At 30.8% G+C, this 144179-nt stretch overlaps 1 protein-coding gene across 2 annotated transcripts; it reads right to left on the bottom strand.

Annotated features, from left to right (window-relative positions):
• Positions 1 to 530: 530 nt before the first annotated feature.
• Positions 531 to 114620, bottom strand: LOC118185279 (protein O-mannosyl-transferase Tmtc3-like). Of its 2 annotated transcripts, none has more exons than XM_035355124.2 (21): positions 114483 to 114620; positions 83012 to 83215; positions 71607 to 71743; positions 68217 to 68298; positions 64903 to 65002; positions 60376 to 60491; positions 59691 to 59863; positions 56371 to 56623; positions 52653 to 52801; positions 49001 to 49084; positions 47352 to 47489; positions 44158 to 44251; positions 40220 to 40354; positions 35158 to 35240; positions 29429 to 29501; positions 26336 to 26422; positions 20469 to 20542; positions 18257 to 18377; positions 18052 to 18153; positions 12967 to 13050; positions 531 to 7054 (listed from the first exon to the last, which is right to left on the bottom strand). In XM_035355124.2, the coding sequence occupies exons 2-21, from the start codon at positions 83213 to 83215 to the stop codon at positions 7049 to 7051; spliced, it is 2295 nt and encodes a 764-aa protein (XP_035211015.1). In that variant the 5' UTR covers positions 114483 to 114620; the 3' UTR covers positions 531 to 7048. The 2 variants fall into 2 exon arrangements, with proteins under 2 accessions (XP_035211015.1, XP_035211013.1); XM_035355122.2 differs by having other exon boundaries at positions 531 to 10757.
• Positions 114621 to 144179: the final 29559 nt, after the last annotated feature.

A 144179-nucleotide genomic window follows, 5' to 3' on the forward strand; every position in this document is an offset into this window, starting at 1 on the left:
GCACAACTTACCATATCAAAGTAACTAATTTAATATTGCTATCAATCAGAACACTGGTTCTTTCAAATGTTACACGTTCTGCCAGTGAATAATACCTATAATATCAATGATATCGACATTCTAATTATTTGCATAACTTTTTAAACATGCTCAGTTTCATACCAATAGCTGAAATTTTTATAAGTGCATATATCTTGAGCAAAAGAATGTATTTTATTTTTTATTAAACTAAGCCATACACAAACTATGAAATTAATGCAACCACTTAATCAGAAGTGATTTTTATTTACAAAACTTTGTGTATAAGTAATATTTAAATGTTTCTAATAATCATTTACAAATTCAAATACAGAAAATTAGATATACAGAAATACACATTAAACCTTAATATACGGGAATTAGATAAAACATTCAAAAAAGAATCTTATAAATAAAAACAGTTTTATTTTGGTTGATATTTAAGCACTTTTAATATAGTCAAATATATCACATTTAAAGTTGTTTCAAGTAAATTAATTCAATAAAATACATACAGTTGGTACCATGTTTATTTATTTTAGCTGCATTTCATTAAAAAGTAACACATTTAATAAATAAATTTACACGCTAATAATAAAATTAATACCATGTGATAATACAGACTACAAGTAGCATAAATTCATAAAAATAGCACATTAATACACAGAATCACATTTATTCCATATCATGGTAAACAACCTAGTGCAAAGGTAATAAGTACCAACAGCAAAATGTAAGTACTCATAAACAAAATTTTTTTAATTTTGCAAATGTTAAAACATTAAAATATTTAAGTATCTGAAAACTGCATATATAGCTCTTTAAAAATTTGTGCATTTATCCTATTTTCAAATAAGTATGGTTTTCTTTTCAAAGTACTATGCATATCACATAATAAGAAATAAATAATATTGATATTAACAACCTATTGACTGTTCATTTACATAAATCTGCAAGATAACAGTTATGAAAGCAATAATAAAACTGAAGACATGCTGTAATACTCATTTAATACTTAACAAGCAAAGACAGCCCCTCCACTCAAAAGCATCAATTCTGACTACAGCTAATAGCATTTAAAACATATTTCGAAATAGAAAAAAGTGTATTATATTTTTGATTTTTAAATAATGGTTTAATAATTGTTAATATAGACAAATCTCACTATAAGAGCACCCTTAAGGATGGCAAAAATGAACTTATAAGTTAAATTAATCTTAATCTGGGAAAAATGATTTCGCACACTACCATGACAAAATTATGTTATAGTATGCAGAAAAGCAGATACTTTAAACTAAATATTGGCATTCAGTTTAGAATTTTAAACATTTAATGTTTAATTTAATACAGTTAGTATAATTAAATTTAAATAAATAATAGCATCCTGCTTAAAAATTACTTACTGATTTTTTATTTATGCAAAACACAGTGTAGAAACTTGAGCTAATTAAAACTAGCAGAAGACATTATTTAAAGTAAAAAGAAAAAAATTATAATTAAAAAATTTAACAGCTTTTCTTTAATTGTTAACAGTTTTGAAATGTTTTTCAGTAATAACAAATACTCTTAAATGTCTTTTCATAACTGTCTAAAAAATTTTATACTTTAGCTTTAGATACAGAGTCTTTTTATATTAACATCTTCAACATCAACTTGCATTGCTTAGAGATCTATTTCTAACCAGAAACTGAGACATCAGAATTACATGGTTGATAAATCAAAACACCATAGTAAAATCAAATAATAATACATTAATTGAATCAAGTGAGCTCACCAGCATCTATGTGATGCTCAATGGCTAACATCAAAAGACACTGAGATTATTTTGACAAAAATACAACATTTAATAAAAGTTAATACTACAACATTTCACTAGTGCATTGCATTCAGTTTAAAACCATTCATATTACACCAGACTTTTTATGTCATAGTTGACAATTCACTTTAGCTTGTTTTCTTAAAATGTTTAACCAGATTTCCTAACAATTTTTATTTACATCAGTTTCCAAAGATGTTAGTTATAAAGGAAGGAACATCACTGTCTTCTTGTTCTGCTGAGTCAATAAATGGAAAGTGGAGCTTCAGTCAGTATTTATTCAGCAGAAAATACATCATTTATCTTAACAAGTCTTCTTCAAAAAAACTAACCTTAGTTCTCTCTCACTTCCCTATTTTTAACATTCAAATACTGATAAATTATTAAATTTTACCAAAAGCATTATGCAAAATCAACAAGAATTACTATTCAGAACTTAAAATATTGTATATTTGAACTAAATTTTGCATGGAGTATAAGGCAGTGTAAATGCATTTCTTTTCTAATGATTCAAATAAACTTAGATGCTGAGCTTCATAATGGACATTTTAAATGCTCACCAGATCTGAGGTGTGACAGTTAACAATGTAACTAAAAAGATCTGAATATGAAAGATATGTCGTGGTTTTTAACATTTGTAAATTGGTACCTAAAGTATTAATTACACTAATGTGAAAAAATTTTAACTTTAAAAAGCCATTTTAAAAACAGAACCTAGAAAGGGAATGAAAATCAGAATATTAGCATCAAGTGAATAATCTTGTAATTTATAACATAAAATGCTGGGTACTTTCTAGCTATCTGCATTCCCCCCCCCCTAAAAGGAAAGTTGCCAACTCATTGATAACTAATTTTTCAACAAACTATATTATATGTAAGGCAAAGCCATTTTGAAAATGGTTGTGCACTAATAATTCCATAAAAGAGCAATGAATCAATAAAATTAAAATATTAGGAAACATCCATAATGAAAACACCATTTAGCCTTGCCCACAAGCCATTATTCCGATCACTCAAGAACAAATGATAAAAAATAACAGCACATAATAATGCAATTCTTTTTTTTTTTTTTTTTTTTTTTTTTTTTTAAATTTGTCAAACTCTACAATTCCATTGTACTTTGTTAGAAGGAAAAAAAAATTTGTCAATGCAAAAACAAGCACTAATCAGAAAAATAACTATCAAATTTGGAAGGTGAAAGTCCATGGGTACCACAACTTATGTCTGCTGTACATATACTATGCTTGCCACAGGAATATATTTTGGTGATGCCCTGGTTTGCTACAGAACAATTTTGCTAAAATAGTGCATTGACTCATAAATATTTTTCAGTGAATGCAAATGCTCAGAAAGAGCCAAATGTTGTTACAAAAATTTCAAAACAATTAAAAATTGGTAAATTGTATTAAATTTTAAAACAAAGATCATTCAAACAGCAACCATGTGGCATGCTGTAACTGCATATGAGTAAAATAAGGAAAAGTTATGAGACGAGAAACCTTTGTCAGCATAAAATATGATCTAACTATAAAGTAGATGCTAGGTAACCCATGCACTAGGTTAAAAGAAACGAAAATTTAAGAATTTCATTGATGAATTTTCATAAAATATTTGTACACAAATTACATCAGATTCAAAATTATGCTCCACCATTTCTAAATAAAAATAAAATATGAAATGCAAAAGGGATGGAATGTATGTCATTCATTATCGCATCCAAACACTACAAAATTTTATATTAGTAAAAAGTATATAGGATATGTAAAGGATTATAAATAAAATTTAACAATTTTCTTGTTTTTGCACACATGTAATATGCATAGCAAATCTTTTCCTTCTCATTACTTTCATTTTAAAACACATTTCATGCATTTATAACAATTTCAAAACACTGCAGATATTGAAAACATAATTCTGACATTAGCCAAACTAAAATTTTATTAATCATTTCTCAGCAAAACAAATTTCAGTAATCGACCGAAAAGTGTCTATTTTTTTAACAAAGTTTGAAAGAAAAGTTCATTTTTAGATGAATTATACATGAGAAATCATTTATTTTCAAAAATAAAATATATACAGAGACAGATAAAAATTACAATACCCTGTAATATTGACTTTTTAACACATACCAGCAACAATAAACATTTTCCATTTCGTATTTCTTACACATATAGAAATTTTAGTTATAACTTAATATTTCATCTCTCTACCATCTATTTTAAAACAAGAAATGGTACAGAAAAAATATTTTTTTGGTATATTTTAAAACAAGGAACAAACGAAAATTTGCAAATTACATCAAAAGCTATTTTGTATGCTTTCGTTAAGAAGATTATAAAATTTCATTAATTTGAAATACAATTTTTCTAAGTTAAATGTTTAGCAAATCCAACACAATGTATCTATACGAAAGCAGATGCAAAAAGTATTCATTCATCTAAATCATTCATTCTATCGTTAGAGAGTAGAAGAATGAAACAGATGAATGAATCTATAAGAAAGCAGAGAGTGTATCTGTAAGAAAGTACATTAAAGTACTTTATAAACTTGCTGTTACTATCAGCTAATGCCATCTAAAAACAGAAAAAGTAAACAAAAATAAATGACATGGTTACTGAAAACCTAAAACTTTGAAAATGAGATGTCCTGCGCAAAAAATAGGGTTGCTTGCATGATGTATCGGCAAAACTGTTAAGTGGTTACCCCTTTGGGAAATAAGCTCATGAATACGTATTTTATTTGAAAATTTGACAACTGCATATGTAATAATTTTGCTTCAATAATTATGTGCCTAAATATATGTGCTGAGAGATCTCCCTCACATAAAGTAAGAATTAACATCTTAAAAGAATTATTTATGAGGATAAGAATGGTTAAAATTCCTAAAATAACCAAAACTAAGAACATTACTTAAAAAATACTACAAAAGACAAAAAAGATAAGTTGCTACATTGAGTTACATAAGTTTCAAAACAAAATGAATTTCAAAAGGTTCAATGTGTTGACTACCAATACCAATTCAAGAGAACCAATACAGATTGTGATCTATATTTTCACAAACAAGGTAATTAACTTTAAAATGTAATTTTTTGAAAATTTAAAACAAAATTATGTACATATCTACAACAATGCTTATTAAAAATATGTACTTAAGTACTTTTAAAGTCATGTGTGATAGATTATATTATAAGAGATTTAATAATTTTCATGAGTTTGTTTGCTTGATGTTCAGATGAACTAATCACTAAATTACTAAATTTAGATTTGCATTTGCTACATTGCTATAACTTTTACATATCATAAAGGTTTCTATGAAAATAAACTGCAAGCAAATGAAAATTAACATAGATAAAATTTCCTAATTTAAAATATTAAGCAGGATACTTACTAATTACATAAACCAAAATAAAATGCATGAAATACTTATGTGAGACACTTACTCCAATGAAAAGACAAATACTTTCCTTTCAGTTATATATTTTTTAAAAGTTTTAAATCTACATATAAAATTATACAATTGACCACCAGTATCTTCATATACAAACTCTACAGCATTAGTAGCAGTATGAAGTTTTCTTCCAATCACTTCATATTACAAATAATGTTACTAAAATTTCTACATTGATTATAGGTGGAGCAATTAGTTAAAAATTAATAACTGTTCCAAGACATACTGTTATTATTATGATAGTATTGCTAAAAACAATCATACTAAAAAATTTATATTTTTTTTAAATAGATAAAAGCTACTTACATGAAGTATTCTAACTCGTGAAATAACAACATTTTTATGTATAAAATGTTCTACAAATTTTTAACGAAATGGAAAGTAGTAAAGTTTTACATTGAACAACGTTAACATTAAAATATTTTTCCCTTGCTTCTGGATATGAAATAACATAATTATTCACATAACAGAATCATGATACATATTTTTATCAGATACTTTTCTCATGGAATCTCTGCAAAAAATTCTGAAGTCACAGAAATATATTGAAAATTAAACTGTACATAGTGAAACCAAAAATAATAAATTATTTCCAGTGAAATATCAAAGATTTTGATATAGAGCATATGAAGATCTTGAGAAAATTCCATATATTTATATATATGATATGATATTTAGAACAAACACAAAACAGCACGTAGATTTACATAATAAAATACTTTGGTTCCATCACATTAACATTTTTGAGGCACACAGCAATTTTTAAAATTCAGTACATCACAAGTACAAAAATAGGTTTTATAAAGAATGTGCAAAACCTTCCAAGCACCAAACCTAAATTTCTCATTCACAAAAACAGCCTAAACTATATATATCAAATACGACACAGCATCATCACATTTAATTGTAAAATTGGAATGCTGCACTAATCCATATAACTGAGACTGACAAATCTTCCACACTTTAATTGTTACTTTTTTTTTTTTTTTTTTTTAATTACAAACTTTTCTTTTTCTGTATAATATTGTGAATAATTGAGAAGACTTGTTTAAAGTTTTTCTTATTCCATAGTGGTTGTAATTTCATTACTCAGACAGTAATGTAAAAGTGAAGATATGCTAGAGTGAAATTTAGGGAAAAAAATATGAATTTTTCACAAATTAACAAAAACTTTTAAGTCATGAAATAGTTAAAAATTTTTGAGTAAAAGAGCAATGGTGACATTTTCAGCAGCAGTTCTTCATAATTTCATAAAACTACTAAATGCAGCTTCAAACTGATTCAGTTTTATAAGTACTGGAAGCATGAAAGGAAAACATTCTGCTTGGAAATGTTAACATTAACTTCCATTAAAAAAAAAAAAAAAAAATAAGATCAAATGTTTGGCAGTGTTGCCAAAGATGAGTGCTATTTTTAAAAGCAAATACAAGAAAACTGTATGTCATTTCTGCTGGTTGTTACCACTGTGGTATATAATACATAATATCAGGGTGATGAGTGAAGACTTTGACAGCTATTAAAGGAATTAAATTTGTTTTCAATGTAATTACAATGACTGGTATAAACTGGTCATCTAATATAAGATATATAAACTCTCAGTAACTGAATAACAAGAAATATGCATTATATTTTCAAATGTGATTAAAAATATTTTTTATATTTTTAAGGATGGCAACAGTATTTCGACTCTTTGTTATAATCAGCACCAAAAGCCTACATTGAAACAAGAAAATACCAGTATACTTATCATTTCATTCCAGGATAGGCTACCCCTTGGTTTCGTCAAGGTGATGCATCAAGGGTTAAAAAAAAAAAAAAAAAAAAAAAAAAAATTTCAAATAGTGACTTATCAGTGTGAGTAGTCAATAGTGACTCACTAGTAGTTTTATAAAAGAGGAGTGCATTAATAAAATTTTAAATACAAAAATTAAGAACGAGAAAAATATAAATCAAACTTATGTTTAGTTTACTTCTTGATCTCCAGGTCATGGTTTCTAAAAATTTTAATACACTTTGAAAATGCACTATGAAGGCTCTGTATATAGTTCTATATTTCTTGCACTACATCAATTCAATGGAATTGGGAATCAAGCAAATTAAACTTGCAGATGATAGTGCACAAACACCCTGTCAATCTTCTTAATAAAGCACTTGAACTTTGAAGTAATTAGTTTTTCATCCCTGTACTATTTAAACATAGTTCTCACCTTTTAGTTTTCCAAATGTCTGAAACCTATCTCAAACTCAATTAACTAGCCAGTCATATTGAATTCCCAAATGCTTAGTGACATTAAATATTAGGGCAAGGAGATCTGTTCCCAATCATAAAAGACCTGTTTTGGTTAAGAAACAAAAGTCGCTTTCTTTCATAAGGGGACTTCGTACCCCAAAACTGATGAAATTACCGATTTTTAAATTTTTTGCTAAAAAAATACCTTAATACCCTTACTACAATGAAGAGAAATTTTTTAATGATCTCGTGACAATAAATGGCACAAAAGGCTTTTACAAATTTTGATAGTCCTTTAAATGCCACATCCCCTCAGTGTTTGTATATATTTATATGTATACATCTGCCACCATCAGCAAACTCTGTTTACATGTAAAAACTGATTTATTTAAACACAAAGTGAAGTTGGAAAAAAAATTGTTTTCATCTTTAAACTGACTAGTTTATATATATATATTCAGCTCAGTAAATATTTCTATGTGTATCATCAGTCAGCTTTGCTATGCTTCTTCAAAAATTGAAATTATTTGTGAAAAACATAAACAGAAAGAGATGGCAGAATGAAAGTGATCAAGTTCCTGACTGCAGCATTATTGAAATAGTCCTGGAAAAACATTAAACTTTTTAATTACTTAAAATACACCTAAATTGATTTAAACCACAGTTTACAAACAGCTAAAAGAGAAGAAATCACATATGCTGCTAAGTGGTTTTAAATAAAATGCTTTATGTCTGTTCACATTTCAAATTTCGCTCTTTGAAAAAATAAATTAAACAACAAATTAATACTACTAATATTGATTATAAGTATTTTATAGAAAATATATTACAAATAATTCGCGTATTAAAAACATTCAATAATTCATGTTTTAAAAAAACAAAAACAGGTAAAGAAAAGTTCTACTTGCATGTTATGATTTTTTTTTTCAATATTTCTGGTTTTAAGATAAGGTTTTAAACAAAAGCTTGTAATTCATGCTTATATTAACCAATTGAACAGTACTAGATTTTTATTTTGTATATATACGTATTGAAATTCAATAATACAATTTTTAAGAAATTTGAAATGATTTAATGGCCATTCAGATAGTTTACATACAGTAAACTGTGTTCTCTCAGTTTGCACTTTTTCAATAAATCTTTTTACTTAAAGTCCTAAAACTTATACAGATACGGACTCAATTATTTAATATTTTACTGCTTATTTAAAATAATATTATTAATAGAAACAAGGATAGGTTTTGCAAAATAGTGGAAAGAAAAATAATTGGAAGTGAAAATGCGATTGAGATCCTACTTTTTTTTCTCAAAAGTTTTTAATAATTTATATAAAAATGTGCTTTTTATTTATCCTCAGAAACTAATTTATGAATTGCAAAATCGATCCATAAAGTTATTTAGAACACTCTAATAAATACAATAAAAAATTTAGGACAAAACATCGAAAACTGTAGAAGTAAAACATTTTAATTGTTATATTATTCTCAAAAAAAATTTTTTTTTTTAATTACTCACAATTTTTTTTTCAGCTTAAAATCATTTTGTCTTACAAAACCACTTAATGATATTCATAAAAAGTAGATGATTATCTACTTTAAAAAAAGTTCTTAAAAAAAAAATCAAAAGGTTCCAACTCCCTATAATAGTAAAAAAGCATGCAAGGGTTATCTGCCTAAGGGGAGGGAAGTCTTCATGGAGGGCTTTCTAAAGGAAATTAGCTGATATCTATATTCCACATCCACAAAAATATCCATGCACACAGCCCATTCACCAAATCGAGATCTAACTGCCAGTGTTCAGTGACTTTATTGCTTAGCCACCAGTAGGCTAAAAAAATATATGTTGCAAAAGATTTTCACTTTTATGAGCAAAAGCAATTTAATTTTCCAAATGGCTATACAATCCAAAGAATTATTCAACACTCTTTCTGCATCCATTCATCCAGCGACAAAAGTAACAGATGATACTTAACTGAATATATGCATTTGCAAAGCATGTGAACAGAAGAAAATTCTCTAACTTCATGTACAAATTAACAATGAGAAAATATATTCAGGGAGCAAGAAAACATATATATATAATGAAAAAATATATTATATAATTTCGATCATGACATAATTTTAAATTCAACGATGAATGTCATGGTTGCCATAATAATGAAAAACTTATCATGAATAAAGAATTGCCATGCTTGACACTTTATTTTAAATTTGGTGGTTTTAAACTCAAGCGGTAGCTTGTTCTGGAATTATGCCCTTATCATATATTGTTGGGGTAATTGCAATCAAACAAAACACTTAAATAGGGCATTTCATGATTTGTATTTAGATGCTAGAGAAGAAACTATTACAGCATTGTTAATTGTTGTTAAATCCAAGATAATATGTAGCAGTATAGTTCAGGACAACATGAAATTGTAATATAATTTTTTAAAATATTATATGAAATAATAACAATTTTTCTCTCATTTAGATGAAATGTCACAAACAATCACAGATAGGACAATTAAAATTAATAAAGGCATTATTTCAAAAAACTATTATTACTTAAAAAATTTATTACACATTATATAACTTTTCTGAAAATATTGCTAGCACACACACACAGTAATGTTTGGTATTCATAAACACACTGATACATTTATAAAGATAATGATATACTTTATGAAAAATGAAAATCTCAGTTATATGGAAGATAGTGAAAGAGAAAATTGATGCTATGTAAAATACTGAACACATTACTAGTATTTATTTCTAAACTTAACCTGAATCATCTGACCTTTGAATGTCTTTTAGCACCATATCAATAATTACTAGCAGCATCTAGAAATATCACTGTTTAACAGTATGCTTAGTAATATTTTGCTCATCTTTTACTATTTGTGGCAGCTCACTACTTGACTGTAGAGTTGAAGTTTTAGTATAGACTAAGTTTTGTGGCAATTCAATAGAACTTGTAGGAATAGATCCACCTCTATCAAAAACAATATTTGAGGACGTTTGTGTAAAGTGCTTATCACTAGAGACATGTTTCATAAGTGTTTGTTCTTCAACTTTTTGCTTTTTTATACGTGCACGTACAATTGCCAAGTGACGAAGTAAGTACTCTTCTTTGGGTGCCAAAGAAACAGCTTTTAAAAGACAAGCTTCTGCATACTGCAAAAGACCACGCTCTACGTACACCACACACAAATTATGAAGAGCTTGAATGTTTGTTGGTTCGAAACCAAGAATTTTTTCATAACACTAAAGATAAAAGAAAAGCAAAAACATTTTTCTTACATTTCTCTGACATTAAAAACATATTAAAAATAACAATATATTAATTATTGGTTCTTGAAATATTTCATATTTCAAAAGTTATGATAATAAATGAAAACATAAAATGACATTAATAAGGATGAAATCTGTCAGAATTTCATCACACAGATGCTAAACAGTTTACCAGGCTGTCAAGGATAAGTTCCTATCCACGTTCTCAAATAATATGATATAGTTAGAGATACACATAACTGAATCTTCCTATTTCATTTGTTTTCTTATAAACAAAAACTAAAATTTTCTGTTTAATCTATTTCTGAATGAATCTAATGATTAGGGAATGAGTTATTACTAACTGCTTCCAAACATTAATAATGCAATAACAGGAAAAGAGTTTTTAAAATAAAAAAATGAATTATCATAAACTAGCAGTTTATTACATCAGTATTTGTGTTTCAAAAAATAATTTTTTTAATATTTAAAGATATTTCTTCATAGATATATATATATAATATCTAAACTAAAAATGTGCCACATCCTATATATAGATAACATTGCAATACCATATTTTAGTTGATAAATTAATCAGCTATAAAATTTCTGCTTACAGATATTACTGTACATAGGTAATGGATAATATATATGAATGGGCAATACTTACAAGATACAATATCTTCAAGAGGTGTAATTTACTTTTCATAACAAAAAGAGTAACCCTAGCTTTCAGATGTTCATAAAAAACATTGTAAAATGTAGATACACTACCCGACATTAAAAATGCAACACCAAGAAGGAGTGGCCTGAAAATTATGCAAATTTTAGGGCAGATGCATGTCACCAAGTTATGCGAATCGTGTGAAATGCACAGCTCTCCTGCACATGTTGAAGAAGATACAAGGGAAGGAACCTGCAGAATGTTCAATTTTCATGCCGTGATTTCTACAACGGAAATCATAGAAAATTTGTTCTTGTCTCACAGAACGCGTGTGATAGCAGAGAATGCCAGGTCATCATCAATGGAGGCAGTTTCAGCAGACAGATAATTTTTATGAGGGGAATGGTGATTGGACTAAGAAAGGCAGGTTGATCCATTTGGCAAATCTCAGCTGACACACGTGAACGCATCCACAGTGCACTGGCTGTGGTGGGGATGGTTGGAACAAGGTAATGTGGGAAGTTCAAGGAGTGCTGGTGCAGCCAGAAGGATGTCAGCACCCATGGATCGACATATCCACTGACAAGCAGTGGTGCACCCACAAGCCACATCTACCTCCATTCTGCAGCATGTTCAAGACATCCTGGATGTTCCCGTATTGACATGAACCATTTGCCGTCAATTGGTGGCTATAGACCTGCATTTGTGAGGCCCATTAAGAAGACTACCATTGACCCCACATCATAGATGCTAACGTCTGCCAGGCTCAAGCGATGTGGTTAAAGGAATGGCACAAGGTCATGTTCTCAGATAAGTCACACTTTTGTTTCTCCAGTGATAGTCGCCGCATGAGTGTGGCGTCGATGTGGAGACAGCTCCAATCCGGCTGCAATTGTGGAACGCCCCATCACGTGATGGCATCATGTTTTGGGGTCAATTGCATATGATTCCAGGTCACCTTTAGTTTGTATTCAGGGCAGGGCACTATGATGGCCCAATGATACATGGCTGATGTGTTGCAGCTGGTGACAATGCCCTTTATCAGCAGGATAAAACCCAACCATACACTCCTCACATCAGCCAACGTGCTCTGCAAGATGCTTCCTGGGCCCCAGTTCTCTCCTGATATCTCACCAGTCGAACACATTTTGGATGTGATTGGATGCCATTTGCAGACTCTGCAATTCCGCCATTCAGAAGACGAACTGGGCATGGAGAGCCATTCCTCATGCCATAGTCTCAATGACTCTGTACCTAGATGTGTTGCTTCGTGTACTGCCCTCCAAGGTGGTCCTACAAACTGAGCCAACAATATTCTCACTCTGTATCATGCATATCATTTCAAAATAAAGATCACTTATTGTTCAATGATGTCTCTTTTTCCCAAGTTTCATCACTTTCTGGCCACTCCTTCTTGGTGTTGCATTTTCAGAGTAAGGTAGAGTATAATGTACCTTTTCAAAAATTCAAATTTAAACATATTTCCTTCATTAATATAGTTACTTCAAAGAAATAAAATTTATCTCATAAAAATCTCACCTTCTGTGCAGCATCCAAATCTTTCAGTTGATTTATATAAATATCACCAAGGAGTATCAAACCTTTTATGTGATCATGATGGTACTGTAATTTTAAAAAAATAATAATAAAAACATTTACTAGATCACATCTAAAAGTTTATCACATCAGCATATTACTTTGGAGACAGTATTCAGAAACGAAAGACCACAAATAAGTATTGGAAGTTTAATACTTCTTTTTATTTCCTTCATTTTTCCATATTCCAATTATTTTATTCTAAAACAACAGTTTTAGAAGAAAAACTAAAAACAAGTAGACTACTTCATATATACTTATTTAGAGAGAATCATGTTTATCTGGCAACACTATTTTTTGCCACTTAGGTGTATATTAGGTTATAATTTAAAAATTTTGCTTTTAACTTTAATAAAATAAAAACACTTCTTCATGAACAGATTCAAAAAGCCATACCACTCAAAGGATAAAGTGTATGGTTCATAAATTCATGAACTTTTCAAGATCATTATGAAATTCTGAACTTTTTATGCATTCTCTTTAAATACCATACTATTAACTTCAAATTTGTTCAAATGTACATTTTAATAACATACTTGCATATTAAAATATAAAAACTTAGTTTTCATTATTTAAAATGAATTCATTCAACTATTTCATTTGGTAGTTAAGGATAAATACTTTATCTTACTGCTTAATCATCAGCTGACTTTAAGTCTTTTATTTATCATTGTTAAATTATCTTTAAATACTTTATCCTATTCAAGTACTATTTAAAAAATAATCTATTTACCAGCATGTCTCATTTATCAGCATATAACATATATTTGATATTTTAGTCAAGTTTTCAACAACCAAATGATTATTCTAAAATACACAATATACAGCACTAGAAAAAGTTTAAAAGTTTTATTAATTGTAACAATGACACAAATTTTCATCAAAACTGTTTGAAACATTTTAAATAATTAAACATACTATAAATTATATCAAGTAGATACATTCTTCTATGATGCACTGCTGCAAAGAACTTAACGACCAATTTATAAGATAATAGTTACTGAAAACCCTTGTGGCGACTCTAAGTGAACCTGTGCTTACTCGCTAACTGCATGCCCATATCTCTAAGTGGACAACACACACACATAAAAAAAAAAAAAAAAGAGGGAAAAAAAATCTGAAGGCTTTTAGATTTTTTTAACGTTTTGTGTGTTAACTTTATTTATTAAATATCACGCTCTTCACACTTAAACCACATAAAATTCAATTCAACAGCAATATCACAAATATTTAAAAACAGCAAAAGGCACATGTTTGGAATTTCCAATACACAGTCTCTCCCGCTGGAGATAATTTTCCTCCTCCCCATAATGTGCTGCCATTGCTCACTTTGAAATCCTTGAGTTTGTTAATCAAAAAGTTGTTAAAGTTTTACAAAATATGAAACAGATAATAAAACAAATTCGAAATTCAAAACTCAGGCTTCCAAGTGCTCTTGTTCATTGGAGGACTACATTATACTAAATTTGATGGCTCTAGGTACCATTGTTTTTTCACAATATGAAAAACATTCATGCAGGTTCTTCATTATTTAGTTTCTTTAAATATAATACATGGGGATATCATTTGGTGGCAACAGTTTGAAAAGTGAATCAATGCAGAAAGTGAAACAATTCAAAATGCCGTTTTGAGACTAATAGCTATTTGGGTTTAATGCCCCTTTGGGCTAAAAACTTTGTGTTTCTTTGCCGCCACATTTAGTCGGTTTTTCCCTCTGATGCAATTATCGTCTATATTAACTTAAAGTTAGTTATACTATAATATAAAGATTTTATTACTTAAAATTAATCTACTGCTTCATATGTCCAGTTTATCATGGAAAAATCTGGCAAAACCTCTACATATATTTATTGTTGAATTTAGTACAGTAATATGCAACAAATGGTGACCTGTACACATGCTTAATTAAAGTGAATCAAAGATATTTAGTGTAGGGAAGGATTTCTTCTATAACAGTGTTTTGTGAGAATATGTGAAATACATTTTTATTATTATTATTATTATTATTATGTGTATTACTTTACTTTAATGTATTCATTCGTGATCATGTCCCAGTAACATGGATTACTTAATGCATTCATCAGTGATCATGTTCCAGCATGTGAGAGGATAATTTTTGTGCATCAACGTGATTTGTGATATTTTGTACCTTTTTCTTCCACAACATGGATATTGTCTGTCTGCATTTCTCAACTAGATGAGCTCTTCTTATGTACAGGTTAAGCCATAAGTTTGTTGAAACTTTAAAAGTTCATAAACACGGAAGAAATTATGGTAAAGAAATGTGATTTGCAAGAAAGGGCACACAAAAAAGTGGGATTTTTTTTAGCAACTACTAACAAAATTTTAAGTTAAAAATGTCATCGGTAGAGGTCACTGACGACCGAAAACACATCGAACAGAATGACAGTATGCTCCATTCATTTATCCGTGCAATAATAATTATTCAGCATAACCTCCAGAACAGTACAACACAACTAACTACCTCCAGTACAACATAATAAAGTCAACTCACAACACCCGTTACAGCTGAATACAAAATTCAGAATTAATTGCAGAAACCTCACGACAAACAAAATCTTTGAGTTCGTTTAATGTTGATGAGAATTAATAGTACCCAAGTGATTTGAAATAGCCCCACAACCAGAAGTCGACCAGAGCGAGATTGGGTGATCATGGAGGCCATGATCACACAACCTCGGCAACTAGGATGGATCACTATGTCTTCACCAAAGGTACTCAACAGGAATTGCTTTACTGGACTGGAATAGTGCAGTGTGCCATTCTGCATAAAACTTATTATGGATAATACATTTCTTTGCTTTAATGCAGGCACAACTTTGTCATCCAAAGAGTGAGATAACGCTCAGCGATTACTGTGCATGTTTTCCAGCCAGATATGGGACACGGTTCTTCAAAGACGAATGACCTGACAATGAAAGATGAGGTGAAGCCACACCAGACCGTTAACTTGGCTGGGTGCAGTGACTTCATTATGTATTCACGAGGATTTGACGCTGCACTTATACAAGTGTTCTGGTTGTTAATATCCCTGTATAGTGTTAAGTATGGCTCATCCACCCAGAAAACATTGAACAACTGAGGGTCGCTTTTAATTCTTGCCATAGGCCACTCCACATAGATTCCTCATAGCTGTATCTGACAGTTATAACTCATGCAGTGATTGCAATTAGTGGGGATAGAGATGCAATATTCCATACAGGATACATTGAATCAGTCAGTGAGGCACATCCAATATAATTCTAGCTTTCCAAGCATTGCTACTCCATATGGACGATTCCAATGCTCTATCATTCATATTGGTTTCCACAGCAGAAATTTGGCCATTTGCCAATGAGGGTCTTCCATTTCATGGCCGATTTTTCAAAGAGACAGTTTCCTCCAACCATTTGACAAGCTTCAGTATTCCAGAACTTGATATGGGGCAATTTTTCATCTTCAGTCCTTTTGAAATTTTTACAATGCAATAGTTACTAACTCTCTGTTCAAACAGAACAACTTCACCAACAATGCTTGCTCAGGTAATGATACCATTCTGAAAGTGAATGAGAAATCCTCGTGTATCAGGGTCTTTTATTGCAAGATTAATTTGCATAAGTCTCTTGAACCTCTCGCATGTCAATGCACTCTGTCGGTGAAATTTTTAACTAAAAATTTTTTTGCTGCTAAAAAAATCCAACTTTCTTGTGAGCCCTTTCTTGAAAACTGCCCTTCTTTCATTCAACAACAATTTCTTCCATTTCAATGAATTTTTAAAGTTTTTAAAGAACTTTTGCTCACTTTGTATTCTTTTGCTGTAGATCCTTTGAACTCAGGTCCTAACATTAATTACTTAGTATTTCCTCACGTGCACTGCAATTGCATTCCTGCATTATATCATTTTATTGTTACCTGTATTTATATGTATTAGTGAAATGTCTACGAGCAATCCTCCAATTGCTGATGACAAGCAAATGGCTTGCATTGCTATGAAACCTACCCCAAAATTTTACACCATGAATTCTGCCTTCAACACTGAGGTTCTGCAGTCAGTAAGCAAGATAGTTTCGAAATCCTGCTCAGATAACAAATACGAGGAATTGAAAAATAAATTAGTTTCAGGATATGAGGAGCCTGAAAATACCAAACTAAACCAGCTGTTACAGGATTTGCAACTTGATGACATGCACCCATCCTAGTTATTATCAAAAATACAGGATCTTGCAAATGACAGTTTTAAATCCAATGTTTTGCATCATTTAAATCCAATGTCTGCAATATCCAGGCTATTCTTACCACTAGTAACAAGAAGCTACCCCAGGCGGCCTAAATGGCACACAAAACTCATGATGTTCCTCCAGCTACAAGCAATCAATCAAGTTCAGCATTCCAGTATTGATATTTCATTGCAATTGCAAATTGATCTACAGTAAGATCACCAACCTCAAGCACAGTATAAAATGCCTAGGAATGACCAATTATCCCATATTCTCCAGCAGTCAAGGACACTCTGGCCTTCTGTTGAAGTACTTTTCTTCCCAGATGTAAGGATGAGGTGCAGTGACTTAATTCCATGCACTTCTATGTTAACTACATTGTAATACATTGCAAACTAATTTGCTGAGACACTAATCTTTTACATTTTTGCTAAATTTAGATTACCTTGTACATTGTTTATATCTGAAAGTTGTTTTTCAATGAAACAGTGAATTTTTTGTTTTTTATTATCCTTAAAATATAATCACTTCCCATTATTAATTGACTTAAGTTTAAAATATTATCAAACTGTATATTATGACTTAATTATGTAATACTATGTAGGCATGTATTATAAAAAGGTATAACTCAGTAACTACCATATGAATAGAACGTCTAACTAAACTCTGAAAGCAGTTCCCAATATGCAAGTTCAATTAAGGTTTATATTCCATACATATTTTAGTATAATTATTTCAATAATTCTTCAATCTCAACTTGAAAATTGGACTTCTGTCAAAAAATCAGCATGTGTATAACATGACAACATACTTTTAATAGCTGTTTCAAGAATGGCACTGCTTCTAAAGGACGGTGATCATCAGAAAGCAACAATGCCAGGTTGAAAAGTGCACTTCGGAAATTTTCCTTGAGCTGTAAACAAATGTAGAATGTCAAATGAAATTCTGCCAAAACTAAAAAGAAGCATAAAAACACAGTTAAAAATATTTATTAATTATACATTACAAAAAACAACCTGAATTGCTTTCTTAAACCACTTTTCTGCTAGCAACACTTTCTTATCATCCATAGCTAGCATTCCAAGATTGAAATAAACTCGCTCATTGGCTTTGCCCTTCTGCAACAGCTTATTTAATCTAGAAAAATAATTGCATTCAGAAATGCATATATAAAAATAAAAATAATACTGCATTTTGTTTTAATAGTTCAGCCTCCTACTTAATAATTCTAATTTAAATTAAATTCTAATTTAAATTTATTTTAATTAGAATTTAATTTAAATTAGAATTATTAAATTTAATTAAATCTAATTTAAATAAGTCATGAAATTTTTATTATAATAAACAAATTTAGTATTTACTTCACAAAAGAAATTGATGTTTGAATAACACCTACGAGTTGTGATGATTTGGAAGTAAAGAACTTATCAAAAAGGAAAGCTGAAATGTATGTTAACTCTGACTTTTTATGCCAGAAATAGTAAAACAGATACCTCATCTACAGACCTCATAAATATTATCATTTCATACTGCAACAAATTTTCAGTTCACTACTAGAATTCACTAGTCATCAAATTTTAAACATAATTTTTCCATTCATAGATCATTTGATAACAGGAATCAAAGTCTGAAAACAACTACTTTTTATAAGTTACTAGTTGACTGGGTAATAATGCAGGATTAAGATACACTGTTTTAATTTTTTAATTTTTTTCTTTTAAGTACTTGTAAATAAATTTAGCAATTAGTTTAGTATTCATCTTTTTCTATGACTCTGTCCATCTTTCAAGCAATTTTCTTCAAGAATGTTTTTGGTTTTAATGTAAAATATTCATTTACTACATTTCAACCACTTGCTTGTCATGGAAATTTTTAACATCATGGAAACTAAGTAATTTAAGCAGATAATAATTTGGAGGAAGACAATATCTGGAATCTTAGATCATTAATAATTGTTCAAATTTTGAGGAATCATTTTTACACTATATCATTTAGGGTTATTCTATTGAATAACCATAACAAGATATCAATCAATGCAAGCTGCTTGACCGTTAAAACTGGCAGTTAATGTCAGTTTTAAATTACCTATAGTGACAACACATGTCTGCATTAATAGTTTTCTTACTTTGTAACAGTTCAAAATAAATTAAATCTTCTATTTCCTACTATATGCAGAGAAAACCCTCCACTGGATATAATTCTGGTTTTTCTGTGAGACTTGTAACCATGTCTTTTTCAAGTAGCATTAGTCCAAGGAATCTTTTTATCACTTCCAGTTACAATAGCAACTTATTCTTAAGAAAGCCAACACTCATTTCTCATGAACATTAGAAGTACAAACCAATACTTGTCGCTGATTCTTCTTCAGCAGTGAACTCACGCGGAACCAAACCACCAGCACAAGAAAACGTTTCAGGATACACACAAAATACCAATAAAAATAATTTATACAGTTTTTAACAACAGAAGGAAAAAAATACTCATACTGGCTCCATATTTTCCAGCCAAATATATTTTTCAGCAGGTTCGATACTGTTATTTTCTACTGATTTGCACTTGTATCTTAAAGAGAGCACATCCTGACACAATTTTTCACAATGTAGGCAATACATGAGAAAAATCCACTTCCATTTCAGTATCAGTAAAAAAATTAACTAAAGAGAAAAAATGTAAACTTTGTACATTTACTTTAAAGCTGATTTCAATACTGGAAATTATTAACAATTTATTTGCTTTACCTATATTAGCTATATAACCACAGAAGTAGACTTTAGAAAAAAGTCACAGTACCATTTAAGGTAGTTTATATACTGACTTGATTTTTAATATCTGAACTACAAAAAAAGTGTTGGTGAGAGCTCGAGTGTTTCTAATGCTTCAGAAACTTAGTGTGTATTCTGAATTTTCTCAATTTTATTAAGTGCAACTGCTTTGCAATTATAACTAAGTTTTCTTCACTGTCAACATCCTTCAAATCAAGCATAAACTGAAAGCATGAAACACTATTACTCTCTCTTACATGCATGTATGCAGTGTAACTTCCATAATATGAACACCCATGTCAAAGACAATAACCATGAAAGGTTTCACAGGATATATATAAGCATATACAATGCAATATCATATAGAAGCTATACTTTTATACTAATTAAAAAGCCAAGTGAGAAAATGAAAATAACAATGTATAAATTGCACTTTAAATTATTTTTAGTTTTTATTTCAATATACCTGTCATATGCTATTTTCCGTTTCTGCAGATTCCCACTTTCTTGTATTAATATTGCAGAATTCATTAAGGCTTGCTGTGAAAAAAAAATATCAATATAATAACTTACTTTTTTTGTGCACACAATAACTTACTTTTTATTTTTTTATTTTAAATAATTACAGTTTCTTCAAAATTCAAGCATTTAATATACAAATTAAATACAAATATAATAATACATATTTATATCATGCAACTTCCAGAATAATAAAAAACGTTTTTTAAATGCATGGTAACAAGAAATGAAATGATAAGCCTGATGATTATCTTATATGTGTGGGAATATGCTTCATTTTTATAAGTAATAATGGCAACATGCTCACCAGCAAGATCCTGTGACCATTTTCGGCAGATGAGATGTTAGACGGGAATGAAGATGAAGTTTGAAAAACCAAAAGAACTCTGAATTCTTTCTATGATGTGATTCCGTTTAATATGATGTTATTCTGTTTTTATGATGCAATGGACCAACTAAAAATGACTAAAATTGATGACTCCAAACGTCATGTTCCACTAAAAAGGACAATCAGAATCCTCACCTTAAGGTCACAGTCACTCATAGTGGACGAACTGTGAAACCTATTCATAGACTACAATTGTCACATGTGTGACAGCAGGTTGAGTTCCTCCAGAACTCAAAGTGGGAGAATGTTGCTGCTGAGCAACCTCATGAAGTGAGGACTAAAATAAAACCAGAGACACTTAGAGTCAGAAGAAGAGTGAAGGAGAAGCAGCCAAGATTGCTGCTTATGTGTTTGAAACAAAGAGAAGCAGTCATGACTGCTGCTCACATGTTTTCAATTAATATGTTTCTATCACTAAAGTTCTTTTGTAACTACTAATAAAGTATGTTGTGTTTTTAAATGAAGACTCCCATTTTTAAACTGGATTAGTTCCTATTTTTAGACTGGATTTTTGAGAGTTCTTCTGTCAAGCTGCCCACCATGAAAAAGACAAAAGGTAAGTTTACCTTTTGGCATATTTTATTGATCTTCTAAAAGTGGTATACTTTGTGGTAAACAAGGAGTTGAAATTAGAGTTAACAATAAATAAATAAATAACTATTCAATGTATTAGAAACACCCACTTTAATGATAATAACAATAGCAATAAAATTTTAAAAACCTGAAAGGTTTCAGATTTTATATTATGCCCAAAGGGCCATTTTTTTAATGTTTTGCATGTTAACTTTATTTATTAAACATAATGCTCTTCACACTTAAACCATAAAATTCAGTTCAACAGCAATATCATAAAATAATTATAAAATGAGCATATCTTTAGAATTTCCAATACACAGTCTAGCGCGCTAGAGATAAAAAAAAATTTTTTTTCCTGTACAGTGATGCCATTGCTCGCTATGAAATCGTTGAGTTTGTTAATAAAAAATTCATTAAAGTTTTACAAAATATGATATCAATAATAAAACAAAATCTAAATTTGGGCTTCCAGATGTCCATATTCGGGTGGAAATATATGTTGCTCAAAATTTGATGGCTCTAGGTACCGTTGTTTTATCACAATAGGAGAAACATACATACATTTATGCCAATTCTTCATTATTTAATTTTTTAAATATAATACAGGGCTGTACTAATTGGTGGCAACAGTTTGAAAAGTGAGCCGACATTTATCGTGAAACATCGCAAAATGCCAAAATAAAATTAATAGCCCTTCTGGGATAATGCCCTTTGGGCTAAAAAAAATTATGCCAAAAATATAGGTGTTGTTTTGCCATCAAGACAGTGAGAGAAGGCAAGTACCACAGCTGGTGCTATGCATCCCAATGCAATCTTCTGAGAGTCTTAAATTTTGCTGCCCCTTGCTGCCTAAATTCTAAAAATTTTGCCAACCTTTAAATTTTGTTGCTTCTCCAAATTCTAAAACGTTTTATGCTCATAAATTCTACTTCCTGGTGCTTCTGCAATAGTTGCATCAGTTCTGATGTCAGCCCTGGCAAGTACCAAAGATGCTTTTGGTTTTCAGATCCTCCTGCAGCTCCAGAATTAGAAACACTTTTCAACATAAACGAAAATTCAAACTTTAATTTTGATAAGATAGCTGTATTAACAATAGCCTGCAAAAATAATATGCTGGATCAAATTAGTAAGAGTGCAATTTGCAACATTAAATTAACTTAAAAGCCAGAAAGTATGGCCATAGTTACTTCAATCTATGTATTGCCACTGGCCAGTGTGTGAAAAGTAACATAAAGGAATCTCAGCAAGTCTGAAGAAAACTCGCATTTACAACACACTTTTTTTTTTTTTTTTTTTTTTTTTAGTAACACATTTTCATTCCTAGATATTGTTAAAAGAATTTTTTTCCCTTGTGCTCCAGATATTAGACATCCAGATTTTAGATTTTGTACTGTATTTGCAACTAAGTTCTAAAAACCATACTTTGAAAAAAATTGAAGAAACTTAAGTTATCTTTTGTCATCTCTAGTAACAGGAAAGTAATTCTAATGTATTTTCTTCTCAATGAAGAACCTACTTTATTAATGTAATCATATATTTATTATTCAAAATATCTGATGTACAAAAGAAGGCATAGCAAGAACATACCATTGATGAAATCATATAAAATTTTCCTAAATCCTGCTGTTAAGTTTAAAAAAAAATTATTTGTTTAACTCAGTTTTGAATGAATCAGCATAGCTTGATTATTTCCTGCCATCTGCTCCTTCTTTCATCCTCAGTAACACATGAGTATCTTTAGATCACCATAAAAGGTTTTGGTGTACATTACTAAAGTGTAAACTGAGTTTTTTCTACTTTGAGTGCAATATATTTTCAAAGCTTCAAGATTTATGCAACATTTTTATACTTATTTATTTTAGTATGGACATAGAACTGTAGGTCCTTGATTTCTAAAAAAAGATAGAGTCCTACAGGTCTAAGAAAGCACAAGAAGGAAAAACAAAAAACAGAATGCTTGTAATTCATTTTCTCTTCTTCACCAATTCTTCAGTGTGTCATATTTTCAGGTTTTTTTTTTCTTTTTGGCAACTCTTAACTGCACTTCAAACATTTATCACTAAATTTCTTTACATGCTTACCAATTTTACTAGTCCTCAAAATCAGAATATCTCAGGAATGGAATGAAGAGAAAATTTAACATAATTTAGTGCTATTTGCACATCTGCCAAATTCAGTGAGTGATTTTGTGCATGACATTTCCATTCATTTCCCTGATGTATTTCTGAATGCCAGTAAATTGAATAGATATCACAGCAGCATTATCAAGTGTTTATTTTCTATATATCTTAACATCAGCTACATTGTTTAACTAATTTCAGCAAAATTATAGCTGAAATATTCCCAGCCAATTTAGCTTCTGTTTCAATGAAACCAAAAAATGACTAAACAGGCTTCATACAATCACAATTAAATTTTGCTTGTTTAATTTTTATGAAAAATATTTGAAATGATATCAAATATCAGAGAAAAAAACTTTCGTTCATAGAAAAATACTTTTAGTTATTCAATAACTTATTTTCTTGCTTTTTCTCCTGAAATTTTAAAAATACTTTTGGAGCAGTACAAATAGAAAATGATCTAGAGAAAAAAGGAAATCAAAAGTCACAAATATCTGTAGCCATTTCAGCATCTAAAAAGGGCATACATTCAGAGATAAGAGGAATAATTTTCATATATTAAACTAATTAAGAATTTAATTTAAAATGCCTTCTGTTTAAATAACTACATTTCAAGTATTCATTGGCCATGTGTGGCTAGTGGCAACTTTATTGGGCAACATGGCTCTGAAATAAACATGCATAAACAACACAATAAATAATTAAAAAAGGTTTTGATTCAGATCCATTGAATATAAACACATAATGGATTTAAAAGCTAATAAGAAATTCAGCAATTTAGGGAAAGAGGGAAGCAATGATTTTTCACAATGCATACTGTAATACAATACAGTATAAGCAATCCAAGTAGCCACTTAGCTATGTATACTGTTGTTTAACTTTTAAGAATTTGAATTGCAATATGATAGAGAAGTAAAATAACTTTGTTGGATTCATATCTTAACTTCTTTTAGATAAAAATATAATAGTTTAGCATTAAAACAAAAATAAAAGGATCACCCAAGAAATTAAATTGTGCCCTAGGAAATGTTCAGACCTAATTGAATTACCCTTTTACAACAATGCATCAGATCACACTTTGTTAAGAAGTTAAAATTATTATGAAGGTATTATTATGAACAGAAAATCACAAAATATAAAATTAAATAAAAATTCAAACACTATATATAAACTTATTTAACTGTATTTAAACTTTAGTTTTAATATACATGGAAACGAGGCATCAGCATTTTGACAATTCAAACAACTTGAACATATCCATCATTCAACTACATTAAAACCATACACCATGCCCATAAAAGTTCTTACCCAGTTCTTACCAACGGTTTATTTTTGCAACCACTAGTCATAGACATATACTTCCAGTTACAAAATGTTTTAAATGACACATAGATTCATGTTTTGGCAAAATTAAAGAAATCAATTTTGTAAAATTGCAAAATCTAACTTTTTACATGTTTCTCTGGTCATTATACTTATAACTAGGAAAGCTGTTATAAAAAATAAAACACAAAAAGTTTGAATCTGTATAACAAAAAGTGACATATATTTAATTTTAAAATTATGATTTTTGAGATCATATTCAATTTGCATTGGTTAGTGAATTAGAATAAATCAAGGTTGATACCCCCCTCAATGCCATTTAATGATACTGTTTTGTAATTTACTATTGTCTTTAATTAATAATTTAATTACATCTGGTATGATGAAAAGAATTTTCACATAAATAATTTTTATAAGTTTTAAAAGTCCAAAATCGGGTTATTTATACTTGCATTAAATTTTATCACTTTAGCATCCTAATCTTGTAATCTTATAAAATATTCATCAAAGTATATTTTTCATTACTAATTAACACAAATAATATCGCTACTTTGGATGAAAAGTGGCACAATGAGAAAATTATTAGTTTACAGAAAAAATAAAAGAAGATTTAATCCAAGTTTAACTAAATATAAAGGGTTAACTAACAAACATTAGTGATATCCAGTCTATTAGTGAACCCCTTCCACATAAAAATATACCACATTTCCGTTTTGATTATGACATAAGCAAATAATTGCATTTGTTGAATTATGCCAGTTTTTTTCCAAAGATGAATTATTACAAGTTGGATAGATGAAAATACTGAAACGTGTCAGTTTTTCGTAGAGCACAAATTCTATGAAATTCCATAAATAAAATCTACATTAAAAAAAATATATATATTGATCAGTATTTTTCACAATAATCTGCACAGAAATATTCATCATGTAATCTCTTCACAATAGAAATTTTTTAAACAATATTTTAGTCTTAATTATGTACAAATGCAAATATTCATGCTTTAATTTGTGTTTAGGGCCTAAATATGATTCTCAATTTTAATATCAAGTATTGCAGTCAATTTTTGTCATAGAGTCACACTTTTTGTATTTTATTTTTTTTTAAATGTGTACAAAAGTTTCCTAAGTATAGACACTGGAGGAATATGTAAAAAATTTCGTATTTTATACAAAATCAGATTTTTTTTTTCCAAATTTAAAAATATGAAAACATGAACCTTTACATTATTTAAAATATTTTTGTAATTGGAAATATATATCTATGACTACAGTTGCAAAAATAAAGACCATGTTAAGACTTTTGTGGACATTGTGTATAAATGTTTTACTAAAAGTACAACAAATTATGTGTTAAGCAATAATTATTTCAAATAATTTCAAAAAGTGAAAAAGAAAAATTCATTACCTCATGTTCAGGATCAATATCTAAAGCTTTGTCAAAAAATGCTAAAGCATCAGGAAGTTTACCTTGTTCTAAATGTACAACACCTAACTTGGAAAAAAAATTTTAATTATTAACACAAACATGTATTAGTCTGAAAAATAAAGACACAAAACAAGTTTATTTAAGGATTGTATTTAAGGTTTATTTGTATTTAAAACAACAGATTTTGCAAGTTTAAAATTACATTTAACATAACCTTATTATTACACTTACCAAATGATAATATTAAATAATAGATACAATTTAATACAGTCAAAAGTCTTTAATCTGGATGTCCATAATCCGGAATGATCTATAATCCGGACCGCTAAGCTACAAAATTTCTGCGCATGCGTAAACGCAGTGCATGCACATATGCGTTTACGCATGTGCATCATACCTTTACGCATGCACATATGCATTTACGCACATGCATAATACGTTTATGCATGCGCATTTAATGTATAACGGATGGTATAAGCTAAGCTAAAATTATCTAATTATCTTATTTCAGTTAATGTTGCAGATTGCGTTGTTCCTTAATCTTCTAATTGGATCCGGCTTATTATTTTTCCCAGACGGTTAGAGCAATTTTATAAAAGTTAGCTTGAACTTTCGATTATGTTAATAAGAATTTCCGATTCTGGAGCTGCCAAAGGATCTACAAAGCGAAAGCATGTTTCGATGTCCATCAAACAAAAAGTGGAATTGCTGCAAAAAATGGATAAAGGAATATCCTTTGTTTCTCTAACCATTCTGAAATCTGTTTATCAATTTTACGCTGCTCTGCAGGGGGGACGTTGCGGCGCGCAATGAACTGGAAGTTGATCTGTCAGCACTATCCTTATATTCAGGGCAGATGTTTTTATTTTATTCGGCTTATAATTCCTTACTAAATGTAGTATTTCATCTCGATGTACTCCGTCTTTGATATGATTTAAATCAAAGTCCTTGTCATTATAAATATCACGAATACACATCAAATAGTTTTCTGGTTGCAATTTTCTAATTTCGACTATGCGTAATGTATGCTTTATGCATGCACGTGTTGAAAGAAATGTTTAATAAAGTAAACAAATAAATATTAAGCTTTTTTTTTGTAAATTTTGATACCCTTTAGATCATAATTGCTCTTTATTTAATAAATTACAGTTGAATATTTTTAATTTTATAATTTCTGCATGCCATCTTACCAGATTTAAACTGATGATCTGCTTCAGGAAACACATAAATATATATCTATTACATTAGATGATATCTAAAATTAACTTGATTAACCTAAGGAAAAAATTAAGAAAGGCTGATAACATCAGTTTGTAGATGCATTCTCTTGCGATTTTAATCTTTTCTTCACATATGCAGTTTAAGACTATTATATTTTAAAAGTGTATTTTGCAAGGTGAAAACATTTAATAATATATGTATATTTAAACAAAAATAAAAGTAACTAAAATGCAAAGATAAAAAAGTAAAGATGGATATATATATATATATATATATATAATCAAATTTAAACAGCAAAATCAGAAACAAATGATAAACTAAGCCTTCTGGTGCTAAGAAGAAGGCTGTACATTTAACACTTAATGAAATCAATGCAAAAAATTAAACAAAAATGAAAAACAAAAGAAGAGAAATCAAGTAATCAAATTTTATTGAAGTGTGTGAAGCAGGAACACTGAATGTTTTAGAAAATTTATATTTACATGTACAATTAATTTATTAACAAAATTTAATATTTTTAATATAAAATCTATTTTCAAAATTTTTAAATATATAGTAGTTATAAATTTCGTCTCATAAAATTACATAATAAAATTAAGAAATATTTTGTCTTGCTATATTATTCTAGTTACACTTGCTATATTATTTTTACTTCTGCTGTATTTGCCATATTATTAATTTTTGTTATATTTGCTATATTATTTTTTATTACTTTAGCATTAATTTACAATTTTTTAACATCAATAATAAATCAATATGTTGTAATATTTATCTTTAACACATTCTCCAGGTTTTGAATAGTATGAATTCATCCAGCAAAGTGATAACAGCCCTCACATGTAATCATCACTAGTGATATGATCACATTCATGATTAAACTTATCTAGAACCATGGGTGAACACTTTTTATATGATTTAACTGCAGAAAGGAAAATTGTAAAGGAAAAGCTATCTGCAATATGGAAATGAATGAATAAATTAATAAAATGATTTAACAAATTACTAAATCATTTTTTTCAGCAAGGACTATAAAATTTTATCTTTGTTGTAGAAAACCTCTTAACCATGAGTTTGAAACTATTTTCATAAAACTTACTACCTTATGTTTTAAAATTTTGCAAATTCAAGTACATGTCTAAGATCCATAATTTATGGAAATAAAGCCACATTTTATGAATTGTAATGAAAATATTTTTCATAACACTCCTTTCTAAAGCATTATAAACCTTTTGCTTTACAAAGGGCAGAAAGAAAAAGCAAACTGACTTACCATGTTAGTTACACGATCTTAACTATAAATCCCAAACACATAAAGCACAGGATTCAAAAGTACACAAAGCAGAATTCTGTGCCAAAAAATGCACAGACAGCTTTTCAAATTTAGAAAAATAATTTTTATTGTAGTCATTGTTATTTGAATACGGCAAAGCCACAAGGGTTATCTGCTTAAGAGAAGGGATGCCTTTGTGGAGGACTTTCTAAGTTGAATTGGCTCATATTTATGTTAAACAGGGAAGCATTAAACGAAAATCAACCATGCAGCCAACCTGTTCACCTGGCATCGAAATCTAAAGAAGGCCAACTATCAGGATTCAGCCATTCAACCAGTGGTGAAGTTAACAAAATTATCATTCTTGAATATGTCTTTTACTTCAGCTTCTTCAGCTTGGCATTGCCGCCTGAGCGGATAGTACACAACGGCATACAAGAGATATCACCGACTTATTGGAGTGGACCAAATAATTTTGCTTTGAGTTTGTAGTACATTGCCTTGGACTGAAGAAAAAAAAAAATTCCAGATACAAATAAAGCTATACTACTACTCAATATTTTCTCCACTTTTATACTTACATTGTAATAGATGTCTGGATTATTGGCATCAAGTTTCAGTGCTTTTTCGTAAACTTCTTGTGCCTCAGCAGTTCTGAAAAATCATAAAAATCAATGCAGTTTTAAACTTTTCATGCTATACCAATAGGTGTGTGTGTATATATATATATAATTTAATGGATTATTTGAAATTTATTAATTATGAATTTCAATTTTTGGTCTTTGTGAAAAATTAGTTCTAAATTTCTTACTTTACGTCTTTACTGATAATTTTTCAGCAGCTTAATTTGTGAAAATACTAGACATGTTTATATTTTGTTTTTTTAAAAAAATGTTTTGTAATTATACACACACACACACACACATATATATAGCACTGTTTTCAAAAACCATATTAACAAAAAGTGCATGAAAAATCAGGCACTTTTTTATGAACTCATGTTACTTAGTAAAAACAGTTAACATGTTTTATACAACAGTACATCAGAGAGGTCCTATGAATTGCCAAAGCACTTGCATGACATGATGATAAGTTTAAATAGTACTTAATGCATATTTCCCCTTGATTCTAAAAACTACAGTAAAAAGAAAAAAAAGGTAAATTTTTGTTACAGATACAAACTTATTTCTAACTTTTACTACGAGGGCAATCCCCAAAAAAAGGTCAAAAAGGTCTCCTATTTTTTGGAGATGTAGAGAAAGTTTTAATACGGTTGTTGGCAACACTGTTGTGAGTGGTGCTTTCTCCGCTACCACATAAGCACGCAGGCGCTTCGCTCGGATGCTCAGTCTTGGCTTGGCAGCCATTCGAAATGGAGCTCCCGATAAACATTACTGCCAAGTGCGAAGTGCACACAGTTATTCGATTTTTGAACACAAAAGGCGTTAAGCCGGTTGAAATTCACCGCCTATTGACGGAAGTGTGTGGACAGTTGTCATGGATGTCGAAAACATTCGCAAGTTGTGTATAGAGTTTACAGCCGGTCGTACTGAAATTCATGACGAAGAAAGGAGCGGGAGGCTGATAAGACAATCGCGAAAGTTGAGAAACTCATGCATAAAGGTCGGAGGATCACTCTGGATGCTCTCTGCATTTTGGTTCCTGAGGTTTCCAGAAGCACCATGCACAGGATTTTCACGGAAATGTTGCAATATCGGAAGGTGTGTGCAAGATGGGTGCTGCGTATGCTGACAGAAGACCACAAATGGCAACGGGTTGATTTTTCCTGCGAATTAATTTCTTAGCCGCTATGGTTCTGCTCCGATGATGAGGTGAAAGATGAGGTTCAACGCTACTTGAAGGGCTTGGTGGCAAGCTGGTATGACATGGGCATTGTAAAACTGCCAAAGCATCTACAAAAATGCATCGACCGAAATGGCGATTATGTTGAAAAATAAAGCATTCTTTAATCTTTAAAGTGATGTAGCAATTATAGAAAATAAACTGTTCTTTGTATATCTAAAAATATAGGAGACCTTTTTTTTGGGATTGCCCTCGTACTAAGATTATTTCATTTCATAAAATGATTTAATGTGCACAAAAGTTGTATGTATATATATATATATGGTTACCGGCAAAGTATGAAACGACGGCATTCTATAAAATGCCTACGCATTGTATATAATGCCAGATGTTTTTAGGCAAATTAGGAAATATGAGAATTATTAGATACTTTATCTAGGCATTCTACAGCTACTTAGGCAAAGTTTAAAAAAAAGCCCTGATACGGCTATTACGTATATAAAGTATGGGCATCCCTCAAAAATACAAAAGTTATTCTGAAAAAATAATAAGAGTGCCATTAAAAAAAAATCTATTCAAAATACGTAAAGAAAAATGAAAGTTTTACAAAACAAAATTTATGCCTTTCTTATTAAAGGAGACAAAATGTTCATACAAAAGAATAAGAAATTAAAATTATCCTACTTGCTGCAACATGGTAGGCTTGAATGACATTTTGAATTTTCATTTAAAGACATTTCATATTTTGGCACTTTGTTTTACACATACATTAGCTAAATCCTTGGCTGCTTCCACTGGACTGAGCAATTGCAACTGACCAGAGAGGAATTTCGTGGTCAGGAATATCTTCAATTCTAAGCAAGTTCTTTGGACATAAAGTGAATTGTAATCTCACATACACTTGTTTTAAAATTCCCTCAGAAGTTTTAAGTCGGTAGAAACCATCCTCTGTTACACTCATTACAACTGCCAATGTATTGCCCAAATCACCTCGCCCCTTTTCAATGTCGGGAATAGGAAGTCGCACAGTCGTTTCCAAAGCAGCAGAGGGATTTATTTTCTGAATTCATTTTCATTTTTTTGGCTTGTACTTCCAGATTGACTTTAGAATTTATTTTACCTTCAATAGCATTTTCAGTTTTGAAATAAAGGGTGCACAAAATATCCATTTCATCATCTTTACTAGTATAGCCACAGAAGGTACGAATATTTTAATGAAACTTCTTCCATTCAAGTACATCATTCGTTTCCTTTAAATACACACAACAGGTATCAGAAATGGAAATCTCTTTGGTAAGCATCTCTTCATCATGTTGGTTTAATCCACTGTCGACTATAATTTCATACTTCTTTTTTTTTTTCTTTCTTTTTTGCATAATCTGATTAAGTTTCATCATTTTCCATTGTTTGGATGCTTTCTATTACTTTTTCCAGATACTCATTTGCATTTATGTCTTTTATTAAAACATCTTTAGGTAAACAAAGATGCTGTAAGCCCTACTTTAGGTTTGCAGGAAAAAGAGCTTCATATGGTGTTATTTTGATCCCAGAATAAGCTCTATTTTTCATTAAAAAAAAAAAAAAAAAAAAGCGTGTCTTCACTCCAGCAATCATATTTTTTGCCCTGAATCCAAGTACAGAGCATTTGTTCAATATCTTGATTAGCTCTTTAGACACTACCCCTGGCTTTGTGAATGGCAAGGCTTCCCAATGCCAATCTTCAGTGCTGGCAAAACTCTTTCAAGCTGGTCACCACATTATTGGAAAATTCCCTACCATTGTCAGGCTGTAATATAGATGGTGTTCCAAGCAACGAGAATACATCCACTAGATTGTAGGCTATTTCAACTTTTTTTTTACGTTAGAGAATTGAGAATTACAAATTTTATGAGACGATCTTGGTACACCATAATAAATTTGCATTCTCTATCTGGCTGAAACTGAAAATCACTAAGGTCTACCTGAAAATGAGAATTAATGAGAATTAAATTCAGGAAAAATCACAGGTTTCACAACAATGCCCTTTTTATACCTTTCTGTTTTTTCTGGCAAGGTTCACAAAGGTGGATCTACAGTTCATTATCATGACATGTAAGGTTTTTATGAAAATGTGTGGTTGAAAGTGATATAATACCTTATAGTACTGATGCCTTCTTTAATAGGATAAATGAGATTAGATAAATGAGTTGATATTTAAGACTCTGGGCTCCTTCTTAGTAGTCATTTTGGCTTTTTGTACATCATTTATTAATTTCAGGTAAATAGTTCAGTTAAGAAAAACCTGTTTTTTGTGGCATTAACTTTAATTTGGGGCAGTTAATTGTTGATTCATTGTTTCATGTCTATAGACCATGACTCCTCCATTTTCATGCAGCACAGTAAAGGACTAATTTTTGTTGAACAAATTTAAGTAAAATTGTGTATTTTGACACTCTCAAACAAACTGCAAAGTGCAACTGACAAATTTTGTGTGCCTGAGGCATTCGTTAAAAGTCATGTGCCTTGCCATGTGATATTTGAAATGAATCGGAGATGTATACTTTTGCTGAATTGAAATGAACTGGAGATGTATATTCAGTGGTTTCTGATTTGGCATTCTATAAAATGCCTAGAAAATGTAAAAAATATGAATCGTCTCGTACACTGCCAGCTAGTTTTAGGCATTCTATAGAATGCCGGTTTTCAAACTTTGCCAGTAGCATATATACATTTTTCTGCTAGAGTATTTCAAAAAATCAAATCAAAGACAATTTTGAAATGTCTTAAAAAATTGTGATTGCTTTGAAACTTTCAGAAATTTCCAAACAAAACAAATTTAAACATTACCCCCCCCCCCGTTATAAATCCTAAACTCTTTAAATGGTTCCATATTTTACTGTGCAAGCTTTCAGTTATCAGACTTTTTAAACAATGTCAGAAGTTTCAATTGACACCAAGGCAGTAATTATCAGCCAGTACACATTTATGGCTGCCCACAACAACCACATTCTCATTATTTGACCTTTCCTGTTAACCTCAAGCTCAATCTTATCTTATGAACTTCAATGCATTCTAATTACTGATGGTTTCTGCTTTGCCACTTTTTAAAAAATCTCTACGATTTTCCAAATACTTAAATATATTTCAATTCCCATACAATGAAATCATTAAAATACATTATGGAAGTGCTCCAAACATAAATTGAAGCCAGATCACATTCACAATAGTCCTACGATTTATTTGCTATTAGCATAAGGAATTAATAGTAGTTAAATTTTGCCAAAATGAAAACATATGCATAGAAGCTATTTTACAGGCAATAAATAAGCAAAATAAAAACCAGATTACCATTAAAATTACATTGAAGTAAATGAAATCCCTGGTTCACTTCCAAAGCTATAGTCGGTGTATAATAAAGCTACTGGTGTAGCTTAACACTAACTATCACTTTTTCATATATTCTGGTTTCTCTCACATTACAAAATAAGTGAGAAATAAGAAAAACTGCAGTGAATTATCTTATTTAGACTGTTTAAATTTAAATCATTTTGCAGCAGACCACACAGAGCTAAGAAACCCATGTGTGCAGTCCCTCCAATTCACTCCTCTCACCGTTTACAATGTGTCACACAACATGTTTTTCACATCGTAGACATAACTTCATGCCTAGTGTCAGTAAATTTTAACGTTCTGCACCATGTCTGTAGTCATCCAATTTCAGGTCTCAATTTCAGGAAGGGCAATGAACCAATTGTCTGATTTTTTCTCTGATATCATTCGAGATATAACAAATCAGAGGATGTAAAATGCTACTGTGAAATTAAGGAGGCATGGCTAATTCAGTTTGAAGATTTTTCTCTACTGGAGTAACATCAACAGAACACTCCTGAACTCTCAACTAGAGAGACTTATGATGCTCTTGAGCTCTCAACTAAAGAGAACTTCGTTAGCAGACTCCTAACATTATGAGGACAATAATTCATTTTTAATAACTATCTATGCTATCTGTGAATTATATATATATGTGTGTGTGTAAATAATTCTAGTAATAATATATATGTTTGAGTTTAAAATGAAGTAGGAGTACGCAACTTGGCAAACTTACCCAATCAGTCAGATACGCTACCTGCAACCACTCAATATAGGGTAACCTGAGAGTCACTCCCATAGTAGTGACTAAAAAACCCCCCAATTTTATTTACACTTTTTCTTTCCTAAAGATGAAATAATTTACAGGAGTCACTTAACAATTAAGTATAAAAGATATTTCAAATTAAATAATGAAAGGGTGTTCAATGTATCTGTTACTATAATAGTGCAAATGCTTAATTAGGATTAATTTTAAATGTTACTTTTTTTTTTTTTTTTTTCAAATAGAAGAAAAATACACACTAATTTAAATACCGTATAGCTTTTACACTGGAAGTATTTAAAAGAGTGATTAAATAAAATATTTAATAAGGATTAATATAGCAAGCAATTGAAAATAAAATAAAGGAAAACTATTAATTAATTAAAGTTGGCATACTTGTTTAATTTTATAAGAATATCTCCTCTATTTATGTATGCTTGAATATAATCTGCACGCATCCCAATTGCTTGTCGATACAACTGAAAAATAAAGATTAAACAATTGCTATTTGGATATGACTTATACTAAAATATTAACAAGAAAATTTCTTTTCAAATGAAATAAATTCAAGCTTACAAAGAAACATTTTTATATTAACAGAAGTGAAAAATGAATGCATGTTTTAATGCATATATTACAATAGACACCATCAGTATCCATAAGAAGTGAAGGGTCTTTTGAGATTTTCTATGTTTGCACAATTTTTTACTTGTCATTATCAAAAGCTAGTATTATGCTGATGTCTTACAAACAACATTATCTCTACAAGCATTGAATTTTGTGAAAACTACGTAGAAGGTATAGCACACCACATTTGTTTTAAACATCTAGCTAAAATGGAGAAATATGATTTTAATTTTTGTTATAAATGGCCACACAACTCACAAGATTTGAAATCTTGTGATTTTTTATTATATGGTTATCTAAAAATGGAGGTATACAGGGATCATTCAACATCATTAGTAAAGATGCAGTGTTACTGTATGTACCTCTGATTCCTACAGATTCACTGTCTTTGCTATCAGTATGTCTTGGCCTGTTTTGAGGCAAAGCTCAATAATAATCAGAACTACCTTGAGTATTCATTGTAACATTTTGGCTTCTTTTACGATAAAGCACCATCTAATATATATCACTATAAATAATAAATCTATGTAATAAAATTCTTTATGCTACCCAGAAATTTTCAGTTTTTAAAATTAAGCAAAGCTACCCAGAAATACATTATAAACATATGTACCTTAGCTTGCTTCAGATCCCAATCTTGACAATACACAATCATTTTATGCAAAACATAACCAACATTACTTTTCTTTTTTTTTTTTTTTTGAAAAACTTTGTATACTTTTCTTATATTTACAATGAAAGAGTGCAACCTTAAAATAATCGTAGCTTCACCACTATAGTTGATTAACTTTCTGAAGACGATATCCATGCCCTCCCCATTTTAGAGAATCGCCTATCTGTAGACCTCTGGGTGGTCCATTGTCGCTGCTCAGAGTAGCCGCTGGCTATGCATTATTTCCCTCTTCTTATCAGTTTGGCTACATTTTGGCAAAAACCGCAGGTTTCTTCTCGCGCCAATATACTTGAAAATCAAATAGAGGCCATCTCTTTCTCAATCTGTCTCATAATTTTAATGCTAATTTTTTTAGTACTGACTTTTGCTATGATTAAAACGTCAGCGATTTTGCATGCTCTTTAAGCTTACCATATTTAATGTTTTTTAATCATAACAAATAAGAATAGATTAATATTTTAGATTTAAAGCCCTTCTAGAAAATAGGTAAAACCGCTTTTATCGTTTACTTCCTTTTTATACTTATGAATAATAAAATTTTATTTTGACATTTTTTTGTGGAGTGCATAAAACCTTTAAGAACTGTTAACTCTTTCAAAGTGCTTCTATTATGTAGGCAATTTTGTCTGATTTATCAGGAGATAAATAAGAGACAATTGTATGCATAATAGTTTTTGTGATTTTCATTCATTCACTGATTGCTTTCAATGATTTTCATTTATTGTAAATTAAATAAAATCAATTTATCTTTAGACCCTCTTTTAGGATGAGATCTGCCAAAAAGTATTTAAATATCAGTAAAGCTCACATTACTTCTAAATTCAATCAAAACATCAGTTACATTGTATAAAATTTTGGCCAGTTTTATTTGCTTATACTCCTCAAGAGATAAAGGGAATTCAGATAAGTTAATAAAAAAATATCTTTAAAAAAGCTTGTTATTTTGCCTGTAATAAGATGTATGTCAACTTGCTATTAAATGTATGAAAATTAGGATTGGCGAACGGAAAAGCACGCGAACACTATCTGCTTAAGGGGATGGATGCTTTCGTGTAAACCTTTTTAAGAGAAAATTGCTCGCATTTACGCTCCTGGTGGAAAACTCCACATGTAATGAACCCGTTCTTCGGGTTTGATTGGATTAATTTTGTTCGCTTACTGAATTACATCAAAGCACACAACAATTACCTGTATAGGAGGAGTCATGCCTTCGCGGAGGACTTTCTAAGAGAAGCTGGCTTGCATTTACGTTACACAAAACCCGTGAATCCAACTATTTATTCGGGATTCAAACCCAAGCGAGCTACAAGTGTTCAGCCACCTTTACCGCTCTACTGAAGAGCCCGTAAAAATATTGATAAAGGAAAAGTATTGAAATAACCGGTTTAATTTACTAACCTATATTTCTCAATCGACAGTACATAAATTACGCATATGAGGGGGATTATTTGTGAATAAATAAACTGTATTGCACTTTTCTGCACTATTTCATATTACGATGGAATTATTGCATTTCAAAGTTATTTCTCATGAATTAATTTTGCTCCGTTCATGATTTTTGATATTTTCAAAGAGAAAATTCCACACTTTAAATAAAAAAATACACAAGAAGATACTTTATGCAAAATTTGGCGTAAACGGTTTTCTTAATTTTGCTTTGAAAATATTCCAGGGTAATCATCTTCATTACTGGAAGAAATATGAAAAACAGATTTACTACATTGTGTCAACACTCAGTATGTCCTTATTCTTTTGAAAACGTGAAAGATTACTCTTTCTAAAATAAATTAGAAAATATATTATGTGCAAATAAAATATTCGTTGAAAATGAAATAGACTTCAACCTTTGGATATAACGACGGTTTTAGACGAAATTTCTACCTATGAGAAGAAATTGATGTATAATTAATTCTTCATGAACATTTAAAACTGTTGATGATTGCATGTATAGGTCACGGATTTTTTTCTCTGCTAACATAAACAAAAGCCAATTTTACAAAGAAAAATTCTCGTTAAAGATATACCTTCTTTGCCTGAAAGTCCAACGTAATATTTGTTAAAGTTAAATGATTAAACGCAACCAATGTATCTCACACTTTCATTTTTATATTATAATAACAAAATTATCAAAAAAAGCAGATTTAAATCTCTGTTATTGTTATGTAAAGCTTTATTATTGCTGTAAGTTCATCTCAAAATCTAATTGTATTGAATCTCATTTTAATCATCTAATGGTAATAAATATTATTATTATTATTTCATTAAATTAGTCATTACCATTATTTTGTTAAAGAAAATATGTTATTAAAAATCGCATTCCAGCCTGAAGACTTACAAATCTAGTCCGTATTTACTATATTTTGTTAAATTTGTTGTTCTCGGTTTCTAATTTTTAATACGAAAATACACGAATATAAATGAAGAGTGAAAACAAAGTTAAAAAATTCACAAATTATTTACGAGATTGATTAGAAATAGTGAGTGAAATATAAACATTGCATACATTTTGTTCTAAATAAATTGTGCACTGGATATGCATCCAGTACTGCATATTTATTTATGCACTATTTATTTAGAACTTCATTTAAATGAAAGCAAAATAATCATCGAAAAAATTGCAAATCTAGCAACCCCTCTACTATGGGACGTAAGCGTCCGACAAACATGTAAATTTTACTTCATCCATGGAGGGGGACTAACGACTTTTCTCATTAGGAAAATATCAAAGAGGGGGCAAAACTGTTTCAGATCGCGCCGGTCTGAAGGCTATATTATGAGAATTTTGGCCCGGTTTTAGAAGGTTAACAGTATAAATATCAACAATTTTCCAACTACCAAAAAAAAAGGAACTTACTTCTAAAATCTGAATGTCCAATAACGACCCCAGCAAAAAATATTCTATAGAGTCTAGTAATAAAAAATATATTTTTTTAAGAAGCAAATGTGCTATTTAGGCGATTTTTCTCCCAGCTAAAATCCCTGTACATCACTTTCAAACATCAGCTAGTTAAAAAGTCACTTCATAACCAATGACAGTACATTGATTGACATTAGCCATAATCACACTTTTAGCTTTTGGATGATTGTAAAATGGGTTAGCATTATTCTGACTGATCTAAACAATATGTGAAGCTCCTAGACATATTTGTTTGGACTGAAATGTTGTTCATATTGGTTTTCTTTTGTTGGCATAGCACTGGGAAAAGGAAGAAAGATTATGAAGGCATTTGAGTTCAGTTAAACTAGCAAAGTGTGCTCCTTCTTAAGTTTCTAATCTGATCCCCCCCCTTTTTTTGTAAACATTTAATTTTGATGTAATATCAGAATTAAAGTCTTCATTTTTGATTATGTTGAAAAAAGCTTCTAATTCTAGAGATGCAGTAGGATGCCAAGTGATAATAGGTGAAGATCATACAACAGAAATTTTTCATTGCAATGACAATGCCTCAACTAGCAATCAACTAACAGATGACGAAATCCATAGCATGGTTTTAAACCCAGAAAATATCACTACTGATCATTAAGAAAATTACAAAGAGGTTTTTGAGAATGAAAAGATTTCAATAGACAGTTTCATGGAAGTTTTCAAACTAGCAATTGCAGAACTTGAATACTTTGTAAAAGAACAAGACATTATACATACCTATAACATTAAAGACACATTAGCACAACTTTCATTGAAAGAAATATTTAATAAAATACACAGAATAAATAGCACTGTTTTTGTAAATGCTGAGTTTCTCAAAATCATAAATGCTTCATTTACTTCATGAATAACTATTTAATAATTTTAACTCTATAATTTCTACATATCATCTTACTAGATTTAAATTGATCTAAAATTTGGAAATTCTAAAAATCCAGAATTTCTGAAGTCACAATAATTCCAGATCTCAGACTTGTACCTTAACAATTTAATTTGACTTGAGAGTTTGCACTAAATTTCCTGCAATCCATAGAGATTTGATTTTCTATTATTTTTAATTGACTATATAACTGTCAGGCTGATAAGAAAATAAAAGGTTTATTTTAAACTTTCTTCTTAGTTTGTGTTATTCTATTTAGCATTTACAATAACACAAATTATTTGACACTGTTAACAGTGCTAAGAATACTGTGGAACTCTACACAGTGAGTTTCAGAATGTGTTTTACTTACAGCATCAGCTTCTTGAAGCCTAGTGCCATTTCTGGATATTAAGTTTGCTAAATTAAGGAACACATTCAGGTGGCTAGGAGCAATACGTGCTTGATAGGCTTCACCCGGACGGGGTCGAGGTAAAAGATTCTTAGCCTGTTAAAAAATGTTTCATTTCAACATAATTCTCATCTAAGCTAAGAGTAAATATAATCTTTGATCAACAGGTAAATATGTCATAGACATGTTAATAAAAAATATTTTAATGTCTGTATTTAAAATACTTTAAAGATATTTCAATCACATGTATTCATTTAAAAGATTAAGTAAGGCATATTAAGTGAGCATTTATTATATTTCAAATAATTAACTTCAGTCTTTGCATTAGTTAATACTCTTAACTTTTAATGAAGTCCTATAAATTATAATTCAGTTTTACATAGAAAAAAAAAAAGAATTTCTCAATTTTTGTCGAAAAGTTTATTCTTATTCAACAAAAGAACATGAAAAAATTTCAAAAGAAAGAGATACAATAATAAAAAAGAAATTTAAAAGTTTTCACTCTATAGTAACAGCATTATTTTTAATTTTTAAGTTGCATACATATTAAGGTTAGTTATAAAAATTTAGAATGTTCATCAATATTAATCAGCAAAACAGAAACTATTCCTTAAAAATGACTAGAGTCATAAATCCCAGCAAAATGTTTCTTCACACTTCTGATCTCATTTTCCACTTCCTTTACATAATAAAATCCTCTTCCACTGATAAAATGCACCATGGATTAATAAAAACAATAATTGGAAAGGCCAAAATCTGGAAACTTCTTTGATTCCTAAAACCATTAAACATTTCAGTGAACGGCATGGTGCATTGTTTTAAGTTTAAAGGATAGTTTGGTATCTATGCATGCATAAGCCAGTGTATGCTTTTCATAAAACAGCAAACACTCACCATAGCTGACTTGCAAAAATATTTCCATCTGAAACCCAAGTTCCTCATGTGATGAGTTTTACATGGTTGGTTGGTTGGTTGGTGTTGTGGCCTTTGAGTAGTCAAATAGATGCATGTGTGTAAATCACAGCTTTTGCCAGTTTCACTATACAGCTCTCACTGGAAAGGAAATTCCCCCAAGCTTTGCAGAGCTGCAAGTACTGCCGGACAGGTTAAGATGTGTTCTGGAGAAAGCACCGTTTCGGGGCAGTTTCTACGAGTTGTACATGATCCACCATACAAAATATTACTCCTTTCCTTCTCGAACTAGCTTATTAAAGCCATCCTCTATGGTCCTTGGCCTGATTTAATCAGCTGTTATTGGTGTTAGGATATCATAGACGCATTTGTTTTTCACTACTATTAGACTATTATTTGCCCAAACCATAAATTTTATACCTTTTCACATAGAGAAACTCACTTCTAAGCCTGTATTAAATTGTAAGAGCATTTGAATTTCAGATCCAAGTCAGGTACTAGTAAGCATTCATGGAATGTGGCTAATTATAGAATCTAACCCTGACTGACAAAAAACGGACACTTGTTTTGAAGGATTATGCTGAATACTGCAGATAAGGCTTTATCATTAGTGGTCAAAAAGCAACTTGACCTCTTCCCAAGATTCAAACATGCAGAACCATTATTTGTACAAATATTACCCCATTTCTCAGTTCCCTTTGGTAACAAAAAAATGTCTCTGGTCGCTGCAATAACAGCACTAAGCTCCCCCTTTTCTTAATAATGTCTTAACAGCAACTAATATCATACTTTGTTGATAACAACAAGATATTTATAATGCTGCACATTTATACATTCTTTAAGATTTGTGTGGAATGGTAGAAAAACTAAATCTTTTGAAAAACGAATGTGAATTTTTAATTCATCATGCTATTCTGATCTGCAGCTCTATTCTGACAGGCAGAATATAGATTTGCAAACAAGAAAATTGAATTATAAGACACACTTTTGTCAATCACAGCTTTTGCCAGTTTGAAGTAAAAATATAAATACTGAGTGACAATTATTGAACTATATGAAACAAAACTGTTATAACTTCTGAACGGTTGGCCCGATGAAATTCAAACTTCATGATTGGCCGCAGGGCATGATGGGAATTAGCATGCACACATAACTTGTTATTGTTGACCATTTTTAAGTGAAATGTCATAGTACAGCATGCCTGAGTGTATAGTGCTTGTAAAGGCCTATTATGTGAGCAATAACAGCCCGACTGTGGATCAAAGGAAGTTTGCAACCGAGTACAGGCTGAAGACAACTAGTCCAAGTGTGTGAACAATCGAGAATTTGATTTGCAAGTTTGAGAGAACTGGTAGTGTTTGTGATGACAGTGTTGGCAATGTCAGTCAACAAACAAGTGTCAAAACGCCTGAAAACATCGAAAATCATGCATTGCATTTCAAACCAAGGAAATCAATCAGATGAGCTGCACAGCAGGTGGAAATCAACCAGGAGACACTGCGACAAATTGTTGTTGAAGACATGCATCTCTTCCCATACAAAATTTAAACTGATCAGCCATTAAGGCCCTTGGCCATGAACAATGGTTGTGTTTTGCCAACACTACTGTTGAGAGAATCGACGAACAGGAATTTGATGTGAATATGGTTTGGTTTAGTGACGAAACCCACTTTCATTTGGATGGGTTCATCAGTAAGCAAAATTGACACATTTGGTGGACTGTCTGCATTTCACGATGGAGAAGCCTCTCCACCCTCAACAACTAGGGGGAAAAAGAGACAACAACTTGTGTGGTGTGCAATGTCCAGTCACAGAATAATCGGTGCGATATTCATTGATGGCACGGTGACTACTGAACGATACGTGAATGTTTTGGAAAATGATTTCATCCCCATTATCCAAAGTGCCTCTGATTTCAACAACATGTGGTTTATGCAAGACAGAGCTCAACCCCATTGGACCAAGACAGTGTTTGATGTCCTGGAGGAGCACTTTAGGGACCGCATTCTGTCTCTGGGGTGTCTGTAGGCCACTGGAATGCGACTCGCTTGGCCGCCATATTCTCCAGATCTGAACATGTGTGACTCACTTTTGTGGGACTATATTAAAGACAATGTGCACAGAAATAACCAAAAATCCATTGTTGAGCTGAAAACTGCCGTTCAGGAGGCCATTGACCCACTGAAGTGTTCCGACACTTCAGTGGGTCATGCAACACTTTGCTATTCGCCTGCACCATGTCATAGTCAAAGATGGCAGGCATATTGAACATGTCATAACATAAATCTGAATATCAGTAGCGATATTTACATGTTAATTAAAGTTTATGCACTCAGTAGTTTTCAAATAACTTACGTTTTATTTCATATAGTTCAATAATTGTCACCCTGTAATAATAATTTCATAAATTCATTCATTCATTGAATATAAATTCTGTTGTTCAAGAACAAATGAAGCACAAAGCAAGAAATCCAAATCTAAGGACTCAAATGGGCAAATACTAACTTACTAAGAACATTTCTGGCAAAAATTTGACAATAAAACATAACAGAATAGCAATGTGAATGTATTTAAAAATATTTCAAGTTGAATGAATGAGACAAGATTGTTTTATAATTTTACAATTACATAAACTAAAACGTGAATCAATCCACAGCACCAAGGAAAGCAAAAATTAGCAGATAATTTTAAGTTAATATGAATTACATTTATAAAAAAAAAAATTCGATGATAGCAAATGAAATAAGAAAATGAAGGTATGTAATTTAAAGCCAATCTTTATGAGTGTAACAATTCTACTTATTGTCAACATAACTAAATGTAATTATGCAAACCATTCTCAGAGATTTGTCTTTCATAAGTAAATATATGGTATAGCATCTGAATATTATCATAATACAGATAGCAAGTATTTTAATCAGTTTTAAAGTCATATAAAATTTATTCTAAAATCTTCAATAAAAACTAATAATAAAACATTAGCTCACTTTCCAAAATGCTTGCTCAGCTTCATCATACATTTTAAGGTTATTATAAGTTCTACCAACATTCATATGAGCACCTATATCATCAGGTTGTACACTGAAATAAAATTTCAACCAATTTAAATTGCAACACTTTAACTGCAGTTATAATACTTTACTCAAATTTTTAACCTATGTCAAAGCATATTACTAATGCATTTCATATTTTAGAACAAACATTTGTCATAGAGGAAAAACATCAAAGTTGCATAACTATTTTGCAATAGATTTAAAATACGCCACTTCTGTACAAAAATACAGTTACTCACTCAAATAGTATCTCAGTAATTTTAGAAGTATACATGTCTATTCATATCAGATATCAGATAAAAAAAAATATTTCTGAAACTACTTTTTAAATAAACTTGGATTGTTTCTTGACATATTCTAGAAGTTTCTGATAGCAATTTAATTTTGTACAATTAAATTTTATACAAAATTGATTTAAGAATTATTTTCCCATTACCTTACTATTTATGACTCCATTTCATAATACGCTATAAATGACCACCACAGAAGGAATATGAGAGCTGTACTGTGCTTTGCTCTGGGTCCTTTCTCATCAACTGAATTATATGTGTAGTGAAACTTCTATCTATTGGTTTGGTTTATTTGATTATGGCAAAGCGCTCAAGGGCTATCTGCCTAGGGAAAGGGATGCCTTCGTTGAGAAGTTCCTTTATAATTTGCAAGCCTAAGGAAAACTGGCTTGTATACAGGTTACACATGGGGAAAACCACAAAAACACCCATGCAACCAGCCTGTTCACAGGATTCTAACTTTGGATCAAACTAACAGTGTCCAGCGATTTTGCTGCTCCGCCGCAGGTGGGCCATTACAGCATTAACAAAAATTTATAATTAAATGTAGCTAACATTTAAACTTACAACTAATATAAAAAATACTCAATTACTTCAATAATTACATGGGGTGGTATGATATACATTTTTGAAATGAAGTCTTATTTTCAAGCTTATCACTCAATTTCTTCAATTGTGATTAAGACAGTCTTGATCACTGGCTTAATCACAATTTCTTCAGCTTATTTTCAAGCTGAAGGAATTCAACATTTCATTATTTTTAATCACAATTGAAGAAATTTAGTGATTAAGACTAAAAAGACAATGGTGAACTGAAACAAGTGATTGACTGAAAAGACACTGACAGAAAAGACAGTGATTAAGACTTTAATCACAATTGAAGAAATTGATTGAAGAAGACAGAAGAAATCGTGATTAAGACATTCACTAATTCTGTATTCTAGTATAAGTTCTAAATATTTTGTAAACAAATCATTGTATATTATCTGCTAAAACTATGACACAATTTATTTTCAATTAATTTGCAGAAGTAATGTTATTGCTTAACAACCCAGAGTTTATCAGAGCCCTTACATGACAAATATATTTACATAAAAAGAAGAAAACAAATAATTTTTTCAAAACTGACCATGATAAGGCACAAACCAGATATTAAATTACACTTTAATTTAATTAACTAAAATTTATCATATTAATAAGTCTTCACAAACAGAAAATTCACCCTAAATTCCTTTCTTTAATTAGGCATATATTACAGAAAAACAGCTAATTTTAAAATCTATTCAATATTGTTTCTCACACAGACATATATATAAGAAAATGATAAGCATAGAAAAATTATATTTCTATGTGTACCTAAATTCTTTTTGTTTAAAAGAACTGACTTTCCTTATGAACTTAAAAAATTTCCTTATTTGATAACCATGAAAATTCTGTAATATTCATCTTCAGTTATACCTTTGGGCACATCATCTAATTCTGTTTCATCTTCACCATCACTGTTATTCTGATTCAGAAATAAATAATCTCCATTTCACCTTGATTGTTAGATATACTACACTTTTTAATGACTTTTGAATTACACTGAGTTTAATTTCCTTCCATGCTTTTATTACCCACTCGCACACTATTTTTTATATTAGCATAATGTATTTGGCCTCTTTTTTCTTCCTTGCATTCAAAATTCACTTCAAAACCACAGCTTCAAATGACTACAGAAAGAGAAAACGTCTAACTACTAATTCTGTAAATTCAGTATAGATTTGATTGAAAATCTTAGAAAAACCTTCGATTTCAAAAGATAAGAGCATCGTATGTGCATATTTCAGGTTTCTTTATAAAGAAAAGGGTGTAATTTATATGGCAAACTTACCTAAAAACTAAAGAATTTGGTTTGAAATTATGGGTGTACATTATACATCAGAATATATGGCATGTATATGCATACATACATATATAATAAAATAGATTAAAAATAAAAACAGCTTATTTTATTTTGATTTGAGCACTGTATTTTTGTACTTAGTTTTTTTATTTCTCCAACTATAAGCTACCACTAGGACTTTTACATGTTATTTCAATAGTTTAATCTCAGTTTTCTGAATTAATTTTTTACACACACAATTTAGACTTTTTAGCACTTCCTTTCCTGGGATAACCACAAATAAAAAATTAAAAAATAAATTTATAATCTTAGCAGCAATAGTGTTAGACTTTTAAAGTCCATTTATGCTTTAAGTATTTTATATACATATATAACAGGGCATATAACAAGTATATATGTAAGAGGACAAAAACAGGGTTTTAACAAATATGATGATAAAGACTGAATTTGAGTGGGAAAATAAAATGTTACTGTTCCTTTGAAACAGAGGCCCACCAGTGGCCGAGCATTAAAAATCACTGAACACTGGTAGTTCAGTCCAAGGTTCAAATCTCATGAATGAGTTGACTGCATGGGCATTTTTGTGGTTTTCCTCATGTGTAACTTGTACGAGCGAGTTTCCCTTAGAAAGTCTACTACAAAAGTATCCATCCCCTTAGGCAGATAGCCCTCAAGGCTTTGCCGTAATCACATAAATCATAAACCAAACCCTTCTTTGGAAGAGGAAATTAAGCTAATCTTATTTAAATTGAACAAGAAAATTTTGAAATAATTGTACTAATAAATTTTCTGCTTCAAATCACTAAATATTTTCAAAAAGAGGTATATTTTTAAAAATTTGTCAGATAATGAAAGCACAATACAGCATGAGAAGTGGGGCAAAGGCACAGAAATAAAAAAATGTAGCATATTAATAAAAAGTTTTGTTTACTTAAAATGAACTCACTACTTACACAGATGCCTGTAAGAAGTACTGCAAAGCTTCTTTAAATAAGCCCTGACTTTCCAAAGCATGGCCTACGTTATTGTAAAGTTTGGCATTTCTCTGGTTAACTTTTAACCCAGCTGCAAATATGTCTTTTTCCGATACCCTAGAAAGAAATAAAATAGTGTATCTTTACGTCAAATATAGTGCCAAATTTAAAAGAATATTGTTTACGCAATTCCAAACCTGAAATAAGTATACTGAACATATAAAATTTATTTTAAAATAAATATAGAGTAACATTTATCACTTCATAAATTTACTACAATGCATAATTCTTTTAGACAACTTAGGTTTTAATTTCCTGTAGCAAACCTATTTCCTCCATTTTGCTAAATTTACTTAAAAGAAATTTTTAAAAAAATTTACATATTTAAACCCTCAAATGATAATATAGGACAGCTATGAATTTAGTGCATCAGTTTAAACATATTAATTGCAGCTCTCAATCAATTAAGTGTTTAAGTATGTTAAAAGTTATGCAGTTAATGCAGTTCTATTTTAACACTGCCTTAGCCCTTAAACATAAGAAAAAGAAATAAAACATTAAAGGCATGCATAGCTCAAACTTATATGCAAATTTTAGGTAAATAAATAAAAATTATAGAAGATTAGAGGATACAGTAGTGCCTAGGATTATTTTATATATCAAGCTTTGCTAAAAAGAAGGAAAAGTAATTTCGCAAGCTTAGTCCCCTCCCAGGTAAAAATAAATATTAAATAAATAGATGTTTTTGGCAATGTTTCTTGACTCCTTAAACACAAATTACAATCACCTTTCATGAATTTTATAGACGCCATTGCTAAACCACCAGTCAATTACAATGCATTATTCTCTCTATATATTGCTCTAATAAATAATCTGAATGTTGAAAATGTTAAAATTACAGCAGAAAAGAAAATATAAAATGCTCAGCAAGCAATTAGGCCATTTATGTAAAACAATTAAACAAAAATTATTTACACTTTTGACAAAGTTTGATTCTAATACAGCAGAAACTCAAGAACCTAAAAGCTACAAAAACTAAACCAACTTATCAAGAATTAACTGAGTTTAGATAAAAGCATTATAAAGATCTTATCATTGTTAGTGATGCCAAGCTTATCCATCAATGATGCTAAATCACACTATCTGACAACAGTTTTGTTTGTCAGTGGGAAAGATGTCTATGAGAATATAGGATATAGCAAGAGAGCTAGCAACATCTGCTGAAAGAGAGTGATGTAACTGTATTCACATTTTAGATGTTTTTTTGTTGATGTTGATGAGCAAGATTTTAAGTAGTAAACCTATGCAAACTTTATGATGTTTTAGAAGTCTCTAATTCGCACAATTTTTTGTTTAAAGACATCGTAAAATTTCCAGTTCTTAGACTTTCAATTTAGTTGAATGCCAGACAGTCAGGTTTGTACTGCATGCATCTAAAACTTATGACGAATTTTAAAGGATGATAAAAAATAATTTTAAGTGTTATGAAAAAGGAGTTTCTTTTAACATTTACTGGTCATGGCCAACTTAATCTATTTTAATAATTGTAGGCATATATAATTTTATTAAATATTAATTTTAAAAACCCATTAAAATAAACTTTAAGTTAATAATTTTTAAATACTTACCAATCCTTATTTCGCAGCACTGTTTTCATTGAATGAAACAGCAAAACAATGCCAATGCAGAATATAATGTAAGACTTCCTTTCGCTGTTAAAAATAAATAAAAGACTGCAAAATTGAACATATTAAAAATGCAGATTATTAATATTTCAGTTTATAATTCCATAATGCATACAATATTGAAACTGAAGGAAATACAGAATACTGAACTACCAAAATGTTAAATTTTTCACTTTGAATCTTAAATGTAACTAATATGGATTAACAAAAGAATAATATCTTTCCTAAATAAGAAAAATACACATTTTAAAGAGTTAAAAGTTATTTTTTATATTAATGAATATTTTTCCTATTGAGAAAAGAGATTAATTTATAAAGAACAAACCTTAAAATTTTCATATTAAGTATCTGTTATTTCAAGCAACAGTAGAAATATTAAAATAAAATTATATGCCAACAAAAAACATTCAATCGCATCATGACATAAAAAAATAAGGTTAAGTATGTAAACTAATGATGAGTAAACCGCTAACATATCTCGGAGCACAATTATTATTTTAATATCATACAACCAGATTTAAACATGTTTGCTACATTTATTTGTGTACCAGCATTTTGGTGAAAATGTAAAAAACAATCAGCTTATTACATAAACACAACATATATGAAAAACTGATCAGTTTGCACTGGAATTTAGAATTGCATTCCATTTTTAATACTACCTCAAAATTTTTAAAATTCACAGTTTATTAAAAATTAAATACAGGTTCTTATATTTGAAAATTAAAACAAAGCAATATATGCAAATTCTTTAAAATCATGCCCAATGATTAAATAACAATTTTAAAAAATATTTTTTATATTTCGAAATAATAAAAAAAAAATGTATTTTTTTTAAACAGGGTCCAGTCACTAAATGTGAACCTAATGTGGTAGTCTATTTATATCACACCATGAACAGCTAGCTATGTAATAAGATATGTAATGATTTTGATGAAGAAGATGTACAGCTACTTTCATTTATGCTTGATGTTGTAGATGGTGAGTTTGTAGATGGAGTTTGTAGCACTGTGACACATGACTATGTAGTTACAATCAAATGTGATGGCAAATTAACACATTTTATTTCCACACTACCTAACACTACCTAAGAAGCACATCTAGATAATGAATTATATATAATATTGGGCAAAATCTGCACCCACCTTTTTAAACACATTTCTAACTTTTTTACATCTTATGACAAATACAATGGATAAAACAGAGAAATGGGTGGTGACACGTTAACTAGACAAGAAGCAAAGCAGGAATGTGTAATGCATCCAAAAGAAAGCCTGGAAGAGGAGTTAAAAGCTTCTCAAAATGGTTTCAGTTTGCTTTTTTATGATCAGATAGAATGTGCACATAAATATCGGTACAGTTCTGTTATCAGGACCAGATTCAGAAATGTATGAATGTATGTATATTTGTATGTATGCACATGTGCATATATGTGTATATGTATACACACACATAAATTCATGCTAACATATATACATGCTCATATTAACACACCCATACACACATGCATACATTTCTGGATCCCGTCCTGATAACAAGACAGTACCTAAATATCTATATTAGTGGCATTATATAAGGTCATATGAAAAAGACTAATCTGGAAGTAATATACTTTAGAGAGATTTATTATATGCAATTACTGTTTGGGAGACAAAAAGGAAAAGTACCCAAATTAAAAGAGAGCCTAAGGTACTACTGTAAATTAAAATTACAATTTTACTTAATTACATATTTTCCCTTACATCAATACAAAGTCCAAAATCCAGATTTCCAATAACTGGAATGATCTATTATCCCATCCTCCTATAAAGACCTCCATTTTTTGTTCAGATATTTGATTTTTCTCAAGCATTGTAGTAATGGAGAACAGGTGTTAAAAAAATAAGTGTGCAACAGGCAGCATAATCTGTAGAATAGTTTTTAAATTCAGAATATATCATCACTGATTCTGAAGAAAGTGGTGAAGAGGTTGTTGAGAATGACAAGATTTCAAATGACTATTTAGTAGGAATTCTTGATACAACAATTATAGAACTTAAATGACAGAATTCTACAACTAAACAAACTATGTTTTTCTAAAAAGCTAAAAAGACAGGCACATGAAATAAAATTGCTTGAATAACTTGGGCTGAAAGAAATGTTCAATAAACAAAAATAAATGTTAACACTGAGCTTTTTCTTATACATTTTGGTTCCCTTAATATCACAAATGCTTCATTATTTCACAAACAATTTCACATTTTTAATTTAACAATTTCCACACATCATCTTACTAGATGTAAAGCGATGATCTACAATTTGGAATCGCTGAAATTCCAATGACTGCAGATGTCATACTTTGTACTATATGTTAGTGTTTAATAATGGCATTGTTAAAGCTATGCATAATGCCAAAATTGTACAATTCTCTTATTCTTTTTTTTAAGCATTTACAAATCGAAGAGAACAACAGTTTCCTTCTTCTTATGTACACAGCAATCTGTTCGCATCAGAAATCATACAATTAAATATAATATATATTATATTCATTACACATAATATAGTAATTTTTTTCCATGTAGTTTTATATATCATTAGGGCTGTCACCGTCTAATTAGATTTTGTGCCGATATTTATATTTTGGCACTAAGTGGTATCCTATTAACAGATTAGTACTAAAAAATTATAATAATATTTCAAGATGATCCTCTGTTAAATCAAAAAACAACATTAATATCCATTCCTTTCACACACAATATAATATTAATATCTGTTTCTTTCACACACAATATAATACTAATATCTGTTTCTTTCACACACAATATAATATTAATATCTGTTCCGTCCACACACATTGAAAGGCGGAAAAAAACACATATGAGCAACTGAATAAATAAGAACTTGAAAAATATTTCTTTCAATTTAGTTATTTAAGAACATTAAAATTACTATTTGCAGCTTGATAAATTTAAGCTTGAAAAATACTCAGTTCATCTAAATAATTTTTAAATTTACAAAATATTAATTCATACTGCGAAAAGTGTTTACTTAAAGATGAGGAAGAAAGAAAGCAAGCTAGTTCTCAATTTCAGAAAGCATAAAGCACTTTCAACAACAAAAATGCACTTTAATTTATGTCTGAGATAATTAAATCATTCCAAAACATTTGCAATAAACTAGCCCTTACAAAGAAAAGAAAAAAGCTATATTTACAAATAAAAGTTCAAATAAAATTCTCTCATTTCCTAATTTTTTGCCTATTTGATAACAGTTTTCAAGAATATTTTTATTTAAAATTTCAAAAAAGATATTATTTATAAGCAATTCAAGGATAATATTACGTTTTCAATGATATTATTTATAAGCAAATACAGAAATGAAAAATAAGAATATAATACCTATGGAAAAAAAGTAATAGCCTTTAAATAACAAAATTTAAGTTACATATTTATGACTATGTGTGACAATGCCAAGCCTAACAAAGTTTTAATCAACTTCCTTTCTTGAGAGAGAGAGAAAGAAAGAATTTTATGACAGTTGCACATTCACCTCACTTATTACTAAAATAAAATTTTTACATTTGTTTTCCGATGGACAAAAATATTTTCAAACTTACACTTTTTTGTATAGCAAATACCATCCATAAGCCACTAGCAGACAAAATCCCATGCTTGGAGTGTAAAGAATTCTTTCTGCTACAACAAATCCAACAGGAAAAAATAGATTTGATGCCGGAAGAAATGGAAGTATCAAAAGAGAAAGAGACTGAAATAAAAAGGAAAAATACTATACTTACACACAGAAACTAAATACTTAACATTCAACATTGATTCAAGCATTGGTAAAATTTGTAATTTGAAATAAATTTAGTTTTCAAAACCTGGATTAGCACTTTAAAACTTTAATACTCTTCTGTTATCAGAACTGGATTCAAAAATATGTATGATGAATGCATGTGTTCATGTATGCATGCATGTATAGATGTATACACATACATATATGCATGCTGAATTACTGAAAGTACACTGGTTATCATAAATTAAGGAAAAATCACAAAAATTACGGTTACTGAAAAAGTTACATGTACAATTTTATGAAACTTATCCACAATATACAACACATAGTAAGGTATCAAATAACATAAAAATAAATTACCAGAGAATTATGGTAGTATAAAAATTAGCACATGTATAAAATGAACAAATTGAAGGTGTCAGTTTGCTATAAGAAAAGGACCTTCAATATGGAATATGGTCACCTCTAGAAGCAATACAGCACATACAGCAATTCGTGATGCTTTCAATTATGCGGTCTATCAGTTCCATAGCAAGCGAGAGCCACTGCTCTTGCAAAGCAGTTGCAAGCACGGTAAGGGTCTGAGAGGGTGGATTGAGAGCAGTTAGACGTCTCTCTAAAGCATCCCTAACATGTTCAATATGATTCAAGTCCGGGGATCAAGCTGGCCATTCCATGTACATAATTGTTTCCTCTTGAAGATAATCATTTATGATGCGAGCACTGTGTGGTCTTGCGTTATCGTCCTGTAACAGGAAAGCATCATCTATTGCCATGGCACATGGATGCACTTAAGCATCAAGGATGTCATCTCTATAAACCAGAGCATTCACGATTTCTGTTGGAAAGACATGGAGGTCTGTGCGTCCACCCAAAGAAATACCATCCCAAACATAGACACTACCTCTTTCGTATGCATCTCTTTAATGGATGTTTGACGGATGATAACGGGTTCTAGGTTCTCTCCATATCAAATAACACCTATTATCGCTTTCTAGACTAAACCTGGACTCATCTGTAAAGAGAACAGCCCTCCACTGATCAGGCGTCCAGTGGACATGTTGTCGTGCCTACTGCAAACGGTCCCTCCTATGGCGTGACGTGAGTGGCACGTAAATGGCTGGTCGCCTCGCATACAGACCACCTTCCTGAAGCCTTCTAGTTGACGTTGACAACAACCTTCCGGTGGCTGCAGCAAGGGAGGATTTAAGAAGAGTCAGAGTAGCGGTTCTATTCCTGTGTGCACATAATGTCAAATATCGGTCATCGGCGCTGGTTGTAGCAGTTGGCCGTCCTTGGCTAAACCTCCTAGATGCCTAATCTGTGGTTTGAAATCGCCTCCAAAGTCTATGAACCACAGAAGGACTCACATTTAGCCATCTGTCTACTTCTGTTTGACTTTATCCTGCCTCTAGTCTCCCAATGGCTCTCCATCATAGTTCTGCAGGCAAATGTTGCCTGGAGGTCATTGTTACAAATTGGCTATCTCAGATTTCTGATGACACTATCACAGTGAAATATGTAGGCTTCCTCTCAAACATGGACTTTTATTCTCCTCGCAGATGACTTATTCCGAGTGCAGCGCCACTAATTTGCACATTGCAGTTCAAGCATTTCAGCAATTTCCACCCAAAGCTGCAAATTTTTTTTTTTTTTTTTTTCCCATACTTTAATTTTTCATACCCTGCTTACCATGCTAAAAATCTAAACATACATGTACAAAAAATAAATATAATTTTCTTACACAAGTTACAAATCTTTTGAACAATGATACTAATGCATTAAACATTAGTCATTTAAAAATTAATACTATCTCTCATGCAATAATCAACGTGTGTGATAGCTTGTTCAGCCTCTTTACTAATAAAATATACTTTTATCAACAATCTACAGTATTTAGTGTAAATTTAATAACAATAACTCAGAAAACCACTTATCAACAAATCATCCTAGCAACTAATTGAACAAAAATCTTGCTATATAATTTGTGCATAATCTATAAATTTAATTTTTTTAAAGGCAACATTCCTTTGATCATAGCACAAACTTAACATTAACATATATTTTTATAATGAGTTTAAGCTGAAACAATTCATTCAAAAAAAAAAAAAAAAAGTTTTTGCATGAACAGAAAATACTTTTATCCACATGTAAACATTATACTTATATTGAAGTACATAATTTTGCCCCTATTGACTAAAGAGTATTGCATTAAATGACTAAATAATTAAGTGGCTAAATAAGAAATTAAATGATTAAATAAATTTGGCAAAGGATACTGAAAAACAGTAAAACTAGCAGGAAATAATTTACACTTATTTATAGTTTTCCTGACAGTGTTTCTATTTAAATTACCTTTTCTGAAGCATCTAATAATTTTACTCATTATTGACATCATGAAAAATAATTACTTTTTTAATTATTACTTATTTATTAAACACAGTTCCAATGGCAGAAGTATAGTGAGAGATTTAATTCAAAATATTCTTTGCAATATGCAAATAAGTTAATTATGTCACTGCTCAGTATGGTTAAAAAAAACTTATTTCAACATGCAGATAAATTTCTAATAAATTAGACAATTACACTCAGAGCTTAAGGTATTCAAAAGTATGCTGCCTTAAAATGTATATCAGTTTTGAATGCTGCCATACTAATTTTCAAATAAAGATTTTAAATGCATTAAAAAAATTTTAATTACTTAAACTTTTTTGTTCCCATCATACCATAAATGATATGCATCAGTCTCCCTTCGTGGATTTATCCTATAATATGTGATATAGAAGCAAAGTGTCACTGGTGAATCACCGTATCACATTTGATATACTAAAACAGAAGATTTTATTTGATATTTTAAATGCTCATAAATGATGTCAGAATTCCATGAAGCTTAACTGAATGAAATACCTTGAGGGTTAACTTTGTTGTTATATGTTGTTATATGCATTATTTACTATTTTACTCTGCGAATGTAAAGCATGTAATGCTTACAATGTGTGTTCAGAATTTTAAAGGTTTCATATAGTGCTTAAAATTTGATATTTGACTACTTCATTTTTGCAGGGGAATATTTTAAATATGTAAATAAAATCATTAGTACTAATGTTGCCCTTTATTTTAAAAATTTATTTTAATTGCAAATATTAGCATTTCTCTTCCCATTAAAGAAAATAACACTCAGTTAACATATACAAAATTTTAAATATTTTGACAACAACAAGATTTACTTTTCCATGTTAGGCTTAAGTGTAGAATGGGAATTCAGCAAACAATGAAGTTGAGCATTCCAAAGTCATAGGTGCACAAGGGAACTTCATGCTCAGCACTGGGAGCAAAGAAATTAATATAATTTTTTATAAATAATATTTTTTTACAATTACCACTGCTTTTCAGTGTTGTGCAATTTTCAGAAAATGTCATTTCTTATCAGTCTATCTATCAATCTACTTATGTTTAAATATATAGATATATCAATTAGAGAGTTATATACTTTAAGAAAAATATTACTTAAAATATTTATAAAAGGAAAAGTTCATTACCACAGTGATTAGTTGAGAATGTTTTGAATCTGATGTTAATATTATCCACATCATAGCACCAAGTACACAATATAAAAAAAGAGTTGAAATGTTACGAGGATCTAGAAAAGATTCCACTAAAGGAATGGTTCCCATTGTCCAGTCACAACAGAGGTCAGATGGAAATATTAATAACCAAGCATTTACAGGCAAAAGATAGTTATATGTCAACTGCCTAGTAGGAGTGTCTGAAACAGCTGCCGGATTGTCAAACCTAAAAAGAAAAGTTTAAAAATACAGTAATTTTCAGGAAAAAATACTCTAAATTGCATAAAATAAAAAAATATATATAAAAGAAATTAAAAACCTATCAAGTAGCAGCAAAAATGCTTGTAGAGAAAAAAAACATACAAATGGTATAAGCAGAAGTCTCTTTTAATCATTTCAATGCAGTAGACAGCAATTATCACAGTTAATGTTAGCAAAAAATGTTCTGCAGAATTTTTTGTTCCTTTATTAAACAAATTCCCTGGAAACATCTATAACAAACTAAGACTGTTTTTTTCCTTAATTTAAAATTTTGCCCTGCATGTTCTCTTCTAGTGAGGAAGCCTTCCAAATATTAAGATTAGGGGTACAGTATCAATCAAATAATTTTAGAAACATTACGAACCAAAACATTATGCCATATATGTATCAAAGACATACAGTTCATACACATACTTTTACACTTTCCTAATTAAAGTGCAATGAAAACACCTATTTATATGTTTCTTGATATTTTTATATTAGATTAGTTAAATTCTGTTGCTATTTTGAAGAAAATCTTTTCTTAGAGGTTAATGTTATCAAAACAGCTGTGGACAAACATGATCATAATTAAATGGCACTTACTGTGTTTCCATTTACTACATTGGAGGACATTTCATCAAAATTTTAAAATTAAATTAGGAAGCTTCACAGTAACAGGATAAAAATCACATATCTATGTAAGATTTTGAAATTGTTTTGTTATTACTTATAAGAAATGCACTTTTAGGATGTCTGCTGTTTTAAAAATTATCAGATGTACATATAAATTGCATATCCCGCTGCTAATGCACACTGTGATCTTTAGATTTCTATATTTTATTTCTTGACCAATATATAAAAATAATAAAAAACTATATATGCCACATACGTTTCTTTCAATATCTGCTAAGAAAAATTTTAACATTTTTATAAGAGAAAATATTCAATGACTTCTGAACAATCATCACAGGCAGCATCTCAGAGTTAGGAAGCAATAGTATTCCTTATTCTTTCGTAATTGTATTTCTATCATTTTTCTCATCTTTGTGTGTTAATGGAGATACCTATTTCATTTCAAGAAAAAATATGAAACTGTGCAAACTTATTTTTGTTAAAAATTTTTTACAAACTTTCAAATCACATCTTGTTTACAAGATTCATTAACATACATAATCATGTTTCAAGTTTTACATTACATTTTATTAGTAATGTTAAGTTTATTTTTTAATCTTTCAAGTCATCTATTCTAAACAAATTAATCACATTAACTTCAACTATGGATTTCTCTCCTTTTTCTTTCTCTCTTCCCCCATTCTGTTATAATTTAGCTTAAGTTACCATCAACAAAAATATTTTTGCTCATATACTAAAGCCAGGTTTTCCTATATTTGTTTAATGTGATGTTTTCTAAGTTCACTTTTCAATAGAAAGAAAAAAAAATTAAAATAAAAGCAGTTACAAAAAATATTTTTTTTAAAAAAAGGCAATTTGAAAGCTTTTAAATTTTATACTATGATCAAAATGGTTATTTTTTTGCATGTTACTTTTATTTATTAAATATCATGTTCTTTGCACTTAAACTATAAAATTCAATTCAACAGCAATATCATAAAATATTTAGAAATAGCACATTTTTAGAATTTCTGATACACAGTCTCACGTACTAGGGATAAAAATATTTTATTCTCCATAGTGTTGCCATTGCTCGCTTTGAAATTTTTGAGTTTATAAATAAAAAATTCATTAAAGTTTTACAAAATTTGAAATAGATAATAAAACAAATTCAAAATTCAAAATTCTGGCTTTCAAGTGCTCATGTTCAGTTAGAGAACTACGTTATTCAAAATTTGATGGTTCTAGGTACCATTGGTTTTTTCACAATGCATGAAACATTCATGCAGATTCTTCATTATTTAGTTTCTTTAAATATAATATATAGCAATAATATTTGCTGGCAACAGATTGAAAAGTAAATCAATGCAGAAATGAAACGACACATAATGCTGTTTTAAGACAAACAGCCCTTTGGGCTAAAAAATTGACATGAATGATAAATTAGAAATTGACGCTGCAAATGTAGTCTAGTTACACGACTGTTAGCTATGCCCAAATGTTAAAATTCTCTGATAAAATGTGATATACACTATTTTATTACAGTATAACTAATGATAAAATTTTCGACAGTTCCAATTCTCTGATAAAATGTGATATACACTACTTTGTTACAGTATAACTAATAAAATTTTCGAGAGTTACCTTTGATCTGCTGAAACATTTTGTTAGAGTACTTGAGTAAAAACGAATGAAATCAGAAGAGATGCAAAAATATAATGAAATGTTACACAAAAGGCTGTTAAAATTATGTAATTTAGCAGTTATGATTTTCTTAATTGCATCAAAAACTTAAACTCTGATAAGTCTGATTTCTATATATATCTGTCTTAACAATTTCTAGCCAACCTCAAATTAGGAAATTTCAGTATATTAAAAAATAACTATCACAAATTATCAAATAAGACCTATTACAAGCTTTAAAAATAAATTTCTTGGGTAGCAACAATTCAAATTCAAATCATTAAACTTCAAAAAGTGACTACCACAGAGATATTTTTCTTGCCAATTTATTCAATTTTCTCCTATTGTTTGATTAATGGAATAAAATTAAATGTTTTTGGGGGGGCATCAGCTTAATTATTTAAAATAAACACAAGAATGGGAGAAAATAATAAAATTTAAGCGCAAAAATTTTAACAAATTAAAATTTTCACTGTTATTCTCTCATAAACATTATTATTGCAGCAGACAATCTTACAATTATCACTTTCTATAATGTGAAGAGTAATGAGACACAATCCAGTGACTTCAGCGATCACATGACTTATGTACAGCTAATGTAAACAAAAGGGTCATTTTTCCTCTTCTCTTGCAGAATGCATGTCAAGTGCAGTTTTTAAATTATGGAAACATTTATTTTTTATTAGCTATCTATATTCTAATTTTTTAATTTTCATAACTAAATTCTAATTTTTTAATAATAATAATATACTCACTTAGTAAAAACAGGCAACTGTGCTCCCATTATTTTAAATCTTGCTACAAGAAGGCAAATAGCAGTTACACTGATAACAGTTAGACGAATAACCATGTTTTGCAACCATGGAGGGGGTGAACTTTTTGATACAATGAGAGACTGTACTATGTGAAATATATCTGTAAATCGTAACTGAGAGGGAGAAAAACATTATTACTTTTCAGATACAATTTTTATATATCCTATTAAATTATATAACTAATTTTTCACTTAAAAACATAGATCCTAAATAACAAAGAAATTTTACTATTTTTCATGCCTTGATTTCATTCATTCCATTTACTAATGAAAGAATTAAATCTCATAACAAAATGTAGAAATTTAATTACATTACATTCAAGATAATATCATAGTTCAGTTACCCTGAGATATCTTTATCAGATACAATTTTTATATATCCTATTAAATTATATAACTAATTTTTCACTTAAAAACATAGATCCTAAATAACAAAGAAATTTTACTATTTTTCATGCCTTGATTTCATTCATTCCATTTACTAATGAAAGAATTAAATCTCATAACAAAATGTAGAAATTTAATTACATTACATTCAAGATAATATCATAGTTCAGTTACCCTGAGATATCTTTAAAATAATGTAATTAAATTTCACTACTGAAATTAAAACTTTAGATTATTACCTTCTGCACAATAAATAATTCATATATGAAACAAACTCCAGCAACAGTAATGCCTTGTTCCTTTGATAAAGTTGCAAGGATTATAAACACTAAAGTAGATAATAAAAGCTGCCAATCTAGGGAAGAAGAAGAAAAAAAAAGAAATTGTAACTACAAAAATTAAAATACTACAATTTTGATTATTTATATTCTTAAAAATTAATTGAAATCAGAAGTAGCTCATGGAAACAAATATAATCTTCATTTTACAAAATAAAAGAAAATCTAAAATTCTAGTATTTCTAAGAACAAGCATGTGGCCAAAAAAAAATACATCCTAAATTTCATAGATTAACAAATATGACATAATAATTTATGTTAAAATTGCAAGTATTATTTAAAATTGAAACAAATATAGTTTGTTTTGATTGGCTTTGAAGGAAACGTTGTCAAGACAACAATCATTATTCAAACACATATTTGTGCGCCCACCAGCGGCCGAGCGGTAAAGTCGCTGAACACTGGTAGTTCGGTCCGAGGTTCGAATCCCGCGAACGGGCTGGCTGCATGGGTGTTTTCGTGGTTTTCCCCATGTGTAACGTGTATACGAGCCAGTTTCCCTTAGAAAGTCCTCCACGAAAGGCATCCCTCCCCTTAGGCAGATAGCCTTAGTGTGCTTTGCCGTAATTAAATACACCACCAACACACCAAACACATATTTGTAATCGATTTCTGAGTCTGTTCGAGTTATTTCTTATATTATCAATACAATTTTGATGGCATTTTTATAATAATACCTGCTTTACCATTTTATGGCATCTTTTTAATAGTAACTGCTTTACCATTTCCAACTACCACAATGGCTTGGATAGGTATGCATTTTACTTTTGTCACTGAAGCACTTACCTACTAATATAATAATTTTGCTATTATTGATCAATGCTGCTATTACAGACGAAAATAAAATAAACTATTATAAAATGTTTCAAATTTTAGAACCATAGGCTTCAGATTGTGGCTTGAGACATTGAGAAAATAATCATATGAAAGACCAAAATTCACCCAAATACTAGAAAATGCTCAAGTTAGAAGATAATTTGTATGCCATGAATCTACCAGTTTTTTTTCCACAGTAAGGCAATCTAGGACTTTTTTTTTTACAATTAAGAACTATTAATATAGCATGCAATCATTATATAAGTGAACAATGTAAAATTCCTATTATACCATAAAATAATAAGGTTTCTAATAACTAATTCTAAGGTAATAAGGTTTAAAATAGTAATAAGTAAGTAAAATCCCAAAATGTCTTACTTAAATGCTGTTCACTTTACAGCTCCGTGTACCGAGTTCATTATGATAAGGTTACACATACTGATGAAATACAAATCAAGCAACTTATATTCATAATAATAACACAAATTCAAAGGATTTTGGAAATCTCACATTCTTTAATTACGAAGTTTTTTTGGCAATAATGCTTAAAAACATTTCAGTATTTGGAACATTAAATGCTGTTCACTTTATATATCCATAGACTGACTTCACTGTAATAAGCTGAAATACAAATCAAGCAATTTATATACATACTAATTTTTGATACAGAATGTCATAAGAGATTACTAAAATCTCTTATACCTACCCCAATACTGAAAGTGTTGCATTCTAAAACAATAGTTTCTTTTATTTATTTATTTTTTTTTTTTTTTAGTTTAAAATCACTAGAAGTGACTTACTATTCTATTATTTTTCTACTCTTTTCAAGAGTACACCTGCAGTATTCACATGCAGTTAAATGAAAATGTGAGAAATTCTAATTATGTAACACACTGCTACGAAAAAGATACCTTCATACATCCCTTTTCCCAGTAAAAAATTATCATTTTTAGTACATGCCTATATTTCACTCAACCTTTAGATTTTATATTTAGAATAATTTTAAAATGCAATTTTTGAAAATTCTTTGCTTCATGACAACACTGAATACATGACTGAATACAAAATTATATGTATAACACAAACACAAATTGAAAGGGTTTTGTAAATCTTACATTCTTTAATTACGAAGTCTGTTTGGGAATAATGCCTAAAAAAAAAAATTCCATAGACAGTTAATTGTATAATATTTACCCTACAAATTTAATAAAGATTTAAGGTCATCATTATTGTATTCTCTTATCCACTCTAGCATGGTATTTACTTTAAATTCTGATTATTTTAATTGTCTTGATTTTTTTTTTCCATTCAAAACAATTTTAGCATTAAAAAATGCAATGTAACATAACAATTCATAAATCATTAAATCTCTAAACTATTTATCCATACATATTAAAAGCACTATGCTATTAAGGAATACACTATTAAGCTACTATGGAAGTTATTTACAACAGCTGCTAAATTTGTCTTACAGTTTCACAATTCTTACAGACTTAACTGAGAGCTAATTCTCTCAATCAATAATGTCCATGAGACCCAATTATCTCAATTGAGTCTAATAAGGTTACTCTCAGACCTAACTGTCATATTGCTTCAACCATCAATCTGGTAATTGTTTCAAACTCAACTGACACAATCATCCAATTCCTGGGGCTTAACAGACCATAACACACTTAAACATGGTGGAAAATCTCTCTTACAGAATGAAATGACTTTTAAATGACCAAATGTCATTCCCCATTCCAAAAAACTCTACTCTTTTTATTTACACATTCTGACAGTAAAATATTTCTATAGCATATTGAATATTAATCTCTTTGCTCTCATGTTTTTGGTCATGTGCTTGTGCTTCAAGATCATACAGGCAAATCCATTTGGTAAGATAATCTGAATATGGCAAAATACACAAGGGCTATATGTCTAAGGGAAAAGATGCTTTCATGGAGGAATTTCTATGGAAAACTTATTCATATTCATGATAGGTTACAGCCGAAAATATTGTGGCATAAACATCATGGAGAAAACAAAGGAAGATGAAAATGTTGTGGTACAAAACATCATGGGAGAAAATAAAGCAAAGAGAAAACATCGCAGTTCTTAAACATCAAGGTACAAAATATCATCATCGAAAATAGAACGGTTAAAAAACTTCGCAGTTTAAAATCATTGCTGTCGAAAATATCGTGGTAAAAAATAAAGTATCTACAAATCATCGCATGATGATAACATTGCAGACATGCTTTTTTCAGGCTTTAATAATTGTAAATGGATATTTGTGTAATGATTTGTGAGAGCAAGATGGAAAGAAGAATAATTTTTACTTTCATATTTTTTATTAACCAATAAATTTTGAAAAAAACAGAACAAGAAATTTAAACAAAACAAGAAATAATCTTCACTAAAAGAGTGTCAGAATAGCAAAAGTGAAGAAAATAATCTCATAATTAACTTTTTTATAGATTTTTTTATACATATGGTCATGCAGTTACTTATCTTTCTTTTTAGATTACACTTTTCGTGAAAAATTACTAGTAAAACTTAAAAAGATAATTTATTAATGACCTTTCTTAGTTAACTATGTCAGTTTAAAATTCTATTAAGTGCATTAATTTTCTATGCGTATGTTCCCATTTTGCACTTTTAGCAAATATTTATTAGCTACTAAAAATATGAAAGTAAAAATTGCCCTTCTTTCCTTGAGTTTACAAATGATTATGCGAATATATCCATTTACTGTTATCAAAGCTTCAAAAATGCATGTGTGTGATGTTATTGTCATGTGATGATTTTGTAAGAACTTTATTTTTTACCACAATATTTCTGATGACGATGTTTTTAGCTGCAAAGTTTTTGAACCGTTCTGTTTTTTATGACGATATTTTGTACCACGATGTTTTAGAACTGTGATGTTTTTCTCTTTGCTTTATTTTCTCCCACGATGTTTTGTACTACAACATTTTTGCATTGAGTTGTTTTCTCTGCGACGTTTTCGTCCGGGTTGTTTTCCCGCGATATCTTCGGCGGAAACCTCATGCTACACATGAAGAAAGTCATGAAAACCAACAATGCAGTCAGACCATGCTCTGGATTGAACTACCAGCATTTAATAGTTCTAAACACTCAGCCCCTTGTGAGACTAAATCTCATCTGGAGTTAGAGCTTATTTAGTCATTTAAGGTTACATAGTATATATACTTTGCTGTATACAATAAAAAAAAATATTTGGCACTAACAAACATCAATACTGATATTAAATTATGCATTACTATTTTTTTTTTCATATGCTTTAAATAATATACAAAATGATAGCTCTAGAGTGTTATCTCAGACAGCATTCTTACTATTCACTGTTTCATTCTTTAGTTATATCTAATGAAAAAAGCAATTTCTAATTCTTCAATTTATATTTGATACAGAATGGTAATGTTTACTGCTTTGTTTGGAAACAAAATTTGTACTGATTCACATATAAAACTGCAATTTTTTTAGTAAGATGAGACATCGTACACCACTATATCCTTAAAACATGTTGGTTTTCATTCTATTACAATGACAACTAAAGTTTTGGCACTTTATGACAAGAAAATATTTTAAAAATTTAAATCAACTTACCTGTAGTTTGAAAGGAGCGACTACATTTTACATATGAAAGAAATGCCAAAAGGAAAAACAGAGAAGACAAAATTTCAGCTCTGCCTACAACACCAGTTACCTATAAAAAATGTTGGCACATGTAATTCATAATCTCAAAATGCAAAATTTAGCTTTTATTTTATATTTTATTTTGGTATTTTGATTTCATGCCACCATATTTTCCTGGAGGAAAATGAGTAAAAATTAGATATCTATCTTTCAGATTATTCTGCATTCATACACTGCCACCCAGCCAGTATCGTAGGTAGCGATGATGACTTCCATAAGAGGTTAAAGGCATGGAGAAGGGGGATGGGAGACCTTCAGACTGCCTCTCATGGTATTCTCTCTCAGAATTGGTGTGGAAGCTTAACAGTTAGCTATTATCAGCAATACTTAAATCACCTAGGGTACTACAGAAGTGCTGGCCTAGTTTTTACCTATACCTGCACTCATACATTCAGGTATTGAGGTGAATAAGTGAAGAGGCTAACAGCTTAATTTTTATCAGAATTTTTTTTCTTCCTGTATTTGTTTACAAGATTGTTGGTATATTATTTGGATTCTTTTCGAGATATTTCTCTCTGGTGAATATCACTATAATTTAACTCTATGAAATCATATTTGTCATGGTTTGTTTTTGCCACGATATAATTCAAATATTACATTCGGTTTTACATACAGATTACTTACTTAATTTTGTGTACATGAGAAATTTTTATTTCATTACTCTATCTGTATTAAGCAGTAATTATTTACTTTCAATTCTTAAAAAACAAACCCAGCAATAATGACAAAGCCAATTAAAAAACATACACACATAAAAGTTTTAAGGCAAAAATTGCATTTCTTGAGAAATATTAGTAAATTTTTTCTAACAATGAAACTTTTGTTTCAACACAGAATTCATTTATTGTCCATAAAATCTCTTTAACATATGAATGCTTTTTCACCAGTTATAATAAGCAATAAAAATGCAGAAAGACTACCAATTTAAATATATCATACTGATTATTTTTAATATAAGTCAGCTAAAAATTAACTTCATCTCTCTCTCAATAACAAATGCTAAATCGTAAAACATAGATATTTTTATTTTCCTTCTCACAACAAATCATAGATCTTTTAAGCATTGTAATTATAATTATATCATAATAATATCAACATTAAATCAGTTAAAATATGCACATACAAAAAAGAAATAATTTTTTTAAGAATATGCCATTAATGAATGTGAAATAGAACATTAAGTGATGTACGGCAAAATTTAATATTTTATTTCCTTTCAATGAATATTATTGAAAATAAATTTCTTTTTAATGAGAACTTTTGCTTCAGTTACTGTCCAACACAGCACAAATGTAAGTAAAAGCAAAAGCATGCATTAAATTTGTTTCACAATAAATTCTGTTACCAAAAAAAAAATCTGAAACATTAGACAAAAAGCTTTTGACGCTAACACATTATCAGAAACAAGAGTTTTTAGTGACTTACAATGTTTACGAAAAGCAGAATATGCACTGAAGATAACTACACTCTTCAATAAAACATATTCATGTATTTAAACTAATAAAAAATAGGGTACTTATGGGTTATTGCACCCATATCACTTTAACAAAAGTCACCAAATTTTCAGAATGTGCCAAACTCAGGCAACCATGTTCTTAACCATTTTTCAGGTAATCATGCTCATAACAATCCTTCAGTCAAGCAACGCTGCCATTTTTGTATGCATTCTTTTTCACTATATTCCTTGTTTCAATGGTTTTATAAACAAATAATGGTTTTTCTTTCCCTTTAATTTTAAAATATGGGCTTGTGGAATTTGGCAGAAATAGAAAAAACTGTGTTAAAATTTCTGCAGGATACAAAATTTTGTCACAAAATTTCTAAAGGGAGCAATGAGGAGATGCATTTGGTAGACAATCGCTGGTGCCAAGTCTCTGAAATTCTATGATTTTTTTCCTTAAAGTGAAAACAGATCCATGTGTACTTGAGCAGAAGAATAGCACAAATCAATTACAGAAAGATTTGGAGAAGAATGTAAGTGTTTCATTTTTAATGCATAATGAAATCCTCATTTAATAATTAAAATATGTATTTTAAATTATTAAAGCATGTTTTTGTTTCATATATTCAAAATGTTTGTCGACTTATGATAAATACCAAGGGTTTGGGAAATCTTTTTAAAAATCTCCCGAAAACTACCAACTTGAAACTGATAAGTAACTTTTATCTTTTCATCTCTTAAATGCCAAGGTGGTTGCATTAATATGCAAATACTAGAAGTATAGAAGTCAGATTTTCCCCTCAGTAATTGTCATTTAACAATTAAACAGGCTACCAGTGATGAAAAATTGATCTATGATTCTAATACAGAAATATTTCAACAATAAAGTGAATAATCCTTTAAAGGTGATGAAAGATAAAAAAGACCATATCAAAAAGTTAGTCAAAAGTCAAGACAATGTTGACCATTACCTTCAACTGCTGCAATGTTCTGCATCAAGCATTTCTACTAATTAGTTAAACAATAAAGAGAAAAAATTATTTGAATGTTTTGCAGCATTTGCATGAAGCAACTGATTGAAAACAACCAAAACTGTGATAGGATGACTTGTGGGTGCCCATGTCCCTATGATAATTCATCTATTCAAAGTACATTTATTGTTCCACATCACATGACTTTTTTTTCTTATTTCCACAGATAAAAATGCCATTTCGCAGACACTGTTTTAAATCTATTGATGCAATAAAAGAAAATACTGCAAGTTCTGTAGGTATTTCAATAAAATGACTTGTTTGAGGCTTGGAGGGAACAAAGGGTTATTTTGAAGGGATATGAAAAATATTGGCCAACAATGTGAAATCTTTGTATTTTATACAACCCTTCCCAAAATTTTTTATCACAATAAGCACTCTACTGTATCAGGCACAATCAAAAGGTTTCAGCCATTTTGTTTTTCTTTCATATTTGACATGAATATGTTTTCTTTATCATAATATACAGTGTCTATTTTATATAAAAGCACAACATATGTTTATTTTCTTCTAAAGGCTGTCAAACCTTTAGGCATTCACACATGCAGAGTGTTCAAAAACTGATGGTTGTGCTTTAGCAAATTATTTCTTTCATATTAGTATGTTACAAACAGCATGTGAGTACTGAAATGTGAAATTACTCAAAATATTCATAAAAAATCAAACTGGTGAAAGTATGCTTGATGCATATAAAATATAATATTTAGCACTTTATAAACTAAAATATTTTAACATTAACAGTCCAAACTTACTGCTTCTGTATGAATTGGATGAACAGCAAATAGTAAGGCAGCCACAAAACTTGCAGTTATAGGTAGAAACAACTGGCAAATTCTAAAAATAAAATACTTCATAAAATAAAACAGTTTAACAGAATATAAAAAATTCACTTATAAACTAAATCAAAAAAAATCTGTTGGAGATTGTTATACTATTTATTTTTAACATAAAAATAAATTATTGGCTTCTGAAAATTGGCAATGATGGTATAAATTCTAAAGATCTAACAGTCACTTGCATTTTATTATTATTCTAGTAGTTGCAATTACTGTCTGCTTTGTAGCTTAAATTCTTATAAAATAAATTAGTTATTAGTTTCTCTTGTTTCTAATAACATGGTGTTACTTTTAATCTGTAACATTTGGTCCTCCCTTAAGCCTCAGAAAAATGGCTGCCATTATCTTGAAAAGGTATAAAGTTGCTTTGAAATCTAATCTTACACATATACAAAATTTTATAAAAGCTACAAAACAAGCCATTTCACATGCTGCTGAAGAACTTGTATTGATCATAGGACTACAGCAGCAAATGCATTCTTTAAAAACTCTGCTTCATAGTGTGAATTATCTGCATAATGGATATTACAAAAAAGCTAGACAAGAAATTAGAAGAAACTGATATTTGTTTAAATGAATTAGAAGTACATTGTGAACCAAGTTTTTTAAACCTCATTACTCAGTACTCAGAGTTTCAAAAAATGAACTATAAGTTGATCCCATGTGCCATAAATTTGAAAACTCTAAAATGTTCCTCTTCTAGAAAATCTCCTACCAGAATTCCCCGGTTTGTATGAGAAGTGGAGTAATTCCAAACCTATATTTAATAATCTAATATCTAAAATTCTTCAGTTAACAGATTCTCCAAAATGTTTTTATTTACACGCTGTGGTTCTAGGTCAAGCAAAGTTAATTCAAACCTCCAACAATGCATATGAATGGTTATTTAAAGCATAAAAGACCAGATTAAATAGAATAGTTATGAGAACAAAAGAATAATCAGATTATGAATTAGAAAAGAATAATCAATAGTTACAGATGTTCAGAACTTTATAAAACTATCCCAAACTTACTCAAGAGTCAGCTAAAGAACTTCAAGAAATGGTAGATCATGTAAAAAAAGAATATACAGACACTGAATTAATAAGAATTTGATAATAAACTATCAGATATATTTTTAATATATGTTACCCCTCAAAAACTTCATCAAAAGTCTAGAAAATAACTTGAAATGACTTTCACATCAAACAGTGTATTCAAAATTTAATGCATTTTTGCAATTTGTTGAAAACCAAGTCAGATGTTAGAAAGCTTATCATAAAATATGCTATTTAAGAGTGTAAATAAATTTGCAATTTCAGCAAACTTATCTAATCTCAAAACATCTTGTAGTTAGTTGAAATAACCTTTCAAAACAATCTTCTGCTGTGTGCAAAAAAGTGCACTCCATAAGATTCTAATTCCAGCACTCCATTTATAGATATAAATACGAGATATCTGATGTCATGGAGAACCATAGACTCTGATGTCATGGAGAACCATAGACTCTGCTTAAATTTCTGATTTCCATCTCATAAAGTTATAAGGTATTTCTCCCTACTTCTTACCATGCTTTCAGTGCATATTCAAGAGGTACGTAGTTCGAGTCCCAATGAGGACATTGCTCATTTTTCATCTCTCCTGCTTTTGAAATATTCTAATGTCTCTAAAGTGGCGCCCGAACTAAAACGGTGGTGGATGATGATTCTTTCCACCAGGACTTGGCGATTTAGCCCCTAATCCCCAGTCACCCTTTAAAAGGGGGAGTATATAAGGTATTTCTCCCACCTCCTTAGCATGCCATCGCAGTGTAGTGGTCAGCACACTCGGCACATATTCCAGAGGTCCATGGTACGAATCACGGCGAGGACATTGCTCATTTTTCATCTCTCCTGCTTTTGAAATATCCTAATGTCTCAACAAAATATTTAAATATAAGTCAAAGATGACTTGTTTGATGCATAAACTTAAACATCATACATTATTACATAGAGAATTGAGTAAAGATTTGCTTTGCACCTGCTTTGATTGAAATAACTGAAAAGGCATCTGCCCAAGGTATTGTTTTCCGCTCAATCATTAATAATGACTTAAAAAAAAACCACTATCACTCTTATTCAAAATTTATTTCAACATAAACATCCTTGATTCCATTCTAAATATTAAAAAAATAAATAAATAAAAGGTGACTTTTCAGATTTAAAGGGCAATTATAAATTTAATTTAGATTTTTTGGCCATACCAAAAATAACTGATATTAGTTTATTTATAACAATTAACATTTCAAAATTGAAAATTAGTAATACTGTTTTAGAAGACACTGAATTTTATAAACCCAATAAAATTGATTATTGCTTGAAGTCGAGTTGTTTTCTGAGTTTATTACAAGTAGAAAGGTTCATGTGGAAGACAACAAATTGTTTCAAAAAACCATATTTAGTTATGTAGCATTAGGCTCAATTGAAACTTCTAGTTCAGAAGAAAATAATTCAGTTATTGATCACTGTTATTTATCTGTGAATATGTACAAGTTAAACCAAAAATTTAAATCCTTTTGGGAGAAGTACAAAGTTAGTCCACTCCGAGTGAAGAGTTGAGATATTGTGAGGAACACTTTGCTTGCATTCACCATAAAAAATCCAGTGGTCACTTTGCTGTACAAATGCCAATTAAACTTGATGATGCAAAAAGTGTAACTTTGAACAGTTCCAAACAGCTTGCTTGAAAATGCTTACATTAACTTTGGTATCTGAAATGGGATAAGAAATGGGCAAAGATGAAAATAAAATAGTCAAGCTTATTAAATCTTTCCATGAATTTTTAAGCACGCTTTAGGTTTAAATATACTTTCATTTTGAACTACTGTGTTTCAGTCTTCCAAAAAAAAAAAAAAAAAAAAAAAAAAAGAAAGAAAGAAAGACCAAAAAAGGAATGTGTCTTCCTTTTACCAAACCGTAAGCTTATTTTTTTCACATACATATTAAATTGTTAAATATTAATTTTCATCACAAATTAGTAATAGCTGATTATATGTTAGCATCACCCACTTCTCAGTTTTTAAATATTTCTGAAAATAAACATTCTTTGATAAAGAACACAGTTTGAGAAAATTTTTGCGAAATAGTAACATAAAAGATTTTTTTTTAAGAAAAAGTGAGGAACAATGCTTAATTACTAATGATATAAAAAAAAGAGAAATCAGTGCTTTCTGTAGACAATTTCATAATAACATCTTCACAAGAAAAAACATATCATTTAGTAAAATAGTTTTATTTAGTTCAATCATTTAGTTGTCAAAAATTAGTTCAAATTAGTAAAATGACTTACCGCAGATACAAAAGGCAGACTAATACATGAAGTACTACATTTAACAAGTGATAACCCCAGGGATTTAGCTGATGTAAAGCATAATTTAAACGAAAAGTTAAGACACAAAGAGGTCGATATGATTTGTGACTATGTTCCTGAAAAAAAATCAATAACAATACATTAAAGGAAAATTAATCATCAACAAGCACAAAATATAATAATAATGACTTTTTTAATAAATGTTTCTGTGACTATTGCTTAAGAACAGTCAGCACAATATAGCTTCTTCAAAGAAAATAATTTAATCCCACAAAAAAAAAAAAAAAAAAATCTTGTAAGCATCTACGCTTCAACAGTAAATGGGTAATTAAAGTTAAAAGTTGAATTTCTGTTTGTTTATTTTCTATTTCTGTTTATTGCTTTCTAACTGTGGTTTTCAACTAATACTTACATTTTAAATATAAAACAAAATTAAAAGCACTTAAACATATTTCTCAGAATCAATATAAAGTCTGAATGAAAGATACTTGTTTGTTTCAATATTTAACATAAAATATTACCTTTCACATTAAACTTCACATTAAAAACACTTCTTAACTTCTAAACATACTTACACATAACTTCTAAACACACTTAAAATGAACTTCAAATTAAAAAAATTAATTAAAACTAATTAATTTTTTAATGTGAAGTTCATCTTTGCAGAATTGCCATAATACTTCAATTTATTCTTTAGGATACCCATTTGTCCCAATGATCAATATTCAAATACTATTCATCAATTTTAATGCCTTATTTTTTAGTTTGAAATTTCATAATTCTGTATATTAATTTTCAATAAATTCTATTCACATAATTTGTTTTTAACATTTTAATTTTTATTTACATGTCTGCTCTTACTACAAGCTGTATTTAAAAAATATTATCAATTAGAAATTAAGCTAACCTTAAAATGAGTCTGGTATACAGAGTATCTCACTAGCATGATCACTTATTCCTTATATATCTTAAGTACTTATCAAAATCGTAAAAACAACCTTCTATTTAGTGTAAGTATAATGAAACACTCAATCGATTTCGAGGGCAGCTAAACGTCCCTCCTCATCAGGAGAAAGAAATACCTAGAAAGAAGAAAATAAAGGAGAAGGAGTCTCAGAAACACATGGTCCTTATTAGCACTGCACGTGGTTATAACTGGCTTTTTAATCAGAGTTGCACTGGCCACCTACTTTTACTGAGCCAGGCTATCTGATCAAGAATAAAGGACAAGAAAAATTAGAGAAGTTAAAATAGGGAGCGAGGGGCAAATGCACCTTCACGCTCAAAATCTGAACTTTAAATAATGGAAAGCAACCACTGAACAAAAAGAGCATTGAAGTTTCGTATCAAGGAACATGAATCTTATGTCAGAAAAGGCAAAATTAACAAGTCTTCAATAGCGTATCATAGTTGGACATTTAACCATAATTTTGACTTTGGGTCTGCAAAAATTATCCAAAAGGATTCTTCCATAGGTGAATTGGATTTTCTTGAGGCTTTTCACATTCACAAAGATTTAGCAGGTATAGTTAATGATTTGAAGTCCAATCCAGTCCTTCCTAATGCCTTTAAAATTCTACTATCTTAATTCCGTTATTTTTGCCGATAGATGGCGTTACCTCCTCGCGTTTGGTACTACCAGAGGGTATAAAATTCCATTCAGTGGTTGGTTTCCATTATTTGAAGTTCAGATTTTGAGCATGAAGGTGCATTTGCCCCTCGCTCCCTATTTTAACTTCTCTAATTTTTCTTGTCCTTTATGCTTGATCAGATATCCTGGCTCAGTAAAAGTAGGTGGCCAGTGCAACTCTGATTAAAATGCCAGTTATAACTATGTGCAGTGCTGATAAGGACCACGTATTTCTGAGACTCCTTCTCCTTTATTTTCTTCTTTCTAGGTATTTCTTTCTCCTGATGAGGAGGGACCTTTAGCTGCCCTCGAAATTGATTGAGTGTTTCATTATACTTATGCTAGATACAAGGTTGTTTTTATGATTTTGATTGTCACATTAGCATGTTTCTCTCCTAGTCTAGTTTGTGCTATCAAGCGGCATTTTCGAGAATATTTTACTGTTTATTGTTTTACCACGTGCACCACTTTATTTACTTCTTTCCACGTGGCTATTAGTTTTTCGGATTTGGTTTAGGCTATCAATCGGCATTTTCGAGGAAATTCTACTTTTTATCAGTTTACCACGTGCACGATTTTGACTTTCGTTGCTTCTTTCCACGTGGCTACTGGTTTTCAGTATTGGATGTTTCTCTCCTTTTGGAATGTTTTTGTCATATGTTGATGAAAATTGTCTTCATTATTTATTGGTGTTTTTTCATGTTATAAGTAATTACTTGTTTGGACTTTCAGAATTATATTTCTTTTGTTCACTTGTTTCTTGCTTGTACCCTTTTCACAATATGTCCACTGACAGGAACCGATTTTGTAAGTTACGCCTAAGCGTATGAAATTCTTGAATCATCTACAGTTTGTACTTAAATGCAAACATCAAAATATCATTCCCAAATTTAAACATATGAAATGTAGCCTTAAAGCTTCCGTTCACAGTTAAAAAATTTTGCATAAATTCAAATTGGCACTTCTTCGTCATATTATAAGGGACATGCGCAAACGTTTATCTAAAATTGAATTTGAATTATATTACCTCCATTTAAAAATTACTAATTCAACTGAAAATTTTTCCTCATTTGAACATACATCCTGGTCTAGAACCAATATCATTTGTCAACGGCATAAAAATGTGCTTATTTCTAAATTCCTTAAACTCGCACACCAGTCGGATAGTCTCACCTATCTAGCTGATCTTCCTACTGTAAACGTTAACCCCATCGTTAATATCTCCAATAGGAATCTTTTGGAGGATCAGTTAAAAGTATTCAAATATAATTTCAACTTTTCAAAGACATCTAAACCTTCAATTCCTCAAATCATCGCCCCTATAGAGAAAGCCTTTAAATTCTCCAAAATTTCGGAAACGCAGAAGGATACAATCCACCACCTAATTACTCATAACGTTAATTTTAACAACAAATCTTTGGGTTCGAATCTTAGCCAAAAGGAAAATGAGATCTTACGTGAAATTCATTCTGATACTAATATCATTATCTCTAAAGCTGATAAGGACGGACAGATCGTTGTTATGGACAAACACACCTATATTACTGAAGTCCCTAAACTGATAAATGAAGGCCCATGCTGCTCGATCCCTAAAGATCCTTCAACTTCGGACCTCATAAAGTTAAAAGTGCTATTAAATCTTCCCACATTCTGCCAACTCAGTTGAAGAAATCACTTATTCCACCTATTACTAATTGCGCTAGGCTTTATGCTCTTCCAAAAGTCCACAAAACTGGTATTCCTTTTCGACCAATTGTTTCCAACATAGGTACTGCTTCATATCCTTTGGCCAAATATTTAGTTTCCAGATTTTCTCTGGTTTTCCCCATGTGTAACATGTATATGAGCCAGTTTCCCTTAGAAAGTCCTCCACAAACGCATCCCTCCCCTTAGGCAGATAGCCCTTGTGTGCTTTCCCATAATTAATATACACATACACCAGATTTTCTCCTCTTCTTGCTAACAATATTCACACTGTAAAAAATTCTGTTGAAGTCATTGACAAACTTAAAAATATTTCTCCACTTCGTTCCATTATGGTTTCATTTGATGTCAAATCACTGTTTACTAATGTTCCGGTCAAAGGAGCACTAAATTGTCTTGTAACTAGGCTTCGGGAATTTCACTTCACACATACTAAAATTAACTAGTTGGTTTCGCTTACTAAAGTTTCTCTCAGTCAAACCCACTTTGTTTTCCAAAATGCATATTTTCGTCAAGTTGAAGGATTGGCTATGGGTAATTCTTTCAGTCCGATACTTGCTGACATTTATATGCACTGTTTTGAGATGAAATTATTTGATAAACTATCTTTTCGTCTTTGGATTCGGTATGTTGACAACACTTTTGCACTTTTTGATGGTTATAAAGAGGATTTATCCGAGATTCTATCTATTATGAATTCAATTGATCCAGCCATCCAATTCACTCTTGAAATTGAATTCAACAATTCCCTCCCCTTCCTTGATATTCTTATAATGCGGAATGAAACTGATTTTAGCACCACTGTGTACCGTAAACCCTTTGCAGTTTGTTTACCACCCCATGCCAAGTCATGCCACCCTGTTAAGTAAAAAATGGCTTCTTTTTACTATTATGTATTCCGCGCGCTGAAAGTTTGTTCCTCTGAATCTTTGCTTACCAATGAACTTAATTATTTGAGAGCAGTTGCGATTGACCGTGGATTTTCTCTCGTGACTATTGATAAAGCCGTTAAAAAATTTTCAGATTCCCATCAAAGAAGACATTCCACTGTTAGAAATAATATTAATGACCTTGTCGTGCTTCCATTTTATCCTTCTGTTAGCTATAAAATTGCACAGATTCTCCAGAAATTCAATTTTCAAGTCGGTTTCTCCCCTATTAATAAAATTCACCCTTCGATTCTAAAAGATTGTGTTTCTGTCTTGAATTCTTGGGGAATTTATAGTATATCGTGTCAGTGTTGTTTAAGATATATTGGCCAAACAAAAAGAGTGTTGAAGTTTCGCATCAAGGAACATGAATCTTATGTCAGAAAAGGCGATATTAACAAGTCTTCAATAGCATATCATAGTTGGGCATTTAACCATAATTTTGACTTTGGGTCTGCAAAAATTATCCAAAAGGCTTCTTCCATAGGTGAATTGGATTTTCTTGAGGCTTTTCACATTCACAAAGATTTAGCAGGTATAGTTAATGATTTGAAGTCCAATCCAGTCCTTCCTAATGCCTTTAAAATTCTATCTTAATTCCCTTATTTTTGCCGATAGATGGTTCCTCGCATTTGGTACTACCAGAGGGTATAAAAATCCGTTCAGTGGTTGCTTTCCATTATTTGAAGTTCAGATTTTGAGCGTGAAGGTGCATTTGCCCCTCGCTCGATATTTTAACTTCTCTAATTTTTCTTGTCCTTTATGCTTGATCAGATAGCCTGGCTCAGTAAAAGTAGGCGGCCAGTGCAACTCTGATTAAAAAGCCAGTTATAACCACGTGCAGTGCTGATAAGGACCACGTGTTTCTGAGACTCCTTCTCCTTTATTTTCTTCTTTCTAGGTATTTCTTTCTCCTGATGAGGAGGGACCTTTAGCTGCCCTCGAAATTGATTGAGTGTTTCATTATACTTACGCTAAATACAAGGTTATTTTTACGATTTTGATTGTCACATTAGCGTGTTTCTATTCTAGTCTAGTAAGTACTTATATTTAGCAGGATTTTTATACAACTTCTTTTGCATTAGGATTAAAAAATATCATCAATGAATGAATTTAAGGCTTTCAGTTTAATTAAAATCTAGCACAACAATAATTTTAGAATGGAAATGTTTAGATTATTAGATTCTTATTTGTAAAAACTGAAATGCAAAACATTTTAATTCATATTCTGATTCATATTCTCATAAACACATTCACAATGAATGACGGGTTCTGAGAAAGGAAATGAAACCTATGATAAAAAATTTACAATGATCATTAAATAAACAAATAATATTACACAAATTTTTATTTATACTTTCCACATTATTCTATATTTAAGCTGCAGATTTTATTCATATTATTAAGATGTAAAATTAAAATGCAGATTATATCCAAAACAAGCATTATTTTAGCATTTTATTTATAGCAATCTTCTATGATCCTGAAAAGAAATTATCAAAAAGCTTTTAAAATGCTACATTATTAATCATTTAAATGGCAATGAAGATAATGTGCTTTGCAACAGTGAAGATGAGAATTTAGGTTTTGAAAATGAAAACACCCTAAGTCATATTAAACTTTAAAATGATTCTCAATAAATTAGATATCTTATTATTATATTTATATTAGTGCCTAATTAAGTAACTAAAAAAATCTTATTTTTAATACCTATTTTAAAAACATTATTGCTTTTTGTTTTCTGATTTTAAAATCTAACATGATTTTTTTTTTTTTTTTTCAAAAATGGTTTTATTTCTTTTCTCAATTTTAAAATACTACTGTGGTTTAAATTCAATCATCACTTAAATTCAATAGCAAATTGTAATTCTCTTGAAATCTGGAACTACTGTTTACTCATCAGTTCTTCAAATTATGATTTTGTGGAACTGTTGCTTGGCTTCTCATTAAAAATTATATCCACAAAACTCAGTTTTATTTGTTAGAGTAATGTAATTTACATTTAAACTTGGAGATGAACTCACAATTCACAAATTATTAACATAATTATAACCTGCTTAATTATTAAAAGACTAATATACAGGTTATTTTCAAAAGAACCATCCAATTTTAAAAAATCATTATTATTCAACTCTTCACCCCCTGAACATTACAGGTCTAGCCCTGAAAGTTCCTCAAAATGTCATGAATAAATAGTATTTTCTTCATTATGATTAAAAAATGACGCTTTCATTTTGTACCTTGATTCCTTTTCGTCCAATATACATCCAACCTAAAATTGGATATATTAAAAGCCGGCAGAAATTTTCATGTCAAATAAATAAATAAAAAGCCATCCTTCTATACGAAATTTTACGTCCATATCACTGATATCCATATCAAGGATCAATATATTTTGACAAAATAATGTAGGTAGAAAATGAGAAATTTTAAATTTCCTGCAGTTGGCAACAGGTAGTGCTTTTGCTTCATCTGCCACTTTAGCATCTGTCGAGAAGGTGACTACATAATAAATTGTTTTGTGTTCAATGCTTCAGAAAGTGCAAGTCTGTTAACAACTGTTCAATGTGATTTTCAACAATACCCTAGTGTTCACCAACCTACTGCTTAGAGTATTAAGTATAAAAAATTCCAATATGGTTGTCTATGTAAAAAGAAATCGCCTGGCCATGTCCACATATTGGACAAAAGTATGGAGCACCATTCAACAGAATTTTGCATGTAGTCCACAGAAACCTTTAATTAAGCACATTTAATTTGGTCTGTAAAAAACGTTATGATTAGTCATTTATTATAAAATTAAACTTAAGTTTCTATTTTTAATAATTTTCATAATATATCCATTCCAATTTGGATGATTCTTTTTGAAACACCTTGAATTTATATCCACGTTTATAAAGGAATTCAAATGAAATGTTAATACGAATGAGACCACCCTGACCGAGCCTCATCCACATTTTAAAGCCTACTATTAGAAAATACTAGTAGGTATGTAGGACTTGAAATCTGGTTAAAAGAATAAGACCATTACATAATTATGTTATCAATAATACTGTTTGGAATTTGGTACACTCTGTAAAACCAAAATAGACTTTATAATCTAATGAATTCTGAGCTGGAATTTGTCAGTCCACATGATTTGATGACTTTATACAAAATGATGAAAATATCACTTCAACTTTAATACCAAGATTTAAATAAAATTTTGGCAGAAATACATTCTACTGGAAATTACATTCTACTACAGCAGTTTCAAGACAAAATGTTTTAAGATTTTTTGTCTCATCACCTATCTATAGTATACAATCTAACGATGATTTAAAAGATGAATAAGTGGAACAAGATTACATCAAATATTCAACAAGCAGAAACAGAACAAAATTTAATTACATGGAAACTTCCTTCAAATGACTATATGCGATTTCATAAGACTGGTTTTATGGTTGCCCGAAAGTAAAACAATCAAATCAATGCATAGGATGCAAGAAGGATAACTACCTCAGAAAAAAAATGCCTTTTGTAAAACTGTTACGTAGGAAAAAAATTTTTCTTTTACACTTAACTTTTAACTCTTTAAAACTGACTAAACTGGTGTCGCGACAAAAAAAAAAAAAAAAAAAAAAAAACATTAATCTAAAACTCAACTCAGTACTTACATAATCAAAAGTTTTAAATCTAAGAGACATCAAAGAAAGATATCCATCCTCCCTCGTATTTTGGTAGAATCACGATTATTTGACAAAAACAAAATTCAAAATGCACTTCCACCACAAAATCTTTAACACGCTATCTCTCACTAAATTAAAACTAATTTAGATCTCCAACCTGAAAACACATAAATTTCAATACAAAATCTAGAGATAGCCTTAAACCCTTAACATTTCAAATACCACACAGATCTCTTCAAAACACCAGGGAAAGATACGATCTCACAATTAAGAAGTCTACTCATTAAATCAAAATAAATTCAGTAAACTGATCTTATAGTCACCAACTCTTAAAACTGATTTTTTTTCCTACTACCGCAATATAAATACCCAGGTTCGAATAAAATAACCATGTTTCCGTAAGGATCACATGGGTGACCTACAGTAGACCACAATCAACCTCAAAGAAACATACAATAATAAAAAGTAATAAACACATTTAATAAATAATTCACATCTTATAATTCATGATAGCTGGCCAGACTACCCCTACAAAAATCTTTTAAAGTTACTCATAGTTTTTTTTTTTTTTTTTTTTTTTTCATATCAATCTTACATTAAACATTATTCCACTAATACAAAAATCATAAGGAAACACGTCACAATTCTTAATCATTTTAAACAGGAACTCAAGAAGTTTAAACTCATTTATAAAAGCTAATTTAGAATAAATCATATTGAACATAGCACTTAAACATTAAAACAAAGATTCACTTCCTCCAATTAGTTCAATTAACTTGTGACTATTAAACATTAATAAAAAAAGGGTACCTTCTCAGCTAGAAATTTAGTAACAGTAAATATTCAATTTTCATCTACTTAAACATGACAGCTCTTGCTTTAGTATTAAACATTTGCAAATTTATAAAGATTAATTATCAAAAAAGCACCAATGAAAATATAAAGTCACTCATGAAATCAGCGTACACACTCTGAGAGACTCAAAGAGGTGCCCGGATCCAGTCACAAACCGTCGAAACAATTATTGACAAACCTTCATCGTTTTCAGGAACCGGACTTTTTTCATAGTTCCAGCACTAACCTCCGTCAAGCAGCATTTTAACTCAACTAAATCAACTTCCCGATTTCGAAGTTGGACTGAAGATAAGAGAAGGAAGTCGAAACTGGAGACAACAGACCAAGGCAGACCTCAGGAGATGACGACTTTCCATATTTCCATTATTTTCCAAAGCAACTCCAGCATGAGCAGTTCAGACTCTTCCACAATTGCGAAAAAAAATATCAGCGACAAAATTGAAAATAATAGGCCGCAGGATAGGAATCGCTGCCATCCAACACGAAGAGCACCCGCACTATCTCGGATAGGTCTCCCCAACGAGAATCTCTGAGATAAACAGGTTTAACTGTAAACTGCGGTCGACCCCCGAAGAGCCGCCGTGTTTTTCCTCCGCTCCATCCCAGAAAATCACTGCGGGGCCACCATTACGGAATCAAACCCCTCAAGCTCTGAAAAAATCTGCTAAAAGGTCTCTTTCAGTCTAAAAAAAATTCCTGCTTCTTGTGCAACGGCTTAAGAAAACTCAGTTTACACTCACAAAGAAATGCCTCAAAATCACTATTGGCTCAAACAACACTAAAATTGAAAATTTAACCAATCTTAAAGAAACTTGGGCTCCCTCTAGCCAACTAGAAAAAAGGTAATAAATAGCCTCTAAAATTCTCAGAAATTCAGAACTTTCTACAAGATGACAGACCCTTTCTTTCCCATGCAACAGAAGAATGTTTCCAACCTATAACTCTGTCAAAATATCGCCGCCCCTTAGAACTATTCGTCTCTGAATGAGCAAAACACGTGTTTTCAAACCCGCGAAAAAAGGAAAAATGCAGCTGGGCAGTGACCTCTAACCCCCAAAGAAGCCGACTCGTGAGAAATGGAAATACACCCACGCCCTTTTAACTGTAACACATATTCTGCCAAACTTAAAGGAGCTTTGCCGTAAAGTTTAACAATATTAAATATTATACATTAATTTTAAATAGGAACAATACGAATTCATTAATCACAGTAAAATAATATAATAACTAAGAATACCTTATGTATAGTAAAATAACATGGAATAATTATACACAAAAATACATAAGAATTATCCATAACAAAACTCTTTACGAAAAAGTGGCTTTATTAAGGTTTTGCTCATGAAAAATTATAAAAACCCCTTACAGCTATCCTGCTTAACCTAAACTGAACGATGTCTGTTGAAAACATCGCGGACACAAACATCATGGAAAAAACAACGCAAGGTGAGAACATCATGATACAAAACATCCTGGGAGGGAAAGCAAAGAGAAAACAGTTCTAAAACATCGTGGTACAAAATATCGCAGTCAAAAATAATGTTAGAGCAATTTTATAAAAGTAAGCTTGAACTTTCGATTATGTCAAATAGAATTTCCAATGCTGGATACTGTCAAAGGATCTACAAAGCGAAAGTATGTTTCGATGTCCATCAAACAAAAAGTGCAACTGCTGCAAAAAATGGATAAAGGCATATCCTTTGTTTCTCTAACCATTCCGAAATCTGTTTATCAATTTCACGCTGCTCTGTGGGGGAGGGGAACGTTGCGGAGCACAATGAACTGTAAGTTGATCTGTCAACACTATCCTTATCTCCAGGGCAGATGTTTTTATTTTATTCGGCTTATAGTTCATTACTAAATGTAGTATTTCATCTCGATGTACTCTGATATGATTTAAATCAAATTCATTATAAATATCACGAATGCACATCAAATAGTTTTCTGGTTGCAATTTTCTAATTTCGACTATGCATAATGTATGCTTTATGCATGCACATGTTGAAAGAAATGTTTAATAAAGTAAACAAATAAATATTAAGCTTTTTTTTTCATAAATTTTGATACCCTTTAGATCATAATTGTTCTTTATTTCAGAAATTACAGTTTCATATTTTTAATTTTATAATTTCTGCATGCCATCTTACCAGATTTAAACTGATGATCTATAATCCAGAAAAATCGATAATCTGGAATCGCCGAAGTCGAGTCCGGATTAAAGACTTTTGACTGTAGTCACTTTCTACGATAGTTATCTTAGTTAATTTTAATTTGCAAAATTATGAAATGCTTAATTAGCAAATATCACAAATCTGAGGACATCAAATAAAAGGCAATTTTTATATAAAAATATATAATTCACTACAGGTTTCTCTTAAAATAATCTCAGTGTTTTAAACATATTGAGCCAGTTTTGGCTATAAGAAATTTCAGCTATAAAAGCAAATTTTGATGTCACTTCAATATCCTTAAATCAAGAACTGGCTGTGTATGTATCTTTCAAATTTCAATTGTCCCTAAATGATTCATAATACATGCCCTACCAATCCTTCAACAAATGAAGTATGTTTATGAATTTTGTTAGAAAATATGACAAACCTTATGGATTGGGGTCCCCCAAAAGTCATTGAAGAAAATATTAGATAAAGGTGTGGAAGGTCTGAGATCTTTGTTGTCTCTAATTGCTGAGATATCATCAAATACAAAGCCACAATGAATAGCATTGTAGTAACACAAGCAAGCAGCTGCAAGAACTATGGTATAGTGCAAGGGTTTGCTTTTCATGTAAGACCCTTCTGCCATCTAAAAGAAGAAAGAAAATGGGAATTACATTACAACAAATCATTAAAAATAAACAGAAAACAAAACATACACTTTTAAATGTACAGGAAAGAAAAAGAAAAAATGATGCAGAGCGTTTCACCGATTTGAAAATAATTAAAATGAAGTACACTAGCACTCATCAAAGCTTTTTCATCACAGATGATAGTATGTTGATGACATTGAAAGTCGGTAAGAATGTTAGTTGACACCAAAAGAGGTCAATTGGTAAGTCATCAGTGTGGATCAGTAAAATAAATTCGCATAATAGTAGTAATAGAAGTTACAGAAAAAAAATTTATGGCATAGCAAATTAGTTATATTAACTAGCATTTATTATGAAATGGATAAACTGGCATTAGTAATTTCTAAGAAACAGTATTGCTTTGGCAAGATCTCCTTTAATTTAAACACAATAACACGGCGAATAAATACTAATTCAGAAGTCAAACAACAAAAATCAACATTATATTTACAAAATTTTCACAAGACTAGTTTCGATGGTTTTACCGAACCACCATCCTCAGCTGCAAAACCGCATATGAACAAGATAGGAAATAATGATTAGATAAGATAAGAAAGCCTGGACAAGAATAAGCAAGTGGCGCCATCTGTTGGTGAAACCAGAACTAAAACATAATTTCTTTAAAGGCCGAAAACAAAGTTGGACTGGAATTAGGATCGTTAACTAAAACAGAAAGATTTTTATGAATGTGAAATGCCTCTAGAAAATCCAGTTCTCCAATGGAGGGTGCATTAAAATGTTTAGAAACCAGACTTCGCGAATTTCATTTCTCTTGCATCGAAATTGATGAGCTAATTTCTCGTAATTAACCAGTTAAAAAATTCTCATCTCAACACACAAAAAGGCACACTCTTGTTTTAAGAGATTATAAAAATTCTGCTGTCATTCCCTTCTTTCCATCAATTAGCTACAAAGTTGCACATATTTTGCAGAAATTTAACTTTCGGGTTGTTTATTCTCACATCAATAAAATTCAGAGTTCCATACTCAAGGACCCCATTCCGGATATGAAATCCTGGGGTATTTATAGAGTTCCTTGCCAACGTGGTTTAATTTACATTGGCCAAACTAAGAGAGTCTTAAAATTTCGGTCAAAGAACATGAGGCATATGTTAGAAAAAAGGAAACACAGAGCTCTTCTGTTGCTCAACATTGTTGGTCGGAAAATCACACTTTCAATTTTTATGTTGCCAAAATTATTCAAAAAACATCTTCCATTGTAGAACTGGATTTTCTAGAGGCATTTCACATTCATAAAAATCTTTCTGTTTTAGTTAATGATCCTAATTCCAATCCAACTTTGCCTTTGGCCTTTAATGAAATTATGTTTTAGTTCTGGTTTCACCAAAAGATGGCGCCACTTGCTTATTCTTGTCCAGGCTTTCTTATCTTATCTAATCATTATTTCCTATCTTGTTCATTTGCGGTTTTGCAGCTGAGGATGGTGGTTCGGTAAAACCATCGAAACTAGTCCTGTGAAAATTTTGTAAATATAACGCTGATTTTTGTTGTTTGACTTCTGAATTAGTAAGATCTTCTTTGTTAGAGGATCATAAATCCCATTTGATAAACTTCAAGGAAAAAAAAAGAACTTTCTAACAGCTTAGAAGAGTCTTTCCACACTGACTTGAGTAGGTGGAAGAGCTGTTACTGTTAGGGCTACTTCTTTTAACTTTTCAGAATAGATTTTTATTACTCTAAAAGAGATGTCTTGCAAGAGCAATCATATTTCTCTATTTCGTCAAAGGAAGGTGTAGAAATTTTGTTTGTATTTTTTCATTTTTATATCTAAATGGTCTTGGTTTTTTACTTTCATTTGCTTTCTCTTCGTCTTTTCAATATTATCCAAATATTTCTCAAAATCTAATTTATCATTGGAAGAGAATCATAGAGATTTGGTTGCAATGTCTTCAGTTTGACTGTCCTGATTTGAAGACTCTAGTTGCTCTGAGAATAATTTCATCCTCAATGAAAGTTCATAGATGATTTTCTTTGCCTTTTTAATTTGTTCATCATCCAACAAAATGCGGTGTTTTGGATCTACAAGTATTGAACCCAGCAAGATCTCATTGTCATTCAAACTAGTTTCTCTCTTCTTCACTGAACAAATGATTTCTTCTGCAATAAACCCGCAGTTAAAGAAAGTACAAACATCACATTCTTCTATTCTCGCCTCCTGTTAATTCTTCAGATTGTAGCTTTTTTGTGGCTATATACGGTGTAGAAAAAAAGAGTTTCCAGTTCTGCAAGATCATTTCACATTCTTCCTTTTAGTGAAACATTAGGGTTACCTACATCTTCTGAAAACTTTCTAAATTCTAACAACTTCTATATCATCAAATATGTAAACTGCAGGGAAAAAAAGGGGGGAACAGTTCTATAGCGCCTGTTCTACTGGGCCGATTGACGAAATTCAAATTGCGTTTTTCATGTCTCGAAAGCGCGACTAGGGATATGTATTAGATTTATACATAGAATATAGGTATTCTGAAACAAAATTGGCCTTTTCTCTGAAATGACATGCCAATTTATTTTCTATAATTTTACGACTGAAATTATGGCTAAATATTAAATTTTGCAAAATTTGGCGCGAAATTTAGGGAGAAATTTAAACATTTATCTTGGTGTATTTTTTCAGTTTTTTCCAAGAATAATTTACTTCGTGAACTTCTTAATTTATAGCAACCTATTTTTCACTGCAGATGAGTGGCGAAAAAAAAAAAAAAGTCATCTTTCGTACTTTCAAATAATTTTAACAAAGCGCGTAAACGATATTTGGCGGTATTATCGCTCAAAAAAAAAAAAGATGTCAAATTTCAAAACTCTCCAATATGTAAATTCATGTACATCTTAGAAAATTCTGAATAAAAACTCTAATTTTTTACAGCTGTGCCTAGAAATAAATCTACATAAAGATTCAAAAAATTTATTAAAAAAATTCTTAAATTAAAATTTTAAAAATAAATCATAAAAAATATGCGAATTATATTTGGATTAATTAAAATTTCGAATTCTGGAAAAAGGAATCAAGTAAGTTTAATTTTAAAAAAAGAGATATTAATAAATATATATATACTAATTCAGAAGTCAAACAACAAAAATCAGCGTTAATTTACAAAATTTTCACAGGACTAGTTTCGATGGTTTTACCGAACCATCATTTTCAGCTGCAAAACCGCAAATGAACAAGATAGGAAATAATGTTTAGATAAGATAAGAAAGCCTGGACAAGAATAAGCAAGTGGCGCCATCTGTTGGCGAAACCAGAACTAAAACATAATTTCTCTAAAAGCCGAAGGCAAATTTGGATTGGAATTAGGATCGTTAACTAGAACAAAAATTTCGCGTCAAAGATCATGAGGCATATGTTAGAAAAAAGGAAACACAGAAGTCTTCTGTTGCTCAACATTGTTGGTCCGAAAATCACACTTTCAATTTTTCTGCTGCCAAAATTATTCAAAAAACATCTTCCATTGGAGAACTGGATTTTTTAGAGGCATTTCACATTCATGTTCTAGTTAACGATCCTAATTCCAATCCAAATTTGCCTTCGGCTTTTAGAGAAATTATGTTTTAGTTCTGGTTTCGCCAACAGATGGCGCCACTTGCTTATTCTTGTCCAGGCTTTCTTATCTTATCTAAACATTATTTCCTATCTTGTTCATTTGCGGTTTTGCAGCTGAAGATGATGGTTCGGTAAAACCATCGAAACTAGACCTGTGAAAATTTTGTAAATTAACGCTGATTTTTGTTGTTTGACTTCTGAATTAGTATTTATTCGGCATGTTATTGTGTCTTAAATATATATATATCAAAATCAATTAACATCGAGGATCTAAAATTTTGAGTGCTAATTTTTTTAAAAACTACTTGTGCTACTTTTAGAAAACCTGGCAATTTGTCACAATTTGAGTAATAGAATCGAAATATGGAAAAACATCGACATGTCATTTCAGAGAAAAAGGCCGATTTTGTTTCAGAATACCTATATTAGAACAATATTTTATATAAATCTAATACATATCCTAAGTCGCGCTTTCGAGACATGAAAAACACAAGTTGAATTTCGTCAATCGGTTAATCCCCCCCTTTTTTTTTGTGATGCGTGTACTTCCCCCCCCCTCCGCTTGATAAAAAAAATTGCTCATTTTCCTTCTCGCTTCCTAAGAATGGCATTAATTTTGGGAGATCTTGCTGCTATTGCTGCTTACCTAAATTTACCAATGAGATTTGTAACTAAAGAAATCAGTTTAATCAATAATGGCAAATATCACACCCCATCCTCCTCGCTTATATTTATTTAGTAATATGTCAATAAAATGGAAAATAACTATTTATTAATGTATATAGTCCATAAATAAAAATAATAAGTCAGTTTGAAGTTTTTTTTCAATTCACTTTAATTTCATTTCAGATTTAAACTATCCAACAAAAACTAGAGTCGACGTGTTATCAGGGACTCCAGCTCCTACCCCTTTTACGCAAAAATCTGCCCGCCTCCGATTCCGATCCACAGCCCTGATATCAACAGGTTCAAGGTAAGAACTGGATATGCTACTGGTCTTCGATAGATTTGAAAAGAACATTTTGAAAGAAAGTAAATTCTTGTGTGACCGCTCTGCCTGCCTACAGAGCCAAACAACAGAATACAGATTCCTCTGTTACAGCAAGCCAGATCTATAGGCTAACTGAAGCCCCACAGCTGGCTTTCCCAAAAGCTTATCCTCCAATTCACCAACACTAAGTCTGGGAGACTAGCCGAATGGCACTCGTGGGGACAATAAAGTGCTTTATATTTATCTGAAGCAGAGGTCAACGCAATGTATTGGGGACAGTATCTAGCTCCTCAACTACTAAAATAATCTTTTCCAACAACACAGGTCTCCAAGCACGGCAAACATTTGTGCAGTTTTCTCACCACTCAAAGCTAAAAGCAAAAACTGTAATAGCATCTCATGAGGAGTGCTAATCTCTAAAGAGATAAACCACAAAAGAGAAAGGTAACAAAGTAACAGCTAAGAGGATGTGAAAAGAAAAATAGTCTAAATTACTGGAACACCAGGATCATGACACCCATCTCACCAAATGATTATCTTATAATGTGTAAGGCACCATGGGACTTTCACACCAGTACTCATAAAGAGTGATCCCCTGACTATTTCGGGGGAATGGTACAAAAATTTTTATTTTTTTCTAAGCTGGAATAAATGTAACTTGTAGACAGATAGAATTGAAAATACATCTATTAGTTTCCTCCATATGCAACACCACTGATAGTACTTTTTGATTCAACCTCATAATGTAACTCTATATAATTAGTCTTAAAGATGAATTATTGCAAAAATACACGTCTTTCCTACCTCAGCACGATATGAGCAATTCTATTTTTCAAAAATGAACAAGAAAAATAAGATACACTATTATAAAAATTATTTTTTTGCTCATAAATCTACATTAAAACTCTACTTATGGAAGTACGATTAACTTGGTACTTGTCCATTGTACAGACCATCGAAAAAAAAAGTGTCATTGAATTTAGGGGCCAGAACAATGCCCCCGCCTCCAAGAAAACTTTATATCAAAAAATTGAAATTCCTACCTTCAAAAACTAAACGTTATAAATTATTTTTCAGGACGCCAGAAATCAGCAATAGAAGCTTATTAAGAGGAATGTAATTCCTGAAGCAGTGAACCAGTCACAGAGATGAAGTAATTCAATTTACAATCAAAAAGTTCTTTCCCCAAGCCTATTACGAAGATCATTAAACATGTTTTATTTAGACAAAGATGATATACAGTGTCAAAATAGAAAGGCATTCCAGAATGGGGAAGAACATTCTGATAGTTCTTATGGCCACAGACTGAAAATTATTCGATATATTTATAAAAACTTGATGGAAAACAACACTGAAAATTCTTTAATAGTTAGCTTTCAATTAAAACTTTATTTTCTATCTGTCTTTTTCAAGATTTTTCATTCAATTTACAATCAAAACGTTCTTTCCCCAAGCCTATTACGAAGATCATTAAACATGTTTTACTTAGACAAAGGTGATATACAATGTCAAAATAGAAAGGCATTCCAGAATGAGGAAGAAATTACAAAAGACTTAATTTTCTAAACTGATAAGAAGAAATTGCCAATGAAATTTCTGCAAAATTAAATCACGCAAAAAAAGAGTGGGGGTGATTTACAAAAATCTACAGGGTGTTTCAACAAATCGGTTATAAACTTTCAGGAGAGCTAGAGTACACCTAGATGATGGAAAATCATACAGAAATGCATGGTCGGTAAACGCTTTCCTGAGCTATAGTGACGACACAAATCACAAGAAAGGAAGGACAGAACAAGAAAGGAACATGGTGAGAAAACATGTTTATTATGCTTATTATGTTTATTATGCTAGTACAGCAGAAACCAAGAACTACAGAGGCTGTTCGCACATTTTTTAGACGATTTTGGTAAGCGGTAATAAAAAATCGTTTGCTGCAAAAGAAGTAATTGCAATTGTAAATACTATGCTTTTAAAAGTCAAAATTATCGTCTGTGGCTTGAAAGTTTTGTTTTTATTCAAAATGGCGAATTTAACAAAGCAGTGGTTCGAAGGCTACATTTACGCTCTTTACGAAATATGCATACTCCGTTAACCAAACACGATGTGAGAGTCATGGTTTTGTGATATCTAAAGCGTCGATAGGTAATATCATCAACAAGAAAGGAAAAAAACGCAAATTGAAGCCTCAAGTGGGACAAAAATTCCAAACAAGTATCCAAGGAAAAAACGGACATCTTCGACTATTGTAAAGGTACGTTGTTTAATGTTAAAAGAAAATCCCTTTAGTCAAAGGACAGTTGCAAAATCATTAAAATGCTCGGTGTCCACTGTAAACAAAATGATAAACGTTGATTTAAATCTTAAGGAAGCGAAAAAACGCAATGTGCATCGTCTTCTTCCAAAGCATATCGCTCAACGCAGGACACGCTGCAGAATTCTATATGAGAAACACTTATCCAAAGAAAAATGGAAAACAATTGTCGCAATAGATGAAGCATGGGTGTATTTAAATGATTGTAACAAAAAAAAGAGCCATTTATTATCATAAAAGGGGAGGAAAAAATTTAAGTACATGGTTCAAACAATCGAAAGAAAGTTTTTCTAAGGGATTCATGATTGTTGCTGGTTTTTCTTATAACGGCAAGTTAAAAATAAAGAGAGTGCAAAAAAATGTCAAGATGAACTCCAAATACTATCAGGAACATATTTTATCGCCAATTTTTCTGAATGAAATACCATCGCTTTACCCACAGTGCCATCAGTCTGTGAGATTCCATCAGGACAAAGCTAGCAGTCACACATCAAAATCCACTGTAAATTTCCTAAAAGAAATGGAACAAAAAACTGGTATCAAGGCTATACCCTTCACTGATATCCCTACTAAATCTACCGATGTGTCACCTATGGATTTTGTGCTTTCGGACTTTTAAAAACTGCATTATCCAAACGTTGTCCCAAAACCCTAACAGGAAAGCTGTTCGGGAGAAATGGGATAAAATACCTCTTCTGCCACTTCAAAAGGCATTATTATCCTGGAAATTGTGGTGTCGAAAGATAGTTCAGAATAAGGGATGTCAAATAGAATATTTAAACCACAAGAATTTTATGTAATTTAGCTTTGTGAATACAATATACATCGTCTAAAAAATGAGTGAACAGCCTCTGTAAGAACAAAAACAGACAGCGGTTGTCATCAAAGGTGTTCGAAATTACGATGCGGGACAGTGATGCAGGTACCGTACGTCCTGCATCTTCCATGCGTGATGCAGATCTGCCATGCGACGGATATGTGAGGCCATCATGGTCCAGGGTCGTAATTTCAAACATCTTCTTTAATGACCATCGTTGCTATTTTTGTTCTTATTTCTTGATTTCTGCTGTACTAAGCATGATAAACATGTTTTCTCCCCTTGTTCGTGTCCTTCTTTTCATGCGTTTCATGTCGTCACTACCGCGACAGGAAAGCATTTCCGACCAAAGCATTGCTAATTATTTCCCATCGTGTCTGCCATGCACCGGAGATGCGATGCCTGTATCATGATCCAGGGACGCAATTTCGAACATCTTTTTTTAATGACCATCGTTGCTATTTTTGTTCTTATTTCTTGATTTCTGCTGCACTACGCATAATAAACATGTTTTCTCACACTGTTCAAGTCCTTCCTTTCTTGTGTTCTGTGTCGTCACTACGCCAAGAAAGCGTTTCCGACCATGCATTGCTATATGATTTTCCATCGTCTGGGTACATTCTACCTCTGCTGACACTTTGTAACCGAGTTGCTGAAACACCCTGTACATATAATGGAAATCTTTCGCCTCTATTTAACAACCATCTTATATGCTTTTCCTCTCATTTTACAATTACCTTAAACGGAGAATACGATTTCTGGTTTTTCTTTTTTTTTTTAACATCATGGGTTTTGTAATTTCTTTATACTTCAAATGCCCTCGAAAGAAAGATCCACTAACCGTAATATAAATAACTAAATTCAGTAGAAGCCAATATATTAAAATTAATTAAACCAAAATATAAATCACAGTTTGAATAAAAATGAACCATGCGGTGCTTTCGTTCAGAAATAAATGTGAACTAATTTTAATTTAAACGCAAAAAGAAAATGTCTAGTCTTGCCTTAATATAAAGAATTTAAAGAATTTGAAAGCAATTAGCATTTCTAAAATTAATTAAATTAACCATGAACCATAAACTGAACCAAAAAATAACAGACCATTCAGGAAAGCAAATTCAAATCTTATGTAAAGTTTTACCAAGACAATCTTTACATTAAAAATCACTATTTTAGTCACATACATTTCCCTACATATATATGTTACAATAGCACAAAAAATTTTTTCAACAATCGAAAAATACGAAGAATGCATTTTAACAAATATTAAACTCTCTTCCGTTAAAAGAGGGAAAATAAACATGTAAATAAAAAATTAAATATATTACGTATACGGCATTTAAATTAACGCAATTAGCTATGCATATGGTTAAGTTAATGCAAAACAGAACAAAAATAATTATATCATTTAGATGCAACTATTAAAAACAGCGAATGTCCTTCTCAAAGCCTACTTTCATTCTTTCCATCGTACATATTATAAAGGTCAGTAAAGTTTTCTAATAGTTTATTTAGACATAGACTATAGTCACCTATGCAAGAACTTATTTTTACACTCTCCACGCCATTTTTGTGAATACAGTAATTTGAATAATAAAAATGTTAAATAAATCTCAATTTTTACAATTTGAGCAAATTTAAGGATTTAATACCTCACAACACAAAATAAAGTACTCTCTGAAATGGATTCTCTCTGAAAAATTACTATACATAGCGAACAAAATTTACATCGATGCATATGAGCACTGCATTAAATGCAATGTACAGAAGTCATGCAAACAATGATCGTGCATACAAAATTTCTAAAAAATTTGTTTTTCGTTAAATATCATATGTAAGTATCAAATACGCAAGCGAAATGGTTAGTCTAGAAACAACTTAGAATATCTAAGGTATTGTTTAAATTACTTAAAACCTTTTCCAGGGGGCTGGGACATATATGTCCCGCACTTTCACAACTTGTCTTGAATGTGTCTCAAGAAATTTCAGTAAACTATGGAGATTTAAAATTTACTCCTTAATATGGATTAGGAAGTGCAAGACCCTGTCGATTTGTTTTTCTGTTCCTTTCATTTAAAATAAGTGACTAAATGGCCATAATACGTTCGAAATTGGCCCCTATAATTCACGGGAAAAGGTTAAATTATATTTAGGGATAATATTTAAATTATAGTTAAAGATTACATAAAGATAACTAAGCAAATCAGAGACTGAAGAATTAACTTTCACACCATAACATAGCCCTTTGATTACTAACTTTCCCAAAAAAATTTTAAAAACTGCCGGGTTAAAAGTACATAGTAGCTCCTGAATGCTGGGGATCGTCTTCCAATAGCTGGAAAATCAAGACGCCGCTGTGCTCGGTGTACACAAATGAACATACAGAAAAAAACAAATATGAGTTGCCAAATGTGTAATGTTGGGTTATGCAAAGAATACGTTTTACTCTGTACCATACAATGTAAATCTATTTCATATAATAAAGTTTCGCAAAATAATAGGTGCGCTTATAGTAAGTCGATCGCTAAGTGTGGGACATATGTATCCCACCATTAACTACGGCTGGGATATGCGTCCCAGCCTTTGGCTTGAAAACCGTTTGTCAAAAAAAAAATCCCAAATGCTAAATTTTGCTAAATTTGCCTTATTTATGACATATTTTGCTCACTTGGATAGAAAACGGGGTATTTTTTTTAATTCGTAGTCAAAGGATAAAGAAAGTTAAAAGATTATTTTAAATTCTTATTTTAAAAAGTATGTTGTTACAAAAATGCAGCCCAAAATGATCGCCTACTTGTCAGCAATAAAGAAAGAAATTTGCGAACTTCCATATAAATCTTTACATCACTTAAAATATTAATAGCTCACATAAATACTCTATTATGTTAAAATATCAGCTGAATCAATTGTCATGAAAAATTTCTTTTTGTATGCGGCAATTATTCTTTCAGCAAGAATGGGAAAAGAAAGTATATGAATGATGGGCAAACTAATGAATAATGAGCACGTTAATCTATTTAAATCAGCAAAATATGTTATATTTCTGAACATGTAAAGAAAAGAAAAATCTTCCTGCACTGCTTATTAGATTATTATTACAAATGAAATGAATCAGTTATTCATTCAATATGTATCAATACATACTTGGCCTACTGGAACCAAAACAAGCTTTTGCAACAGCTGACAAAATGCGCTTACCCCGAAGCTCATGAACGGCACATTCCTCCGGTTAGAGACCAAATGCCGAGAATAAAAGAGTTCCCGCCTTACGTCTTGTGAGGGCGCTCTTTTCTATCTTCGGGAGGGATGGAGGAAGCTTGGGATGCGCAAATCTGCGACAGCGGTGAACAAAGGCATGGATTGTAAGCTAGTCGGCCATATCAAAAGGCAGCCACTGAACACCCAATACATCGCGTGCGTAGAAGAGTGCAATGCTTTTAGAAGATAACGGCAGTCCCTTCTGCTTTAATTAAACACAGCAGGCCTTATTACACTAAGATTAAAACAGGCTTTGTACACTCGCAAATTTATTTATTTCAGTCTTAAACAGAGGTATTTAAAAGCTCCTAAAGTAAACAATCAACATTTTAAGGTTAAAAAAAAAGAACAAAAGGCGAAACAATAGAAAAACGTACAAAAGAAAGATAAAAAAGCAGCCAATAGTCAGAACCGAAATAACAAAAGATATTCGGAGAAGCGAAATAACAAAGGAAACAAAATGCATTCATCAAAATAATTCAATAGTTATTCTTACTTTTAAAGATTAAATTACAAAAAATTGACGTTAAATTTACGTTTCCAAGATTTAAAAAATCTTCATTTAAAAAGGATGCTTTATGAACACTCCCTAAAGCTTTTCTGGGCCGATGTTGAAACATCCATTTAGTTATTTACTTGGAAAACACGTGAAATCAACTTTACGTTTCTCAAAATACAATTTAAAATTGACAAATTTAGAATCGCACAATCTCAAACGCATAGGCATTCTTTGAACATTTGATAAAATGACTCATTTGAATTGTTCTTTAAAACTTTGACCCAATGAATTCTCTCTATAATGACCATTCACGGCGGCAAGCGATTTTCATCATCTGCGGAATTGGTCGGCTCAGTGAAGATGACTATTTGTTATAATGATTATAGTTTTATATCGTGCATTTATATTAGTCACGTCTGTTGAAGTCTGCTGAAGAAAAACATTGAAGTAAAATGTGTTGTTCATTAACACCACTATATTAATAAAATTACGAATTAATTACGAATGCTAAATAGAGGATAACGTAGTCTTGGTAGGAAAAATTACCTTATACTTATTTTCTAAAATACTGCCACTGGATCATAATTTAAAATCAGGAAAACAAATCGATGTATAAAGTTGTTTTTTAATCTGGTATTGCAAAACCCATCAGGTTTGCCTTACCAAAGAGAAAGTACGCGTTCATACAGAATATTTTAAGGGATTCACTTCACAGGGTTATCACACATAACGATGCAGTAACAAACTTTTCCAAAAAACGCGTTTCTTTCAGCACTAGCTTGAACGGGAGGTTTCCAGCCACAATAACTGCGCTCAGAAATCCGTTGCGCGTACATACCCACCACATTACACGAGGCTATGGAAAATGTTTCCCTTGCAGCTCTGTTTCACATAAGAGACGAAGAAGAGAATATACTTCTAGGCTTGGTTTGGGTTTATTTGATTATGCCAAAGCACTCAAGGGCTATCGGTGTAAGATGAGAGATGCTTTTGTGAAAGACTTTTTAAGGGAAACCGTATACTCGTTTAACAACAGGAAAACCACGAAAACGCCCATGCAGCCACATCGTTCGCGGGATTCGAACCTCGGACCGAATTTCCAGTGTTCAACGACCACTTGGTCGCTGGTGGATCATATATATACATATACACTTCTGGGGAAATTTTCAGTCCTGTTTGCTGAAAGCGACGATTCCCGGAAAGGTTTCTTTCTATACGCAATGGGGGAAACCAACAGATCAGATAACAGTTTTACACAAAGAGGAAACTGCGCCCAAAACGCCTAAGCGGCCTACATGCTCGCGCAATCGATCAAGCCTGGATCGAGCCACTTTTTGTCCGATGGCTGTACAATGCAAATGAACTGAACTGCAAGAAAAAAAAATCTCGCATCTAAATGCAAACCTTTAAAACAAACTCGCAGTGATAAATGCTCTACAGTGAGTGACGACTAAACCAAAAGCCGCCATGCACAATTTGAAAATCACTGCGACAAAGCGAAAATACTCGAAATATAAATAACTTTCTAGACTTTCGAGCAGTACAGACAAATATTGATTTAACAATTATCAAAGAACTATTGAAAATATCATTAAATTGGGTTATCGTTAAATCGACGCATTCATCTTAATACAATTTTAAACATGTCATAAATTATAAAATGCTTTTATCATTATTATTTGCCAATTATTCGTCTCGTTAAAGTACAGATACAACACACTGAGGAAAAAAAAATTTTTTGTTTCCTTAATAAAGGATAATTTTCCGTTTTTATGCATCTTAGGCCAAATCAATGAAAACGATCATTAAATCGAGAATATCATTAAAAGCAGCGCATCGTTTGTATCTGACGACTTCGCACCTATGGGAGACATTTTTTAACATAATCAAACAGCACACAAACATACCTCTTTTTAAACATATCTATCTACAGAGCAATTTTTTTTTTTTTTTTACATGTACATTCACCTTGTTTCAATTTACTGCTGTCTATAACATCAAATAAATATTGAATTTTTACATACCATTTAAATAACGACGGGTATTGATGTAAAAATACTGAATTATCATCTTCTACTTTACAATAATTTAACTAACTAATTATTTAGGAAATACGACACTTCATATCAAAAATGCCTTTTTTTTTAATTTTCGTCTCCAATCCATATAAATTACACAGTAAAAACACCATGTTTTTTAATTCAGTAGCACAGTGTTCCTGAATGATTGTGCCAGAACACAGTTCCTTAGGAAAATATCCAGAAGTTTTCAAATTTAAATTCATATTTTAAGCTATTTATAAATGGTGTACAGATTATTATTATATATACTTTTTACAGTTGCAAAGTAATTCCCTCTAGTACCAATACACTGATGGTAATGTTTTTTCAATTTCTCAAAACATGTTTTAAATCACTTTTGTAAAATCCTTCAAGACTCACAGCAAATTTCCTTCTGTTGAATCAACATACTCAAAATGTTCAAGCAGCAGTTTAAATGAATTAATACAAGATCATGTGGTGCCATGTCAGATGAATATGGAGTGATATTCTGTTGAATTTTTATCCAAAAAATTACCAAACAACAAGAGTATTGCGAACAAGTCCATTAGCGCACTGTAGCTGGGTAAAATCCCTAAATTATTTCATCATAATATATTCTTTTCCTATAAACGGCGTTTAGCAGCAATATTCTTTGCTGATAGTTTGGCCGATTGTTAGAAATTCGTAACGTAGAACACCACGACAATCACAAAACGCAGTCACCATTACCTTGACTTTTAACAGATTCTAACATGGTCTTTCCCTTTTGAGCGCCATTTATTTGATTGTTTAGCTGTTTTCTGTATCAATAGCATATATACATATTTCATTACCGGTAGTAATGAGTCTTAAGATGGACTCGTTTTGAAGAAACATCTCTTCAGCCAATTGAACCTTACTGTTTACGAAAATACGTAGTAAACATTTTTGGAACAATGAAGCAGTCACGCGTCTAAGTCCAAACAATCTTCCAAAATTTCTTGACAAGATTCAGATGATAATAAACTTATGCAATAACATCCCTAATTGTTATATTACGATCGTTAAGCAATAAACCTCTGATATGACCAAAGAATCATTCATTAGACGAACAGAGCTTGGTTTAGGTTCGGACGTATATTTTGCCTTCCTTAAACATCTTAAACACTGTAGTTTTGATAAAGTGTTGTTCTTAACACTAAAAAGGCTGAAACTTAGATTATATACCTATATTGCCCAAAAGCAGTCAAAATGACTGCATTCTGAAAGAATAACTAATATGCAAAGAAATTTGTTTAAAATTAATTTTTAATATTTTTATATTATTTACAGTAATATTAACAAGTTATTAGTAAATAGTAACAAAAAATTTACTTCACTTTTGAAAAAATGTAATTTATGCATTATTATTTGTACATTTTTTGCAAATGAAAGTGGAAATCTTTATATGTGTACGTCTTCCGCAAACATACTTTTGACATTTTTCACATATATTGTTTGTTTTGTTGTTGTAGCAAAGTCGTACTGGACAAATTTGCGTAGCCTGTTGGCCCTTTCGCACCCTTGAAAATACAAGTAGATGGTAACCTTCCAGAAATATCACCTCCGTCAAATTTTGACCACACAAGTACCATCGGCAGCTGTTTCGGTCCCCTGAAAGGTGTTTTCAGTTTCTTCATCAGAGTCTCTGAACTACTTAGCACCCTACACCTTTTCCTGGGCATACTGATGAAACTTTCATTTTCATTATTGGTGATCGGCTCTTCATCGCTATCTTCAGTCATACAGTATTATGACTTGTATTCAGTGTCAGATGTTTCACTTTGAATATAATCCGCTTCATCTTTAGATGATAGTTCAGAATTTGTTGCATCTGATTCTATATCGGAGCACTCTTCACTTATATGTTCGTTAGCTTTTCCAATAACTCACTTCTATTCGACATTTCTTTCATGAATTTAGGGCCCAAAAGAAATCAAATAAACAACTTGTTAGAACAAGTATCATTGCATAAAGATTCGAATAACAAGTACTACTTTAGCTTATCGAGAAACTGCAACTTATCAAGTATACACCCAAATCGACAATTTATCATGTACTTGTATGTTATCATGTGACTGTAATCGAAAAAAAAAATGAAAACTGTTGTTTCAATACAGAGCCGAACTGGTCATATAAGATATTTACTCAATAATAAAAGTCATTTGATTTTTTAAAATTTCCCAATTTTCTGGAGGGAAATATAGGTATAACATACATATATATACCAGAAATTAAAGAGGGGGAGGTAACTATAATTATTAATAAACGCATCTATACGTTGCACAAAAAGTCACAAAATTCTAAAAAATTATGTCATTATATACATAACTGTTTTTCTAATTGAAATTAAAAAGCAGTCAAAATGACTTCCTTGGGCAATCTAGTTTTAAAGGCACTGAGCAACAATTGCAAACGTTTTTGGACCAGAAATTTCATACATATTCTTTGATAAATTATAGTATTCACCACTTTGAGAAATATCAAAGCAAAAATTCTTTATTCATTAAAAACATTATTTGCAAAAGATGAGAAGAAATGAGATACGGATTGTTATCAGATCAGGATGAAAATCGCAACAATTTCTGATGGGCAAAATCCAGTAGCAAACGATTTTAAATTACTGATTCCCGATACCTTTTTATTTCACTTGTATGACATGTAAAAGATATCTACACTTAAGTACTAAATAATTACTATGAAATAAATGGATATAAATGTCTAACTTTACTAAAAATTTTCAATAATATATTTACATTAAATACATACGGAATATTGTTTTGTACATAACAAGAAAAGTAGAAATATACGATTGCGTATAGTTAAATTCTGATTTACACAAGAATTTCCTTTAAGGAATTAAAATTCAACCTTCAATGAAGTTACAGATAAGTGTGATATTTATTTTGATACGCAATGTAAATGTAAATGAAAAATTGATGCATAAATATGAGATCACAATAGCAAAACACGCTGAAAACGATCTTCTAATAGGTTTGGTGTGGTTTGGTTTGGTTTAGCGCTGGGCTCGCAAAATATCCCGCATACCGAACGTACGTGATTTTTATGGCATATAGCACGGAACTAAATTTGCTTTACTTTCAGTTTTAATAGTACGTAAATACAAAAAAATTTATCTGAACAAAGGTTACCAGGGAAATGGATAAACAAACATATTGCTCAATATTTATTTGCCTCTGAAGAGCTGTAAGTTGTCCTCGACCAGGACAATATGGAAGCTTAAATGGGAAGTTTCTTCTGGTAAGGGGGCGGAAATAAGGGTCTATGCTAACTGCAGTTATCAAGAACCGCCTGAAGAAATGAAATAAGATCGATTTCACATTATGTAAAGCGAAAATTTACTTAATTAAAGTGGGAAGGGATTCAGGTCTATTAAATACAGTGTATTAAACGGTCGACGGTATATTAAATAAGTTCAAGATAGCCAAAGTGTAAACACTGTTCGAGGTGACATTTGCCAGCAGCGCTGCGTTGTAGAATCATAGGCCGATCAGAAGCAGTTAACGACAGTCTGACATAGATGACTAAATGTGTCGACCATTCTGTAGTCAGCCAATTATAGAACCTTTTCTAACTTTCTTCTATGTTCGACCACTCGAAAACCTACGGAAGGTAGACCAAGAGTTACCACTTCTGCAGATAACTAGCATTTGCCACTTGCAACAGGACTTCCAGCTCCCTCTCATCTTAGATCCGTGCTTATTTTTACTAAGGAAAAGACAGTATCAGCCACGACAATATGCAAAAGCTTGAAAGAGGTCTGTATGATAGGCGACCAGCACTGTACATTCCGCTTATCTGACGCCACTGGAAGGAGCGTTTGAATTGGGTACGTAAGCAGGTCGTACAAACTAAAGTGAAAATCAGTGGAGGCCTATTCTATTCAGTGATGAGTCCCGATTGGCTTTACAGAGTGATTCTCGGACGCTGTTTACATACAGGCGGAAATAAACATTTGATATCTTCCGTCTAACATACGGGAAAGGGATAGCTATGAAGCAGGCAGCGTTCTAGTATGTTGGCGCACAGACCTGTATTTTCTGTCACGTGGAACTCTCAATGCTCAGAGGTACAGATATAACGTACTGGATCACAGTGTTCGTCCTCATGCTGCGCAGTTGGTGATATCTTAATTTTTGCCACCAAATAATGTTCGCCCTCCCACTCTCACCTCGTGCTTCAGTTTTCTAACTACAGTACAAATGGAATAGCCAACACAATCTCCCGACCATAATCCCATTTAGCATATCTCTTGGGAGGCGTGTTGCCTCCAACCCCCTGCTCAAACCCTAAAGAGGCTTTAAGTGATCAATATGTAATATCACCATGCAGATCATAGATAACATTTATTAACAGGATGAGACATCGTTGTCAGGCCTGTACGAGTGTTCGAAGGAATCATACTTACTACTGAAAAAGTTTTTGTACTTAATTTGTTTGTCCGAATTTAGGATTTTATGTTCTTGTTAATATCCCAAAATGTAAATATTCTGTATCACATTGTGGTATAATAAATATTATCTATATTTCGTCCAATTTGCTTGCATATTTCTTGAGTTGTCGCCAGTTTTTCGATTCTTGTTTAACTTGTAACAATGTAAAATGCCGCGGTTTATCTCTTGTTATGATTGCCAGTAAAACAGGTTCTTTGACTTGCATTATACATCTGCAACACGATATGCTGTTGTTTTGGAATCAGTGATAGAAGTTACGTACACATCTTGAAGAGACCTTGTTCACGTGAAGGTGCTGCTCATGTAGAATGCGCAAATTAGTCCTTTTAGAGAGAAAAATTAACGTCATTATTTCCGGTCCTTCAGTATTTCTTGACCTGAACAATATTTTCCGATGTCAGCGCCTTCAATGGCCGATTTTAACAAAGAGATCCTTTTCAGCAAATTCTCGTTCTATGTGACACTGTTTCGCCTATTTTTTCATCGTGAATAATGAATGAGAGAAATCTCCATAAATACCACTCAAACATTGATCATTTCACTAGGTTTTGGATCTCTTTTTGTCAAAAATTTAACAACCGCACAATATTCAATTTAAACGCTCAGGAAAAACTCACAAAATACTCATTTAAAATAACTGTCACAAAATAATAACACTTACCAAATTTCCGAATTTACTCATTCAATGTTCCCACCATATGCGTATAAAAAAAAATTACTGCTGAACGATTTTGTAACTAGAAGGCTAGACGTTCTCAGGTCTTTCTACTTAAGTTCTTCCCACATAACTCAACAGTAAACATACCTAACTCAGAAGGTAACAAACAAAATTTTCTCTGATGCACACAAGACATTTCGACAAACAAATATCTTAACCAATATTTTAGAAGATATGTAACAAGTCACAGTTGGACTTCACTCCTTAATAATTTTTGTTAAAGAATCAAGAATTACAAAAATGAATAATGTATTATGATAGATGGCCAATTACGCTAACTTAGTTCCGCCTAATAAGATCGGCAATACGATACTTATTTATTGCATGCCCGTACCACTAATACTGCGCACAATGACAGCAATATTAACAACAAAATAGAAGTTATTAAATTAGTAAATTTACAGTTTAGTAAGACAATGTTATATGTACTGTTACATAAAAAGTATTCCATGCAAACCATATCAGTTTAACTGCTATATATATATATGTAATAATAAAATTCCATAGTCAAAAATACACTTAAAACTCTAACTATATGTTCTTTTCATTTTTAATGGCGACGTTCTCTTATTTGAAAGTACGTGGAATTAAATCTACAGCCCCGTAGTCAAGTTGTTTTTCCCGCCTTTTCTACACGTACAGTTATAGAATGTTCTCGAAATATTTAAAGCGAACTGGATTGGCTGACGTCATTTCTTGGAAGCTCCGCCTTTCCAGAGGCTATAAAAGGACTCGCAAAAGAATATCGGGGCTTTTTCTTAAATGTCATGATGCAGTAAACTTTATACAAAAAGTTATTAGTAGTTCTTTTTATTTACTCCGGATATCTGATTTTGTAACTGCTATTTCTCCTGAATAATAATAAATGGATCCTGTTTTTTTTTTTTTTTTTTTTTTTTTTTAAACTTATCGTCTGATAATTTAAGCTACGACTAAAGCTGGTACATTATATATATATATGATAGACTGAGATATACAAGTAATGCAGCTCCAATCTTTGATTTCATGTTAAATCTAAAAGGACATTAACAAAGGTTGAAAGCTGCTTATAGCTTTCAGTTCTAACAAAATTCGGCAACACTTAGCGAGACTACGTATATACGGTCCTGACAACACATTCATAGTTGATGATCTAGCAGACATCATCTTAGAGCAGAAAGCATCATCGTAGGTGGAAACTTCAATATCAGACATATGAGTCTGGGAATGTGTTCGACAAATCACAAAAAGAGCATACAGGCTTACTAAAATAAACAAATGTGGTCTTTTGTACGCTGAAACTGCAAAGTGAATAGGTATAACACTATTAAAATACGAATAGAAAAGTTTTCAATGTAATAAAACAAGTTACAATATTCATAAAATAACACAATGGGTGTTGATTGTCAGTGACCTACACAGAGTCTCCAGAACTATGCAGTAAATTTAAATAGATTATTAAAGTAAGCCAAAGGGCACTGATGGCCATTAAGGATATTTGTAACTAGTAACTTAAAAGTCACAAATTGCTAGCAGTTTTAACACATAAGCCACTAGTGTTGGATGGGAGAGTAAATTTAGATGAATATTCTAAATAAAATTTAAATGAAAGGCACATATGGCCATCAAAACCATTGTTTATTAGCACTTAAAGAGTGATTCAGACTGAGGTTCTAAGCTAACAGAGACATATGAATAGCTGACACAGCTCTAAAACCAGTTTTTCCTCAAAACTTCATGCATAGAGAAAATAGCTGACACATAGAACTGACACCATCAGCACAGATGAAACCCAGCGTGAATGGCCCTTTACAGATTGACAATCACTGGCAGTTTATCCCAAGGTCACCAATATTTAGTGGTACAGTAAATTTAGATACATTTTTTAAAGGAAATTAAACCAAACAATATGGTGCTCATCAAGACATTGATCACCGGTGACCTGTGAGTTGACACTCATTGGTGTCCAACCCATACAGAGGCGTAGCTAGGGTTTTCAGTGCCAGGGGACAACTGAAGATTTTGCGCCCTTTTCTGTGTGCCAAGAATGGAAAACATTTCATTCTGCAATTTCATCACATCAATTTGGCACCCCTTGGATGCTGCGCCCGGGAACAGATGTCCCCCTTGCCCCACCCTAGCTACGCCACTGAACCCATAAGTCATCACTATGATGCAATGCAGTAAACTTACATCATTACTAAAGTCAAATTAAACTGATGGATGGTGGTGATCATTACGGCAGTTAGCCCATTTACTTATCAGTCACAGGTGTAGAACAGTGACAAGACTTATTAACTCTTGTGGATCATACATGTATGTTGGCATAACACAACAATCCAAAAATTTTGGAAAAATTTCACTAAAGGCAATTTTAAATTTGAAAGTAAGTTATCTATTTAGAACAAGAAAATAAAATAGCTGTATTTTGTGATTAGGAGAATTTCTTTTGAGGTTCTTAGAAGTGAACTTGTTGCAAATAATGCTTTTATCAATTCAAGAAGAATTATGAGAATATTATCAAATTCTGAACTAAATAGAAGGATTGTAAAAAAATAATGTCTACAGCAGTACAAAGAATGACTGCAGTGGACATAAAACTACAGAAGACAAATGGACAAATAAGTTTATTTTAGCTTTTAAAAATGTGTTTGGAAGCATTTCACTTCTGTGCACCCAAAATGAAATTCTTCTATACTAAGATTAAGGTCTCTTTTCATTTTTTTATCCTCAATACAGTTCCTACAGTTTTTTACAATTTCTTCTGCATTACTTTTAATGACTGTGTCCTTATAATGCAAAAGAGAACTTTTACTCATACAGATTCTCACTTAATTACCTATACAGCTACTGATCTTTCCAAAACATGAATACAGCATTTGCCAGAAGCCCTTAAAACTATTAATAGTAATATATAAATTCATTTAGAATGAAGCACTTCGTTTTCCTTCAAATCAATAGTGACACACACAACATCTACTTCTTCAGTCACATCTAACCCACCAGTGATGTGAGGCCTTACAGAATACTGGTAATTTGTCCGAGATTCTCATACCTGGTATGAACAGAGCAGCTGCATTAAGAATTTGGTTCAAACAATGTATGACATGAACATAAGCTAAATTCCCTTAAAATATATCCCACAAAAGCATACTCCCTTCTTTGGCAGATGGCCCTCGCATATTTTGCCTTAATTAAAGCAATCAGTCAGTAATATTAGCAGTGGATATCTAACTCTTTAAATGTTTTCTTCATCTATGCAATGCTAAAATAACAATATTTAGAGTACATTCTGTCATTTGTTTTTGCTTACCCCCTTTTGTTAATACATGTGCTATAAATAAAGTATATTCAGTCATTTGTTTTCGCTCTCCCCGCCCCATGTTAATACATCTACTATAAATAAAGTAACATTGTTATCATATGCCATTTTTAGTAGATAATTATGCTTCATTCCACTCATATCATTTACAATATTACATGCAACAACAAGTAACAATGTGGTTTATGCAGGTATAATATTATTGAAATTAAGTTTTTAGCAGGGATTGTACCAAACCTAAAAGTTGGATATCATGTAATAATATTCAGATAACTTTTTAAGTATGAGATAAATTACAAAATATTTCAAGGGTCTGGATTTTTAAAAAATTTACTTGTACCAGATAGCTTTAAAATTATGAAACATGAAAAATCTAGCGAAATTTAATAAGAAATACCCCCTTTCAGAATTTATCTCAAAATGTCTTCAGTTCGAACACATCGGAAAATAGGCATTAAATATATTTAAAATTAATCTCCGCAAAATGAAAAACAGAGCAGTACATACCCCCCGAACTCTCCTGCTACAGTTGCAGTAACTAGACATTGTTCTGGATTTATCTAGATGTAATATATATATATATATATATATATTCCTTTATTAAGGTTTGGGTTTTTTTTTTTTTTTTTTTTTTTTTTTTTTTGGTCAGGGGTATGTGATTACAGTAAAGCCTTGAGCAGGGGTTCTCAACTGGTGGTATGCAAGAGAAAAATAGGTGCTATGCAAACAAGCAAGATATTTTTAACTATTAAATTCAAAAATTAAAACCCGAATATCCTGATTGAGTTTTTCCTCTAATGCTCGTAAATTTATGCAATTTGAGCTGTGTTCAAAAGCGGTGGTGGTAGTACTAAAGGTTTTCAATTTTTGTTTAGATGGTATGCATTAGTCAAAAGGTTGAGAACTGCTGGCCTTGAGCGTTATCTGCATGAAGTGGAGGATGCCTTCGTGGAGGTCTTTCTAAGGGCAACTGGCTCATTTACAGGCTACACACGGGGAAAACCACGAAAACGCCTCTTTTAACTATGAAAAGTTGGGGTTTGTTTCCTATTTATTTCAATGTCAACTTCGGTTTAGTTTGAAACAATAAGCATCTAATATTATTTATTCTCTTAGTAAGCCTTTCCCATGTAAAGTTCGAAAACGCCTCTTTTAACTACGAAAAGTTGGGACTTGTTTCCTTTTTATTTCAATGTCAACTTTGGTTTAGTTTGAAAGAATAAGCATCTAATATTATTTATTCTCTTAGTAAAGCCTTTCCCATGTAAAGTTCAAAGACAAAAATGTTTGTCTCGAGTTAATTTTTACATCATTTTATATCATGGATTTACTACAGATACCAAGATGTAATGCAGAAGCAATCAATTATTTCTAGATATGTGAAAATCAAAAGTGTTCCAATTTTCATGCAATAAATACATGATAGATGGTATGCAAGAAAATGTAGTTCAATACAATTATCCTAATCTGCAAATGCCTGTAATTCACACTCCCTTTTGGATGAACGAAAACGTATTACATTTCTATTGTATTTTGAACAAGGAAACAACTTTATTTTATTACTGAAGTAACATTAAAAATTTTTGTTTCAAATATATAATTACTTTTGGGTTGTATTTTCCATTACTATTTTAATTCATTTTGCATTTATGTGGCTAACACGGTCAAAGAGTTTATTTATCCACAGCTTTTCAGATGTCATGTTTAAATTTAATGCACATTATATTTGGCTTATTTCATGCAATGAAAAATCTTGTTTATATCAACAATATATAATGGCAGATCTTTAAAAACAGCATTTTTAGAAATTTTCTTGACATTAAAGATGGAAAGCATGCTAACAAAGAGATAAAAAAGAGAGATCTTTTATGACTTTGTTAGCACGCTTTCCATTTTAAAGATAAGAGAGATCTTCTTTTTTAATAAATCAAATTTCAGTTTTAGTACTTTTTATAAGCTGCTAGCAGTAGTATTAATGTAACTGCCCATACATGAAAAGTATTGGGACAACTAGCATAGGGATCAAATTTATATTATCTTTTTATCCATGCTTCACTTCCGATTTAAAAAGTCCCCAATGAGTATTGGTAGCTTTGTGATTTGGTAAAAAATGTTTGTTTGGCTAACTTTACACATCATAGGTATAAAAATAATATTAAAAATAAGTATTTTACAAGAAACAATAAATGTTATGAGAAAGAGCACAACTGGATATAAAATATTTACATTTTTTTAAGGGTGGATATAGTTCAGCAAAATTACTGTTAAACATAAAGCTTGTAAATCCATTTGGACTCAAATAGGCGTATGTTACACACATGCATGAATTGGCTGTTGCCATGCATCTACTCAAAATTACGACAAGAACAAAATGAATTGGTTTTTGTTGTGCTCAAAAACATTGCAAAAAAAAACAGAACAATTTTATCGAATGTTTAAACTGAAGATGCAGCTAATCAGAAAGTAGATTTTTTTTTCTTTGGTACTCTTCTGTTACCAGGACCAGATTCAGAAATGTATGTATGCATGCGTGTATGTATGGATGTACACACACATATGTGCGTGTATGCAAACACATGCCTACCTATATCCATATATATATTATACATACAAGAAAACATACATCCATACATTTCTTTATCCGGTCTTTATTTTATTGCTAAGAGCACTTAACATAAAATACTTTACCATGTTTTTACAAAAGTGTTCTTTACTTCCTATAAAAATTTCCCCATTGTTTATTTTTTTGGCTCCTGCTACATTTCTTTCCTTTTGCATTGGCATTATTTCTTTGTATTTAAATGTAATAAAAAATATTAATTTTACAATCAATAATCCTGATTAAATAACTGCTGACAAACTGTCAAAATGAGAAGGGAAAAGTGGTTTAACCTTTTGAGGCCGGGGCTTTGGTAGCAGTAAAAGCTACCAAAGGACGGGGAATCTTGAACCGAATGCTTTCCCCCCTTTAAGAAATTACCTCCTATTTGCAACAAAGATTCTTGTGTGCAGTCTAATGGATTCTCAGAGGGGTGCATCTATGCCGCAAAAGGAAGATCTTTGAAACAGATAAGTGGTTAAAACCCTAGGGACGTCAGATTTGACATTTCACCCCACTTTTCAGCCTGGAAAATGGGGGGAAAAGACATGGCCAGTGGACAACCCCCTCTTTTCAAAGAGAGGACTCTATGGCCACTATAATGGCCATCCCGTCTTCAAAAGGTTAAGAGTAAAAAGTGAGTTCTTATTTATGTGTTGGACTTCGGTTAGGAAGTATGTTGCTTATTTTGTGCTTTACACCACAAAATGCCTGCTGGTGGTACGATTAACCTGAAGTTTCTGTACACTTTGGAACAAATGGGAAAGCAAACATTGATTGACTAATATGCTAGCGAAGATTTAAGTGGCTTCTTCACCTCTCAATAAATTACGCAGCGAGATTTAAGGATTTTGAAATCGGATCTCATATCAACACAATGGAAGGTATGTGGTGAGTAATAAAAAGAGATTTTCAAAAGAAATGCCACCAACAGTTCAGAGGATATTTTTTATTTTTATTTTTGTGAATTTATGTAGCAACGGCAGTATACAGATTCTAGTTCAGATAATTTTAAACAGTTTTTGGATGCTATTAACGAATTCTATGTGCGATACACCGACGACACAGAAATTTCTAAATAAGGTAAGTTGATATTTCCTTTTTGTACTGTGCAGACTAGATAACAAGTATTTCCACTTTTATGTTATTTTCTTGTTTTATTTTGATTTAAAGTGCAGTTTATTAATATTATAATTTTGAGCATGTGTGTTTTAATTATGTTTTGGACGGTATTTTATTTGGAAGGGTATTGCACATAAACACGAATGACGTCAAAAAAATTTTCAGTTTTCGCCAAAGGATACACTGAAATATACTTTTCCTCAAAATAAAAGCTGATATTCCACACCAACAGATGGTTTTTTTTTTTTTTAAATCAACACTAAAATTTTCAGTTTGATAAAAATTCTGATACAGTAACAGCAGTTATTTCATATTTATCAATGAAAAAATTTGCACTTTCTTTCACACAAGGTCAAATATGCAGATACTTTATTTTTCAAAGTAGATGCATCTCATCCTGAAGGGAGTATAAAACTCTGATTTTGCTTACCTAAATACCTCTCTGCCTCTAATTAGTTGCTATATTTAAGTTAAAAATTTTGTTCCAAATTAGTTGCTACATTTCAAGTAGATGGAGTCAACGTCCGATGCACTTTAGTAGATAGACACCAGTAAAATTATACAATGAATATAACGCTGTATACTAAATTTTCATTCTCAGTTTTAACCTTCCACAAATGTAGCACTTATTTTGGGACAAAGTTTTCAAAGCAAAGGTTAGAGTGTATTCAAGGGTACACCTTGGATTATTGTGAAGCTGTTGTTTCATGTATCACCAAGTATTTGTTTCATTTATTTCCAAGTTGTTTTTTCTTTTATGGTAACCTGAGTAGTTAAATGTTATAGAAACCCTATTATGATGCAATTGATTGCGTGATTGCGGTGAATTAGAATGATGGGAAAAGATTTGTATATGCCTGTGTGCGTTGGATGTTGGTTAGGAAGTATGTTGCTTAAATTGTGGTTTATGGTAAAATTGCTGAATGTGGCGTGATTAATTTGAATTTATACACTGTTTGGAATGAAATGGAAAAAAATATTAATTGACTGGTGTGTAAATGAAGGTTTACTTAGTAGCCATTATAAGTATGCTGCTTACGCGAAAGAAATGCATATTGTTGAATGTCAGAGGATACCGGCACTACAGAGGATATTTTTTATTCTTGTTTTTATGAATTTATGGGGTGACACCAGTATACAGATTCTAGTTCAGATAATTTTAGGAAGTTTTTGGATGCTGTTAAGGAATTTTGTTTGAATGAAGATGGAAATTTCTAAATAACGTAAGTGGATATTTCCTTTGTGTAGTGCTAAGATGAATTTCTTTTTTTATGTTATTTTATTGTTTGATTTAAAATGTAGTTTATTGAGATTATATATTTTTTGTTTGGCTCTAGTGTAGAACTGGCTGCTCTTTTGACTTCTTTAGTAAAAATAGATCGATGTGTACATGGACAAAGTCAAGGGAGGGCCTCAATGCCAAGTTTGTGCAATTCTCTGATGTTTTTTTTAAGTGAAAATAGGTTGATGTGGACATGGATACCGAGTTTGTGCAATTCTTTGACTTGTTATTTTGGCTTTGTGTACCGGCGATTTTTGGAGGTCAAAGAATTGCACAAACTCAGTGTCCATGTACCGCCAAAAATTGCGTAAATATTTTTTTACCAAATTTATAGGGTTTGCATGCTCTTAAGCCATGCTCCATTTTTAACGACTCTACTGCCAGTATATCAGAAAGATCTTCTTTATGTGCTTAAGGCAAAGCCTTAAAGGCTTTCTGCCAAAGGGAAAGATGCCTTCGAGGAGGATTTTTCTCAGGGAAACTGGCTCATATATACAAGACAGACCATTGAATTCACAATTCATTAACTAGAAGACAGTTTTGTGTGGTTACTGATGAAAGAATCCTTACAAAATGAGTACATTAAGGGTGCGCAAACTGTGGATTTTTTAAACTAATATGGTACTGATTTAAGGAGGGAATAAAAAAGGGATTTTCAAAAGAAATGCCACCAACAGTCCAGAGGATATTTTTTATTTTTATTTTTTTGAATTTATGTGGCAAAAGTAAACACTGTTGATTGATAATGTAGCACCCTGAAATTTCTGAAAAATGTTCGGTAAAAGTATATTTGACGGAGCCCCCTTGGCAAACTTGGCAATTTTTGGCGGCACATGGGCACAGAGCTTATGCAATTCTTTGATTTGTTATTTTACCTTTGTTTAGCGACGATTTTTGTGCCAAAAATCACCGCTAAACAAAGACAAAATAACAAGTCAAAGAAATGCACAAACTCGGTATCCATGTATACATTGACATATTTTCACTTAAAAATACATCACAGAATTGCACAAATTCGGCACTGCGCACAAAAAATATATAATCTCAATAAACTGCATTTTAAATCAAACAATGAAATAACATAAAAAAGCACTACTCACTACACAAAGGAAATAGCTACCTACCTTATTTAGAAATTTCGGCTAATCTTTAGAATATGGTAACAGGCAACATTTTGGTAAGGCGATAAAGGTTACTAGCTAGGACTTTAGCAATAATCTGAGAAGTACCCAGTTTTGTCTCAGAGAAATGAGAGATCATGAGACATGTAATGTGACATTTTCCGGAAAATTACGACCGTGATTTTAGCTAATAAGCACTCAGAAACAATTTCGCTGCTAAAGTGCAGAATCGCTTACTTATTTCTTTGGCACTTTTTACAAGAGTAAGAAGAATTGGATCTTTGTCAATTTTCTTTGACTTTTTAAGTGAAAATAGGTCGATGTGTACATGGATAAAGTTAAGAGTGTCCGTAATGCCATGTTAAGAGTGTGTGCAATTCTGGGATGTTTTTTTAAGTGAAAATAAGTTGACGTGTACATGAATACTGTGTATGTGCAATTCTTAAAAACGCGGAAGCAGTGGACGATTCTGCACTTTCTCCCAATTTCGCATCTACTCTTCGTCATGATTAAGCACTTTTGTTCCATAAAAGTTCTAGCATAAGCGTAATTCGGCTAGCAGATTCTTAGAAAAAAATGTTGAGTAAAAAAAAAAAAGCCTTTACTTCGTGAAAACAAAATGGCGTCCAAAAAAAAACTAGCAGGTTGCTGTAGCAAGATTGGTCGCCAAATTTTCGCCAAAAAATCGCTAAGTTACCATAATTCAAAGATTAACCGAAATTTCTGTGAAATGCACAAACTCGGTATCCATGTGCACTACGACCTATTTTCACTTTAAAAAACATCACAGAATTGCACAATCTTTTGTGTTGTGGCATTGCACACAAAAAATATGTAATCTCAATAAACTGTGTTTTAAATCAGACAATGAAATAACATAAAAAAGCACTACGCACTCCACAAAGGAAATAGCCAGCTACCTTATTAAGAAATTTCTCTGTTCTCAGTCTGTGGCATACGAAATTCCTAAACGGCATCCAAAAACTTTTCTCAAACCATATTCCCTTTCTAATGGAACGCTTTATATGGTGACCATTTGAACCTATCTTGTGAGAAAGCCATCTGAACAATTTTTACGTTCGACCATATGCACTTCCTTTGTACAAACAGGACACTTATAATTGCTACTAAGTAAACCTTCATTTACACACCAGTAAATTAATGCTTTCCCCCCTTCATTCCAAATCCTATACAAATGTCAAATTAATCTTAGTACATTCAGCCGTTTTATAGTGTAAACTACAAAATAAGCAACTTCCTAACCAACACACAAACAAGCCCTTACAAATCTTTTACGTCATAATAGGGTTTTCATAACATTCAACTACTCAGGTTACCATAAATGAAACAACAACTTGGCGATAATCCAATAGGCACCCTTTACTCAGGTTCCCATAAATGAAACAACAACTTGGCGAGGGCATCATCAAATATAGGCTAGTCAAATGTTCAAATGAAATCATGAAATTATTTATTCATGAAATGTGTAAAAAAAAATAGCATAAGGATAAACATGTTAGCAAATGACTAGGTATTACTTTGCTGAGGTGGAAGGCATAAAATAAATTGAATATATGACTCTTAAATTTCCTTATGAAAAAATAATTTTAACTTTCCATAAAAATTTTCTTATGTATACTTTTAGAATTATAAAATGTTAAGTGAAATCTACAGCTCAAAATATTATAGCTTATGACACAGCACAAACATTATTTGTGGATTAATAGGAATACGATATAATCAAAGAAAAATTTAAAGGTACACTTCTGTTATTGGGACTGGGTTCAGAAATGTATGTTTGCATGCATGTATGTATGTATGTGTTAATGCATGCATATATAAATATATGTACGATGCACATACATATATACACACATGCTTATATTCATATATTTCTTATTCTGGTCCCAATAACAGAAGAATACCAATTTAGTTATTAACACATTGATCAATAGGAGTTTTTCGCAACTGAATAACATACACTACCATATGAAAATGTAGTAACCTTTATAACACTACATAATAAAAAATTAATGATAACCATATTTGGCTAATTTATTATATAATGTATATATGTAATGATATAGTAATGAACAAGTAATAAATTATGAATTAATCTCTGAAAATGAAAAAAATTATTGGTACTTTTCTGTTACTGGGACTGGATTCAGAAATTAATGTATGTATGCATGTTGTAAAGGTATACACACAAAAGCATATATGCACACGTACATACACTGCATGTTAATACATACAACATATATTTCTGAATCCACTTCTGATAACAAAAAGTACCAAACTGTTTACATACAGCGGCCATTTCTTGCAGAACATCTGAGAAACTGCCGGTAACCTTTTACAAAATACAATATCTTATATTTCCAAACAAATGCTCAGTGTTCTTTCTAATTTTAGAGAAATGCTCTAAATATTTCGAGAAAATCTGTCACTAGGTTGCTTTCGTTAAAGATCAAGAATCTAAAGCTCTAAATTTCAGGTCAGTAGATTTCTTTTTGTACAGTTTAACTCAAAAACTGAATTCAAGGTGCAGCATGTAACATGCAAAAGCTCATACAAATGTGCTCATTTTAATAACCTATTTCACACTAAGTCTTAATTTTAAACTATTCTATATATATATATATATACGCAAAACTGAAATGATTTTTAATTTTTTCTTTATATATATATTGTGTGTGCGTGTGCTTTTTTATGATATATACATATAATATATACATGTATATAAGAACACATAGTAATACACAGCCGAATTTATAACAACCAACCTCGGTATGTGATAGTTATTTAATGCCCTAAAGATCGACATTTGCAGAAACGACACCAAATATTCATGCAAATAACCAATAAATTATACATCTCGATATTTTACTGAATGTCATATGGTACAGTCTGGAAAGCCATACATCATACACTATAACTAGACACACCATATATATATTATCCTTACTTGTGGGAAATAAAATCTAAAGTTTTATTTCCTAATGCAAAAAGGTATATGTGTATTAAATACGAAAACGATCGAAATTAATATGCAATTTAAATCTCATGCATTTAATTTCATAAAATGAAAAAACTAAAACTTACATCGCTGCTATAAGATTAACTATTTGCATTTAACAGTGAAATTTGCATTCACCTAAGGCACTATAAAATTTTTTATTTAATCAAATTAAATTCAGAAACAGTCAAACAACCGGAAACCGTTTAACACATCTATTAAAGAAGTTACGATAAGAATTACGCAGTCTTGTTCTATATCGATATACTTGTTAGTTCCAGTTTCGTTCTGCGAAACAAATATTGCGGTTTGCTTCTTCACTGAACTGTGACTCAAAAAGGACAACGGAGATCATCATTCGTTAAGCGGTGTTCGACCTGAAGGCCTTTACCACTACATGTTTATCAATCCCCTAAGGACCTGTAAAAGTTCGTTAAATTCCATAAAAGTGAAAAAATCCTGTGCACTTGTAATAAAAGTACAAAGTCTTCAGTAGTGAAGAAGTTGATTAGGCGTGGCGCCATATATTTAGTACAGATGAAGTCTTCGTTGGATAAGCAATAATAGCAACTAAGAACTTTGACATATCTTTTACACATTATCGTAGATTTGACACATTATCGTACAGTAAAAATAGAAACTAACATATACAAGGTGCCAGAAATTTTTGTGTTTTCGTCTAAGGCGAAAGTACCTATATCTTAAATCAAAAATGACAACAAAAATATTCAGTATGAGAACACGGATTAAACAATCAAGCTGTTCTCCAAATTTTAAATGCTAAAGTAATCAGATCTACACTACTTAATTATGATTTCGAAAATCATATGTGTATTGCTTTCTTAATATTAATAAGACGCAATATTTAAAAAACGTGCAAATTCACTTAATTGAAATTCTTCTTGCCAAATTTTGAAGACAACAGCAGCTGTAAATATTTTAGGGGTGTAAGGAGAGTGTTCAAAGTAAGTGGGACTTCACTTATCCGAATCAATTGGAACCGGACCACATTCGGATAATTGAATTTTTTTCCCGAAGAAAGGAACTACTATATGTACCGTATGTTGAAAATGGGAGGAAAAAACTATTTTGAAAGAAAAAGAGGTTTTAATTATTTAAAATGAATGTACAATTTTACGTTCATGTTATAAAGCGTACTGTACAGTACTTACAAGTGCTGAAAATCATTGGTTGCTGAACATCTCGGTCAAAGTAAGCTGTTTGACTGTCTTCATCCGTTTTCGTGCTGCCAAATTGCGCATTGGCTTGACAATGAGAAGTTGCATGCGGTCACACTCGCGCTGACGATCCATCCACTTCAACACAGTTTCAAAGCCTACAAACGCTTCACTAGATGATGGTCCCGTGTCTGCTTCAACTTCGACATTAAATTCATCTTTTTCTTCAACACTTTCTTCTCTCACACTTTCATTAAATTCATCATCATTTAGAATTTGAAACCCAGGGTCTGAGGAATCACCCATCATTTGCTCCTTTTAATATCTGGAATCGTTGATTGTCCAAAACCGTTCATCTCAGCCACCTGTTGACGCGTAACTCCTTTATTTGACTGCTCTATAATTTTTAGTTTATCCGCTAGCGATAATACAACGCGTTTTCTTTTAGAAGCCATTGTGAATGACGAAACGCACTCGCAAACATAACAACGGACCTACGCGAAATAGTACCGTCACAATACTGCAGCAGATCAACGACACCCTGACTGACTAGTAATCAAAACGAACAGCAACAAGTGGGTCGGGCCTGCCACCTGGCGACGGACGACAATACTGTAGCCAATAATAGACATGCACTATCAGACGGTGACTAATCTTCCCAATAATGTTCGCTAGCTTCGCGGAGGAAAGAATAATAGCTCACGTAGACAGAATCATTATTTTGCAAATCGCAGTAAGTTTCCGTCTTAATTTTTTGCTTAAAATCTGAAAGCGATTCGGACAGTCGAAGTTCGGATAATTGGAAATGTACTGCATAAAAAATGTTTGGCCGAAGCGTGACTGGGAAACATAAATAGCACATACCGCAGATTTATTATTTCGATGCCAGTATTCTGCAACTATGTATTTATTATCATGGATTCCGTGTACTTATTAGCTGCAACATTCAACTTATATGCACTATTTCTCTAGCATACTTAAATATGTTTTGTTCATGCTCCTTACTTAGACAAGTAGCTGTATTAATTTTTCAAATGTACTTGAGGCAACTTTATGATACAATTTGCATATTCTTAATATTATATACAAATATACGCACATGTGTACCTTTGTGCATTTGTTCTATTTGCGTAAATTTGTGCATATGTGTAACTTGGTGTACCTGCTTGCTTAATATACCTACAGTCTATTAGTTAGTTTCTCATTTTAACTGTTACTATATCTGCTGCCCGCCCTTTTAAGTTTCTCTCTTCTCACTTCTACACGCATTGTAGCGAGTTCTAGGCTTCATGCAAATAATTTATAACATATTGTTCTCATCATAAAAAGAAGGGGGGAAATATAAAACAAACAGATGAAGCACTGAGTCTGTTAGAGTTCATTTCCGTTACCTAGACACTATAGTTTTTATGAAGTTTTTCTGTTTCGATGCAAGGGAAAGTTCCAGTGTACGGGAAACAGTTTTGTTGTTATCTCTTTGGGCCGGAGCTGGCCTTTCTGAGCAGGTTGCTCTCAAGTTAGATAGCGGCTCAGTTACTGGATCTCTCCGCAGAGAGATATGAATTCTCTTGGCAGAGTAAACCCAAACTGCTCTAGAGAGAGCTGAAAGCACACTAGAGAAGGTCTCTCTTTCTCTCCACTACGCAACCAATTCATTAACTAACTCATTTTCTGGAACTGCGTTCAATATTTTTGTTCAAGTTGTCCTGGGCGTGTCAGGATGACTTCCTGATTTCTCATTTGTCCGAAATATTTCAAAGCCTCTCTCGATTGGTGAGATACCTTGATTGAAAGCGGCTATAATGATGGCAGACCTGGGAAATCTCGGTCAGAATTTTTCGATTCCGATTTGGGACTCAAACCGGGTGATTTGTGAAAATGCATAACAAAACACTTATAAATGGACGTAAGGAACAGAAACAAGTGTAAAGAAAACAAAGACTTGATAATGGTACGTGACTGCTCCTCGAGATCTCCAAGTGATCATTAGGAAATAACCTCTTTCCAAGAATTTCGGGGTGGTCGTCAGAAGAAAGCTGAAAACGTTGCTGCACCTATCTTTTTGTAATTAAAGAATAATTTGGAAGCGTAGCTTGCATGTTTTTTGCTTTTGTTTGCATGAAATTCTCTTCTTAGCTTACTGCATTCTATTTTCATCATTACCAATCTCTTAAAACTAGCTCAAATACACAATACCCCTCTGTCGGGGCCTGCTCCTGATCAGAGTATTTCTTCTATTCGTTTAGCTTCTGATAAATAACAAATGTTTAGGAGTACTAAAAACTTTGAAATGAATCATCTCTTCTCAGCGCAGCTTCGTCCTTGTTTTAATCAGCGTTTTCACTCTTTTCCTCACCGCACTACACCCGCGGATGCTAAACGATGGTCCATGAAAAATTGGGGCTTTGTTTATATTTTTATAAAGATTCAGTTTAAAAAATGACTAGTAACAAAACGTGTTATGGAATTTGAATTATACTTTTTTTTTATTTTAGCTACTAGTTTTAGCGAAATGCTCCCGAAATGGAATTCCTTTTCCATCTGAATTACAAACCTATACTATTGTAGTCACTAATAACATATTTTTTCCCCGTGCCCAAAGACAGCTTGATTAATTTTTATGAGAACCATATGCATTCTGGTTTATATTCTCATCAATGGATATTTCCGTTTATGAACGGCATTCAGCACATCTGAACTTAAAATTCCATTTTGAGATAAAATGTTTCTTACTAAGACAATTTAAGCACAATTTATTGTTTTTAACTATTTCATATCTTTGATTTGCATTTAATTTTGAAAGTGAGTCATACTTATATAGAGAATAATTATTATGTTTATAAAAATTTTAAATTTGCTGCATAACACTTCAGTTTGTGATATTTCGTTGCGTTGCCGGTTTGTTCTTGCTTTTCGGGAACTTCCTTTTCAGTAATATGGAAATGTAAATAGAGACGTAAATAAGTGACTATATAGTTAAGTGTACTTTATGAAGATTAAAAATAGCCATCGTGATTGTTAGTTGCTAAATGCACATGCAAGGTTTTATACTTCTCATGCAATTTTTCAATGTGAACGAAATATATGTATCAGTAAGATGTTTATAGGCTTTAGTTGCACTCATAATATTTAAAACTGTATATAGTCAATATAGTTTAGTAGCCATATAAGAGGACAGTAGACCATTTTTTAAAAATTTTTCTTCAATTATTAATATAGAATAAATAAATTTTGCAAACATGTGGTTAATAGCATCGCCATATTATTTATAAAAAAATAAAATTTTAATTTTTTTTTTAATTTTAGTTTTTTAAATTAAATTTTTAACAGGTATTTTAAAATGTTCCCTCCGTTCCATTTTTTATTTTTTTTTCAATTGGTTTAACTTGACAATCACATAAAAGTATATTTAAAATAATTCTATTCATTCATAAAAAATTTGTTAATAACTTTTAAAAAGAAAAAAAGTATTTTCTGGCACTTATCTTGTATTTATGTTTTTTGTGGACGGCATTTAGAACATGCCGTCCACAAAACCTACCATTAATTATTATATATTTCATCCTCTGCTTGCCTGAAATTGCTATTTATGAAATATTTCTGAGTTATTTTATTAACTTACTTAAGTAAAAATGATTGTACTAGTGTGTAAAATGAATATTTTGTTGAAATTATCGTTATGATTTTTAGTATTTCATGCGTAATTTATGTCTGTTTTCAGTTTTAAAGATATATCTGACCAAAAGATAGATTAAGTACATGATAGTTCTGTTTTCTGTCCTAGATGCCGTAAGGAGTGAAAAATCGTAAATTTTATTTTTTGCTATTAATATGTTTCAATGTATTTTCTGTGATCCGTGTTTGCATCTAATCAGACTTTTTTATTTACGAATTATACTCAAAATAGTTTTAAACATTTTATTGAACTAGTATTAAGGTGATAACTGTATTAAAAAATAAAGTAGGTGCCGGCCCATTCATAGAAACACCCCGGCAAATAGAAGGCGACCGGTTTTCTTCTTTGGGCAGATAGCACATATTTTCTTCTAATAGTTACTTAACATTTCATAATTATAACGTCTATTTTAAGATAGGTGCAGTACAAAAAATAATATTATATTTACATGTACAAAACTGTAAAATTATAAAATTTGACAATTTTTAGGAATGTTTTGTTTAAGTGACTCACCGATAGCAATCTTACCCTAAAGCTAAACTAAACTGAAATAGGTCCATAAGTAGTTTTTGCAACACCAGACATCTATGTTTTTTATAGGCATAGTGTAGTTTTATTTTTTTCTACCATCAAGCATGTATAAATTTACTGTTACAAAACCTCTTTGTATCTTTTGTAAGTAGCATGATAATGGGGGTTCTGCGACAGGTGGATCAGTGGATCAGGGGGCTTGGTCAATGACATCACAGAGGGCGGGGCCAAAGGCAACGTCATCACACTAGGAGGCGTGGTCACGAGTGGAGTTGAGTTGTTGGTAGACTGCTGATTGAGTTGTAGACCTCCTGCTTTTCATTCAAAGTTAGTTTTTTTTTAAATTGGCAACAGGAAATATTTTCTGCATCTTAATTTTGATGAAATGGCGATGCTGCCCTCTCTTGACGAAAAAGTCAATTATATGTTTTAGATATATATTTTTTAAGTCTGGTGTTAAAATTATTCAATGCGCGACTCTGAAAACAATGTAAAAGAAACAAATATAAAAAAGACTTTCCTTTAATGATAGTTCATCATGTCATGAAAATGAAACTACAAGATAATTTGTTTTTGTTACTCAATTTTATTCTGATACTTTTATCCTTTCTAGTTTTCCATGAAACTTTAACTTATTTCTTAGGTTTTCTGTTCATAATAACATATTCATTTACTGTCATATTTTTTTAATACTTAACGTTTCTAATTTGTAATATTTTATTTAATTTCCACATACTATTTTTTTCCCCACCTTTCATAAATTTCAGCATACCCTGATTTTTAACTTATATGTTATATTTCACAAACGTTCCCGCACGTGCTGTTTATTTGTTACATTACTTAATTTTAGATGCAATTTCACACTTTTTTTAACGTTATAATGTTCAATATATTCTGAATTTTAACTTCATTTACTTTTTTTAAACCATTCTAGTATTCTATACACACTTTAACTTAGTGGTATGAAATTGTATTTAAAAAGAAACGTTTATTTTTCATGATCTTAGTTCTTTTACTAAATTTCCTACAGAATTTCTAATTTCTTTCACATGTTCAACAATATTTTCCTTATATTACCGAATATTTTTTTAAAAACTTAAGTCTATAACTGTTAATTGCTTTTTTTACGTTCACGATTTCCCTTCTGTGTTTATATTTCTTAATTCTAGTTTAACTTATTTATTATAATGTTTTTATTTCTGTCTCATCACTCGTAATTCCAACATTTTATCCCTTTTTATTCATTTTAACGATATGGATTGTTTTCATTTACTCCATATTCAAATATTTCCTTACAATTTTTATAATACTTGTTTTATTCCTCGATCATAATAGATCATCTACAGGTTTTACTCAGAAATTTCCATTCACAACTTTACAGTTTAATACCATTTATATCTAAATGTATTTCTTTCTCATATAGTTTTATGGTCTTGAAAGTTTCTAACATCATATTTAGTTTTAAATCCCGATTACCTTTAAGTGTGTTGATAATTTTCATTTCTAATTTTACAACCACGTTCAGTGTTTCATCCACACATACCAAAATATTTCTTACATTTTCTGATATTTAGTCTATGTCATATTTCAGTACTACAAATGAATTTACACTGCTCACACTATTATTTTTTCATATTTTAGAGACACTAACTATACTAATTTTACTATTTTTCCTGCACTAATTGCATCTATGTCAGCACTCATGATAAACTAGCAATTGTTTTGCATCACATGCATAAAGAAATTCTTAAAACCAACTTTTTCAATATCGTACTCAAATTACTGTTTTCCAGATAGGAATTACCAGTATTCTTTGGTTTTACTCTGTTACATCTTTTTAAATTTTAACTTCTTACTTTTAATTCTAACATACATCTTTTAAACAGTTTTTTCTTTTAATGATAGCCTTACTTATTTGTTCAAATTAATTCTTTCATTCACCTTCTTTACTACCTTTCAGTACCTTCATAATTCACTATGCAAACGCAATGTCTTTCACTGACATTCTGTTTAATAATACCACAAGTTTACTTAATTGACAAAAAGCGAATTATTTCTCATTTCAAAATAGAACTACTATAATTTTGCACAAACATTTCCTTTATCCATTCAAGCCACCCCTTAACCTGTAACTGACGTAGCGATAGGAAAGGAGATTCTTATCATATGCTCTTTCGACATTTGAGGTTTCTAGAACTTCTTTGACAGGTATATCAATACCATCAGAAAATATACTTAACACTTTTACCCTGTTTAAAGGCAACATACTGTTATAAGAATGGTTTTAGTTAAATTTATAACACAAATAAACGCATTTTGTGCTAAATAGGCATAAACATTTAGATTCAGAATATTTCTTTTTAATCCGATGTAAGACTTGAATTTCATTCATGATACGGATTGTCTCTTGATTTCCTTTTTCTTTACCTTTCACTAATAGAAAATTTTTATTTTACAAGTTCAGCTTTTAATGAAATAGAAATAAAAACTACGATACACCTGCTGTTTTTAAGAAAAGGAACTTTGATATATTTCTGGAAATGTAAATGCTTTTAGAGTTTTTTTCTTTCAATAATGTGGATTTTCATTACTTTACTAATTTCAATAATTCTCTTATTAGCTAATATGAATGAAAGAAGATTGTCAAAAATGTGACGCAGTATAATTCTTACGAACATACGTACCTTTACCAGCATACAGATATTACCGATTGAAATGAAGAAAGATACAGATATTTTACTCGAATCTACATTAAATTAAAAAAAAATATTTAAACACATTCCAAAGAATAAACGAAAACTCAATAGATATTGTCATGTTTGTATATATGAGATAAAAGTTTTATGAATGGTATTTAAAGTAATGCTTAGAACTTCATAAAAGCGAACAATCACTATGTTAATACACATATCATCAGTTATTTACATTAATCAATGTAATATTAATCATTACATGTACTATATGCATATATATTTAAAGTTTAATTGTCTTACAATTGAATAATTAACTATTGAGAGAAAGAGGTTCATATCTTACACTATTTAATTCACATGGAACAAAGTTTTCCATCAACCACATTGAACCGCGTTTATTAAATTCGCCAAAGCTCTTTTATTTCTGCATTTTCACACTCACGACACATTTTAAATGTAACTATTGATTACTATTTCAAACACCGATATCATAACTCAGTGTAAAACTACATCATAACTCATTTTTTCCCTACTAACTACAATTTCATATATTCAAGAAGTACATCTAAGACATGATCATTTTCTATGTTCTAGCAAATCGATTCAATTGCGAACATACTATTAAGACTTGCGATTTTAGAAGACTTGCATGTATTAACGATGTCAACGTTCTTCGTTTTTATAAGATTCACATCAAATCATGTCGCATTCGAATGTGGTGTAAGAGATCACTTTTTCTTTTAAACACTTGTAAACAATGGATGCAATTTATAAGAAGAGAAGTATCATGCTGTTTCAAAACATCATCATCAGCATATTTCTGTTTCTTTTGACACCGGCAACATTAAAAAAAGAAGTTTCCTGAGATATTCTTCAAATTCTGTTTTACTTGAAAAAATGTCCGAACATTCAATACGATGTAAAAGATTCATATTGTTTTAAATTCTTATGCTCACTAAATATTTTTTATCACGATTTACTCTTAAAAGTAACTTTATAAGTTTTCATATCCTTTTTACATGAAAAGAACTTGTGATTATTCACTACAAAATTCTAAGACGAGAAGCTTCGCGACTTTTCAAACTACAAACTTAAATTTCTTAGGACATACACTACATCTGATGTTTCTTTCATGAGATTTGAAATATCTCTTCAGATTACTCGTATTCAAGAAACCTCGCAAATATATCACATAATTTCAGCAAATAATCGCTTCATAAACTCTTAAATTTTCAACACGAGTGAATCACTTGAAGCATATACTGCACTGTAAACATAAAATACTTAAAAAAATTGTTATAAAAAATAAAAATACATTCATTTCACCAAGAAGCTTTCTAGTTAAATACATATATTTATTTCCAAAGAACAAGTTTCTGTATTATACATAAAGTACACTTAGGATTTTCTTTCATTAGTTAATATCAAATTAACAACAATATCCATTTACTAATATTTGATATACATGTTTGCTTTAAAATTAAAACTAAAATTTCAATATATTTCTATAAAAAAAAAACATAAGGAAAAAAAAATACTCATAACATCAACCAAAGACAGAAATTTAAATAGAATAGCTGTACTTATATTAGTGCATTTATATAATCTTCATAACATTTCGATTCAAAAAACCTATTACAAAAAAAAAAAAAAAAAAAAAAAAAATGAAACATTTTTTTCTGCCTTAAAGAATCTCTTATATTTTTAAAATTAATACATAAAAATATATCTTCCCCAATATATTTAATTCTATCCTCAACACTTATTATAATGCAATCATGTCTTGTTTGTGAAGGATGATTTACAATACAACCTTCGCATTTAAATAGTTTTTTAATCACGGAATTTAATTCAGTTTTGATAGAGTTTATGAGTTCTTTAAAACGTTCATCATCATCACTTACCATATTCGAACAATTGTTTTTACATTTGATTTGCAACAGTAAAATAATTTCAAAAATACTTTTATATAAAGTATTAGATACATCAGGAATAATTTCTTTCAATTTTTTTAAAATATCACAGTTTACTTTTAGGTATGTAGGTTTTAGTTTAAAAGAATTTTCATCTTGTTTAAAAACTTGTTGAAAAATACACTCACCTTCTTTGTTAAAAAACTACCAACTCATTATTGCAAATGATGCTGGCAGTCGTATAGACAAGATTAAATTCATATATTTTTGAGGAAAATTCTTGCCATGTTGCAGGAGTTATAACAACACCGCGTGTAGTACGGTATAATATTTTATTTTGTTCCACACATTCACGTAGATGAATGTTCATTCTGTTTTCAAACTGATTTATGGACACAAAATATCCCCAACCAAGAGTCCACTGTGCAATCAACTTCGAACTTTCTTTTTTCTGTTCTCGATTATTCGGCATGAAGATATTTTCAGGAACAGACTTCATATAGTGGGCAAACCAGTCATCCTCTGGAAGTTCATCCTCATTATCTTCCAAGCGTCGTTTTTTAATTTTCGAAATTTTTATGTTTCGGAATGTGATACTAATTCTAGGATCTTTAACGTCAGGTTGAGAGGGTATTCCGTGCATCCAAAATTGATTCGTTGGGAGTTTCATTACAAGGAGAGTTCCATGAGTTAAGTCCACGCTTCGAGATGTGAAATTTCGCCTGGTAAATACCATTTGACGTTTTGCACCTAAACTGATGATAGGTATATCACTTTCAGGTTCGAGACAAGTTTCATTGTCTTTATGCGTTGAAATTTTCGCCACTCCGTCAGGATAATAGTTCAATAAAGCAAAATTATATTTTTTGCCAGTTATCGTTTCAACATAATCTTTTACATTTAGAAGAGTTTGAGCCCATGGTTCTGCACAAATGCTTTTTCCAGAGAATTCGTAACTAAGTCCTTCATCACCAAAACCGAGTACTTTTCTTCGTGAAACATACTGAGTCCCATTAATTTCAAAACTAATATTTTTAAAATCATAATTTGATAGTTCATCTAGCAAAATATCAGCTTCATTTCGTGAGTAAAATTCTTCGTATAATTCCACATTTAACTCTGTATCACATATATTCCTCATATTCGCTTCTGAATCTAACGACAATTCTGAATGATATAGAAATACGTAGCATTCTTAAATAGCAAAAATTATTTAAAACATACATTAACGAAATGATTTCATCAACACTTATCGTAATACATTCTTGTCATGTCTTGTTTGTGAAGCCAGTCTTTCCGGCGTCATATGTGTAAAAATAATCATGATAGGATAGTGGGAAAGAGTTATAGTGTCCTAATGTTGTTATTCTGAACCTCGATATTACATATATGCATAAGGAGAATCTTAAAAGCATCATCCACTTATCATGATAGAGTAATGGAAAATTTCTAAAACTCTGATAATCATACGCGAAAGAATGTATTATCTTAAGGTTGTTGTTGCTATTCCAAGTTTGACAATACATACAGAAGTGAAGGAAGACCCTTGATAAGTGCCTGCATCAGGAGGAGCTGAGGGCGTGGCCAACGACGTCACACACAGGGCGGGGCCAAAGGCAACGTCATCACACTAGAGGGGCGTGGTCTCGAGTGGAGTTGAGGTGTTATCAGACTGCTGGTTGAGTTGTAGACTTCCTGCTTTTCATTTAAAGTTAGTTTTTTTAAAAATTGGCAACAGGAACTATTTTCTGCATCTTAATTTTGATGAAATGGCGATGCTGCCCTCTCTTGACGAAAAAGTGAATTATATGTTTTAGAAATATATTTTTTAAGTCTGGTGTTAAAATTATTCAATGCGCGACTCTGAAAACAATGTAAAAGAAACAAATATAAAAAAGACTTTCCTTTAATGATAGTTTATCATGTCATCAAAATGAAACTACAAGATAATTTGTTTTTATTACTCAATTTTATTCTGATACTTTTATCCTTTCTAGTTTTCCATGAAACTTAAACTTATTTCTTAGGTTTTCTGTTCATAATAGCATATTCATTTACTGTCATATTTTTTTTAATACTTAACGTTTCTAATTTGTAATATTTTATTTAATTTCCACGTACTATTTTTTTCATACCTTTCATAAATTTCAGAATACCCTGATTTTTACTTATACGTTATATTTCACAAACGTTCCCGCATGTGCTGTTTTGTTACATTGCTTAATTTTAGATGCAATTTCACACTTTTTTACCGTTACAATGTTCAATATATTCTGAATTTTAACTTCATTTACTTTTTTTAAACCATTCTAGTATTCTATACACACTTTAACTTAGTGGTATGAAATTGTATTTAAAAAGAAACGTTTATTTTTCGTGATCTTAGTTCTTTTACTAAATTTTCTACAGAATTTCTAAATTCTTTCACGTGTTTAACAATATCTTCCTTACATTACCGAATATTTTAAAAAAAACTTAAGTCTATAACTGTTAATTGCTTTTTTTACGTTCATGATTTCCCTTCTGTGTTTATATTTCTTAATTCTAGCTTAACTTATTTATTATAATGTTTTTATTTCTGTCTCATCACTCGTAATTCCAACATTTTATCCCTTTTTATTCATTTTAACGATATGGATTGTTTTCATTTACTCCATATTCAAATATTTCCTTACAATTTTTATAATACTTGTTTTATTCCTCGATCATAATAGATCATCTACAGGTTTTACTCAGAAATTTCCATTCACAACTTTACAGTTTAATACCATTTATATCTAAATGTATTTCTTTCTCATATAGTTTTATGGTCTTGAAAGTTTCTAACATCATGTTTAGTTTTAAATCCCGATTACCTTTAAGTGTGTTGATAATTTTCATTTCTAATTTTACAACCACGTTCAGTGTTTCATCCACACATACCAAAATATTTCTTACATTTTCAGATATTTAGTCTATGTTATATTTCAGTACTTCAAATGAATTTACCCTGCTCACACTATTATTTTTTCATGTTTTAGAGACACTAACTATACTAATTTTACTATTTTTCCTGCACTAATTGCATCTATGTCAGCACTCATGATAAATTAGCAATTGTTTTGCATCACATGCATAAAGAAATTCTTAAAACCAACTTTTTCAATATCGTACTCAAATTACTGTTTTCCAGATGGGAATTACCAGTATTCTTTGGTTTTACTCTGTTACATCTTTTTAAATTTTAACATCTTACTTTTAATTCTAACATACATTTTTTGAACAGTTTTTTCTTTTAATGATAGCCTTACTTATTTGTTCAAATTAATTCTTTCATTCACCTTCTTTACTACCTTTCAGTACCTTCATAATTCACTATGCAAACGCAATGTCTTTCACTGACATTCTGTTTAATAATACCACAAGTTTCCTTAATTGACAAAAAGCGAATTATTTCTCATTTCAAAATAGAACTACTATATTTTTGCACAAACATTACCTTTATCCATTCAAGCCACCCCTTAACCTGTAACTGACGTAGCGATAGGAAAGGAGATTCTTATCATATGCCCTTTCGACATTTGAGGTTTCTAGAACTTCTTTGACAAGTATATCAATACCATCAGAAAATATACTTAACACTTTTACCCAGTTTAAAGGCAACATACTGTTATAAGAATGGTTTTAGTTAAATTTATAACACAAATAAACACATTTTGTGCTAAATAGGCATAAACATTTAGATTCAGAATATTTCTTTTTAATCCGATGTAAGACTTGAATTTCATTCATGATACGGATTGTCTCTTGATTTCCTTTTTCTTTACCTTACACTAATAGAAAATTTTTATTTTACAAGTTCAGCTTTTAACGAAATAGAAATAAAAACTACGATACACCTGTTTTTAAGAAAAGGAACTTTGATATATTTCTGGAAATGTAAATGGTTTTAGAGTTTTTTTCTTTCAATAATGTGGATTTTCATTACTTTACTAATTTCAATAATTCTCTTATTAGCTAATATGAATGAAAGAAGATTGTCAAAAATGTGACACAGTATAATTCTTACGAACATACGTACCTTTACCAGCATACAGATATTACCGATTGAAATGAAGAAAGATACAGATATTTTACTCCAATCTACATTAAATTAAAAAAATATTTAAACTTTCATACATTCCAAAGAATAAACGAAAACTCAATAGATATTGTCATGTTTGTATATATGAGATAAAAGTTTTATGAATGGTATTTAAAGTAATGCTTAGAACTTCATAAAAGCGAACATTTACTATGTTAATACACATATCATCAGTTATTTACATAATTCAATGTAATATTAATCATTACATGTACTATATGCATATATATTTAAAGTTTAATTGTCTTACAATTGAATAATTAACTATTGAGAGAAAGAGGTTCATATCTTACACTATTTAATTCACATGGAACAAAGTTTTCCATCAACCACATTGAACCGCGTTTATTAAATTCGCCAAAGCTCTTTTATTTCTGCATTTTCACACTCACGACACATTTTAAATGTAACTATTGATTACTATTTCAAACACCGATATCATAACTCAGTGTAAAACTACATCATAACTCATTTTTTCCCTACTAACTACAATTTTATATATTCAAGAAGTACATCTAAGACATGATCATTTTCTATGTTCTAGCAAATCGATTCAATTGCGAACATACTGTTAAGACTTGCGATTTTAGAAGACTTGCATGTATTAACGATGTCAACGTTTCTTCGTTTTTATAAGATTCACATCAAATCATGTCGCATTCGAATGTGGTGTAAGAGATCACTTTTTCTTTTAAACACTTGTAAACAATGGATGCAATTTATAAGAAGAGAAGTATCATGCTGTTTCAAAACATCATCATCAGCATATTTCTGTTTCTTTTGACACCGGCAACATTTAAAAAAAAAGTTTCCTGAGATATTCTTCAAATTCTGTTTTACTTGAAAAAATGTCCGAACATTCAATACGATGTAAAGATTCATATTGTTTTAAATTCTTATGCTCACTAAATATTTTTTATCATGATTTACTCTTAAAAGTAACTTTATTAGTTTTCATATCGTTTTTACATGAAAAGAACTTGTGATTATTCACTACAAAATTCTAAGACGAGAAGCTTCGCGACTTTTCAAACTATAAACTTAAATTTCTTAGGACATACACTACATCTGATGTTTCTTTCATGAGATTTGAAATATCTCTTCAGATTACTCGTATTCAAGAAACCTCGCAAATATATCAGATAAGTTCAGCGAATAATCGCTTCATAAACTCTTAAATTTTCAACACGAGTGAATCACTTGAAGCATATACTGCACTGTAAACATAAAATACTTAAAAAAATTGTTATAAAAAATAAAAATACATTCATTTCACCAAGAAGCTTTTCTATTTAAATACATTTATTTATTTCCAAAGACAAGTTTCTGTATTATACATAAAATATACTTAGAATTTTCTTTCATTAGTTAATATCAAATTAACAACAATATCCATTTACTGATATTTGATATACATGTTTGCTTTACAATTAAAACTAAAATTTCAATATATTTCTATTAAAAAAAACATAAGGAAAAAAAAATACTCATAACATCAACCAAAGACAGAAATTTAAATAGAATAGCTGTACTTATATTAGTGCATTTTTATAATCTTCATAACATTTCGATTCAAAAAACCTATTACAAAAAAAAAAAAAAAAATAAATGAAACATTTTTTTCTGCCTTAAAGAATCTCTTATATTTTTAAAATTAATACATAAAAATATATCTTCCCCAATATATTTAATTCTATCCTCAACACTTATTATAATGCAATCATGTCTTGTTTGTGAAGGATGATTTACAATACAACCTTCGCATTTAAATAGTTTTTTAATCACGGAATTTAATTCAGTTTTGATAGAGTTTATGAGTTCTTTAAAAAGTTCATCATCATCACTTACCATATCCGAACAATTGTTTTTACATTTGATTTGCAACAGTAAAATAATTTCAAAAATACTTTTATATAAAGTATTAGATACATCAGGAATAATTTCTTTCAATTTTTTTAAAATATCACAGTTTACTTTTAGGTATGTAGGTTTTAGTTTAAAAGAATTTTCATCTTGTTTAAAAACTTGTTGAAAAATACACTCACCTTCTTTGTTGAAAACTACCAACTCATTATTGCAAATGATGCTGGCACTCGTATAAACAAGATTAAATTCATATATTTTTGAGAAAAATTCTTTCCATGTTGCAGGAGTTATAACAACACCGCGTGTAGTAGGGTATAATATTTTATTTTGTTCCACACATTCACGTAGATGAATGTCCATTCTGTTTTCAAACTGATTTATGGACACAAAATATCCCCAACCAAGAGTCCACTGTGCAATCAACTTCGAACTTTCTTTTTTCTGTTCTCGATTATTCGGCATGAAGATATTTTCAGGAACAGACTTCATATAGTGGGCAAACCAGTCATCCTTTGAAAGTTCATCCTCATTATCTTCCAAGCGTCGTTTTTTAATTTTCGAAATTTTTATGTTTCGGAATGTGATACTAATTCTAGGATCTTTAACGTCAGGTTGAGAGGGTATTCCGTGCATCCAAAATTGATTCGTTGGGGGTTTCATTACAAGGAGAGTTCCATGAGTTAAGTCCACGCTTCGAGATGTGAAATTTCGCCTGGTAAATACCATTTGACGTTTTGCACATAAACTGATGATAGGTATATCACTTTCAGGTTCGAGAAAAGTTTCATTGTCTTTATGCGTTGAAATTTTTGCCACTCCGTCAGGATAATAGTTCAATAAAGCAAAATTATATTTTTTGCCAGTTATCGTTTTAACATAATCTTTTACATTTAGAAGAGTTTGAGTCCATGGTTCTGCACAAATGCTCGTTCCAGAGAATTCGTAAATAAGTCCTTCATCACCAAAACCGAGTACTTTTCTTCGTGGAACATACTGAGTCCCATTAATTTCAAAACTTCAGAAGTGAAGGAAGACCCTTGATAAGCGCTGCACGTTATCATGATAACGTGAAGTCTACAGCGCTTATCAAGGATCTTCTATATCACTTCTGAAGTTTTGAAATTAATGGGACTCAGTATGTTCCACGAAGAAAAGTACTCGGTTTTGGTGATGAAGGACTTAGTTACGAATTCTCTGGAACGATCATTTGTGCAGAACCATGGACTCAAACTCTTCTAAATGTAAAAGATTATGTTGAAACGATAACTGGCAAAACATATAATTTTGCTTTATTGAACTATTATCCTGACGGAGTGGCGAAAATTTCAACGCATAAAGACAATGAAACTTTTCTCGAACCTGAAAGTGATATACCTATCATCAGTTTATGTGCAAAACGTCAAATGGTATTTACCAGGCGAAACTTCACATCTCGAAAAGTGGACTTAACTCATGGAACTCTCCTTGTAATGAAACCCCCAACGAATCAATTTTGGATGCACGGAATACCCTCTCAACCTGACGTTAAAGATCCTAGAATTAGTATCACATTCCGAAACATAAAAGTTTCGAAAATTAAAAAACGACGCTTGGAAGATAATGAGGATGAACTTTCAAAGGATGACTGGTTTGCCCACTATATGAAGTCTGTTCCTGAAAATATCTTGATGCCGAATAATCGAGAACAGAAAAAAGAAAGTTCGAAGTTGATTGCACAGTGGACTCTTGGTAGGGGATATTTTGTGTCCATAAATCAGTTTGAAAACAGAATGGACATTCATCTACGTGAATGTATGGAACAAAATAAAATATTATACCCTACTACACGCGGTGTTGTTATAACTCCTGCAACATGGCAAGAATTTTCCTCAAAAATATATGAATTTAATCTTATCTATACGAGTGCCAGCATCATTTGCAATAATGAGTTGGTAGTTTTCAACAAAGAAGGTGAGTGTATTTTTCAACAAGTTTTTAAACAAGATGAAAATTCTTTTAAACTAAAACCTACATACCTAAAAGTAAACTGTGATATTTTACAAAAATTGAAAGAAATTATTCCTGATGTATCTAATACTTTATATAAAAGTATTTTTGAAATTATTTTACCGTTGCAAATCAAATGTAAAAACAGTTGTTCGGATATGGTAAGTGATGATGATGAACTTTTTAAAGAACTCATAAACTCTATCAAAACTGAATTAAATTCAGTGATAAAAAAGCTATATAAATGCGAAAGTTGCATTGTAAATCATCCTTCACAAACAAGACATGATTGCATTATAATAAGTGTTGAGGATAGAATTAAATATATTGGTGAAGATATATCTTTATGTATTAATTTTAAAAATATAAGAGATTCTTTAAGGAAGAAAAAAATGTTTCATTTATTTTGTAATAGATTTTTTGAATCGAAATGTTATGAAGATTATAAAAATGCACTAATATAAGTACAGCTATTCTATTTAAATTTCTGTCTTTGGTTGATGTTATGAGTATTTTTTTTTTTATGTTTTTTTTAATAGAAATATATTGAAATTTTAGTTTTAATTTTAAAGCAAACGTGTATATCAAATATCAGTAAATGGATATTGTTGTTAATTTGATATTAACTAATGAAAGAAAATTCTAAGTATATTTTATGTATAATACAGAAACTTGTTCTTTGGAAATAAATAAATGTATTTTAATAGAAAAGCTTCTTGGTGAAATGAATGTATTTTTATTTTTTATAACAATTTTATTAAGTATTGTATGTTTACAGTGCAGTATATGCTTCAAGTGATTCACTCGTGTTGAAAATTTAAGAGTTTATGAAGCGATTATTCGCGGAACTTATGTGATATATTTGCGAGGTTTCTTGAATACGAGTAATCTGAAGAGATATTTGAAATCTCATGAAAGAAACATCAGATGTAGTGTATGTCCTAAGAAATTTAAGTTTATAGTTTGAAAAGTCGCGAAGCTTCTCGTCTTAGAATTTTGTAGTGAATAATCACAAGTTCTTTTCATGTAAAAAGGATATGAAAACTAATAAAGTTACTTTTAAGAGTAAATCGTGATAAAAAATATTTAGTGAGCATAAGAATTTAAAACAATATGAATCTTTACATCGTATTGAATGTTCGGACATTTTTTCAAGTAAAACAGAATTTGAAGAATATCTCAGGAAACTTTTTTTTAAATGTTGCCGGTGTCAAAAGAAACAGAAATATGCTGATGATGATGTTTTGAAACAGCATGATACTTTTCCTCTTATAAATTGCATCCATTGTTTACAAGTGTTTAAAAGAAAAAGTGATCTCTTACACAACATTCGAATGCGACATGATTTGATGTGAATCTTATAAAAACGTAGAAACGTTGACATCGTTAATACATGCAAGTCTTCTAAAATCGCAAGTCTTAATAGTATGTTCACAATTGAATCGATTTGCTAGAACATAGAAAATGATCATGTCTTAGATGTACTTCTTGAATATATAAAATTGTAGTTAGTAGGGAAAAAATGAGTTATGATGTAGTTTTACACTGAGTTATGATATCGGTGTTTGAAATAGTAATCAATAGTTACATTTAAAATGTGTCGTGAGTGTGAAAATGCAGAAATAAAAGAGCTTTGGCGAATTTAATAAACGCGGTTCAGTGTGGTTGATGGAAAACTTTGTTCCATGTGAATTAAATAGTGTAAGATATGAACCTCTTTCTCTCAATAGTTAATTATTCAATTGTAAGACAATTAAACTTTAAATATATATGCATATAGTACATGTAATGATTAATATTACATTGAATTATGCAAATAACTGATGATATGTGTATTAACATAGTGAATGTTCGCTTTTATGACGTTCTAAGCATTACTTTAAATACCATTCATAAAACTTTTATCTCATATATACAAACATGACAATATCTATTGAGTTTTCGTTTATTCTTTGGAATGTGTTTAAATATTTTTTTTTAATTTAATGTAGATTCGAGTAAAATATCTGTATCTTTCTTCATTTCAATCGGTAATATCTGTATGCTGGTAAAGGTACGTATGTTCGTAAGAATTATACTGTGTCACATTTTTGACAATCTTCTTTCATTCATATTAGCTAATAAGAGAATTATTGAAATTAGTAAAGTAATGAAAATCCACATTATTGAAAGAAAAAAACTCTAAAACCATTTACATTTCCAGAAATATATCAAAGTTCCTTTTCTTAAAAACAGGTGTATCGTAGTTTTTATTTCTATTTCGTTAAAAGCTGAACTTGTAAAATAAAAATTTTCTATTAGTGTAAGGTAAACAAAAAAAAATCAAGAGACAATCCGTATCATGAATGAAATTCAAGTCTTACATCGGATTAAAAAGAAATATTCTGAATCTAAATGTTTATGCCTATTTAGCACAAAATGTGTTTATTTGTGTTATAAATTTAACTAAAACCATTCTTATAACAGTATGTTGCCTTTAAACTGGGTAAAAGTGTTAAGTATATTTTCTGATGGTATTGATATACTTGTCAAAGAAGTTCTAGAAACCTCAAATGTCGAAAGGGCATATGATAAGAATCTCCTTTCCTATCGCTACGTCAGTTACAGGTTAAGGGGTGGCTTGAATGGATAAAGGTAATGTTTGTGCAAAAATATAGTAGTTCTATTTTGAAATGAGAAATAATTCGCTTTTTGTCAATTAAGGAAACTTGTGGTATTATTAAACAGAATGTCAGTGAAAGACATTGCGTTTGCATAGTGAATTATGAAGGTACTGAAAGGTAGTAAAGAAGGTGAATGAAAGAATTAATTTGAACAAATAAGTAAGGCTATCATTAAAAGAAAAAACTGTTCAAAAGATGTATGTTAGAATTAAAAGTAAGATGTTAAAATTTAAAAGGATGTAACAGAGTAAAACCAAAGAATACTGGTAATTCCCATCTGGAAAACAGTAATTTGAGTACGATATTGAAAAAGTTGGTTTTAAGAATTTCTTTATGCATGTGATTCGAAACAATTGCTAATTTATTATGAGTGCTGACATAGATGCAATTAGTGCAGGAAAAATAGTAAAATTAGTATAGTTAGTGTCTCTAAAACATGAAAAAATAATAGTGTGAGCAGTGTAAATTCATTTGAAGTACTGAAATATAACATAGACTAAATATCTGAAAATGTAAGAAATATTTTGGTATGTGTGGATGAAACACTGAACGTGGTTGTAAAATTAGAAATGAAAATTATCAACACACTTAAAGGTAATCGGGATTTAAAACTAAACATGATGTTAGAAACTTTGAAGACCATAAAACTATATGAGAAAGAAATACATTTAGATATAAATGGTATTAAACTGTAAAGTTGTGAATGGAAATTTCTGAGTAAAACCTGTAGATGATCTATTATGATCGAGGAATAAAACAAGTATTATAAAAATTGTAAGGAAATATTTGAATATGGAGTAAATGAAAACAATCCATATCGTTAAAATGAATAAAAAGGGATAAAATGTTGGAATTACGAGTGATGAGACAGAAATAAAAACATTATAATAAATAAGTTATGCTAGAATTAAGAAATATAAACACAGAAGGGAAAGCATGAACGTAAGAAAAGCAATTAACAGTTATAGACTTAAGTTTTTCTTAAAATATTCGGTAATGTAAGGAAGATATTGTTAAACACGTGAAAGAAATTAGAAATTCTGTAGAAAATTTAGTAAAAGAACTAAGATCACGAAAAATAAACGTTTCTTTTTAAATACAATTTCATACCACTAAGTTAAAGTGTGTATAGAATACTAGAATGGTTTAAAAAAAGTAAATGAAGTTAAAATTCAGAATATATTGAACATTATAACGTTAAAAAAAGTGTGAAATTGCATCTAAAATTAAGCAATGTAACAAATAAACAGCACATGCGGGAACGTTTGTGAAATATAACGTATAAGTAAAAATCAGGGTATTCTGAAATTTATGAAAGGTATGAAAAAATATAGTACGTGGAAATTAAATAAAATATTACAAATTAGAAACGTTAAGTATTAAAAAAATATGACAGTAAATGAATATGCTATTATGAACAGAAAACCTAAGAGATAAGTTTAAGTTTCATGGAAAACTAGAAAGGATAAAAGTATCAGAATAAAATTGAGTAATAAAAACAAATTATCTTGTAGTTTCATTTTGATGACATGATAAACTATCATTGAAGGAAAGTCTTTTTTATATTTGTTTCTTTTACATTGTTTTCAGAGTCGCGCATTGAATAATTTTAACACCAGACTTAAAAATATATTTCTAAAATATATAATTCACTTTTTCGTCAAGAGAGGGCAGCATCGCCATTTCATCAAAATTAAGATGCAGAAAATATTTCCTGTTGCCAATTTTTAAAAAAACTAACTTTAAATGAAAAGCAGGAGGTCTACAACTCAACCAGCAGTCTGATAACACCTCAACTCCACTCGAGACCACGCCCCTCTAGTGTGATGACGTTGCCTTTGGCCCCCCCTGTGTGTGACGTCGTTGGCCACGCCCTCAGCTCCTCAGCTCCTCCTGATGCAGAACCCCCATTTTTATACTACTTTTGTATAGTCATTATACATATTTTTGTATATCACCGATCCATCTTGCAACGACAGTTTAAAAACTAAATTTCAGTAAATTTTATCAAGATCTCATTCTTGGCTCTCTGTAAGAAATGAATACTCATCAGTGAGTGGAAAAACAATGAAAATTTTAATTCAGTTTTCAAGAACATATTTGTGCGAAAAGACATTTTCATCTGTAACAGCAATGAAAACTGAGTGCCAGTCTCGGCTTGAAATAAAGTCTCCGTCTTGCAGTGACGTCATTGGAACCAAAAATCCACAAACTGATTTCAAACAAACAGGAACAAATATGACACTAAAAATGTCTAATACTTAATTAAACTTAGGTTTTTCATTTTTTTAAAAATAATTTCTCTCACTTTGGTGCGTTTAATGGGTGCATTTCACATTAAAAAACAAACGTCTTCTGATTACTATTATACATGTATTCACCTTTTAACTAAATGCATATTTTTCCCTAAATGCGCCAAATATAAAATTATACATTTAGTGGTCTATGAAGTCCTAAAGGTTGGTGAGCGCTGCACTACACACACCTGGAAGACACTGTAACACTGTGTAAGTGAACACAACTTCCTTCTCTTTTCACTACACTCATGGATAGAATCCTCTATAGGAAATTTTCAATTTCTTTTTCCTTTCTCTTTTATACGCTTTTCAATTTTTCAAAATTTTATTAATATGTGGTTATTATTTTTTTCGCATTTCTTTTGGGACATTTGTTTTAATTTTATTTTTTCACACCTTTTCTTCCTGGACTTGTATAAAAATACGACTTCCTGGTTTACTCTCCTATGAATTAAGAAACTACCCACTGTCTATATACCTTTCCTTGGCACCTGAGCTTGTTTTTTACTCCCTGTAGGTAGAAAGATTTAAAGTATGCGAAACAAGACATCTACCTTGTCTGTCTGTCTGTTTGCATGGCAGATTGAATTGGCGATGCACCAGGGGCTGGTTAAGCAGTTGGCAGAATTGAGTGTCGCCAAAAGCCTCATGAACACATTGCAGTCTGGAAATACAATTTTCTTTTTAAATTAAAAGACGATAATCAATCAGAATTGTTTACTACAGTTCCCTCAGTAAAATATGTACTATTCATAAATCATTTCTACTTAAAAGTAACAAGTCGAAAAAGTGAGTGACATCTTAAATTTTGTCACATGCTTCTACCTACTTTTTTTCTTTCCTATTGTTGTAAATTATGTGCTGAAATTTTCCGAAAAGCACCCGTCGTTCTAAGCAATTTTGTGCTTCTATAGACATCTTTGCCACAGAAAACAACTATCATTCATGTGTTTAGTCTGTTCGATTTCCAAGAAATACTTCCGCTTCAGATATTACGGAAGTGGTTACGAAAGTTTTTTTTTTTTTTCTCAAAAGTGTCGATGAGCTACTAATAATATTTTGCAACAAATTTATTAACAATTTATACCATTAGTTAACTAGTGATGCTTCAGAAGGGATATATTATGTACCTTTGCTATGAATTTTTCTTCTGATTGTATACTATCACTTAGAGAAGACAAGAGAGTTAATGTATAGTCGAAATATTAAGTATATGTTAGTTTTGAATATAAAGAAATGTTAGTACACATGTCAAATATACAGCAAAAAGAATTCAATTGCAATGTTGTTTCGGCCGCCAGATGTGAAAATAACTGTAAATATTTTTCTTTTATCTTGTAAAAGTGTTTCTAAACCTCTAGAATCGGTGGAAAACTATATAGCAATCACTAGTGTATGTATTTTTTTATTTTTTTAACTACAGTTTAACCATTTCAGCAATTCGAATTTAATCCTATCAGGAAAATACTCAAGTATTGCAAGCTTATATTAAATACTTAAATATTAAATATTAAAATTCGAGTCTAAATACATCTCTTACGCTAATCATTTTTCAAATTTTGTGGGTAGTTTTGCTCCATAAATTTATTGTTATGTTTAGTATTTTAAGTTTATGCAAAAGTTAATTGCTTTTTACTCTGTATTTTCTCATCGCTGGCAAGTTTTGAGCAAAAACCTGAAAAAAGTGAAAATAATTTAATTGTAAAAGAAAAAAATCTGATGTGCACACCACGTGACTTCCTTGTACGGAATATTAAATTATACGCATTTTTCTTGCATTTCATTTACACTTATTGGATTAAATTAAATCTACTTCGCCGACAGCGCATAAACCACAATAGAATAAATGCATTCTTTAAAATTCACCCTATTTGTTTACCACAGCTACACTCTGGTGCTAGCTTCACTTAACAGTATTATATTTCGTTCATATTATAATTCAGAATGCACAAAATTTATATCATTTAAAGAATTATCTAATCGTTGCCACATGTTCTATTCAAATACTATCATAAAGCTAGAACGATGTATAAAAGAAATTAAGCCAACAAACCAAAAAAGAAACAGTTTTTCACAGACGATTGAGTATTTCTCATTCAATTAATTCAATTCTCACTTCGCGACAAGGCAAAAATACATAAAAAGTCAAAATATATGTATTAAAAATTACGAAGTAAATCTTAAACACTTATTTCGTCGAAAAAATTCCAGAAAGAATTAAGCATGATTTAATTCGCAATAATAAATGATGGCGTTATCTTTGTTGTTGCGTAGCTAAGTTTCTCTAGATTGGCAACAAATCCACTAGTCTGCTGTTTCAAATGTAAACAATCAATGGCTGCCATCAAAAAAATTATTAGGCTTAGCGGCACTTAAACAGCTTTAAAACTGTTCATAATTCTAAAAATATTGCATACAGATTTACTAAAGGCATAAAAACCTTAACCGGAAGATAAGAACAACATAATTCAATCATTTTTAAAGCAAAAAATGTACAATTTACAAACATATAAGAGTAAAGAAACTGAGATCAATGAGCCAGGCAACAGACTGGATATATATACATATAAATATATTTATATACGTTCGGTGCGGCCGATTGCAACCAAAATACGAGGTGTACATCTATATGTTATAGCAGTCATATATACAAAATTTCAACGTTCTGAGGCTACTCGTTTTTGAGCTATGCGAGATACGTACGTACGTACGTACGTACATTCGTTCATATAGACGCCAAGAAAAATTCTCTTCAGAATTCGTTTTAAAGCAGTTTAATAATTTTTTTGGAAGAAAAGAGTCTTTTATTCTGTCCTTACGTACAGATATCGCGCAAAAACATCGTTAAATTGCATTCGATGGCGGTCAAAATGGATATTTTCGTTGAAATATGCTGCCTGAAACTTTTCGCGATTACAATACTTCCTTTTTACTTCGTACAAGGAAGTAAAAAGCATTCGATGCCAGATCGTTGGCGAGAGCTGTACTGCCTTAAAAATTGAAACAAGAAAATGAAATATATGAAGGTAGAGGTTATTTAACAGAGAAAAAGAAGCAGTTTTAGTGCCATGTTTGACATATGAAGACCAAAACAGGCCACACAAAAAAAAGTGCTTGATAGTAGTAGTGAATGTTCTGAATCAAACTCAATGCGCGAAAATTATCTTCAATTATTTGAATATTATTTGGAATAACATAATATCGGAAAATGTTTGTAGAAATGAAGTATATAAAAATAATATAAAAAAGGAATAAATATTCTTCAATTTAAATTTATTGAATTAAACAAATACTCGTTTAAGAACGATGAATAGGCTTATTATGTAGATGTGATTTTTTTTACATCATTTTGATAATGAAGTGGAGCAGTTTTTATTGCTTTCGAAAGAAAGTGAAGATAAATTATTTCTGACAGACTGTCATGCTCAAGAGAAACGTTATCAATGTTTTCTAATGTAGAAATTATTTAATTTTTTTTACTATTCCCGTTTCCAAGGCATTCGAAAAGAGATTTCCCCATAGCTTAAAAAGGCGGAAAACTATTTAAGAAATATGATATCAGAAGAAAGATTAAACTGTATGTCTCTAATATACATGGGATAAGAATGTTAAACCGTGTTAACACTTCGAAAATAATAGATGAGTTTGTTAATAAGAAGTTGAGAGGAAAGTCCATTAAACCAGCTGCTTGATAATCATCTAATTTACTAACTTTAATTTTAAAATATTCCATAACATAATTTTATCAGGTTGAAGAGGAAATAATATGAGACTATCAAAATAAAAATTTTAAATCATAATTTTATTAAAATATTAATAATTTTAAGTAATTATTTGTTATACTTTAGCGCTAACTGCCTTTCAAGGTACGCAGGTACGCAAATATTTCCCGAAAGTCTCGAAACATTTTACCAGCAGTGGTCGGAAGCTGGCTTAACCAGCTCTTACGATGCACATCGCTGCATTACAGTTATCAGAATCAGATGTGATTCAGATGATAGTATTGTAGACAGAAACTGACTTCATCATAAAAGAAGTGTCATGTTATTTGTCTTCTACTTAGCATGTCAGGTATGAATGCCAATGAAAGGTATTCAGACGTAGCCGAGGCAATCTAAGCCTTATAAAAGTTCCTTGACACTGTAGACAACGTCAGATTACCATGTGTGAAGGACACAAACTAATTCTAGAGATAGGTCTTAATGCAGCTGGATGTTGGGTAACAGCCAAGGGTACAAAATGCCCTTTCCTTTGGTAATGTCGCGGGTCCACTGGAATATTTCAGTGATTTCGTCCAGCTTCAAATCTCATTTTTCCTATCGGTATCTCGCTGCCGAATTCCTAACAAGCGATCTCCAATTTCTTGAAAATATGATCTGTAATCTCAATATGCTCTTATTTTTTCCCGGATAAAAATCAGAAATCAATTGGCATACTCAGTTCAGATATGACAAATAGGAATTGAAGTGCTGTGTTGGTTACCGTGTTCTGCGACAACACCTCTGTAATAAAAGGTAACATATATCATTTCACCCTTGATTATTCAAGACGACAGTTATTCTCTATTCTCCTCTTATCTGTGCTTTCTTGGGCATTCCTTGGGCCAGGATTTGCATACACACAATACTGAAAATCATTTGAGTACCCTTTCTTGATAGATGCATCGCGTAAATTTGGTCTCGGTCGACTGAATTTCCTTAAGTAAAACATTAGTATTTTTTTATGAATCTCGTTACACTGAAAGCAATCTGATTCTGCTTATAACGCAGCTTAAAAAAATAAATAAAAGATGTTTCATGCATGAAAAAAATTTAATAAAAAAAGAAACTCTGAAAGCTTTCAGATTTTACATAACACATAAAAGGGCGCATTTTAGTCAGATCTATTAACTGATGCCAGCCATAAATTAACAATGAAAACTTAACTGTTTAAAACAAAAAAGAAAATTATCAAACACATTGTCGGAAAGATGTGGTAGAAGCACACAATATTAAGTCAGCGTGGTATCGCACTACAGTGAGTTCCCAGCCTGCAATGCCCTAAGACGGAAGAAATGTTGGAAATCATCCTATGGATCGGACTACAGTGTTGCTGTAATAGTCAGTCCTTGCCAAATGACGAAGCATTTCAACTGGGGGAAAGTTTCTTTATTGCCACATAGGCGATGTACTGCCGCCGCAGATCAAAGGTTGGAGTTGGTTTATTGCTTCGATTATGGCAGGTCTGCCTCTCTGCAGGTAGATAGCCCTCGACGGCTATCTGCCTGCAGGAGGGAAGCCTTCGCGGAGGACTTTATAAGGGAAACTGGCTCGTATACATGTTACATATGGGAGAAACCATCAAAACGCCATCTAGCCAGCCCATTCTTCGGCCAAACCTGGTCCAAACCATTAGTGTTCAATGACTATACCGCTTGGTCACTCTTAGAAGAAAGGAAGAAAGCACAGTGGCAGAGATGGGCAGCCTTAACTTATGTATGGCAACCCCTACAACTCTAAACTCGATCGGGAATTCTGAAGGTATATTGTTTTTAAATATTTAGTGATTTTGCTCCTGAATTTTATGGGGCGTAAGGGCGAAGAAAGCGATGCTTAATAAAAAAGCTAGAAAGACAAAAAAAAATTGAGCTAGCAGGCTTGAGTCAATGAGCAGACTGGTAACGAGCTAAAGTGTCTTCTTTTGAGAGGAAACTTACGTATTGATTTGAATGCATGGAAAAAGAGGATAATGTTTGCAGCCCTCTTCCGAAAACCTTTTTGGAAGAAAATAACATCAAGATATAAAAAATAAAAAGTCAAAGCGTTTTGATTTTATATTACGTCCAAAAGGACATTTTTTAATTTCCACACATACACACTTTGAGAGCATTTGGTCTAATGTCCTTTGGGTTAAAATTTTTGAAAACAGCATATCTTTAGAATTTCTGATAGACAGTCTCGCTTATTGTTGGAGTTAAAAAATACTTTTTTCCGTACAGTGTTGCCATTTCTCGCTTTGAAATAGTTGAGTTTGTTGATCAAATATGGTTAAAGTTTTGAAAAATATGAAATAGATAATAAAACAAATTCAAAATTCGGGCTTCCAGATGCCCATATTGTGATGGAAGATTACGCTATTCAAAATCTGAAGGCTCTAGGTACCGCTGTTTTTTCATAATGCGAGAAACATTCATACATTCATGCAGATTCTTCATTATTTAATTTTTATAAATAATACCATGCGATAATACTTGATGGCAACAGTTTGAAAAGCAATACAACGCTTTTAGTGATTCAACGCAAAATGCCATTTCGAGATTAAAGTCTTCTCGGCTAACTTCACTTTGAGTTAAAAAAATACATAAAGGCCTGTCTCGAAGCCTTGAAAGATTTGAATTTTATTTTAGGCATCTCAAAAGAAGATGCTTCAGCCACTTTGAATGGATATTGAATGTGATCATTATCCATATAAGATCTTATGAGATTATCTTAGAAATTATCTATGAGAATATGAGATTTGACATTTGGCTGTATAGCGGTGGGACTTTGATCTTTTTTGGCTATATATTTCCTCGGATAGGTATACCATTTATAAATACTAATATATTAATGCATGAGTTATGCTTATGACACTGCTGGCTTTTTTCTTGAAGGCTAGTTGGTGTACTGAGGATAACGTATATCTTTTAAATGTATCATCAAGTTTTAATAAAAAGTGTCTAGATGCTTTAATTTTTTTACGCTGCGTTAATTGCGGCAATCTTCGGTTGATAATTTCCATGTAATTCTTCATGTATCATACGTATATATATATATAATTTCTAGTTTCGGGAATGAACCTGAATATGATTTGCCGCAAAGAATTTTGATGGTCTAGAA

Source organism: Stegodyphus dumicola, chromosome 10 (genome assembly GCF_044657685.1).
Source record: "Stegodyphus dumicola isolate Sdum_Otavi_A_Nest chromosome 10, ASM4465768v1".
Taxonomy (NCBI): Eukaryota; Metazoa; Arthropoda; class Arachnida; order Araneae; family Eresidae; genus Stegodyphus; species Stegodyphus dumicola.

Excerpts from the sequence above, each read along its gene's own strand:
- LOC118185279 (XM_035355122.2), bottom strand. The coding sequence starts at position 83,215 with ATGGCAGAAGGGTCTTACATGAAAAGCAAACCCTTGCACTATACCATA. Across the intron at positions 65,003-68,216 it reads ATCCAATTCATACAGAAGCA|GTAACTGGTGTTGTAGGCAG; the intron begins GTAAGTTTGGAC and ends CATTTTTTATAG. Across the intron at positions 35,241-40,219 it reads GGCTTCAAGAAGCTGATGCT|TTGTATCGACAAGCAATTGG; the intron begins GTAAGTAAAACA and ends TTTATTTTTCAG.